At 44.3% G+C, this 144179-nt stretch overlaps 1 protein-coding gene across 1 annotated transcript; it reads right to left on the minus strand.

Annotated features, from left to right (window-relative positions):
• Window positions 1–22870: 22870 nt before the first annotated feature.
• Window positions 22871–114063, minus strand: BRWD3 (bromodomain and WD repeat domain containing 3). Its single transcript, XM_056858967.1, has 40 exons — window positions 114019–114063; window positions 113875–113933; window positions 113615–113644; window positions 111579–111638; window positions 87990–88140; window positions 87445–87543; window positions 85821–85981; window positions 84354–84575; window positions 83649–83749; window positions 81610–81680; window positions 78196–78296; window positions 75342–75382; window positions 70575–70679; window positions 68324–68477; window positions 65728–65862; window positions 63991–64119; window positions 61678–61903; window positions 60630–60797; window positions 60322–60505; window positions 59179–59272; window positions 57039–57188; window positions 55793–55869; window positions 53172–53349; window positions 52731–52847; window positions 49870–49977; window positions 46810–46934; window positions 45706–45788; window positions 45440–45551; window positions 44047–44108; window positions 43786–43941; window positions 41681–41801; window positions 39222–39347; window positions 38433–38514; window positions 32596–32652; window positions 31178–31318; window positions 29328–29480; window positions 27142–27308; window positions 25765–25862; window positions 24403–24585; window positions 22871–23645 (listed from the first exon to the last, which is right to left on the minus strand). Exons 1-40 carry the CDS (start codon window positions 114053–114055, stop codon window positions 22876–22878), a joined length of 5394 nt encoding a protein of 1797 aa, XP_056714945.1. The 5' UTR covers window positions 114056–114063; the 3' UTR covers window positions 22871–22875.
• Between the last annotated feature and the right edge of the window lie 30116 nt (window positions 114064–144179).

Consider the following 144179-nt stretch of genomic DNA (forward strand, 5'->3'; position numbering starts at 1 on the left):
CTTTTGAAGGTGGAATCTATGGCATTATACCCCATTGCAGTCCCTCCCCTCCCCTCCCCAAACTCCACCCTCCTCAAGCTCCACCCCCAAAATCTCCAGGTATTTCCCAGCCTGGAGCTGGCAACCCTAGTGAACTCTATGGCATTATACTAGTGAGGACCCTCCCCTACCCAAATCCCACCCTCCTCAGGCTCCGCCCCTAAAATCACGACGTATTTCTCAACCTGGAGTTGGCAACCCTAGCATTCAGTACAGGTGTGGTTTTCAGCCATGGATTTTTTTGTTCTCTTTTCTGCAGATGTGAGCAACATCTTCCCATTGTCTGTTGGCCTTATATACGTATATAATCACCACAGGAACAAAGGGATATGAATTCTAATGGCGCCAAACATTGAAATGAACCTCCCTCAGATGTTGGAGGTACCTGGTTTACTTAGCATTCCCAGCGTCTTGCCTCTCTGGACGGACATTTTCCTAATGAGACGCTGGAGATACGCCGGCTTCTTCCTTCTAATTAAATCACCGGAGCACAATAGACTGGGTTGCCATGGTAAACCAAAGGACCACAAGAAGCAGGTCTTAATAATTCACTAGTATACACTGAAACTTTAACCTTCTCTGTAATGATGAATGGGTCACTGCTGGATCTCCCTCCTTTTACCACCATCCTTGACTACCTATTAATTTGTTTGGGACGATCAGGTTGTGACAGAAGTCATTGATCTAGCAGACCCCGACATTTGGGAAGGTCTGGTAGATGAGCTTATTTTAGCTTCAAACCACCTCCTCATCTGCTTAATTTATTGCTGTGCTTTGGTGAGCCATAATTTCTTTACCCTACTGGTTAAAAAAACAAACCTTCAGTTACTGTTAGGGTTGCCAAGTCTCTCTTCGCCATCGGCGGGAGGTTTTGGTGAGTGGAGGCTGAGAATCCTGCTATTACCACTAATCTCCAGCTGATAGAGATCAATTCACCTGGAGAAAATGGCAGCTTTGGCAATTGGACTCTATGGCATTGAAGTCCCTTCCCTCCTCAAACCCCGCTCTCCTCAGGCTCAACGCCAAAATCCTCTCGCTGATGGTGAAGAGTGACTTGGCAACCTAGGCTAATAGGTACCCTGTGCTCAAGGGTCCGTAAAACCCTGCGGTTGGCTCTGCCACTTCCCCACATCAGAACCTCTTTCCCTAGTTGAGAGACCCTAACAAGGCATTCTCCTAGGGTTGCCAGCTCTGCGTTGGGAAATACCTGGAGATTTTGGGGGCAGAGCGTGAGAGGGTGGGGTTTGGGGAGGGGAGGGGCTTCAATGAGGTATAATGACGATTATGGGGCTTCTTTAAATCTGTTTTGATTGGATTGTTTTATGTTTGTTTTAAATGCTTTTATGTATTGATAGTATTGAATTGTTTTGTGGTGAGCCGCCTTGAGCCCAGGTTTGCCAGGGAGGATGGGTTAGAAAAGTGATAGATAAACAAATATACAAACAAACAAATAAAATAAGGCCATAGAGTCCACCCTCCAAAGCAGCCATTTTCTCCAGGTGAACCGAACTCTGTCGCCTGGAGATCAGTTGTAATAGTGCGAGATCTCCAGCCATAACCTGGAGGTTCACAACCCTATACCTCACCAGTCTTTCTACCCTCCACACTCCCCCTGACAGAAGTAAAATTCTTGATGCCACAACCGCCACCTGTAGGGTTGCCAACCTCCAGGTGGTGGCTGGAGATCTCCTGCTATTACATCTGATCTCCAGCTGATAGAGATCAGTTCCCCTGGAGAAAATGGCTGCTTTGGCCATTGGACTCTATGCATTGAAGTCCCTCCCCTCCCTAAACCCTGCTTTCCTCAGGCTCCACCCCCAAAATCTCCCACAGGTGGCAAAGAGGGACCTGGCTAGCCTGGCCACCTGACATTTCAACCTTTTGGTTAACAATACCCATCTATTTGCTAAACCACTAATGCCTCCTCCGCTCGCCATGTCTTCCCTTGTTGAATACTTTAGTTCAGGGGTGGGGAACCTCAGGCCCGGGGGCCGTATGCGGCCCCTGAGGACATTTTTTGTGGCCCTCGGGAGCTCCGGGAACCCTGCCGCGGAGGTGGGGCGCAGGGTGGCCCTCCCCGAGGGTGTTCCTGGGGCCACGGCTTACAGCGCCCTTGTAGCGCCCTTTGGTCCTCCTCTCACTGACTGTTGGTTGTTGGTCGGCGAGAGGGGAGGGGGAGGGACTCTTCCCCCAAGGCTGCCCCCTACAGCTGCGGTGTGCAGGAATGCTGCGGCACATTATAAGCCCCTCTCGCTGCCTGTCGACTGTTGAGCAGCGGGGGGGGGGGAGAGGCTGGCGGCTCCTGGCAGCAGAGCATGCATGCAGAACCAATTGGGCTTGGGGAGGGCTTTTATGGACTCTGGGGGGGGGTGCACGAAGACTGGGGCCCGGTTGCTTGGTGCTCTGTGCGCCGCTGGGTGGGTGTGTGTGGGCGGGGGAGGTGGGGTGGCTGGGGCCCGGTCGCGCAGGCCGGCATGCGCGCGCGCGTGTGTGTGTGTGGGGAGGCTTTTCTCTCTACCTCTTTTTCTGTCACTCTCCTTTCTCTCCCTCTCTTCCTCCCTCTTTTTCTGTCTCTTTCTTTGTCTCCCTCCGTCCTTTTTTTTCTTTCCCTCTGTCCTTTTCTTTCTTTCTCCCCCTCTCTCCATTTCTTTCTTCCTTTCTCTCTCTTTCTCCCTCCCTCCCTTTTCCTCTTTCTCTGTTTTCCTTCCTCCCTTCCTCCCTTGCCAATCGACTGTGGGCTGCGCTTTCTGGGGGCCCACCGCTGGCTGCCCTCCCACCTGGGAGGGGGGAGTGGGGGCGCCCTGCAGGCCTTCTCTGGGTGGCCTCCCCTGGGGTTGCCAACCTCCAGGTGGTGGCTGGAGACCTGGCAACCCTAGCCTCTCCCCCCCCACTGGGAGATCTACACCTGGTATGGCCCCCGAAATATGTTATAAATGCGCAAATGGCCCTTGGCAGGAAAAAGGTTCCCCACCCCTGCTTTAGTTGGTCCACTATATGCTCACGTTGCTGCCACCTGCTGTTGAGATCTGCAGTTTTTCCATACCATACTACCGATGTATACCCAATGTTTACAGAGCTTCACACACAAAACGAAAAGGAAGTTCCTTACCTAAGGTTGCCAGCTCCGGGTAGGGAAATCTCTGGAGATTTTTAGGGCAGAGCCTGAGGAGGGTGGGGTTTGGGGAGGGGAGGGACTTCAATGCCATCGAGTCCAATTGCCAAGGCCATTTTCTCCAGGTGAACTGATCTCTCTCGGCTGAAGATCAGTTGTAATAGCAGGAGATCTCCAGCTAGTCCCTGGAGGTTACACTTGATGGCTACACTTGTGAATGTTACCCTTCGTGGGAATTGAACTATATCCAGCACTTTGTAATTTATTATCAAGATGTGCAATATAAGAGGAAAATGCTTGAAGCACTGATGAAGAATTCAAATTGTCAAGAATTTGAAACGGCCGTATCCTCCATGAAGTTAATCCTCCTGAATTAATATTTATTACCTCTACTTACCTGCTTACCTGCATGGAATGAATACAGAAGACTGTTGAGCATATCTTGAGAGAAACTGCACCTTTTATTGAACTTTTTCCATTCACCACCATCCTAGAGATGATTTTGTGTATGTGTGTTACAACTGTATGAATGGTTCTTTTTGTATATTTATGAAGTGCGTATTGTATTAGACACTGTAGCATATAAATATTTGTTTGCACTTATAAGTATTCTTCGCTCCTGTACTGAATTTCTTATCCTTTGATACTAGTACAGTGGTGTCTATTTTCTCCTCCAGTCCCTGGAGGTTGGCAACCCTATCCTTACCCCACATTTAAATGTCCAGAGCAGGAGCTGGAGGGAGAGGAAGGCAGGGAGGAAAGGGTAAAAAAGACAGAAGTGAGCATAGACACATACAGGTATGAGAGTTTCCGCTGGGAATGAAGACGGAAGGATGAAGCCAAAGGGTTTCATGAACAGGTGTTGCTCTGCTGCAGCCCACATTTTTCAGTAGGTGGCTTTGCAACATTGCTAAGTAGGACCAAATCTTCCCCAGCTGATTTTTAGGGGGAAGCAAAGAGCACTGCTTCTTTTGAGCATATATGTTTTGTTTTCAAGGCACTGGGTGGGGAAGCTAGCAGAAACTAAGCATGATTGAACCCCTTGCCTCCATACATGGTCCCAGTCCCAACAAGGAGCCCCATTTATCTTTTAGAGACCCAAGCATCAACCTTCCAGAGGCCCTTCTGTTCTGACATTAAGTAAATCCTTTGGTGAGGAAGCGTTGCATCTTGGCCCTAGTGTACATGCATATAAACATGTGCTCATGCACACTCAGGTGGCGTGTCATGTGCAGCTTGCTTATATCCCACTTCGGAGCTGCCCCAGGAACCATCGATAACATACTGTTGGGGAGAGGCCATGGCTGGGTGGCAGAGCATCGGCTTGGCATTCGGAAGGTCCCAGGTTCAATCCCTGGCATCTCCAGTTAAAAGGGCCAGGTGATGTGAAAGACCTCTAACTGAGACCCTGGAGAGCCGCTGCCAGTCCAAGCAGACAATTCTCACCTTGATGGGACCAGTAGTCTGAATCAATATAAGCCCGCTTCATGTATGCATGTGTATACCTGGAGATTTTTGGGGCGGAGCCTGAGGAGGGTGGGATTTGGAGAGGGGGGACTTCAATGCCATAGAGTCCAACTGCCAAAGCTCCATTTTCTCCTGGGGAACTGATCTCTATCAGCGGGAGATCAGTTGTAATAGCAGGAGATCTCCAACTAGTACCTGGAGGTTTGCAACCCTAATTAGAAACAACAATGTCATGTAGGTAGGCAGAAGGTAGGTGGAAGACAAGCAGAGCCTGTTCTTTTTGCTGGGCTGCGGACACGTTTTTGTCGGCTCTTATCGGTCCAGCTCTTCCCCTCCCAAGTCCGCTCTTTGCACCTACCTGTAATGTTTGTTTTCATGACCTTGTGTGCCTCATGCTGCTTTAAAAAAAGACTGGGGTTGGCAGGGGAATAAAGATTGCCTACTCATCCACAACTGTTTTTCCAAAATAAGGTTCTCAATGGGGGGGGGGGAACAGCTAATAATTAGCCTGTTTGAGGAAATTTCAGCACAGAGGTTGAGGGTCTTCTGCGCAAAATGTGAAAAAGCATGTACAGCTTCCCTGACTTCAAATGGACCCCTCAGTGCTGGCTCAGAAAGGAGAGAGAACCAAGACAAACGTGGCGTAGTGGTTAAGAGCGGTCATTTGAAGCGGTGGACTCTGATCTGGAGAACCTGGTTTGATTCCCCACTCCTCCACATGAGCGGCGGAGGCTAATCTGGTGAACTGGATTTGTTTCCCCACTCCTACACGTGAAGCCAGTGGGTGGCCTTGGGCTAGTCACACACTCTCAGCCCCACCAACTTCACAGGGTGTCTGTTGTGGGGCGGGGGAGGGAAGGTGATTGTAAGCCAGTTTGATTCTTCCTTAAGTGGTAGAGAAAGTCGGCATATAAAAACCAACTCTTCTTCTTCTGTAGGAAGTTAGGAATATTGTAGAGCAGAAAGGCTTATAAACCCCCTCTTCTCTACTCTACAGCCTTGATGTCAATCAAGATTAGGGTTGCCAACCTCCAGGTGGTGGCTGGAGATCTGCTAATACAACTGACCTCCAGGCAACAGAGATCAGTTCCTCTGGAGAAAATGGCCAGTTTGGAAGTTGAATTCTATGGCATTGAAGTCCCTCCCCTCTCCAATCCCCACCCACCTCAGGCTCCACCCCTACAATCGCTAGGTATTTCCCACCCTGGAGCTGGTAACCCTAATCAAGATCCCTCTATGGCATCCATTGACCAATAGGATCCATTGTCCCAGTTTCTCATCTAATTTGGCCCTGAGAAAATGTCCCATCCGACTACTAGTTCAAATTGTATCAAGATGCACCAACTGGGCTGTACAACAGGCATTGATTTAAGAATAAGCACCTATAAAATATTCACAGGGAACAGAGAACAGACGGAGTCTCCGTTTTGTTCTCCAAAGCAGAAAGTGGGATAGATTCCTGACCTGTTCATATCCACGTAGGAATTCCTAGCACCAGTCGAATATTGAACGGGACTCGAGGTCATATGGGGAAAAGTGAACTTTTGGGGTGTCTCTGGATTGCAGAACTCAAGTGGAACTCATGAGAAATCCTTCACTCATGTAAACAGCCCTGTAATTCTTCATTCATGCAAACAGCCCTGTAAAGTAGTCCAGGCTGAGAGACAGACAGAGTGTCTAAAGATCTTCATAGAAGAAGGGGATTTGGACCCAGGCCTCATCTGGCACTCTAAATAGGAGAAATAAGGGTGCAGCTAATGCCTGGAATTGGAGACAGCTCCCCCCACAACAAAAAAGACCAAATCTTGGTTCAGATTTATACACTGAGAATGTTTCTCTGGCTAGAGGGAGCAATTCAGCAAAAGCTGCAAGAGGGTGCACTTTCCAATTTAGGTTGGGTGCTGATTAGGATTGCCAACCTCCAGGTGGGGGCTGGATATCTCCTGGAACTTTAACTGATCTCCAGACTGCACAAATAGCTTATTTCTTATTTATTTATTTACAACATTTATTCCACTTCTCCTGGAGAAAATGCTTTGGAAAGTGGCATGCATGGCATTATACTCCACCAAGGTCGTTCCCCTCACTGAACCCCATTCTCCCAGGCTCCACCCTCAAATCTCCAGGTATTTCCAAACCTGGAGTTGGCAACCACATGTTGACATGTTTCCAAAGTTTAGAGTTTTCAGAAGACTGTTGGGTTGTTCCCACATTAGGGTTGCCAACCTCCAGGTTAGGTTTGCCAGGTGGGTGGTATTGGCAGGCAATTGCCCACCAACCCACCCAGGCATTCTGGGGCCACGGATGTGTGCGCATGCACACACGCAATGACGGCACTTCCGGTTTTACTTCTGGAAGCGCTGCATTGCTGCAGCCGCTTTTTCACTCAAACTCCCCAAATTTGGGGGTTTGAGTGTTAAACCAGCTGCGGCAATGTGGCGCTTCCGGAAGTAAAACCAGAAGTGCTGTCATCGGAAGTAAAACCGGAAGGCTACTTCAGCCCCACCCCCTAAAACCTCCCGCCGATTGGGAGGGAGGGGGGACCTGGCAACCCTACTCCAGGTGGTGGCTGGAGATCTCCAGCTATTACAACTGATCTCCAGTTGATAGAAATCAGTCCCCCTGGAGAAAATGGCCACTTTGGCAATTGGACGCTATGGCATTGAAGTCCCTCCCCTCTCCAAACCCTGCCCTCCGCAGACTCCACCCCCAAAATCTCCCGGTATTTCCCAACCCAGAGCCGGCAACCCTATCCCATGTAGATGTTTTGCTCCACCTTGGCTTCTTGGCTAAGCATCTCTCTCAATCTCAACACACCTCTCCATTCTTAATACTTTTGATCATTTTAACAGGGTGGCTGGTTAAGCATGAAAACAAGAGGCAACGTTTGCATTGCTTTTTCTGTGTTTTATCATGCATTGAGCTTTTAGCTTCTTGCTTCTTTTGCAAGTACTATAAAAAAGCAGGCTGTATAGTTCCATAACAGGGTTATCATAATACCAGGGAAGACCAACAGGCTCTTGAAAAACACTACTACTAGTTTTGTGAAATCAACACAATAAATCCTATGAAGAAGTTTACACATGCATGATAAATGTACAGCCTTCGTCAAAGCGCACTGCAAGATTGTATTCTAAAAGAAAACAGATTTTGGACCAGTAGTAAACATGACGTACATTGCCTATTTTCAGAAGCATTGATGAGTGTTCTGTTTGTTGCCCTTTAGGTACACAAAGAGCTTCCTCGAGTAATTCTAATCAACCAGATGCGTGAATTGAAACCAAGGAGACCGGGAATGCTCCGGTATTACTGCCAATGACATCATTAATTACAACCGAAGACAGACAGCGGGTGAGCCGGATTGCTAATTAATAAAACCAGCAATGCCTTGCAACACTCGGGAGGAAAGTTGCACAGAAGAGCAAGATGGATGTCGGGAGAGACACCTCCAGGTTAGGGTTGCCAGGTTAGGGTTGGACTGGGCTACCCAGTGGTAAGGGTCCACACAGGTTGCACATGTGCTATCTAGATAGCTGTAAGCATTGCAAAAGAAAGGTCTCAGCAAATATTGCCAAGGACATGGCGAGAAGGAGGTTCACTAGATGCAGAATACAGAACCGCCTTGCTTATGAATGCTTCATAAGCACAGAACTGGGGGGGTGATCTAGGGTTGGGTTTAGGATTGCCAGGTCAAACTTTGCCACCGGCGGGAGGTTTTTGGGGTGGAGCCTGAGGAGGGCGGGGTTTGGGGAGGGGAGGGACTTCACTGCCATAGAGTCCAATGGTCAAAACGGCCATTTTCTCCAAGTGAACTGATCTCTATCGGCTGGAGATGTTGTAATAGCGGGGGATCTCCAGCCACTACCTGGAGGTTAGCACAGATGCGAAAAGATTAAACAAAGTGCAAAAAACTTGATGTTGCTACACACTTATTCAAACCACAAAGGTGATACAATAGATGAAAACATGATGAACATGAACAACAACAATGTGACTTAACAAAGAAGAACATACAAAAGCAGTTCATACACAATCCAAAGGTAAATGCCTTTTGAAAAATGGAAGTCAACAGTCCTTAGTAAGGCAAGTATTCATAATATGTACAATCCAAAGGCAGAAGCCTTTTGAGAAGAAAAAGTCAACAATCCTTAATAAGGTAAGAGGATTGTTGACTTTTTCTTCTCAAAAGGCTTCTGCCTTTGGATTGTACATGTTATGAATACTTACCTTACTAAGGACTGTTGACTTCCATTTTTCAAAAGGCATTTGCCTTTGGATTGTGTATGAACTGCTTTTGTATGTTCTTCTTTGTTAAGTCACATTGTTGTTGTTCATGTTCATCATGTTTTCATCCATTGTATCACCTTTGTGGTTTGAATAAGTGTGTAGCAACATCAAGTTTTTTGCACTTTGTTTAATCTTTTCGCATCTATGCTGAATTCCAAATGCAGGTACTAGCATAGAGGTGCCTTTTCCCCACACACTACCTGGAGGTTGGCAACCCTGCCAGCAGACAATTTCTTCATGTTAGGCTTGATTCCTATTTGCTGGGTGTCAAGTGCCTGGGAGAGAAAATTAAGGATCTGGGAATTTACCCTCAGGGTGGGGTAAGCACTATAAACCAACTCTTGTCCACTAGCTGTCAGGAAGCACAAGGGAAAGAGCTGGCACAAATAGGGTTGCCAACTCCAGGTTGGGGAATATCTGGACATTTGGGGGTGGAGCCTGAGGAGGGCAGGGTTTGGGGAAGGGAGGGACTTCAGTGGGGTATAATGTCGTACAGTCCGCCTTCCAAAGCAGCCATTTTCACCAGGTGAACTGATCTCTGTTGTCTGGAGATCAGTTGTAAGCCCGAGAGATCACCAGCCATGCCTGGAAGTTGGTAACCCTTGTCACAAAGCTTAAATATTTGACACCCTCCCATGATCTGAATGCCTGCCAAGTTTCATGGATCTCACCGGGGGTGTGTGTGTGTTAAGATCCAGGTTAATGGTGCTGTGACCACTATACCACACTGGTATATGCAAACCTAGTTAGGGCTGCCAGGACCCCCCTCTCCTCCGGCGGGAGGCTATGGGGCTGAGGTTGGGGTTGTGCGCACGTGCGTGTCACTTCCGGGCACCTGGCAACCCTATGCCAGGTCCTTCTTCACCACCGGTGGGAGGTTTTTGGAGCAGAGCCTGAGGAGGCAGGCATTTGATGCGGGGAGAGACTCCATGCCATAGAGTCCAATTGCCAAAGCGGCCATTTTCTCCAGGTGAACTGATCTCTATCTGCTGGAGATCACTTGCAATAGCAGGAGATCTCCAGCTAGTACCTGCAAGCTGACGACCCTAATGCGATCCATACATGTGCAACTGCCCTGTACATGTCACCAAATATATCACTGCTGAGCACAATAGCACAGACATAGAAAAACAGACATTTTTCAGAACATGCACCCCCTCACTGCACCCCTAATGCTGGTTGCTTGAGGAACCAGCCCACCTGGATTTAAAAGACAAGGCTACATATTAGCTGTTCTCCCCACCCCCACCCCCCGCCCGCCAACAACCTCAGAAGCTGGTTGAATGAACTGTATCCTGTTACATGACAACTTGGAAAAAATATCTGATCCAAGGTTACCGGCAATTGAATATTAGAAGCAGGAAGGCGGAGGGCTGGCACTCATGTTCTGAATTCGTTCTTGGAAATCCACTCTTGCCTAAGCTGGGTGTTTTCTTCTTCTAATCAACATCATCATGTTATACAGCACTCTCGGTGTGGAGAATCACAAAAGCACAAATAGACAGGCCCTGCCCCCAAGAGCATTTAGATCACTGTTTCCCAACCAATGGGTCCCAATGAAGGTTGCCAACCTCTAGGAAGGACCTAGAGATTTACTGGAATTACTATGGATCTCCAGACTACATAAAACAGTTATCTTGGAGAAAATGGCTCCTTTGGGGGGTGGATATGGCATTACATCATTGCTGAGCTCTTTCCTTCCTCAAATGTCATGCTCCTTTGGCTCCACCCCCAAATCCTCTGGCATTACCTAACCCAAAGTTGGCAACCCTACACTAGGTTGTAGAGAACTCAGTGGGGTACAATGCCATAGAGTCCATCCTCCAAAGCAGCCATATTCTCCAGGGCCATATTCTCCAGTCTCTGTCGTCTGGATATCAGTTGTAATCCAAAGAAATCTCCAGGCCCCACCTAAAAGTTGGCAAACCTACATGAGGATCATAGCCAACACCCTCTGGGGGCTGGGCTGGCTCCCAGCCTACGGTTGCCAGGTCCCTCTTCTCCTCCGGCGGGAGGCTTTGGGGGCAGAGCTGAGGGGATCACACGCTGGGCACCTCTGGTTTACACCCAGAAGTGCCGCATCGCAAGGGGCCCTTTGCCACTCAAACTCACAGGAAAAGGCCCCTCGCGATGCTGTGCTTCCGGTTGTAAACCGGAAGTGACGTGCCATGGCGTGCAGGCGTACCTGCACGTTTGGCCACCGATCCTCAGCTGGTCGGTGGGCAGCGGGGTGGATTGGCGGGGGTTTGCCCGCCACCACCGAGCACTTGGCAACCCTATCCCAGCCGCCAGCAGCAGGGGGCATGGTTGGCAATGCCATTTGGGCTGCTGTGAGGCCCAAGCCCAGGAAATCAGGGACTTGCTTTGCATGGGGCAATGAAATACCTGATTCCACCTCTTCATATATAGTGTCTGACTTTAGGGTTGCCAACTTCTAGGTGGTGGCTGGAGATCTCCCACTATTACAAATGATCTCCAGGTGACAGAGATCAGTTCACCTGGAGAAAACAGCTGCTTTAGAAGGTGGACTCCATGGCATTATACCCCATTGAAGTCCCTCCCCTCCCCAAACCCTGCCCTCCTCCGGCTCCACCTCCAAAATCGTCAGGTATTTCCCAACTCGGAGCTGGCAACCCTACATGACTTACAATAACTTTCCAGTCCTGGGTAAAAGTGTTGACAGTTGGTAAGGGTGGGGTCCTTCAGGCAACTGTCCTTTTGTCCTTGGATGGGGTGAAGCTTTCCCTGGCAGAGTCTGGCTGGGTGTTGAACACATGAACACACGAAGCTGCCTTACACTGAATCAGACCCTTGGTTCATCAAAGTCAGTATTGTCTACTCAGACCAGCAGCGGCTCTCCAGGGTCTCAGGGTCTTTCACATCACCTACTTGCCTAGTCCTTTTAAATGGAGATGCCGAGGATTGAACCTGGGACCTTCTGCATGCTAAGCAGATGCTCTACCCTCTTGGCCCAAAAGACAGATTTTTTTTCCCCTCCACAGAAAAATAAGATTTTGGATGTATACGCTTTTGACAAGTCAAAGCTCCAAGCAAGGTTTATACCCTGAAAGTTTATACCTTGAAAATTTTGTTGGTCTCTAAGCTGAGAGTTGAGTTTTAAAAAATGCTGTAAAGTTTTCCACCAAGAAGTTTTAAAAAGAAAAAAAAACTTGTGCCTCTCTGCCACCATCCTGTATTTGGGATTTCACAACAAGTTACCAAGGAAATTATCCAGCAAAGAAGTTCTTAGACTACATTTGTGATAGCACAATCAAGTCTAATAAAGGAGGCAAATGTTGGGTGCGTAGGAGGAAACCCTTATTTAAACAGCTCTATCATTGGTATTTAATAAGGGAGTGGGAAACCAATTGATTGCATCTGAAGTGGAAATACAATTTGTATTCTCCTTTTTAGAAGATGGTACAGTGATCCGATCACATGGTCTGCTACCTGTATAAAAATGCTTGTAATTCACACAGCTCATGGACACAGAAGGGACTGTACTTTGGTGGCAGTCTTGATTCATGTGGAATTCAGAGCCAGTAGAGTGTAGAGACTGGACTATTAGGGTTGCCTACCTCCAGGCAGTAGCAGGAGATCTCCCACTATTACAACTGATCTGCAGCCAATAGAGATCAGTTCACCTGGACTCCACCCCAAAACTCTCCAGGTATTTCCCAACCTGGAGCTGGCAACCTTATGGACTATAGTCCATAGATCTGCAACCTCTGGCTGTAAATGTACAGAACCAAATATGACTCTTTAAAAAAAGAAAATAACATTGTTAAAGGTATATTGTAAGGGAGGTTGGAATAACCAGGATAAAAGCTATACGACTTATACGGGTCTAAAAGGCTTCTAAGTAGGGTTGCCAACTCCAGGTTGGGAAATACCTGGAGATTGTAAAGGTGGAATGTGGAGGAGGTGGGGTTTGGGGTGGGGAAGGACCTCAGCAGGGTATAATGTCATAGAGTCCAAAGCAGCCATTTTCTCCGGGGGAACTGATCACTGTCGACTGGACATCAATTGTAATAGCACCTGGAGGTTGGCAACTCTACCCATCATGACACGCATGGGTTTCAGGCTGAGGATTACCACTTAATGCTCTGGAACAGGCTCCACTGAAGATTTTGGGCTGCCGTCTGTCTCTCTGAGAGCAGCTGTAAAACGGTCATAAGAGAACCGTTAAGGGGTCATGCTTGATGTTCACTTGACTGATGAGCTGTTGATTACCTTAGTATCAATGGGTTTTTAATGCATTTTGGTCTGTATAGGTTGTACACGACCCCTCCTCCCACTTGGAGAAATTTAAGAAAGGCAAGGTATAAATACTTCAATAAATAAAACTTCACCATTCCCGACAGTTCTCTGTAGCTTGTAGTGTCGGCTGCACAATATCAGAGTGTGTTATTGGTTTTCTTGAGGATCTATAAAAAGCCATTTGGAGGATGGGGGGTCGGCACCGCTTTATCTGAACTCCAGTTAACGTTCAGAAACAAAAAGGGCAAAATGCTGACAAGCAGAAAAGGCAATACAATCAGGCGCAGCGAACATTGGGATAACAAGTCTGAAAAAAGCAAAAAAATGTTCTTGGAGAAAGCTTGTAAATAATGCCAAATTGTAACCAAAATTGGAGGGTGTTAAACCCCCTCATTAAGTAGGAACCGGCTATTAGTTCAATTGAACATGTCAATTCAGCGTGTAGCGGTTAGAGTGCTGGACTAGGATTCGGGAGACTCAGGTTTGAATCCTCTGCCTTGGAAGCCTGCTGGGTGACCTTGGGCCAGCCACACACACTCAGCCTAACCTACCTCACAGGGTTGCTGTGAGGATAAAACAGAGGAGAAGAGAACAACGTAAGCCACTTTGGGTCCCCATCTGGAGAAATGCAGGGTATAAATGAAGTAGTAGGGGAGAAAGGCAGGGTATAAATGAAGCAAATAAATGCATAAAAAGCAGATTAAGGGTTTGCTCCCATGATTCAATACGGCACAGGACTCAAATATTTTTTAAAGAACAGTACCATGCCATCTCCCAGCTGAAAAGAGACATTGGTAGTTATGCCAAAAACGGAAGTTTGTACACAATGCCACCTGCACCCCATTGGGTGACCAAGGAAGCCTAAAGGTGGTTAAATTAAACATCTGTATTCAGAGGCAGCAAACAGATGGCCTTGAGTCAGCAGTAGATTCAGGACAGATAAAAGAAAACATTTCTTTACTTGTCTAGTAACTAAATTGCGGAATTCACTGCCATTCACTCCAAGCATAGATGACTTCAAAAGGGGGTTAGATAGAATCATGGTGGATGGGTCCCTCAAAGGCTCCTGGCCATGATTAAAGGCAACCTCCACATCCAGAGCTAGTAAACTTCTGATGACCAGTGCTAGGAGGCAACATCAAGGGAAGGCCTTGGCCTCTGTGCCAGAGTGGTGTGGTGGTTAAGAGCGGTGGACTCTAACCTGGAGAACCGGGTTTGATTCCCCACTCCTCCACACACAGCCTTGCTGGGTGACCTTGGACTCGTCACAGTTCTCTCTGAACTCACTCAGCCTTAACTGCCTCACAAGGTGTTTGTTGTGGGGAAGGGAAGGTGATTGTAAGCTGCTTTGAGACTCCTTAAAGGTAGAGAAAAGCAGGGTATGAAAACTAACTCTTCTTTGTTGGCTCTCCAGGACGAGTTGGCCACTGTGTGGAACAGGATGCTAGAGGAACCGCATGTCTGAACCAGCATGGCTTTTCTTAAATTCTTAACTCATTGGATGATGTGAAGGGAAGTTAACAACATAATATTAACAAATGTGAGATCACTCAACAGTGCTGCCTGGAAGCGAGTTCAGAACTGGCAAAAAGAAGTACTTCACATGCTGTGTAATTAAGTTATGGAATACCCAGCCACGAGACTTTCTCATTAGAGAAAGGTGGATTAAAAATGGTATAACTAAATAAATGGCCCGGACCTGAATGGTCCAGGCTAGCCGGATCTCATCAGTTCTCAGAAGCTAAGCAGGATCAGCCCTGGTTAGTACTTGCATGGGAGACCACCAAGGAATACCAGGGTTGCTTTGCAGAGGAAGGCAATGGCAAACCACCTCTGTGAGTCTCTACCTGTGAAAACCCTACTGGGTTGCCATAAGTTGGCTGCGATTTGACAGTGCTTTACACACACACAGCTAAATAAGACGCAGTGGTGGTTGCAAGCTTAAACTGTGCAAATCAAAGACTGTTCATGGGACTAGGAGCTAATCAATGGACATTTCCCATAGACAAAAAGTGGAATTATGTTCTGAGGCAGTCTACCTTTGAATACCAGTGGCTGAACACGGAGGAGCAGGAGATTAGCTATTGCCACCATGCCCTGCTTATGGGCTTCCTAGTGGCATCTAATGAGTCACTGTGGGAAGAAGAGTTGGTTTTTATACGCCGACTTTCTCTACCACTTAAGAATCAAACCAGCTTACAATCACCTTCCCTTCCCCTCTCCACAACAAACACCCTGTGAGGTAGGTGGAGCTGAGAGAGCTGTGACTAGCCCAACGTCACCCAGCTGGCTTCACGTGTAGGAGTGGGGAAACAAATCCAGTTCCCCAGATTAGCATCTGCCGCTCATGTGGGGGAGTGGGGAATCAAACCCGGTTCTCCAGATCAGAGTCCACCACTCCAAACCACTGCTCTTAACCACTACACCACACTGGATACTAGACCAGATGGTCCTCTGGTCTGGTTCAATAGGGCTGCTTTTCTATTTCTTTTGCATGTACCATATTAATGAAATACAAAACAAAGATGAAAAGGCTGGAGGTTTTTTTTTTTTAATTAAGATAATCCCACAGCTGGAAAATGAAACAGCCTAAATTACATTAAGCAACTCCCCCCCAGACCCCCTCCCAAACAAAATCCCTCTAGAAAAATTATTTACAAATTTACATTTTTTACAATACAAAAAACTAATAGCTCATTGCATATAAATATTACATTTGGTCTGCCATCCTCGCGTGGCATTAAAAATCCCTGAAGCATTTCATTTTAAAGGGACCTGAGAGAGCGGATGTAAAGATATGAACATATAGCATCCCCTGAAATAAAAAACAGAAGCAAGACAGCATCAGCTCAAATCTGGGTTTATACACCTCCCCTTCCCCTTCATTATTATTATTATTTTTGGTGGAGAATTTTACATTTTTGAGATAACGTAAGACAGATACAAGAGGGCTTTGGGCACATGGCTTTGCCACGCCTTCCGAGCTCAAGGGAAAAAACTGATATTTCTAAACCAAAATGTTTGCTGTTATAGATGGCAAATATGCATCAGGTATCTCTGGGCAGAGTGGGGGGGGGAATTAACAAAGAGCATCCTTGGTTATAGAAACCTGATAGATTAATGAATATCACTTAATATAAGGAGGGGGAACTTGGTGGGAACTTGCCAAACTATGTGAAACTGCAACAAATGTCGAGACTTCAACAGAAACGGTCCATTATTAACACACTTTTGAATACTGACAACAGTTTCATTCAACCACATTCCAAGCACGCACCTTCCGGGGGGTGGGGTGGGGGTGGAGACAGGCAAGGCAGGAGCCACAACTTTAAAAAGACTATTATTTCTGTTCCCTGTACTATTAATATAGGGTGGGAAATGCACAGACTTCATAGCTGGTACACAGCAAAAATTATTACATGGTTTCCAGTTTGCTTAATATCAGATATAACGTACCCACATCCATGCATAAAACATGTATTTATAAGCACCATCTGATAAAATACTATAGGTTAAGGCCATGACAGCAAATTCCGCTGGAAAAATACAAGGTCGCAGTCCGGCAGAAATTCTTTCCATGCTCCTTTACAATCAATGAAGCGTGCCAAGGCAAAGCACCACATGAGCACCTCTGGTCGTTTTCATGCGCCTTGCGCAAGTCGCATTTAACATGGACTGTCGCCAGTTTTCCCTCCCCAGAGCTATATGAATTTTTCTGTGGGCCCATACCCAATATATTAAACTGTACATGTTCAACTGCTTTTTGTGTTTGGATGATTCCTTAACAATTGCTAAGGACACTGCAGATTGATACCGCCAAAATTATTTTTTAAAAATCCTTTTTTAAAAATGTAAACATTTGATACAGTTATATTTGAAAGTTAACTCCTGTAAAATGCAATTGCTTACAACATATATATATACACATATATATTTAAAAACATGATAACTCCCCAGATATGTATACTATTTGAACACTCTTAGGTGGTTAGCAGAGCCTTGGGTCTTATAAATATTTAACTATTTTTATAAAAAGTTTTTATGATGTTTGTAGCATAAATTAAGAAACCAATGCATGTATTTTTTTTAAAAAAGTATTAACGTTATGAAACACACCAAATAGAAGCAATTCTTGGTACAGTAAGGTTCTCTATATCTCATTCCCCTTTTCATCACACAGCTGCAGTAAATAAACTATTCATGTGAACCTGTTTTATTTTGAATCCATCTTGTAAAAAAACAACAAATCACACATCTTTAAACGATCAGGATTACTGCTGAAAAATCTCAACTATGCCCAAACAGACTCAGGATATTGTAAGCATTGTGTCCCCTGCACACAAACAAAATGCTGAGATCCTTGAAAAAGGCTTGCTATGGTAAGACTACGTGGTATATGTGAAGGAACCACTTTGTGCAAGGAGTCCAGATGGTTCACAGCAAGGCTTTTGGGACCCTTGGTTCCTCCAGGAGGGATGCCAGGTGATGCAAAGAAGAAAAGCTGGAAGAGGGGGCCCTAGGAAGCTCACATCTTTCCTTTATGAGAGCATGCACAATGTCACAAGCTAAGCCTCCGCACCTCTTGCTGACAAAATGCTTTCACAGAAATTAAAAACGTATTCCGTTTGGAGACCTCCCGACTTCAAAAGTCCAGCAAAGCATTCAACAGGTTTCAGATCAAGCATCCCATATTGCTCAGATGGTACTGGATGGTTGTATGTACGTAAAACGCCAAAGCTACCCCTAGCCTGGAAGCAGGTAGGTGACCCTCAAATCGGGGAAAACAGATTTCCTCACACTGCACTTGTTGTTGCTCGAGATGCTAATTACCGTCCGGTTAGAAAACTACTTCCAAAATGCAGGGGTCAGATTGTTCCCCCGCCCGAGCCTCAAAACTGCAGCAACAACCTGTATGCTGAATAAATTACAGCCAGGCAATCTCTTATGCGATGAGCAACTGAGACAAAATGGAACAATTCCATTCACTCCTGGTAATTATCACGAAGGCCAAGTTTTCGATGGTCAAGAAGTGTAATGGAGCTGTGACCTCTTTGTGGGACCACTTAAACCAACTCTGATCTAATAGCTCACCATCTGCTAATGAAACCCAGTATGATTTTCCATTTTCTAGATATACTTTTCCCTTTGGAAGGTTTATTGTCCAGCACAATTTGGCATCAGTACAGTAAGTTATTCAGTTATTGCCAGTTAGAATGATAAGTTAGGCCATTTCCGAGTTCACAGCCAAGAACAAGCTTTGAGGTTCGAGAAAGAAGAAAGCTGGGAAGAGGCAGCAGAGAATGGAAGAAAAACAACAACGAAATGCCGTCATAATCGGGGAAGTCAAGGAGTTAAGTTGGAATTTGAAGTTTTGCAGCTGGGCACTCTGCTCAAGGCCAAACGTCACAAGAAAAGAGAGTAGAAGTTACGCAGACATTCAAATCAGCAGGCAAAGCAAATTGGAGAATGACACAGGCATTCAGAACGGATATTTGTGCGCTGCCTTTGGAAAAAAAGGAGCAAGAAGCAGGCACCGTTTGTTTGGTCTGCTCCTCTTTCTGGCCGGGGTTTTCTTTGGTTGCAAGCAGAACTGCAAAGCAGAGAGAACTTAAAGATTCGGCCCATGTCATTCATTCATCAGAAGTGCAGAAGCCTGCTAAAATGACAAAGGCCAAGCAAGTGCAAGCAATCAGCAGCCTGTTTCTCACACGAGCACAAGAGGGCTATATTTGCTTCTCGGGTTTGGGCCGTACAATCGTTCATGATTTTGCTTCAAGTGTACAAAGAACACGGGGCGGCCCCTCTGTGTCTACACATGCAAAAGACAAGGCAGGAATGAGACGGTAGAATGAACTGTACCCCTTCAGGGTGCTGGGGGGGAGTTCAAATGCTGTCATGTTTAACAAGACAACCGAAATCTTCCTGCAAATACAAAACCATGCAGCGCCGAGTCGCCTGGCCTAGAGCCTCTCGTCAGGTGTGAGCTGTTTGCTCGCAGGGATGCTTTGTTCTTGCATGAAGGTGCGTTCTAAAAGTGCGCTGCTACCAGCAGCCTGAAAGGGTACAATCCACATGACCATCCCCAGGTTCGACCACTCCGTTCTGTCACAAGCACAGACCAGAACAAAGCCACTGTTTGACTGGAGGACATACTGTAATGCTTAGTACAGTTTCCAGTTTTGGGTGGAGAGAACATGGCGCTGCTGCTTTTAGCATTTGCTCAGGGTTGCATTGATGCCTTCGACAGTTCTCAATGTTGATTCTGAAAAAGGAATGCTTTAAAACCAATTTCATGAGGCATTATCTGGAATTTTGGAATCCAAACATTTGCTCTGCAGTGCTGCTCAAATTGGGAGGCTGGCCGGCCCACCTGAACTTGCAAGAGGCTGTCACCGGCTGCACCCCTGCACTCACAGGGATGATTCAGATCTCAGTTTGCCAGTGTGAAGCCACGACACATTCAGACCACCCACATGGAAGGGGTAATTAGAGTACCAGCAGCTAGTTTAGTTTTTGCTAGTTCCAGGCCAAAATCGAATTCCTTAAACATTACTGCGTGGCCCAGCCTCAATTCAGTATTTGACAGGAAATTATTCAAATGAAGAGTTGACCCACAACATGGAAGACATCCTTGAAGAATAACAGTGAAAACCAAAAAATGTGGCATAGGGGAATCTTCGATTTAAAAAATTAATAACCCAATGCAAAACACAGCCTCTCTTTTTCCTTTTCCGCATTCTCTTTTTCCTCATCTTCCCAATTCTTTGGAGGGTTTTTAAAGTTCCGCACATATTTTTCTCCCTCTAGTGGTCCATTTGATATAGCAGAAGATTAACTCTAGCTTATTTCCCTGCTGATTTAAGCAGCAGCTTTTTACCCTTGAAAAATCAGGTGTGGTATCGAATTGACCACCAGAGGAAGCAAAACACGTCTAGAACTTTACCCCCCCCCAACAAAACAGGAACTTGGAGACGAGGAAAAAGGATGCAGAAAATGCCCCCATGGGTTTACAAAAGATTTTCATGTGCAACACACTCTTTATGGTTGCTGGCCCCCTTGCAACAACACCCCTGCCGGCTAGCTCTCAATCAGCTACAAATACATATCCAGTTAATACTTATATTACAACCAAAGGATTTGTTTTGCTGCTATTCTAACACTACGTTGCTAAACAAGAGAGACAGTGAAACCATTTTGCCATATTCCAAATGTTGCCAAAATGCACTTATATTTCACAAAACTGGGGGGGGGGAGGGTTCTCAGATGCCTTATCACTCCATGCTGAATACACCAATAATGGACAGCTCAGTGAAACTGTTACATTCCTTTCATGCTCCAGGAGTTCAGGATGGCAATTGTTTTAGGGTAATGCTATTTGTTCCCACAGCAGGTGCAGTAACCCATGCAGGCTTGGAACTAAGACAGCCACACTGACCTAAAAGAGGACGAGGCTGCCAATGCTAAAAATGTTTTCTTTAACTTCACAACCAGGCTGGCGCATATACCTGAAGACTGTACTCGAGATTCCCAAGCCAGAGTTCCGTATGCATCAAATGCAAAGATGGAGCTCTTAAGGACTGTCCCACTAGCTTCAGCGGAGGCAGCAGATTTGCGTGCATGCAGGATCAAAGCCCAAATGAATATTTTGGAGGTAGGAAAGCTTCGGGCACACCTTAGAGCTCCCAAGCCTAGAAGAGACGGCTGAATTGGGACCTGTGTACTAAACACAGCCACATGATCTGCGTCTAAAAATTGGCTGTATACAAGTACATTTTTTTACATTTTATTAATTTCATTAATGCAAATGGTTGGTTTGTTCTAACAAAACAGCAATTTGGCAAAGTGCTTTCCATTTTGCCTAATTTCTGATATTCATATTACGGAAGATCAGAAACATTCCCTTTTGTATGGGTGTAGGTGTGACATTACATACAGTGCAACTGTCTTGGGGAAGGTTTGTCAAAATCACTAACCAATTATGCCTGCTCAATGATTTATGCAGAGATCTGTGTGAACTTTATCTCTCTCTCTCTTTTTAGCTTCCTGTCACTTGAGCAATCCCTGGTATTCTGAACTACAAAATCAGGAAAATGAGATTTGATTGAATTTCAAAAGGTGACATGCATTTCAATTAGCTAAGGTGGCTAAGAAAAGGGTCCTCTGACCCTCGACCTCCCTTAGCATCAGGTACATTAAAACACTGTTAATCACTGCTGTAATTAGCGCACCAAATTATTTTTCAACATTGTCATTAAACCATACGCCAGCATCCCTGTATAGAAATCCTTGGAACCCCTCACATTTGTGGGCTTCCTTCTTCACTGCAATTGAGGTGTCCAGTTGGCACTGCAAAAAGGAATGGCCATCGCCTAAATTGGCTCCCTTCCCTGATGTGAATGGGGAAGACCTGAAAGGATGAGAACTGGGTGCGCATGAGCACTGGGGCTCTCCTGCCAAACATCAATCTCTGGGCACACTGAGCACATGATCTGAGACGTTATTATGGTTTAAAAACATGCAGTACGGGACCTTGCTCGTGTTAAGTGGCTCAGCAAAGTTGCAAAAAAGGTTAACAACTATGGTTAATGTTTTAAGGATACATTTATGAAACAGAACTACGCCGCAAGTAGGCAGGGCGGTGCAAAGCCCAACTGACAAGTAATCTGTAGAAGGTGTCTTGAGCATGACTGCTTGAACTCCCTAGTTCGCACACCTCCCTCACCAATTATTTGTTTTGTAGTGTTGGGAGCAGCTCTGCTCCTGTCAGAAAACTCACTGCCTTTCCTCCAATAGTGCGACTGCAATAATGTGAGTCAGAAAATTTCCTACAGAAAAAAAAGATGACCATGAAGAGAAGACGTTGTAATATTGATGCTAACATTTCAGTGGCGATCTCTATTAATGCTATAAAAATATCCAGGCAGTGGAAAGAAAATAGACGTAAAGAACTTCTGCCCTTTGGCACCTTTGTATCTAGATAGTCATCATTCTCAAGTATTCCTTTTTAAATAATAATGTTAATGCACATGTTAGACTTCTCACATCAAAGGTCTGCTACATATTTACAAGGCACCAACCCTTTTATCTCTTTTAAAACATGAAACTAAAAACCAATGGGGGAAAGCATATCAAGACACCCATGTATGAATGTGTTTTAGTTCTGCGCAGATTCATGGAAGTTTGGCCTGGGAAGATTTTAAATAATCCAGATCCTTCGCACAATAGAGAAACTGTAAACATTTTATAGCTGCCTTTAGGATCGGCGTATTGTGCAAAAATTATTAACGGTGTGTAAGGAATTCATGATGGCAGACAATGTTTTTCAAAACTCTGTAAGAAGGTGCTGTTGCTATTAACGCACACACACACAAAATTCCCCCAGGACAAAACAAAACAAAAAGCAACCAGGAGAGACTTCGTAATCATGATTCAATGTCATGGTCCGGTGACAAAACGGACATGTAGAATGGGGGAAGAACTTATGGATAAGGCTTCTTTTGGCCAAGAAGGTGTGGCAATCAGAAGTCTTCAATCACACACAAAAAAACCATATGAATAAAATGGAAAAGCACCACAGAAAATACGTGAGCGGAGTCCCCACCCCCCACACACAATCTGCTTAGTAGATTCTTTTTTCTGGCAAACTCCCTGCAATAGAAGGCCATTGAAGTCCTAACACCTTCGTTCACGTTCACGGTGTCCCCCACTTCTCAGTAATTCCATCCCATGAGATGGCTGACCCTGGCCTTTTCTGTCATTTTCCGTACCCTGCCTGACCTGGAAGTACCAAGGTTCAGGGGATCCTCGGTGTGCACAAAAGCGTCATTGTCGGAATCGTCGTTATACAAAACGGTCCGCCTGCCTTCGTTCCTGGTTTTGATTCGAGGCGGCCTGCCAAACCGCCCGCCGAGCGTGTTCTCGCTGAAGCGTCCGCCGAAAAGGTTCTCAAACTCATCGTCGGCGAGACGTGGCCTCTTGGCTCTGGAGGCTCCTCTGGAGGCTCCTCTCCCTCGTCCTCTTCTTCCTCCCCTGCCTCCTCCTCGTCTTCCTCGGCCACAGCCTCGTCCTCCCCTACCGCCTCGTCCTCCTCTGCTCCACCTGCCCCACCGGCCCCATCTCCCCCTCCTCCCAGTCCCTCTGCCTTGCCAGTTCCTTTGCCCATTGGAGATGCTCCGTCGAAGTTTCCTCCTTGGTTTCACTTGTACGGATTTGCTGTAGTCATGGTCTCCATCGACGTAGTCCTGATCTGTTCTACCACTTGATTCAGAGTCTGAATCGGAGCCACATCTGCTTTCAGAACTTGAGATCGAACCTGAATCCCCGCTTTCCGAGGAGGATAAACCTGGTTTTTCCTTTTGTTCTCCCTTTTCTTCCTCCCCGGTGTGCTCATCTTCTTCTGATGCACTTGACAACTTTCTCTTGACTGCTGCCCGCGGTTCCCTCCTGTCACCATTTGTGAGGGGCTTATCAGGAGGCTGATCTATAGAGATTAGAATATATATATATATATTATTTATATACATTGATTTGTCACCAGCACTGCAGCATGGTTAAGCCTCAGCTTTTAGGGAAAAGAAATGTTCCTTGCTACATGAAAGAGATCTGTTATTAGAACGAATACATTTCTCATACATGAGTGGCTGTTGCCAGTGCATCCTCTAAGGCGGCCATTCAACAAAATCTCAATGCAAGCAACTGTGAACTCAAAGAAAGAATTAATAGCAGTCCAAGGATCAATATTTACCTGCTTTGCTGACTTTCCATGCAGTACCAGATTTCATATTTTGTTTACAACATTTAGCTCGTCTCTTTCAACTAAGATTAGCTTCGGAATAAGCAATTGAAAATAATAACTGAAATAAGCAAGAGTAGCCAGCAACAAGACAATCCTTAGTAAAACTGCCACTACATCTAGCAGCAATAAAGTCATTCGTAAGGAACAATACCTAGCAATTAAGAGAAAAGTCAAAAAACAAACAAAAAAACCCCCCCGAGGCTACTGTGCAATTTGACTGAACCCAAGACCAGGAAAAAATAGCATGCACCCCCTCCCCGCAAATACCTTCATAAACAAACAAACAAAACTGGGAAAATAATATTTCCACCTGGTGCTTAAAATCCACCAAGCCTGGTGCCTACTGAATTTTGGGTCATGGGGAGGGGGAGAATTAACAAAGGTTTATTATGTCATCACAATAAAAGGAAAAAAGAAGGCATTTCTTTTCACAGCTTCCTACCTTGTTTGACTGGAGTGGATTTATTTCGGACTGGCCTGTTTTTCCCCGGCTCAACATTATTTCGACTACGATTCTGATTGTTGGAACCAGAGGAGGACGGCTGGCTTTCCATATCTTCAGCAGCAGCTGAGCCTGGCAGTTCCTCGGTAGTATCTGAAACTTTGAGTGAAATAAAACTTAATACTAGCTCGGCAACGGAAACAGAAAAGAAAAGAAATGAAATGAAATGAAATGAAATGAAAAGAAAAGGGAGCAGGCTGAGGAACAGGCTAGCAAAAGGGTCTGAGCAAGAGAATGCAGGGGAAGACGTTTCTAAGGAAACCCCTTGAACGGATAACGTTGTCTTACACCAAGCCTGAGCCTGACCTTTGGTCCTTCTAGGTTGGTACTGCCTATTCTAGATGGCGGTGGTTCTTCAGGAGCTCAGGCCGAAGTCTCACTACCCAAGAACTTTCTTTTTTTAAGCAAACCTATTCTAATGAACAGTACCAAGTTCTGGAGGCCTCACTTCAAAAAGGATGTGGACAGAATAGACTGGGTGCAGAGGAGAGTGACGAGGATGATCAGGGGCCTGGAGACCAAGCCCTACGAGGAAAAGCTGAGGGACATGGGAATGTTTAGTCTGGAGGAGGTTGAGGGGGGACATGATAGCTCCCTTTAAGTATCTGAAGGGCTGTCATTTAGAGGAGGGCAGGGAGCTGTTCCTGTTGGCAGCAGAGGATAGGACTCGCAATAATGGGTTTAAATTGAGGGTGGAAAGGTACCAGCTGGATATTAGGAAAACATTTTTTACAGTAAGAGTTATTCGGCAGTGGAATCAGCTACCTAGAGAAGTGGTGAGCTCCCCCTCGCTGGTGGTCTTTAAGCAGAGGCTGGACAAACACTCGTCAGGGATGCTCTAGATTGATGCTGCATTAAGCAGAGGGTTGCCTGGGTTAAGATGAGCCATCCCTTGTGAGGCTGAGCTGGTACGTGGGCAACGGTGGTCCCTAGTGGGTGAAATGTAGCTGGTGGGGCAGACTGCAGTTTCAGGACGGGCAAAAGAAGAGAGGTCCCTGACCTGGATGGCCCAGGCTAGCCCGATCTCATCAGATTGCAGAAGCTAAGCAGGGATGGCCCTGGTTGGTACTTGGATGGGAGACCACCAAGAAATACCAGGGTCGTGGTGCAGAAAAAGGCAATGGCAAACCACCACAGTTAGTCTATGACCTGACAGCACTTAAATACACAAAAGAAGAGAGGAAGCATAACTTGCCTCTTGGGGTCATGGCAGGTTTGATCAACTGGTGATGCTTACAGAATCTAACAGCTTGAATAAAAGCCTTTGCCATCGAAAGCCGCAGCTTTTAGGATTCCACTTACCGTGAGATGAAACTGAAGAATTAGTCCTAGTTAAAGGCAGTGAGGTATCCAAGTTGGTTTTAGGCTGCATCTTCAGTTGTTTTTGTTTTCTTTTGGGGCTTAAAGACATGAAAAATGAATGCACAATTCTCAATGAAGAATTGTCCAACTTCCCTAAATCACCAGCTTAATCTAAGGAGCTTAATTTCAAGGATCCAAATTAATAAATAAAAAATTACAATACTGAAGAGTTAGGGACTAGTTCAGACACCATGCTTCCCTCCTCCTGCCTTTGTTACTCCTGAAGTGTCTGATATACCAACATTCTATATTGACCTCAGGAGTATATCTACACTATCCCTTCTGTGTCTTTCTTTATGGAAGACTATACTTGTTTGTACTGGAGTAAATAAAGCATATGGCATTTTCCACTTCCTTTGCTACCCTTTCTTAAAACTCCTTTTCATTTATTTTCACCAAAGTACAGAACATGCCGTACGGACATCAACTGGTGAGGTCGGTAGGTAGTTGCTAGATACACTGATTAACAAATTGGCTGAGGGGATTGCCTGAATGAGGACAATTTGGACCCCCCCTTCCCACATACACACCTCAAAATTCCCCCCTCCATAATTTCTCAGGGACATCAGCAGACTGAGTTTCCCTTCTCTCCACTCTTTATCTGACTCTCTCAGCATTCCTGCCTCCTACAGTATGTTCAGTCCTCATCAGGCCATCTGTGGATTTTTCCCCCTTTTAATTTACAAAGTCATATTTTACTCTGTACTTGAGGACTTCTCTTAGGGTGTAGAAACCCTTGCCTTTCTATGGGTGGTCCCTGTTGTGATTATAATAGACATCAGCAGACTGACTTCCCTTCCCTCCACTCTTTAACAGACTCTCAACAACTCTCAACATTCCATGCCTCCTAGAGCATGTCCAGTCCTCATCAGGCCATCTCTGGCTATTTTTTCCCTTTTAATTTACAAAGTCGTATTTTATTGTGTACTTGAGGACTTCTCTGAGGGTGTAGAAACCCCTGCCTTTCTATGGGTGGTCCCTGTTGTGATCATAATGAGGGCTAGCCTCATTACTATGGGAAGAAAATTCCATATGCTCCCTATCACCCTCCTTGGCACCATCTCCAGCTCACTCACCATCATCTTCCACCCAGTTTTCATGCATACATACTCGAGCAAATTGCATTCTGGGACGTGTGCACAGATACTGGTATTAATTGGGGGAGGAGTTTACTTCCTATTTTATTTTTTAACCCAGGGCTTGTAAAATCCTAACAACAATGGGTGGTCACATTGTGCGGAGCTGGTTACATATACAGGGGCCAGGCCCTCCACTGTGACATATTGTTAAACTGGTAGGACGCGCCGGTGTTGTTACCTGGGTGCCCTGCTGCTAGAAGAACTGCTGCTGCTTCGGAGTAGTTTTCTGTACCGTAGCCGCGGCCTTCTCCTCTTCTGATGTTGCACTGCTGACTTGTACTCGGAAATGATAGTTTTAATGTGGTTTTCAAACAAGGCCGATAAACGAAGTGTCATGCTGTAGATCTGGAAGAGAGGGATGAGAAGCAGAGGCTCCTAATCCAAACATCGCTCTCTATCCACAGGGTTGTCAAACTCCAGGTACTAGCTGGAGATCTCCCACTATTACAACTGATCTCCAGCTGATAGAGATCAGTTCGCCTGGAGAAAATGGCCACTTTGGCAATTGGACTTTATGACATTGCAGTCCCTCCCCTCCCCAAACCCTTCCCTCCTCAGGCTCTGACTCAAAAACCTCCCGCCGGTGGAGAGGGGGGACCTGGCAACCCTAACAGCAATCTAAGATAAATCTCTGTGAATTTAATGAATAACCAAGGATCCTGGAGGAAGGAGGCACACCATTCAGCATGGAGCTTGAGAGGGGAGAAAAGGGCTTGGAGGCAGACCAAGGCTCAGCTGAGGAAGAGGGACAGCTTCACTGTGCACCCAGACACAGCTCTCAGGGGTTTTTTTTTTTTTGGGGGGGGGGGTTGTATTCCTGTTGAAAATCCGAAGGATCGATCTCCAAACTGAGAGGTGCAAAAGATTATGAAGCGATGGCACATTGCTCCAATATGCTTCATACACTATCGAAAAGTGTTAAGATCACTTATCTGCTAAATGTGAAAAAGGTACCTCTTCTTCAATTAATGGCAGACATGCCTAATGGCAACTGCATATTGGACAGATATTAAAATACATATTGACCCAATTACAGAGTTAAATTTTAATCTAGTGAACCTCCAATATGTTAACATTAAAAACAAATAAAGAAAATTGTAGCTTAACAGGTTACCATAGCAAAAAAGTACTCTGTGTAACACATTGGTGAATGCGAGTCATTTTCAGTACATTCTTACATTAAAACTTGAAAAACACACTTGTAACTTACATATCACATGTACAGATCACTACATGTTGTGTCACATGATCCTGAATATAGCCACCAGAGTTGGAGTTTTACTGTTCCAACAGAGAGAACAGTAAAGGGTAAGCAGTGAATGGTGAATTTCCTATACTTTCACTGTTAAGTAAATGATTAATTTGATCTTCTTGGCTTGTACCCTACCACTTTACTCAGCAAAGTTTGAAACCTTTCATCTATCTTAAGCAGCCTGCCTCTAGCAAGAGGAGCTCTTCCACTGGAGGAGGAGCCACTCCCATTGAAAGAAAACTCCTTAGGCTGGAGGAAGACTTCAAACTTTGCTGAGTGGCAAGGTAGGGTACAAACCAATGGCGTTATCAAGCAACTGGTTTTCCCATTCCCTATATTCAACACACACACACAAAATCATAGAATCATAGAGTTGGAAGGGACCACCAGGGTCATCTAGTCCAACCCCCTGCACAATGCAGGAAATTCACAACTACCTCTCCCCCACACCCCCAGTGACCCCTACTCCATGTCCAGAAGAAAGCCAAGATGCCCTCCCTCTCATCATCTGCCTAAGCTCATCGAATCAGTATTGCTGACAGATGGCCATCTAGCCTCTGCTTAGAAACCTCCAGGGAAGGAGCGCTCACCACCACCTGAGGAAGCCTGTTCCACTGAGGAACCACTCTAACTGTTAGAAAGTTCTTCCTAATGTTTAGATGGAAATGCTTTTGATTTAATTTGAACCTGTTGGTTCTGGTCCAACGGTAAAGCACATAATTAACTCTCTAACCATTATCGGTGAGGCTTACAAGAGCTTAACGTTGGCTGGATCGTGCCAATAAGCATCTCAAAGAGCAGGAACAGAAGTTGTTTGATAACGCCATTAGGGCCAAATTAAAATTCCAGCCCCAAAAAGTATATTACAAGTATCTGGGGAAAAATTGAAAGAACATAGTAGTGATTTATGTCACGTGTGTGAATTAACAGATGCATTTTTGCAAGTTTTATTAGAATAAAGGAATTTTCTGAGAAACATAAAAGGTTTTCGTATGGCTTAATTTTTACTGAAATTAAGGAAAATCTCATCCTCTGCCATACCCATATATAATTTCTTTATTTGCCCATGTCAGCTCAGGGACTTCCCGTCATCACAAAATATTGAACCTTACCCGCGACTTCTTATTAGGAGTGTATGCTTTGGAATTGCAGAATATCAAACGAACGTCTTTGTAGAATTCAAGGGGGTTCCTGTAATTTCCCGCTTCCAATGTTTCTTTCACAGTGCTGAAGTCCATTGGAGTATCTACAATATCTCTGTAATCCTGAGAACATCATTGAATGTATGGTCAATGGGTAATGCCACAAATGGCGGTGCGTTGGTTAAGCAAACATTGTGTGCACCCTAAGAGATACGTTTTCCAAAATCCATTGTTTACAAAACCATATTACGTTAACGGTGGATAAACCTAACATTCCACAAACACCCAAAGAGAAGGCAAGCCAAAAGGTAGGTTGTGGAGAAGGTTCACCAATGGAGAAGCGCCAGACATGTTTCTCCACAGGTCCACAAGGTGCAAGAAATTGCCTTTTGACTGTGTACACTCACTTGATGATTTGGTGTTTTGGCAGTGACAGGATCAGACAATGTAAATCTCAGAAACTGCTTTCTGAAAAACATTTCTAAGCATTTATTAGAAAACTAGTTTTGAACAAAATCATAATATATCACTTAAAAAGAAGCACCCACGGGACTGTAAAATGGAGATGTTCCGCCAGGCCTATGGTTGAGGTATTATATATTAGCTGGGCTTCCTTGCCCTTTTCCTTTCCTTTTTGGTCCCAATCTCCTTGAAGTTGTGAGACTGCTATATGTCTGGTAGCCTCCCTATTACCACATTTTAGTCCATCATCATCATGCCATATTGTAGTCCACCATCATCTTATAGGAATGTAGTCAGGGCACCAATTTATACTGTATTCGTTCAGATTAGGATTATATGTTTTAATTTGCATTTTTATATGTGTATATTTATTGGTTATTGTTGTTGTAAGCCACCCTGAGCCTGGTTTGCCAGGGTATAAATCAATCAATCAGTCAATCAATCAATCAAATAAAATCAAAAAATCTGCAGAAGCTACTGTGGCTAGAGCGCTGGAGTAAGGGCAGAAAGACCCAGTTTCAAATCCCCACTCTTCCAATGAACCCCAATGGGTGACTTTGTGTTTGGCATAAACTTTCAGCCTTACAAGATTTGTAGTGAGGACCTGAAATTCACAAAGGAAGAGTGGGTCCACTAGCAGTACACTGCATTTGGTTTGGAGGCTAACACCAATCGTGGAAACCACTGTGCATCTGGTACCATTTTCACACACAATTCCGCATGCAAGGACTAAATCATATGCAAAACGAGCCACTTTTTGATGGCGTGGAATTGCCCATATATTTAGGGATTTTAAGGAAGCTCACGTTTTGAAGGTCATTAATTCATAGGGTCACCATGAGTCGGAAGCAACTTGATGGCACTTAACACACACACACGCATGGTTTGGCCAAGTTGAAACTTTTTTTTTAAGTTGACAAAGGTGATTTCAGTGCCCTAGATGGCAAGACCAAGTTACCAAACAATACTTCCCAATCACATTTCAGATCGGGTATGGGCAGGGCAGGTGTATTCTGCAACAGGCACAGAATGTGGAAATAGGGGCAGAATTCAGAATGTGAGAATTGTTTCTTTTCTTTTTTTTTCAAGAGTCAGGTGTTTTTAGGAGTGCAAAGACAGGGCTGGAAGTAAGTGGGAAATGCATAGTGAAATATCAGATTCTAAGAAGATCGTGGGGAGGGGTAGGATGAGTGAGTGGAGGGGGGCAGTTTCAACATACTCGACTTCTAGCACTTATCAGGCAGCTCTCTGCAGGCTGCACACACAGCTGGTCACTGAGCCTTGTGGTCCCCAGTTTCAGTTTCCTACAGGGTTTTCTGATTGCTGAATTAAACAGAAACTTTTTAAAAAAACCTTACGGGATAGGAAAAGAGATCCACAGGCTGTCGGAACGGCTCAGAGTCCTCACGTTCGTAGATCAGGCTTAACAACTGCTTGCACTGCTCCTTCCAGGCATCGGCGCATGCTTTATTGGGTGGCCTTTTTATCTGCCGTTTTACCTGGAGGTTTGAAAAGGGAGAAACATCACAATTCTACGATTTTTTTGGGAAGTCTTCCACATATCAGCTCGTTTAGTAGTCACGTCACCAGGGCTTAACCCTCTCAGAATCCAAAAATGGCACCCCCCTCACCAGCTTAGTTTCAGAACCCTGCACTAAACAAGCAATTCTACAAAGGCTATGCTCCTGTCTGTCGTAGCCTTACACGAGAAAGAAGATCGAGTCAGAAGAGCAACCTTCAAAATGCTACCGAGAGTTGCAGGGGGGAGTTGCAATGTCTGGCTGGCTCACTCTCCCATCTAGTTGAAGAGCTAAGTGGCAGGCATTAGAGCGTCAGTGCGGCTAGAGCAGGGGAATCGAACTCAATTGTTACGAGGGACGGATATGACACAAAAGTCACTTGGTTGCGCCGAGGCCATGCCGCACCAACCCAGATCAAGAGATGGGGTGGGCTGCCTTGGCTGGCTTGCAGGTCGGATGAGAGCTCTCAAGGGGCCAAATCCTGCCTGCAGGCCTTATGTTTGACACCCCTGGACTAGAGGTTCTTCTAGCCAGGATGGAGAATTTTGGGAACATGTCTGCCAGCTGCTTAAGATCTGGGCTGAGCTTCTGTTTCTTTTCCTGTTGCCAGTATTAAAGCCCAGGGATTGCCAGAGGAGTGAGCCTCCAGTGTAGGCTGAAGGACAAGAGCCAAAGGGCTCTTGGCTCTTCGCTGGAGGCCTTCAGTGAGCCAATCTCAATGGATTCAGGACCGGACCAGGATATGGTTTAGTGCATTTGTTGGTTCTTTTCTCTGTTTATTTAAACTGTCTTTGACTGAAATTATTTAAATTATATTTGGGCAATCCTGGAAGCTGTTTTGTGCCCCCCTGGGGAAAAAAAGCCTAAATAAATAGATTAAAATTAAAACAGAAAAGGAACAGCAAGGAAGCCCCACATATACAGACAACATAGTCTACCCAGCTCAGCACAGGTCTGTGCATGTTGCTCTAGCCCTATTGCCTGTTCAACCCCAAACAGATTCCTGGGATAGGTAACTAGATGGAACTTAATTTTCCCATCAGATTAAAAAGCAAACACCAAGTACTGCAATTTAGTTTTGTCATATGTATAGGACAAGACCTCAGTAACAATTACACTAAAATGAAAGCAACCCACGGCTCCATAAATAGCCATATCAAACTCAGGGGCTTTCAGGATCAAAATTGTGTCGTTACAGCTGATCTCCTGACTCTTATCTAAGAAGATGACATAGATAATGTTGAAGAGCCACTCACAGTTCTTTTCCCAGAGGAGGTTCCTGGACCGTCTGACTCTGCGTATACTTCTGCCACCTGAAGGAAAGCTTAATTACTACATGCAAAAGAAGAGCTAAATCACGCAAGTTGTTAGGGACAGGGACATTACAGAGAGCAAAAGCAATTTTCTGCAATAACAGGATCTGGTGAGACTTTGTCATCATCATTTATGTTTCACTGTAAATTTGGTTCCTTTTCTTTATAATACAGAAATGGCCCCTCCAACGGTGGGAAAAGGATACAAAATAAAACAAGCCGTTTCCATTTGATCTTACCTGTACAATTGTCAACACTGAATATGGTTAGACAGACTAGTTTTTGGAGTCAAAATAAGGCATACTTGTAAGAAACCATTCCAGGTCTCCAACAGCACAATTCTAAGCAGTTTTTCTAGGCCACTGGGCTAAAAAGCTGCAACATTGCTTAGGGTTGCACTACAACAGACCTTACTGTAACAAGAGATTCCTGTAACAGCCATTATGCGTAGGGTTGCCAGATACTAGGTAATGGAGAGCAATTGCCCTCCAATTAAGGGGGCTGCCCGGCAGAAGCAAGCCAGCGCAAGTAGGGTGATTAACATCACTTCTGGGTGACGTTATGATGGAAACCATAGAGTTTTTGGAGAAATGTGCTAGAGCGTCCCTGTTGCTTCCGGGGTAGATCTGGAAATGATGTTACTGTGCCAATCACAAATACCCCAGCCCCACCACAACAAAGCTCCCACCAGTGACGAGGGGGGACCTGGCAACCTTTATTACATGGGAGCCTGATGTTCATGGTAGGAGCCAGAGAAGACTGTAATGTTTGGCTGAAAATTGTGTAAAATTCTGGCTGCATTTATACTTAATCAAAGCCTGTTATCTCAGCCAGCACAATGAGAACCGTATGCCATCTTTGTTTTTGATTGTCAATTTTAGTGTTTTTACGCCATAGGGTTTTATACTGATTGGTATTGATGTTATTATGAATTATTGTATGGTTATAGATGCTGTTACCCACCCCAAACTGGCTGCGGCCGGGTTAGAAATTTAAAAAATAAATAAAATAAAGAGTACATGCATTACAAGAACTTTGCCCCCCCCCCGCCTTCCCACTTGTGTTGTGTCAATGATATGAGTTGTGTCATTTGCTTCAGGTGTCGCAACCAACAAAGGTGTCACAAAATCACATACTGCGTTTTAAAATCAGAGGACCAACAAAGAGTTACAGGAGGCATCTCATTTCCCTCTCCCCCACTATTGTCTCTTTCCCTTTCCTGAAAGCCCCCATCTGCATCTCCCCTTTTCCTTCTTCCTTCTCTCCTTCACACCCGCTGGCCAACCTATCTACATCTGCTCCTGTCTTTAACTTTCCATCCTTCCCTCCCCTTGGCAGCCTCTATCCAGAAAACCTATGGCCCAGATGCACTGCGCCTGCTGCCAGCCCAACTGCATGGCAGGGAACTCACGAGGACTTGTGGGGGCACCTCCCTTACCCTGTTATCCACTTCCCCACACTATTTCCTTTTTCCCGCCTCCTGGCAACTCCCATAGCCTCACCTTTCCCTATTTCCTTCTCCCCTTCCATGACCATCCTACATTTTATCCATTCCTCATCTTCAACTATATTTTTATTTACTTCATTTATGCCCAGCTTCTCTCTTCAACGGAGACCGAAGGAGCTTATATTGTTGCCTCCTCCTCCATTTTATCCTCACAGCAACCCTGTGAGGAAGGTTAGGCTGAGAATGTGTGACTGGCCCAAGGCCGTTCAATGAGCACCATGACAGAATGGGGATTTGAACTCAGGCTCCAAGATCCTAGTCTGAAACTCTAACGACTATATCACATTGGCTTTTGTGAGGTGCCTGCTGTTGAACAGTAGCAAGCAGCTGGGCCTGGGTAAGTCATGCAAATCAGGAGGTGGCAAGTCACCTTGTGGCTGCTGCAGAGCTTGGCCCCAATGAATCCTGTCCCATAAGGCCAAAACAGCCCTGGAAAGGGCCCTGCCCCTGCCTTTTACTAAAAGAAACCAAGGTTTCAACCAAGGTATTTGCTTCTTAAAGCTACAGGTACCGCTTCTATTATTTGGGGGGGGGGGAGGTTAAACCCCCCTCCCCAGTGTTTTTTGTTTGTTTGTTTGTTGTTTTAATTCAGAGTTTTCTGCAAACCTGGGGCTTTTCTCAGGTTTGCAGAAATATCTGTATTGTCCTTTTATGGTTCCAAATCTATAGATTTAGGTATCCACAGATTTGGCAATGTCGAGACTTATATATTCTGACACTACAGCACAGCATGTAAGTGTTTTCTAGAACTCTTCAGCAGGCTGGATGTTTAGTACAAAGAACAAAAACAAAAGGGGGCAGCCTTAGTCAAATTAATCTTTTCCCCAGACACTGAGGCAATGTCCAAAGCCTACAGCTATAGCCTTGAAATGGAAAACTGGATGCGCTGCAGACTATATTGGATTAACTTAGAAAGTGCTGGGTTCAAAACAAATTTTCTAAATTACACCAAACTGCTGGGATGGAGGAGAGAAAAAAGTGGCTATGAAAATCCTCTCTGTGAATATGTGGGACCACCTCTCCCAATAAACCCCCCAAAGAGTGCTGCGCTTGACTGGAACCAACCTGCTGGTTATCCCTGGCCCAAAACATATCTGGCTGTCCTTGATCAGGGATTTTTCAACCCTGGCCCCAGCCAGGTTTCTGTCAAGTGAGATCTCGGCCCTGTGGGGCTTGGTTCAATTCTGCAGGGCCTATAAGATGGAGATGTTCCGCCAGGCCTATGGTTGAGGACAGTGACGGATGTACATCAACTGACCTCCCCTGCTGGACCCACCTAGGGTTTATGCCCCCTGTTGTTTTGCTGTGTCCCCTGCTGTTCACCCCTACGATAAGAGGGATTTACCATTTTGGGGCCATCTGCTAAGATTAGGATTTTAATTGTTACTGTGTTTTAAGTATGCTTGATATTTATTTAACAAAAACAACTGCATAATTTTGTGATTGTTACCTGCCCTGAGCCCAACCTCAGACGGGAAAGGGCGGGTTAGAAATTGAATAACATAACATAAAAAAAATAAAAGACAGCAGCTCATCAAATATCAGGAACCCCAAACCCCTCACTATCTGATCTGGATGTGAGGGGAGGAAAAGGAGAAGGGAGGCATGAACCAATGGACTCGAGAGCTTTGCCCTTTAGGGGAACGGAAATCTCAGTTCTTCAGAGAGCCAGCGATGTGTAGTGATTAAGAGTAGTGGTTTGGAGTGGTGGACTCTAATGTGGAGAACCGGGTTCAATTCCCCACTCCTCCACATGAGCGGCGCACACTAATGGGGTGAACCTGGTTGGTTTCCCCTCTCCTACACATGAAGCCAGCTGGGTGACCTTGGGATAGTCACAGTTCTCTCAGCTCTACCTATCTCACAGGGTGTCTGTTGTGGGGAGGGGAAGGGAAGGTGATAGTAAGTCGGTTTGATTCTTCCTTAAGTGGTAGAGAAAGTTGGCATATAAATACCAACTCTTCTTCTTCTTCAACAAACTAACTCAAACCTTTTAGTACATTTACTGAGATCTAAAGCCCACCCTAAGCTGAGCAACAAAAGCACACACTCATACAATCAGCAAAACAAAACAAAAATTTCCTCTAATTCAGTTGATAACAGTGAAAGGGAGTTTCTCAGTGTAACTGCCTTATCCTACTTACTCATGAAATAAATACGACTACAGTTCACGCCATCAATAACCAAGGCAAACACCCCTTTGGGTGCTATCATCAAAGGCAACAGTCGCTCTCATGCGTTAACTCTGGCCTATTCCGCTAAGCTCTGCATTATGCATGATGTGGAGATGGCTGATGTATCCCAGCCCATCCAGCAATCAGTTCATTCATCCGGCAATCAGCTTTCATTCAGAGAGGAGAAAAGAGAATGGGGCTAAGTTGGGAAATAGGCAGATAGGTAAATGGATACAAAGAGCCATCAAAACGCAGCTTCCTTGAAAGGGCTTGTGCAGATATCACACCACAAAGGAAACGGAAGCGAGCTGGGATCCATCGGCACACCTTAAAAAACAGTGCGCAGCTCTCGAGAGGCACATTGATGCACAGTGTGCATCACAGCGCTCTGACACATTAAGGTGGTACGTATTTCTGTAGAGTGCCTTTTCAAAAACGACATGTAGAGGAGGTTTTAAACTCTTGACATTAAGACTGAGATACTCGGCTTCCTTCTTTCCTTCTTTCAAGCTCCCTTGACCAAAGTCTTGTGCAGTAAAAGGGGAGCCTTTATTTCTTTAAGGAAAGTATGGTGGATAGATACTTGGCTACCGCTAATGTTGTTCTTGGATCTCTATCTGCCAGCAAAAAGGGGACTGTTTTATCTTTTGTTATGGTGGCAGGTAATTTGTTTAAGATAAGGGCAATCCATTGATTGCAATAGGAATTATATTGGGGGCATTCCAACATCATATGGGATAATGAATCCACTCTCTTCAGAACACATGGACAAAGCCTATCTGAATAAGGTAAACTGTCATCTCTTCCATTTAACACAGCTGAAGCGATCAAGCACGAATGCCCTATGGTAACGAGGGACTATTAAATTTATAAAATAGGGTGGAGTTCACAAAGATGGAAGGATACCTAAAAATTGAGCAAAGCATACTCTGCTAGCATGCATTATAGAGCTGGAATAATCTAATTTTTATATAGTTCTTGATGGTTAATATAGATTGACTTTTCCCCATACCTAATAAGGTATCCTTAGACAGGCTTCCATCTACTAAGACCCTGGCAGTCAAAAGACTATGACTAGATACTGCTTATCTGGTTCTGACCTGGCTACACATTTCACATGAAAGCCAATGTAGTGCAGTGGTTAGTGTTGGACTAAAATCTGGGAAACCCAGGTCTGAATACCAACTCTACCATGGAAGCCTGCCGGGTGACCTTGGCCAGTCATTCACTCTCAGCCTCACCTATCTCACGAGGTGGTTGTGATGAGATAATGGAAGAGAATAAAATAAGCCACAAGGTCCCCACCGGGGAGAAAGGCAAGGTATAAATGAAGTAAATAAATGGGTAGAATTTGTGTTCTATGGGGATTCCGCTCCATTGGGTTCCATGGGGATACGCCACCTAAAAAGGTGGCGTATCTGGAGGTAAGGGCAAAGGGGGCATACCTGACTCGAAAGGGCTTAGAAGGCCGCCTAAAGGCGGCTCCTCCCCTGGACCAGCCTGGGAACGTCCCCCGAGAGGATGGTGCTTGGAAGTGCATTGTCAGGACACAGGCGCAAGGCTGTGCCAGGGTCCCTGGCCCACGCTGCCACGGCAGCGCCAGGAGGATGGCATGCACGCCCCAACACCAGTGTCCATGCCACTTTGGGCTGTGTAAGTGGTTTGGGCGCTGGCACAGGGGGCCCGGGTGCCGGTGCAGGCCCCTGCACTCCTCCTAAGCCCAATTGGCCCTGAAGCTCAGGAATGAGCACAAAAGGCATAAACAGCGAGCCACCACACACTAAAACGCCAGCCTAAGATTTGTTACCTGAGTTACAATGGGATTTTACTACAGCCGCCAAAAAGTTAACCATGCGCAAAGCTACTTGCATAGACCCAGCTGTCCCAAGTGTACAAGAATAGTGTGCATAATGCACAAACTTAACAGAATATAACTTCATGAGATGTGAAACTTTTGAAAAAGCAAGGCACTAGTCCTCACAGCTTTTCCCCAAAACCGTTTGAACTGAAGACTCAGAAATCAGATGGCATTCTTCCCACTGGTGTCCTGCCTGATTGTTCCCCAGAGTTCAGTTTGAGTTCAGTCCATAGACTCTTACCTCTTCTTCCTCATCTGTGCTGCTCAGATCTTCTGCCTTCACTTTGTTATAGATCTCCAGGATATCTGCACAACTCTGATCCCTGTAAAAACAAAAATTGCATCAAATATATTAAGATCCTCAAAAGTACCAGCATTACAGCCAACAGACAAAGTGAAGAAGAGTTGGTTTTTATACCCCGCTTTTCTCTACCTTTAGGAGTCTCAAAACAGTTTACAGACAACTTGTGAGGTGGGTGAGGCTGAGCAAGTTCTGGGAGAACTGTGACTAGCCCAAGGTCACCCAGCAGGCTGCATGTGGAGGGGCGGGGAATCGAACCCAATTCACCAGGTTAGAGTCCACCGCTCTTAACCACTACACACATAGAGATCACAAAAGCAACAAAATCATGGCTTGGGTGGCTTACAAATGAAGGAAGGGCGTGTTCATATCTTACTGATGTGCCATAGCCTCTGCAGTCTTGTGGTAGGGTACTAAAGGACTTAACATTTGATCAAAAAAGTCATGTCAGGTGGTTGGATTAATGGGGATGTTCCCATTCCAGTACCCTATCCCTGGATGCACATGGTCATGTTCCCAATGATTCATTCTTGGTCCACTGGATAGGAAAGTGGTGAAAGATAAAATAGTGGGAGAGGAAATCAACTGGTAACATAAAAGCATGTGTGCACCATACACACACATGGTACAACTGCGCACTTCATGAAAAGCTTTGTCAAGCAGAGGAATTTTGAGAAACGTATCTCAAAACTGTGAGAATCTGAACATGTAGAGAAACAGGCTGCTTACCCAATGTAGCGAAGTAAGACATCTGTGACTATTTTGGCTGCTTTAACTATAGGACTGTCGGGCTCATTGAAAGTCCTGGCATTATGTTCAATGTATCGTACCTCCCACATTAATGCAGATATTCTCCTAAGAAGGAAAATAACACATTCAGAAGTAGGCATTGCTTATATTCAGACTTTAACTTGAATCGATGTATAGGAAGCCAAGGAGGGCCATTTCCAGGAAGGGTGCACACAAAGTGAGCAGAAAAGTGACATGTTAAAGAAATGAATTTGCACAAGAAGCTTCTGTGAAATCAAAAGTGAAGAAAAGACAAGGGACTCATGAGCTTATTCTAGAACTGAGAAGCTGGCAGTTGCTGGAATTATCAGAAGTTACATTTTCAACATATAGATTAAAATGCATTAATTTTGGAAAACAATAGCCACTTCTGACCTATTAGTAGAGTTGCTAACCTCCAGGTAGTAGCTGGAGATCTCCCGCTATTACAACTGATCTCCAGCTGATAGAGATCAATTCACCTTGAGAAAATGGCTGCTTTGGCAACTGGACTCTATGGCATTGAAGTCCCTCCCCAAACCCCACCCTCCTCAGGCTCCACCCCCAAAATCGCCAGCTTTTCCCAACCTGGAGCTGGCAAACCCCACCTATTGGATGCAAGTATTTTGTTTACTTAACTGTATAAAGAATACTAGGAAAACAATGGTGTACAGTGTGAAGTGTGATTACTGCTGCCAGGACAATACACACCAGATATTAGAAGAGAGAATTCAAAACAGAATAGCTATGAAAGGTAACTTGTGGTTAAACTCATGACTTACCAAAAATTCAGTACAAGTTTGCTTTGCTAAGTGAAATGTGAAGTTGTAAAGATAACTATGAGCTCCTATTAGCATGTGAAGCATAGTCAGACCACAGCTCTATTGATAGGGTTGCCAACCTCCAGGTGGTAGCTGGAGATCTCCTGCTATTACAACTCCAGGCAACAAAGATTAATTCACCTGGAGAAAATGGCATTTTTGGAAGGTGGACTCTACAGCATTATACCCCATTGAAGTCCCTCTCCTCCCCAAACCCCACCCTCCTCAGGCTTCACCCCCAAAATCTCCAGGTACTTCCCACCCTGGAGCTGGCAACCCTATCTATCAAGTACTGACTATTATGACTGACGAAGGCCCTCCAGGGACTCAAACAGAGAGAGGTCATTATCACTCCTGCTGCCAGAGATCCTCTTAAGGGATGATATCAGGCAATGATACTGAGCTTATCCAAATATGAAACATGTGTTGCACAACTGAGCCCTTAGCTCTGCCTGTCTTAATTTTATATAAATATGAGCATTTTTTACTGTTATTGCTAGGACATTACAATGTGATATAAGACCTCCCTTTGTCAATCAGATGTTTTAACACACGGCTCTTAAAACCTTTGTAGATACCGATTTCCCCCTCTTTTGTGTAGTAAAATGGGGGGAAAGGATCATTTGGATCTCTTGGGGAAGAGATTGAAAACCTCAAATCCTGGCTGGTTCCATCAGTTTAATAGGAGACATTCTTGGATGCAGCCACAAGACGGTAAGGAAGTTCATTACAGTTGAATTGAACAGGAAATTCTTGCTAATATCACAGCTTTTTTTTGCCATCAAGTCACAGCTGACTTATGGCGACCCTGTAGGGTTTTCAAGGCAATAGACATTCAGGGGTGGTTTGCCACTGCCTTCCTCTGTGTCATGACCCTGCTATTCCTTGGAGGTCTCCCATCCAAATACTAGCCTAGGCCGACCCTCCTTAGCTTCCGAGATCTAAATCAACCCAAAAAAGGGGGGTTACACAATAACAAATGTTAGGAACAAAGTATCAACAACCAACTGTGTAATGGGCAGAACAAAGTAAACTGTTGAACGGAGGATGATAAGACATGTGATTGTATCTTTAAGAACGTAAATACGTCAAAGGTACATATCTCGAATCTTCAGGGCAAGTTGCATAAATAACAGGCCTCCGACGACAGATAAATTTACACAAACATACGAATTGTTATAACAAATCAAACTAAAGCCAAGAGATACAATGTTGTAATAAACATGAGAGTTTCTAAAGTTGAATAGGAAAGACAATGGAAGGCACTAGCTTCTCGTTTCATGTGTCTTCGTCAACTCTCTCCCCGTACAAATTGTTTCACAAGCTTCTGAGATCTAATGAGATCAGGCTAGCCTGGGGCTATTCAGGTCAGGGCCCCAATATCACAGCCAGAAGGGATTTAATTCAGCTCATGGGGAACAGTTTCTATAAAGGCAAGGCGGAGGTATTAAACATGCAGTAGACGGAAATCATCAATACTATTTCATTGCTTATTAAATGTTTTATGCTGGTCAATTACATTGTTTAATATTGTGTGGTCCTCCTTGAGCTTCAGCAAGAAAGGCGGAAAGAAAACATATAAACAAATAAACATCTGACCTGTAAAACCTGTTTTCAAGTCTTCTCCTAATTGTGGTGAGGTCAGTCGGGTAAGCAACTACAGTGCAATACAGAGGATAGGCACTAAGGTCCACCGGGACAGCAAACGGGTTAGAAATATCTGAAACAGAAGACAATCAAAGTCATTTAAACACCACAAGCTATTGCAGAAACGAAATGGTAAAACATGGAGGCTGGGTGGATGTATGGATCCACTACTAATGCTAGTCCAATCTACATATATGGGGGCGGGGGGGAAATCTCTTCTGAAAAGTAACAGTATATTACTGGGTAATATTATTGCCCTAACCATCACATGGATTGTTGAGATTTCGAGGAAGCCTTTTTTCTTTTTCCCCAATAAACAGTAGATACATTCTGGCACCGGCTTCTTACGTTTCACTCCTTGAAATAAACAGATACAGAAGAGCGTTTACTCTAACCAGATGCTCTGCCTTGCCATCGGCAGTCTTAGAAGGCAGGTATAAAAAGATCCACTTCTCGGAGAGAAAGTGTTTCTGTATACTTGGGGAAGTAAAGACTTGAGAACATGTGTTTTTTCGTTGTCCTTTTTACAATGGAATGCAAATGAAGATTATTTACCCTTTATTAAAGAAAATCCCAGGTCATTCTGAAAAAACTCAACTTGAAAAACTCCTCTCTGATGAAAACCCACAAGTTACAAGTAATGTCACTAAGTTCTGTGCTTTTGTATATAAAGTGCACAGCAGGTATGATAAAAAGGCTAAACGAATTTAAATTTTAAATTTCATATTCAATTTTTACTGTATTTTACTGTATTGTATTTTTACTTCAGCTTTTACAGATTTATTTATTGACTCTATTGTTATTGGAATTATACAAGTGGCTAAACGATTTTACTATTATTATGAATTAGTCCTTTGGTGTTGTTCTATCAAAAATTGTTTTTGTCTTCACTTGAATGTTTTATACAAGTGAATATGTATTTTCTGGTCAATGACCGTAATAACAATAAAACTATAAAGTATAAATGGACTGTTGAGATGTTGACAAAGTATTCATAAACTAAACTACCCAGGAAAAAACGAACAGCAACAGAATGCAGCCAAAAGTGCAGGAACCATAACAGATGCTAGACAGGAGAAGTCTACAACTAGGAGGTGTGTGTGAATGGGAGGCAGGTAGCAGAGGACAGCAGACTTTTTTTAAAAAAACCAGGGGAATCAGGAAAGGATGGTGGAGAAAGCAGATGCCAGAAAAAGGGGGGGAAAGGGAAGGAAGAGTCATAGAGCTAAGGAAAGAAGGGATGAAGGAAACCCCACAAGAGGCTTAAAACAACAAGGGAGCCTTGAGAGACTGGAGTTGGGGGGCAGGCAGTGATGCTAAAAAGAGGGGTTAAGGAGACAAGGGGCAGCGACAACATGTATGTATATGTGTGTACTGTGGTGGTGGTGGGTGATTTTCAAATACCCGTTTGAACAAAACAGATAACTAGTACGTTGTTCCTTTCCCAAAAAAATTTACTTCTTCAACTCCAAGATGCTCCCGCTGGCAACCATGCCAGCATGCGTTTCTTGTAAGGCGCCCAAGATCAATAACATTCACAGATATTCTTTCTGGGTATGTTTTTGATTACTCGGATCCATTGGTTGACATGAGCCAACAGCCGGGGGTCACTGGCAGCAGACACAATCAGGTTTCACCTTAGAAACAAGTGAAACCAGAAGGGGTGGCTACATACTTTGAACACATGAACACATGAAGCTGCCTTATACTGAATCAGACCCTAGGTCCATCAAAGTCAGTATTGTCTACTCAGACCGGCAGCAGCTCTCCATGGTCTTAGGCAGAGGTCTTTCACATCACCTACTTGCCTGGTCCCTTTAACTGGAGATGCTGGGGATTGAACCTGGGACCTTCTGCATGCCAAGCAGATGCTCTACCACTGAACCACAGCCCCTCTTGAGTAGACAATACTGACTTTGATGGACCAAGGGTCTGATTCAGTATAAGGCAGCTTCGTGTGTACTCAACTCTGGGCCTTATTCCCATCTGTGGTCCCCAACTCTCTTCCACTGAGAAAGGATGCTGAACTCAGTGAGGTCCTTTGGCCACCACCATACCTAGGGACAAGAGCTGATCAATGCCTCGAAGGACCCGCACGCATTCCTCGTCTCGAGAATGGGCCCCCCATTCGCCTTCCTGGGGCTTGTACAGCAGAGAAGCCAGCTCCTCCGACGTTACAGGGACTCCGGCTCCAATCTCCTCTGGATAAGCAGCTGCAGACAATGAGGGTGGAGGGGAGGGAGAAGAATGCACATTTATAGCCAGGCCACCACTATTGAACTGAAGTAGAAATTACAGAGGGGAAAAAGCATATTTACTTCCTTCTGGAATCGGCTCCATATCCCAGGGGCTCATTTTTTCTCTTTCGTTGTTGTCCCAGCTGTTAATACAAAATGTATTTAAAAACGTAAATAGATCAGCAGCTACGAGACTGAACTGTTAAACAATAAGTCCTGGTTTTGCCTCACTTAGGGCTGCCAACCCAAGCTTGGGAAAATCCTAGCGATTTGGGGGCGATACCCCGGGAAGGGCAGACTTCAAGGAGGTAAAGAGCTCAGTGGGGATGCGGTGCCATAGCTTCTGCCCTCTGAAGCTGCCATTTTGTCCAGGGGAAACTGATTTTTGTAGTCTGGAGATCTGATTTAACTCCAGGAGAACCCCAGGCCGCATCTGGAGGTTGGCAACCCTAACTTCTGCCATGAACTCATGGGGAGACCTTAAGAAAGGCCACTTTCTCTCAACCTCACAAGCACCTTACCCTTTGCAATATGATTATACCACCTTCCTGGGCTTTTGTAAGGATTACTGACATTAGTTACATGGAGATATGAAGCCATCACAGATGGTCTGGTTCATTGGGCCAACTATCCCAATATTGACGACTCCAACTGGCTGCTGGGAAGATTTTGTTATGTCTCCACTTCCTCATATTTCTGATACATCATTGCTATTATTAGCCCTCTGCTATAACTGTGTTATTACACTGGTTGCAATGTAGTTGGGGGAGGGGTGACAGAAGACACTCTGTCAATCGTTTCATGGAAAGCCTAGATATAAATACAGGTAGAGTATCCCTTATCCGGACATCCCATACCCGGACTGGTCCAAAAACTGGACCCTTTGAGCCGGGATGCAGGCAGATCCGTGCTGCCTGCTTTCAATGTTTCCTCTTGCCTAAAAAAAGAAAATACAGTGTACACTGTATCATAGGTAGAGACTGAAAGACTGCCATTATTAGTTTGTTTATTGTTGCTCTTGTTTAACAGCTGATACAGGTATTCTGGTGAGACAGTTATAATTTTGCTTTCTGATGGTTCAAGGTACACAAAATTATTAAAAATATGGTTTAAAATTACATTCAGGCTATAGGTTTAAAATGTATATAAAACATAAATGAATTTGGGTCCCATCCCCAAGATATCTCATTATGTATATGCAAAAAATCCAAAATATTCCAATATGCAGAAAGATTCTAAATACGGACCTCTTCTGGTCCCAAGCAGTCCGGATAAGGGATACTCAACCCGTATTTCTGATAAACAGCATCATGCTCCCCTGCACACACGAGCAGAAACATACAAATCAAGAATCATGTGAGCTTGCTTAATTCACTCATGGAGTCAGCTTGCAAAATTCAGCTTATCATAGAACAGACTTGTCTTTTCTTAAAGGCACCAGCAGTCACACAGCCTTGCTTATATTAACCCTTACTGAACGCTGTAGCACTGGAAAGAACTGTCAGGGTATTCCTGCTGGAATGGCTGCTGGCTCTCCACCGTTCCAAACCACCATGCGTCATCTATTATGCTGCGAAATCTATCACCTGCAATGGAGAAACTGAAGTGAGCCAAGGGGTGTGTGCGGATGAAAACATTAAAAAGAAAAGCAGATGGCGCCCACTTCTTCTCTGCACAAATCTTCAAACAGCGGTACACTAACTTGAATAGGGAGATACTCAACAGCAAACCATCACTTACCAATCTGCCAGTTCCTTTCTTTGGCTTCATTGTAAAATTGATGCAACACAAGGAAATCAATAACATCTGGCATATCATGGTACCTGTGCAACACACATGAAGTAACTTCAGAAGGAGGCAGCACAAACCCAGATGCAGGTCTCCAGGAAAGCTGGAGAAACTATAATCAGTAATGAACTTGGAATACTATCCTGGGACCTAATCTCAGAGGCCCCAAATTAGGCAAGTTCATTATAGGAATGGTGAGATTTACATGCTGTACTGAACGTGATCACTATCTACATGCCCAGATAGAAGTTCCAAATAGACCTCCTCAATTGAGGGGAGACAATTATATAATCAATAACACTACTCCCCCATGGGCAACAGAATGTAAATTCACCTGGGCTATCACAGGGAAATGCACCATTTAAAATGGATTTACCAGAGGAGATAATAAAGTTTGCCAAAACAGCCTCAGTACATGCTGTACTGAATAAGGAGCTATTAAGACCTTTCACTTTCGAGATACAATTTAGGCCCTAATTTAAAACTAAAAGGTTAAGGTATCCCCGTGTGCAAGCACCGGGTCATTACTGACCCATGGGGTGATGTCACATCCCGACGTTTACTAGGCAGACTATGTTTACGGGGTGGTTTGCCAGTGCCTTCCCCAGTCGTCTACACTTTACCCCCAGCAAGTTGGGTACTCATTTTACCGGAAGGATGCAAGGCTGAGTCAACCTTGACCCGGCTACCTGAAACTGACTTCAGTCAGGATCGAACTCAGGTGGTGAGCAGAGCTTGGACTGCAGTACTGCAACTTACCCCTCTGCGCTACGGGGCTCCTAATTTAAAGCTAAGAGGGTTGCATACCTGCCACAGACCCACATTCTCCCTGCCTTTGGTTTCTGCCATTTAGAAAAAGAACATGTGACACGAGGTCATCATGTTCAGCATTTCTCTGCCAATTAACTGGCTGCCCCTGGAGGGGGGAAAGGGAATGCTGGCAGTGGGGACATCACACGTTTCTTGATCTGAATGTCACAGGGGAGAAGCAAGGCGGCTGCATTCATGCCCCCCCCCCCTGTACTGCTTAATCAGGGTGTTAGTGGAGCCACTTACTTAATGGAAAATGATTCGCCAGTCATTTTGCCTGAGATCGGATCGAGAAAGGCAAGTTTCAAGCAGCAAAGGGTTGGTGGTCCAACTTCGTACTTAATTCCCACAATCTTCACAAATTCTTGTTCCTTTTCATCAAACAGCAGCAGGAGTCAAAAAGGGATTTTGTTTTTTTATTTGAATTGCAGAAAGAAAAATAAAGAAAAGAAACAGATAAATATGATTACTCCTTCCATGCAGAAATACAAATGTACAAAAATAACCTCTAAACCAGGGGTGGGGAACCTTTTTCCTGCCAAGGGCCATTTGCACATTTATGACATCATTCAGGGGCCATACCAGGTGTAGATCTCCCGGTGGGGGGGGGGAAGAGGCTAGGGTTGCCAGGTCTCCAGCCACCACCTGGAGGTTGGCAACCCCAGGGGAGACCACACAGAGAAGGCCTGCAGGGTGCCCCCACTCCCCCTTCCCAGGTGGAAGGGCAGCCAGCAGTGGGCCCGAGCAAACGAGGTGCCAGGGGGGCGCAGCCCTCAGTCAATCGGCAAGGGAGGAAGGAAAACAGAGAAAGAGGAAAAGGGAAGGAGGGAGAAAGGGAGAGAAAGGGAGAAAGAAATGGAGAGAGAGGGAGAAAGAAAGAAAAGGACGGAGGGAGACAAAGAAAAGGATGGAGGGAGACAAAGAAAAAGACAGAAAAAGAGGAGAAAGACAGAAAAAGAGGAAGAAAAGAGAGAAAAGCCTTCCCCCACACACACACCTGCTGGCCCTGCGCGACCGGGCCCCAGCCTCCCCTGCCCACACACACACCCGGCGGCGCACAGAGCCCCGCGCAACCGGGCCCCAGTCTCCATGCCCTCTCCTCCCTAGAGTGCACAAAAGGGCCCCCCCAAAGCCTGATCGGCTCCTGCATGCATGCTCTGCTGCCGGGAGCCGCCAGCCTCTTTCCCCCTCCCTCTCGCTGCTCAACAACCAACAGTCAGTGAGAGGAGGTCCAAGGGCGCCGTAGTGCCGCTGTAAGCCGTGGCACCAGGAACACCCTCTGGGAGGGCCGCCCTGCGCCCCGCCTCTGCAGCAGGGCCCCGGAGCTCCCGAGGGCCACAAAAAATGTCCTCGGGGCCCGCATACGGCCCCCGGGCCTGAGGTTCCCCACCCCTGCTCTAAACAAATAGAACAGGAATGCTTCAGCAGAGTGAAGTCAGGGTGTGAAGTAAAACAAGAATGGACGGAAGAATTCCTTTGTCCGACTGCAGCAGGGATGGGGAACAGGGTTTTTTCCCCATTGGGCCAGCTGCACTGAGCAACAGGGAAGAGCTACGTATCCACCCAATGGGAACTCTCAAATGACCCCAATACCACTTGCAGAAAGCGGCAAGTAAACACTGTCTGCTTAGAAGAAGAGTTGGTTTTTATAGCCAACTTTCTCTACCACTTAAGGAAGAATCAAACGGGCTTACAATCACCTTCCCTTCCCCTCCCCACAACAGACACCCTGTGAGGTAGGTGGGGCTGAGAGAGTTCTAGGAGAGCTGTGACTAACCCAAGGTCACCCAGCTGGCTTCATGTGGAGGAGTGGGGAAACAAATCCAGTTCACCAGATTAGCCTCCCCCACTCACGTGGAGGAGTGGGAAATCAAATCCGATTCTCCAGATCAGAGTTTACCGCTCCAAACCACCACTCTTAACCACTACACCATGCTGGCTCTCCAAGGTCACCTACCAGTCCCTACCATCTGCTCTGCACACAGCTTGAAGGAGTCACTAGGCTGATTACCTGACCTACGGTTGTCAGCTCTGAGTTGGGAAATACCCGGAGATTTTGGGGGTGGAGCCTGAGGAGGGCAAGGTTTGGAGAGGGGAGGGACTTCTATGCCATAGAGTCCAATTGCCAAAGTGGCCATTTTCTCCAGGGGAACTGATCTCTGATGGCTGGAGATCTCCCACTATTACAACTGATTTCCAGGCAACCCTAACCTGACCAGATGATTAGGACAGAGACATCAGAACATGGACTCTGGCTTACTGATGAATGCAAGCGGAAGGACAGCAAGGTCAGACTGGGTCATAAAATGCCACCGCAACAGCAATATGAACGTTATGGCCAGTAAAGGGTAGATGACACTTTCACTGGAGAAATCAAAATTCGAATCCTGGCTTGCTGGAGGGGGACTGGGAACCCTGGCCAGTCACTCTCCCTCTCAACCTAACTCACTTCACAGAGCTGTTAGGAGTACAGAGGGGAGCAGCTCTGGGCTTCTTAGGGGAAGAACAGCATACAATAGAACCATGGAGTTGGAAGGGGTCATACAGGCCATCTAGTCCAACCCCCTGCTTAATGCAGGATCAGCCTAGAGCATCCCTGACAAGTGCTTGTCCAGCCTCTGCTAAAAGACTGCCGGTGAGGGGGAGCTCACCACCTCCCTAGGTAGCCGATTCCACTGCTGAACAACTCGTACTGTAAATTCTTCCTAATATCCAGCTGGAATCTTTCCAGTTACCAGTTTTAAAAAGAACATACATGTACTTCCATTCTGCATTCTTGAACTCACACATTCATTCATTGGCCTGTACTCAAAACTATGCACAGCATTCCTTCTATCTACCTCTATACCCGTCCATCCTTATACTTTGCATGGAAGAGCAAGAAAAGTGACTGAGGTGATGAACAGCAAGCACAGCGGGCACACTGTCTCATTTCAGGCAAAGGTAATAAACGCTGTTGCCATGTATGGCTCTCAACCCAACAGTCCGCCCACCAAATCCCCCACTCTGCTTTACAAACACATCTTACTAAAGTGCACTTTGCACCAATTTACCCGTCACTTGTGGAAGAATACAAACCTGCAACTGAATAAGATGGCCACACCAAAATAAAAAAGAAATACTACGGGCAGAGCCAAGAAGGAAAGTAAGGTGGAAACACGCCAACCTGTTTCACTCCCATGGCACTTGTCACAAACCAAGAAACAGGAAAGGCAAAGCCCAGAAGGAACAATCATTATACACATTTCAATGATCTGTTGCAGCCAGAGACTGAAGACAAAGCATAGTTCTGCAAGTATAGCTTACCCTGAGTTCCATTTTATTCCACGGCTGCTTTTGCAAGTTAACACTGTAAATTTTTGCCTTCCGCACTGCGCGCACGTAAGCTTCATGCCCTTGTCTGAAATAGATGATCTTAAACAAAGAAAAGTTATTACATTGCTATTTGTACAGTAAGGGCAGCATGCCTTTAAAATGTTTAAAGTGTCAAAATTCTGAAAACAAACATCCCACCCCCTTTTAAATTAGTGTGGCAGTTCCAGAAAATGCACAAAAATTGTGCATGTTTGGGGGTGGCGGCTCGGCTTTAAGAGGGGAGTGGACACGTTCATGTAGGAGAGGATATTCATGGCTACTAGTAAAAATGGATACTAGTCATGATGCATACCTGTTCTCTCTAGTATCAGATGAGCTGTGGAATTCTATTAGGAGCTGTGGGACACAGGCAGGACAATGCTGCTGCAGTCATCTTGTTTGTGGGCTTCCTAGAGGCACCTGGTTGGCCACTGTGTGAACAGATTGCTGGACTTGATGGGCCTTGGTCTGATCCAGCATGGCCTTTCTTATGTTTTATGTTAACGTGACACCCCTGGCACAGCATATTTCAGGAAATGAGCAGAGGAATGCTTGCGCCCAGCCATCCACCCCAACCTCCATTTATTTAACTTAGGAGACAGACAGGCCCCCTTCTCTAGAGGTGTCTAACAAAGGAAAAGCAAGCAATGAAAAGTGTAAAGTGATAAAAACTATGAATAAAAGTCAGCGATAAAATAGTTGATTGAACCCACATAAACAGCATAACCGGAAGTTAAAAAGCAGTGGTCACAAAACAGTAATAGTCATAAAAACAGCAGCATTCAGGCTATAAAACAGTGAGCTAAAAAGGATGAGACAGACATTCAACTAAAAAGCCTGGGTAAAAAGATGTTTTTGCCTGGTGCCAAGCAAGCCTTGAATGAGGGGGGCATTCCAAAGGTGAGGCACCACCACTGAGAAAACCCTGTCCCTAGCTGCTACCTGCCTCATTATTGCGGGAGGGGGCAGAGAGAACAGGAAGATCTTAACTGATGGGGCAGGGTTTGGAGAGGGGAGGGACTTCAATGCCATAGAGTCCAATTGTCAAAGCAGCCCTTTTCTCCAGGGGAACCGATTTCTATTGCCTGGAGTTTAGCTGTAATAGTGTAAGATCTCCAGCCACCACCTGGAGGTTGGCAACCCTACTCAGATCCCAACAACCGCCTGAAGACCCACACTACAAACCACTGAACATTGGCAGCTTTCAAAGGAAGTCCCACATAAAGCATGTTAATGTAACCTTAAAGCATGGAGCATCATGGCCAAAGCAAGCTTTTAAAGGAATGGCTGTAGTTGGGAAACCCAGCTGAAGCTGATAAAATGTACTTGGGGGTGGGGTGGGAGAAGGAGACCTGAACCTCCAATCATGAGCTAAGATCTAGCACCACCCCACACCAGAAGCCTGCTCCTTCAGAGGGAGCGCAATTCCCTTTGCGTGCAAAAGCAGTTGCAATGTTAAGAACGGGAATTCTGCACAAAGAGTTTGCATGAGTTTCAGAGCATGAGTTGCACCCTGAATGCCCCCAAACATAATTTCAACCCAATCATAAACTTTCTGAGGATCATTAAGCAAGTTTATTTCTCAGCACAGGAGAGCGGACCTACCTTTTAGGGTATTGCAAGGACTGCTGAAATAATGGGTGTGAAACATTTTGGACTTCATAAAGACCTACATAAATACTGATTATTACTGTGCTAGTTTGCACCCTGGATTGCAATATCTTTCCAGATTACTTGTGGGCACTGACAGGAATCCTGCACAAGCAGTCTTTCCCATTCTCTCTGATCATTAGGGTTGCCAGCCTCTAGATAAGAGTCTGGTAGGGTTGCCAACTCTGGGTTAAGAAATACCTAGAGATTTGGGTGGTGACGCTTGGGGAGGTCAGGGTTTAGAGAGAGGAGGGACCTCTGCAGAGTATAATGCCATACAGCCCACCTTCCACAGCAGCCATTTTCTGCAGGGGAACTGATTTCTATTGTCTGGAGATCAGTTTTAATAGCAGGAGATCTCCAGGTGCTGCCCAGAAGTTGGCAACGCTAGGGCCTGGAGATCTCCTAGCTTTACAATGGATGTCTATTTGTCAGATATTAGTTCCCCTGGAGAAAATGGCTACTTTGGAGGGTGGGGCTCTATTGCATCACATCCCTGCTAAGTTCTCTCTCTCCAGGCTCTACCCCAAATATCACAGAATTCCCCAACCCGGAGTTGGCAACCCTACCCAGTGATTATACATGGAGGAGTTGCCCCTCCCACTGAGACGAATAGAGACCTTGCCCATGTCAGAGCACCATGCATGCATCTGAGCGCACTGTAGGGCTCTGGACTGGGGGACAAACAACATAATTAAACTGAACTGACGACATGGAAACATTTTCTGAAAATGCATTCAATGTAAGTTGCTTCCTTAGGAAACATGGCTTACAATGTGTAAAGAGCATAGATAGGTGTGCATTATTTTCCAGTTTGGAACTGAATTCAAGGGAGGAGTTCACACATTTGGTACAGTCCTTGCAGCATTTGAAAATTCTTACTTAATGGAAAGTACGTGTCCCGTCCCTGCCCCCATCAAAAATCTGTCTACATCAGAAAGCTGACGGCCCAGGCGGAATCCTTTTCCCCGAGTTGTTAAAGATGGTCGTATGGGGGGGCGGGGCGATGTCAAGCAAGTCATCTCCAGGATGCTTTCTGAGGTTGCACAGAATGAAGCGCGGCATCTGATACAGTCTTACTGTGGCACATTGGTAAATATTTAGATAATCCATCTCTAAATATTTAGATAATCTGTCTCTGCAGTTAAACAAGCAACAGCTACCTCATCTCCCATTTGCGGGACAAAGGGGGACCGTCGTGGTATGGTGTCCAGTATCCAGTGGGGAGCAAACCATTCCTCTGTGGGCTCTCCGTCCATCGAAAGCAGTCCGCTGGGTTTCTTAAAACAAAAATGTGTCACGCGTATTTATATGTTTTTTTAAAAATATTGGAGATATACTTTCTTTAAAAAAAAACTTTTTACGTTGAAATGTTTTGATGTTTGCTGCCTTGGGGCCCCGATTTGGGTGGAAAGGTGCCACAGAAATGATTAAGTAAATAAATAAATAATGCTTTTGAGGAACATGTGAACGGCTGATTTAAGCAGTCATTCATCCAAGAAAAATGGCACTGTTTTATCAACGCAGCTTCCTTTAAAGGAAGGAAAGAAGGAAAGAGAGAGAGAGAGAGAGAGAGAGAAAGCAAGAGAGAGAAAGAGACTAACCTTTTTTCGTGTCTGTTTGGATTTCTTGCGTTTTTCTTCTTGCCCTTTTGTATCCTTCGCATTCTCATCTTCAGAGCTGCTACAGATTTTGCGAGCAGTTTGTCGCGTTTGTCTCTTTGGAGGTTGGAGGTTAATCCCGGCATCCGCAGTCCAGTCGGAGTATTCACTGGATGAATCACTGAAGACGACACATTAGAAAGCACTAAGAAACAATGTAAAATGCAGTTGGGAGAAAGGGTCCTGATCTCACTGGCACAGAAGGCTTACTTTGAGGAGCTAATTTAGCAAAACATACTCAAATAAAATCCGTGTAAAAATAAGCCACAGGTTGCTACCTACAGACGGACTGCGGTGCTATTCTTACTGCAGCAAAAGCAGAAATAACTCATATGGCACCTTAAAGACCAACAGATTTATTATGGAACAAGCTTATGCAGTCCAGAATCCACTCTGTGCATCTGATCAAATGGTCCCTCGCCAAAAACATTTCTGCCACAATAAACCAGTTAAGTCTTTAAAGCCTCTCATAACTCCTTTTCAGTATGTAAAAAAAAATCCAATGCACTGTTTCAGCTGCCAAACCACCTGCAAAGGCCAACTTTATTTCTACTGGGATTTAACATAATAAGAAAGGCCATGCTGGATTAGACCAAGGCCCATCAAGTCCAGCAGTCTGTTCACACAGTGGCCAACCAGGTGCCTCTAGGAAGCCCACAAACAAGATGACTGCAGCAGCATTGTCCTGCCTGTGTTCCAAAGCACCTAATATAATAGGCATCCTCCTCTGATCCTGGAGAGAACAGGTATGCATCATGACTAGTATCTATTTAGACTAGCAGCCATGGATAGCCCTCTCCTACATGAACATGTCCACTTCCCTCTTAAAGGATTTCACAACGATGACTCTTCTCAGATGGGAAATCTGATGAGGCTCTCTCTGTTGTTCTGCGTTCTCTATATGCTGGCAGTTCCCTCCACTACTGGTGGATTCACACAGGCAATGCAGTGTTAAAACCATGCAATAGTAGATGTGACCTGCTACAATCCCCATGACTGCAGTAAGCCAGAGAAAGTGCTGCCACTGAGATCACTAGATTAGCAGCCAGCTATACTTGTGATCACCTGGTTTACACAGTCAGCTTGTCCAGGTTGTGTAGGACGAAGGAGCAGAGCAAAGAAGGGCAAGTGGGTTCAGGGAAGGCTAATGTTTAGGAGAAAGGGCCATGGAAAGGGTCATTAAATTGTGGAACTCCCTGCTCCAGGATGTGGTGATGGCTGCCAATTTGTAAGGCTTTAAGAGGGGAGTGGGCATGTACATGGAGGAGAGGGCTATTCATGGCTACTAGTCAAAATGGATACTAGTCATGATGCATACCTGTTCTTTCCAGGATCAGTGGAGCATGCCTATTATATTAGGTGCTTTGAAACACAGGCAGGACCATGATGCTGCAGTCATCTTGTTTGTGGGCTTCCTAGAGGTACCTCGTTGGCCACTGTGTGAACAGACTGCTGGACTTGATGGACCTTGGCCTGTTCCAGCATGGCCTTTCTTACAAGTGTGCCACTACGTAATATCTGTAATATCTGTTCCAGCTTAATGCAGAATTTATACAGTTTCCAGTAGTCAAGGTGGGTAGCTGTGTTAGTCTGTAGTAGTAGAATAAAATTTGAGTGCAGTAGCACCTTGAAGACCAACAAAATTTTCCAGGGTACAAGCTCATACCCTGGAAAATTTTGTTTGTCTTTAAGATTCTACTGGATTTGAATTCTGTCCCCTTTGTGAATTCCAAGCAGGGAAACGTTGGGAAGGGGCTGTGGTTCGGTGACAGAGCATCAGCTGTCCATGCAGAAGGTCCCAGGTTCGATCCCTGGCAGCTCCAGTGAAAAGGATCAGGTAATACATGATGTGAGAGTCCTCTTCCTGAGACCCTGGAGGCTCTCCTGTCAGCAAGAGAAGACAAGACTGACCTTGTCAGACCAAGGGTCTGACTCCATATACGGCAGCATTGCATATGTGAACTTGATGTAGCCCTATTTCATATCAAGAAAAGGAAGCAGCCTTGAACCTATGTTCAATTTTTCTATAGTGCTGTAACAACAGTGAGGGAAAAAACACATGAGAGGTTTTGCCTTGGATTTGCCACTCTCTAAATGCATTTTCCCCAGCCAAATTATCAAAATGCAAAAATAAGCCCCCATGCAGAGTTTTGAGAATTCAGATGGGGGAAATGTGCATCTAGTGGGCGTCAAATCCAAAGCAAAACCTCCCATGCGTTTTCACCCTGAGACTGAAAGCATACCTTGGAGATATTGCGGGTTTGGTTCCAAGACCACCGCAATAAAGCCAGTCACACAATTTTTTTTTTGTTTCCCGGTGCATATAAAAGTTATGTTTACACTATATTGTAGTCTATTAAGTGTGCAATAGCATTATGCCTAAAAATAATAATAATTTAATTGTAATAATAATGGAAAAGTTTGAAATATTATGAGAATTACCAAAATGTGACACTGAGACATGAAATGAGCACATGCTGTTGAAAAAATGGCACCCTACTCAAAAACGCAGTATCTGCAAAGCACAATGAAGAGAAGTGCAATATAGTGAGGTGTGCCTGTACCTGGAACTACTTTCACTTTGCCACGCAGCCACGTTGTCATCCACTGACGCGTCGCTTGTGCCGCCTGTATCATCTTCCTGAGTTAAAGAGGAGGAAGAAGAGTAAGTGTTGTCCATTTGCACCGTCATTTTGCTATCATCGCTTTTAATCCCAGCAGAAAATAGATCTCCTGCCAGCACTGAACATTTCCTGCTGAAAAGGATTGCAGCACATTTCCAAAAATGATGCAGGTCAAAAAGACAAAGTCAATAACCAGCTGGCTACCTCTTGTGCGAGCACCAGGTCCTTACTGACCCACAGGTTGACGATGCTTACTAGGCAGACTATGTTTTTATGGGGGGGGGGTTGCCATTGCCTTCGCCAGTCATCTACACTTTACCCCCAGCAAGCTGGGTATTCATTTTACCAACCTCAGAAGGACAGAAGGCTGAGTCAACCTTGAGCCGGCTACCTGAAACCAACTTCTGTCAGGATCGAACTCAGGTTGTGAGCAGAGCTTTTGACTGCTGTAGTGCAGCTTACCACTCTGCCTCCCAGGGCGATGGCAAACCACCTCCAAATGTCTCTTGCCTTGAAAACCCTATAGGGTCACAATAAGTCGGTTGTGACTTGACGGCACTTTCCACCACAGAGTTGAGTCAAGCACTCTTTAAACCATCTTAGAGCAGGGTCAAGCAGTGTAAATATCTATCCTAGTCTTCACGTATATCCCAAATGTGCCCCCACCCCAAATCTTCACACATGTGCACAAACCACATGATAGTAAATTGTCACGATCCTAAGTGTTTCTATATTGATTCAGAACCTTGAATATGTTTCATCCATATTATATTGTGGCAATTTTACGATGCAGCCCTGTTGCCAGTGGTTATGTCCCATTATTGCAGATTGCAGGGCTGAGGCTTGCCACAACAGACTGGCGAAATTTCCACCAAGAACATCCTGTAGCTTAGCTGCTAAACACTAGTTCTCATCTCCCCCCCCCCCCATTTAAAATTGCATTTGCATTTCTCTCCAGTCTCGTATCTGCAAGTTGAGTCTGCAGCTACCGCCATGGTCTTCACATCCGATTGGGGTATACTCGATAATGACTTGGTAATTTCATAACTTTTGATCATTTAAAACAACACATAAAACAAGAAAAAGGAGCTCGGTGTTAAAACTATTTGGTGAACCAATCAACAAAAAACCCACCGCAGCCATGAACAGAGATGATAATTGCCAAGAAAACTATCAAGTGCCCAACCTCAGAGGAGCTTTCAGAATCTTCCTGGGTATGTGAATTTCTCCTTGCACCTGGGGAAGGGTGTTCTATGGTGGAGCGTGTTTGGTAAGCATGCTGGCGCTTGCGTTGGTTTCTTCGCAAAGATCGTCCACTGCCAGGTTGATAATCGCTCTTTTGTGGCATTTGGGAAGAGAGAGACAGAGAAAACACTGATGGGATCACACAGCCTGTACCTGATAAGACAATCTGAATGAAAGCTTGTGTGAGGGTCTAATGGGGCCTCAGTAGGAGGGCGCATCAGTAGAGGGCTAGTCTACAAGAGCTTTCTGGATGGAAGAATGCCCCCACTGTGCCTCTTCATGGGTCTATAAAAAGGTACAGCTATAGTCCTCTGTGCAAACACCGGGTCATTACTGACCCATGGGGTGACATCACATCCCAGTGTTTACTGGGCACAGTATGCTTATGGGGTGATTTGCCATTGCCTTCCCCAGTCATCTACACTTTACCCCTAGCAAACTGGGTACTCATTTTACCAACCTCGGAAGGATGGAAAGCTAAGTCAACCTTGAGCCGGCTACCTGAAACAGACTTCCATCAGGATCGAACTCAGGTCGTGAGCAGAGCTTTGACTGCAGTACTGCTGCTTTACCACTCTGCGCCACGGGACTCACGACAAATCTATATGTGACTGTTAATTCCAACAAGGTGTTTTAAAGGGCTGGGCTGAATTGCTACCCTTACTGCGTGCCTTACCAGTGAGGCAGCCATCTCCTGGGAGTCTACCTGGCTGCCTGAACACTCAGGGGTTGGGGCTCATCAGTGGGAATCTGCCCCAAAAGAAGTGAAGGTGCCGAGCCACACTTACACTCCCTGCTGCCTCCACAAGTTTCTTTGTAGCTGCTCTACCCCAGCTACCCTTCAAGGGTAGCGTCGTCTCCCCTTACTTCTGACCACTGATGTCACTTCCTGAGTGCTCATGTTTCTATTCAGGCAGTCTGGCTGTGCTGCAGGGGTCATCTATTGAGGACTCTTGCTGTGGTACATGACAGTCTTTCTTAGAATAACCAGCCATTCATTGCCCTCCCACATGTTTCTACATTAATCTGCAGTACTTCCCTCATCTCACCCCAATGAATGGGATAAATTAAGCAAGCTGCAGTAGGACAGTTACATTTTAAAAAATCCACAATAAACAAAAACTAAGTTGAAGAGCTTACATAATTCAGGGCATCTTTTAAAAAAATTATTTAGGAAACTTGCCTTTAAAGGAGGCAGTTTTCCACATTCTCTTTTATTTATAAAGCCCCCCAAATCCTCTCATCTCGCGCTAGCATATAAACTCTTGTATGCGGTATTCCCTCTCTAAAATCTTTTGTAAGTATAATTGTCCCTATGATTCTCTGGTTCCTTTACATGAGTGTTTCTGAATGCCCATTGCCAAGTTTTACCCTGAAACCACAACTCTAAGGGATAAGTGCCACATAATGGATGCTTCCTGCTTCCTATCCACTTTCTCCCAGGCACTGGTTTAAAACTGCTCTGCAGGCACTGCTATTGGATCAAACATGAATGTATAAAACTGCCTTATAGCTGGTCAGACCCACGGTCTATCAAGGTCAGGGGTCTCCTTTGAAGGGCAGTGCTTCTTCCTGACCTTTTCTATGAACTACTGCCTTTTAACTGGAGATTCCAAAGACTGAGCCCGGAACCTTCATGGACATGTTCGTGGAGGAGAGGGCTACTCATGGCTACTAGTAAAAAAAATTGATACTAATAATGATACATACCTGTTCTCTCCAGGATCAGAGGAGCACGCCTGTTATATTAGGTGCTTTGGAACACAGGCAGGACAATGCTGCTGCAGTCGTCTTGTTTGTGGTCTTCCTAGAGGCACCTAGTTGGCCACTGTGTGAACAGACTGCTGGACTTGATGGACCTTGGTCTGATCCAGCATGGCTTTTCTTATGTTCACTTTAAGTGGAACACATTTCATACAGGCTTATCATCTCCCCAAAGGATTCACAGGACCTATCAAATCTAAATCTTTCCTCTTGATACCACCGTCTCATTCATGGGGCAAGCTCCCATAACTATGCCAGTCCAGCTGGCTCTGCACATGGCATTCACGGATTGTCTGAAAACAGGTTGCTTTTCTCACCCTTTGTAACGTGTGGGAAGGCTTCCTCTTCTTTTCAGAAGTGTACAGATGGATTTCTAAATCACCTTTGGCACCTCGGATTTCTTCCTGAACTCTAAAGGAGAATGAGAACAAGTCAAGGTTATTGACTGAATCTTTGAAATATGCTCTTCCCAAAGTTCTTGTCATGATTGTTACCAAATCTTTTTTTTTGGGGGGGGGGCTAGGACTTTTTATCTATTTCTCTGGGATAACATACCTCCATCTAAGGAGGAATCAGATCTGCACATGCAGGAGAAGATGCAGCAGTTACTGCCCAAGCAGAATGGATCGGATGGTCTGCTGGTTTGTTCCAGCAAGGTTTTGTTATGTTCTTAAAAAGCCCTGCTTCTCGGACTCACCCACCACGCTTCAGATGGCAAGGGGACCCACAGGAGAGAATTAGATAGATATATATAGTTACTCGCAGCCGCAAAAATTCACTTGATTGGCGCACAAGACAATTTGTTTGATTGGTGTAAAATAAATTGTTTTGCATATGAAAATAAAAGTTTAATAAAGTATTAAAATAGTTTATATGGTCTTTGTTTAGAGAGAACAGAGCTAAGCAATGCAAAACTGATCCCTAGGGACAATAGTCCATCAAGATTTTCTTTGCCAACTGACAAAGACACTCAATGCGTTCACCGGAGAACCAGTCCCTTTGGAAGAGAAGCTTTTCCAGAGAAAGATTTGAATGGGCCGTAGGCCCGTTGAGACTGTGGGCCTTTTTTGCCTATCATCGGATTATACATTATGCTGGATTGGTTTCAGATCTGGTTTCCAAGATTTAAAGTATTTCTACGCTGCTTTTCAAAATCTCAAGGGATCTACCCAAATCCATAAAACATCCAATAAACCAACCAACAAGTAAGCAACAAAAATGTCAACAGCTTAAAAACTCAAGCCAGCCAAAGAAACCAAATCCCAACTGAAAAAGAAATGTGCTGCCCCACCTTTCTTAACAGAAAGTTAAGAGTTGTAGCTTTCTGTAAGTCTTTAGGGAGATGATTCACAGGTGCAATAGGTTAGGAGAATGGCAGTCATATTCACAAAGAAACCCATCTTCGGCAGGCCCAGACAGGCAACACCACAAACAGTGTACTAGTTGTGATACTCTCTTACCTGCTAACACCCGGATGCAGCTCATTCACCACCACTCTCCTGCTCCACGCCATGAGATCTCTCTCAGTGGCCATCTGACTTCTCGGGGCATTGTGGTGCATCTGCCTGACGCCTTCGATCTGGCCACTCCGTCTAAGGCCAACATTTGGTGGGGAAGCAAGATCCAAACTCGGACTTCTCAAAACTAATGGGGGGGGGGGAACCAAACAATGACAAAATCAAATCAACTTTCCACCAAATTTGCTACAACTAAGTTGAAATCTGTGACTTGCTATTTTTCTCTAAGAATGAGAGGGGACAAGTCTTACTGCTAACAGACTGTGATCTGTTTTGCGGAGGATTTGAAGGCACTACGCCTAAATTAGGCCTTCTCATATCTTGTTCTCGTTGCAACTCTCTGATAATTCCGTCGAGGATGCTCTCTTCCTGGTCGTTGGTTTGCTGCCCGATCACTTGCTCTACCACCTCTCCGTCACCTTTGCAAGAGCAGAAGGACCAAGTGAACAATTTGAGCTGTACCAGCAACCCAAGTCTTATCACAGCAACCCTAAACAGATGTGCCACAGGAAAACCAGAAGTGGAACACAGTCACCTGGAGCCTATCAGAAGACACAGACAGACAGGAAGGCTCTCAGCAGCACTGAATACCTTTTCAGTTTATTCTTCCACATTTTTTGAACACAGACCGAAGATTAATGATGATTGCACTTCGTCTTAGCATATAACTCCGGAGGTTTCCAACAAATGTTTTCCATAGTTTTCAGCAGGAATACACCAACATGAAAAATGAGCCACTGACTGTGACAGCATGCTTCTACCAAGAGATCATTCCATTACTAAGATCTTACTGTCTGATATCTTCCACCTTTTAACTCACACTTCCTCCAAAGGGCTCCAGATGATGAATGTGGATCTCCCTTCCTCCACTTTACTCTCACAACAACACTGTGATGCATGTTAAGCTCAGAGATTGTGACTGGCTCAGGTTCACCCAGTGAGTTTAAGAGCTGAGCAGGCATTTGTATCCAGGTGTCATCAGGATCAATCTGACACTCGAACCCCTCCATATACTTCCTCTCTTGTAGTAACCCCCTTTTTACAAGATAGCTGTAATCAATCCAAGCCCAAACATAATTAGCTGGGATCCATAATTCTCACCCTTTCCTCACAGGATTGTTGTGAGGGGGAAAATGGGACCATTGCATCCACGTATGTCACTCTTGGAGATAAGACAGGATAAAAACATGAAGAATGAATGTTGTATTAAGACTATTTTATAAGGAAAATATAAACCTCTCTTGCAATAAAATAATTGGTGAATCATCCCCACCCCCACTCTATTGGCAAAAGACATACCATTTGCAACATATCCCAGTTGAGGAATGAGCTGTTCATCTTTACAATTCTCCCGCCCTGGTACAAGCCTTTGGTATCTTGTGGGGTGGGGATTTCCATCCACATCTACCAAGAAGGGGGGAGGCATGAGATGTGGGGCTTGCTGAGTTTGTTCATCCAGCACATAGTTATTAGCATCACGGATCAGAGGGCGATAATCCGTATGGAAGAACATCTGATCTGGAATCTATATGAAAGAGAAACTCAGGAATCAGCAACACTGGGACATCGCTTAATTCTGCTCATACAATTTCTACTACAGAAGTTAGCCCCTGGCCCCAAAAGAGCAGTTTTCTCCCAAATTGAAAAGTTTCATCTCAGGCCCGTCAACTACTCCCTCTTGAAAGGATACCAAACTCTGTGCCCATACAGCACAGAATAAGTGCAGGCTTGATTCATTCGTAGTGCTTCAGCATTTATTCTACGTGATTGAACTACAAGGGCACAGAATTCAGCACTTTAAAAAAACATTCTTCTAGTTTTTAAAAGAGAAGTCAGCTAAAATTTCAGGAAGCTGCAGAAGTGAGCCAAGGTTCCAAGCAAGGCAAATGTCTGTCTCCCTTAGCAGTAAGAATTCTACAAATTTATATTTTACAAGTAATTCTTTGAGAATTAAAGTAGCTTCCAAACTCAAGAGGTTCTGGTTTGGATCGATGAAAGTCCCTTTAAGAGAGCACCTCTCCCTCCTACAAGCCCCACCCACATTCTGAGGACAAAAAATTCCCCCAACAAAAGGTTCTGCTACTGCATGGCCTTTAGAACCTCTGAATTTTGAAGCATGCTGTCCAGGAATATGGGCTTTAGCCAAAACTTGCTTTCTTTAGGATACTGATTAATGTACAGTATAACTGCGACATTATTAATTTCCATGGTGACTTTATTACAATGATTGTTTAAGGCAGGGGTTCCCAACGTTTTTGGTACAGTGACCCACAAGTCCAGATGTACTTGGTACTAGGGTTGCCAATCTCCAGGTACTACCAAATACACACAGAAACAGCTCTTATACAAATGTAACAAATTCTGTATTATACCACAACAAATCTGATCATTATACAAGCTTACAGAAATACAAAAATACAAATTACACACTACAAAATACAATTTTTCAATATCCAATATGGTATACAACCAACGCATGCAATATTCCTATATCCAAAAAGGTATGTATTTTTTCTTCAAGTACAACAGGTATGTATTATCTGTATTTTACATATAATTCTTTTTTATATTTTTTCTTTTCTTTTCTTTCACAGGTATCTGGTAGAAAAGGAATACGGCCGTTTCAGTTCTTTCCTCAGTTCCTTCTCAAACCCTTAAATTGCAAGTTGGTATATCCTAGGAGGGAACCTAGGAGTATATGAAAGTATACTAGCCACTTGCTGGCAGATAATATGCAATTAATGCTACCCATGGGAGCTATGTGAAAATGTTGGAGAGGAAAATAAGGGCGAAGGCAGATAGCTCTAGAGTAGAATCCCATAAATAATGTTGTTATCAGTGGTATATAGCAATATTAACCCTTTCAGATTTTATTTTTCTCCACGTGCTTCCTTTTGTTTATTATGTGCTATTCTGTGGATGATGTTTCGTGAAGGCCTATGGCCACATACAAATAAAATTTTACTTACTTACTCTTTACACCATCTTAAGCTTCTTCGAATAAAGACATGATTGCCTTCACACTATTTTGCTTTAAAAATTATTTTGCTTATTTTATTTATTGAGAATTTAGATCCCCCCCCCCCAGTATTATCAGTCCTAAAGGTTCACTGAGCAAGGATGCTCCGGTCAGCTATTTGAAGATCACAGCCCAAACGTCAGTTAAGACTATCTGCTGCTAAAATCTCAGTTAAAGTAAAAACATACAGGTTGAGTATCCCTTATCAGAAGTGCTTGGGACCAGAAGTGTTCTGTCTTTTGGAATATTTCCATATACATAATGAGATGTCTTGGGGATGGAACCTAGGTCAAAACACGAAATTCATTTATATATACCTTATACACATAGCCTGAAGGTAATTTTATACAATATTTTTAATAATTTTGTGTGTGTGTGAGGCATCGTGGGGAACCTGACATTGGTGCAACCAGCCTGCACATGTGCCATTTTATGACCCATTGTGGGCCATAAAAAACTCTTTGAGTTTTGGATTTTGGATCATTTGGGATATCAGATTTGCAGATAAGGGATTCTCAACCTGTACTGTGTAATTTTATTCCTGGTGCAAGTCCTATTCATGAAATAAAAAGCTACGAGTCGGCCAAACCCACCTTTTCGTAAAATTTATTGCATCCAAAACCAAAAAGCAGCAGGTGCCCGTGCGAGTCTGTGCAGGCAAAATGTTGCCCATCGGGGGAGAATTTGCAATCGAATACTGCACCGTGACCTTGGCCTTCAATCTGAAACAAACACAACACAACACTGGAACTCATTTCTCTGGATAAGCCTCTCCATTAAAATCTCATCTGTTCTCTTTTGTAGTTTTCTGGAGCATGTCTGGTCTCCTAACTTGCTGTTTTCATTTCGCTGTATTATAACACTGAGTGCTCATACAGAAACAAAGTCAATGGCAGCAGCTTCCTGTGAAAGCAAGGCCCCTTTGCAATCCTGAGAGTGGGCTGGACTTCCAGTTAGATACCCCAGGTTCAGGGCCTACACGCACATGCCTTCATAATCAGACAATTAAACCTTTTCAAAACTAAGCAAAGCAACAGGTGCCTCTAGGAAGCCCACAAACAAGACGACTGCAGCAGCACTGTCCTGCCTGTGTTCCAAAGCACCTAATATAACAGGCATGCTCCTCTGTTCCTGGAGAGAATAGGTATGCATCATGACTAGTATCCATTTTTACTAGTAGCCATGAATATCCTCTCCTCCATTAACATATCCACGCCCCTCTTAAAGCCTTCCAGGTTGGCAGCCATCACCACATCCTTGGGTAGGGAGTTCCACAATTTAACTATGCATTATGTGAAGATATATTTCCTTTTATCTGTTTTGAATCTCTCACCCTCCAGCTTCAGCAGATGATCCCGCGTTCTAGTATTATGAGAGAGGGAGAAAAGCTTCTCCCTGTCCACTCTCTCCATACCATGCATAATTTTACAGACCTCTATCACGTCTCCCTTTAACCGCCTTCTTTCCAAGCTAAACAGCCCCAAGCATTTTAACCTTTCCTCATAGGGCAGTTGCTCTAGTCCCCTGATCATTTTGGTTGCTCTTGTCTGCACCTTCTCAAGCTCTGCAATATCCTTCATTACGTGTGGTGACCAGAACTGTACACAGCATTCCAAGTGTGGTCTCACCATAGATTTGTACAAGGGCAGTATGATTGCAGCAGTTTTATTCCTTACTAGGGCTGTTGATTTGGTTCGATCCGAACCGAAAAACAGCTGAATTTCCCGCAATTCGGCGGTTTTTTCGGTTCGGATGAACCGAACTCAAAAAGGGGGGGGAAACCGGGGAGACAAATTCGCCGAGTTCGGGGTCTTCCCGAATAAATTCAGCAAATTCGGCCCCTTTCAACAGATCTGTGCCTTCCAGATGGAAGGTGCAGATCTGTCCCCCCCTGCGCGCCTCCAGGGAGCTTCCCTGGAGGCGCGCGGTGGGCCTTTTAAATAGATCTGCGCCTCCGGGCCGGGAGGCGCAGATCTATTTAAAGCCCCCCCCTTCCCAGCCCTGCCGGGAGTCCCGGCAGGGCTGGCGGGGGGCTGGCAAGACCCTCTGCGCTGTCTGCGCAGACAGCGCAGAGGGTCTTGTTTAAAGGGCCCCCCGCGCGCCTTCAGGGAATCCCCCTGAAGGCGCGCGGGGGCTGAATTTTCCCCCGAACTCCGGATCCCCCCGAATTTCCAGGGATCCGAAGCGGGGGAGTTCGGACTTCGGCACGGCCCGAATAAAAACGGCCCGAATTTTGCCGAAGCCGAACTATACAGAATTTTTTTTTTTCAACAGCCCTATTCCTTACAACCCCAATGCCCCCTTGGCCACAAATACATGGCCTGCATTACCATGTTGAAGTAATTGCGAATTTTTGTTCCTTTTTCAAGATCCCAAATGAAAATGTTCCCATCGTGGCCTGCAGAGAGCATGATCCTTTGGTCAAATGGGTGAGCTTCCAAAACAAACACTTCGTCGTCGTGGCCCTGCAAGGAAAGCAGAAGAATGTAATGTTTCCTACGGCAGTGGCAGCCAGCAGTGAAGCAGCTTTCCAGACCTCCGTGCAGAAAAGGTCTTTTCTGATAACTGGCGCCTGAGGTGCTTTACTTGGAGACTTTCTGCCTGCAAATCCTGTCCTCTACCACTGAGCCACAGCTGCTTTCCTATATGCACTGACATCTCTGGCAAAAGCCTTTCCTCGCTGTTATGGGCCATGCTTGAAACATTAAACAAACTGTATGAAAATATGAAGCTGCTCTATGTGGAATCAAAACACTGGTCTACCCAGCTCAGTAAAGTCAAATGATATCAGCTCTCCAAGGTCTCTGTTAGAAAACTCTCATTCCCAATAAATGCTGCATTAAATCTTTTAATTGGAGGCCAGAATGGGTGGATGGTGGCTATGCTGCTTTTATGGAAAACTATTGTTACCCTTTAGTGTCCCTGGCAATACACTGAAGAAAAAGGGAGTTGGTTTTTATACCCCGTTTTTCTCTGTCTTTGAGGAGTCCCAAAGAGGCTTACGATCACCTTACGAGAGCCAGCGTGATATAGTGGTTAAGAGCGGTGGTTTGGAGCAGTGGACTCTCATCTGGAGAACCGGGTTTGATTCCCCACTCCTCCACATAAAGCCTGCTGGGTGACCTTGGGCTAGTCACAGCTCTTAGAGCTCTCTCAGCCCCACCTACCTCACAGTGTGTCTGTTGTGAAGAGGGGAAGGGAAGGTGATTGTAAGCCAGTTTGATTCTTCCTTAAGTGGTAGAGAAAGTCGGTATATAAAAACCAACTCTTCTTCTTCTCCCCCCCCCCCAACAGATACCTTGTGAGGTGGGGGGGGGGGCTGAGAGAGTTTGGAGAGAACTATGACTAGCCCAGGGTCACCCAGAAGGCTGCAGGTGGAGCAGCGGGGAATCAAACCTGGTCCACCACTCTTAACCACTAAACCACACTGGCTCTCAGTTCAGTGCCTACTAGTACTGTCGTGGGTGCCGTCAGCAGTCTCTCCAGGGACTGGTCCTAGGACCTTCTGCAAGTATTGGCTCAGATCCTATACCTTCCTTCTGCTTGCAGGGCAGAAAACACCTAGTGCTGAGGAATACACTCTGCTGCAGAGAACCACGCAGTGCAAGCAGAAGGAAAAAGCACAGGGTGCTGTACCACTGAGCCAATGCTGCCCCCCCCTCTTCTTGCAAGGATGAACCTTGCCTAGATAGAAAGCACCATGTTGCAGCATGTAGTTGACTAACTGAAACACGGAGAAATCCAAATCAGTTTTCTCCACGCAGCTACATTCAGAAAGAGTAACATAAGAAAAAGAGTTGGTTTTTATACCCCACTTTTCTCTACCTTTAAGGAGTCGCAAGGCGGCTTACAATCAACTCCCTTTCCCCTCCCCACAACAGACACCTTATGAGGTAGGTGGGGCTGAGAGAGTTTGGAGGGAACTGAGACTGGCCCAAGGTCACCCAGCAGCCTTCATGCGGAGGAATGGAGAAACAAACTCAGTTCACCAGATTAACGTCTGCAACCCATGTGGAGGAGTGGGGAAACAAACCCGGTTCACCAGATTAGTGTCGGCTGGTCGTGTGGAGGAGTGGGGAATCAAACCCAATTCACCAAACTAGAGTTCGCCACTCTTAACCACTACACCACTCTGGAAAGGAAAGATACCTCTGCCAACAAACACAGACAAAATACTAGCCCTAATGAATCAAATCTTTCATCTGTATATATTTTTCAGACTTCAGACACACACAAGATATAGGATGTTTTTAATACACATGAAGAACTTATGTCTATAAAATATTATCAAAGTTAAACTGACTGGCATGCATTTTGGTTTCCACAGGCAAGATAATTCCTAAAGGGGAATGGGACACTTGATTTAGTCAAAGAACCTGACACCCTTTCAGGGAACACTCTGCGCCAAAGATAGTAAAAGTTTTTTTCCATTGCTTGCTTAAAAGAAAAGTTGCCCTCCAGTTTTTGTTTTTTCTTTCTTAGGGTTGGTCCAGCTCCTCCATCTTCCTATTGGTTTCCTAGATGCAGATGGTCAAAAGTTCAAGAGAGCAGAGGCCCAGAAGGAAGAGAAGTCCAGGGAGAGGAAATCGTGGAAGGCCCTGGATGCCCTGAACTGCACCTACTTCACTGAGTAGCAACCTTTCCTTCCTCTCTCCCTCCCACCCCCCGCCTTTCACTTTGGGCTCATTTGGGGCCACCTACGTATCTCCAACTTGTATTCCACAAGCATGATCATAATTTTCTTTAAAATGACCATTTCTAATTCATAATGATACCAACTCAGAAGGACAAATCTCTACAATAAACAACGCAAGATAAACTCCGGACCAGAGACCTGGTTCAGGGGTTGGCAAGACAAAGCTCTAAGCAGTGACTTATATTCTTTAGCATTCATCTTCCAAGTAATCAAACTCAAGTTCTACTTACAGATAAGGTGTGAAGAAGCTGCCCTGTAGAAGAATTCCACACTTTCAAGAGGAAGTTGTTGACCGCCGTGATAACGGTGGCATCATAGCGATCCCAAGCTACCATGGTCACCTTCAGCTTTGACACCTTGTCCTCTCCAGATGCAACACTATTCCTGAGCAATTTAGCAGATTAAAAAGATGTAGAAAATAGATGTATAAGTACCAACTTAATTTTAGATGAGTCGGACCTGCTTTTCACAGAAATCCCTTTTTTGGAGAGAGAGAAAAATACCATGTTAGAATTGTCTCTAAGTTGCATAAAACACAGTAAATATACAGTAAATATAATTGCTGAACTGTATTCTGTTGAACTTGGGAAGTACACTGTAATTTGGCTGGAGCACTTCTACAACTGTAGAGCTAACGGATAAACAAAGTTCATACAAGCAACAATAAGAAACACATTTTCTGCTTTAGAAAGGAGAACAGAAAATGCAGTCACATCATTCTTCCCTAACTTTTCTAGACAAGTGTGAGTGGAAAAAGAAAATAATCTGAGCACAATGCTGAGGGCACACTCCCAAATGAAAAACTTCTCCAAATGGAATTAGACCTTGAGAGGGAACAAGAAACTTCACAGAAGCCACTTATAAAACAGTCCAAGATGACCTGGAATGACTCGTCTGCTAAAATTTCAGTTTCTCATGTAGCAGGACCACAAGATTCTCTTTGGGGAAATTTTCCTCTCTTATGATGTCACAAGAGCTCCCTCTAGAGCAATTTAAATTGCAAATGCAACTCAAGCATAGATGAGATGAGTAAGTGAGGGACTTATATATCCAGAGGGGAATCCCCCACTATGGATCTGCACTCACTCCCTTTTCAATTGAAGTACAGTGCAATCCTAAAGAGATTACTTTGCGCCGACTGCACCAGGGTTTAAGTTTTAAACAAAATAAGTAGATTGCCCATTACTTTGCGCCGACTGCACCAGGGTTTAAGTTTTAAACAAAATAAGTAGATTGCCCTTTTAAGTGGGTAAACATACCAGCTACCTTATTTTTTTTTTTAAAAATTATAGCCTGCACAAAGCATGGCTATGGGCGGGGAGAGAAAACTCATCCCAAGGCAGAAAGATCTGCACTGGCTCCTGGAGGGAGATCTGTCCAGATGCAGTCTTCGTTTCAGGAGTAAGGAGAGCAACCCTCTCTACACGAATGCAAATGCCAAGCAGTATATTGTTTGCTGTAGTTCCTTTGAATGCAACATAATGATGTAAGCAAATCAAAGGGCATGGTCCTACCAAATCCTTTCATGGGATGCATGCAAGCGCATTTTTTTCAGAAACCTTGAGAGTTGTTTAAAAGCCACAATGGTTGAGCAGTTTGAGGCATGGGAGGAAAGAATTGCAGGGACTGATAGGAAATGTAGGGTCATGCATATTTTTGGACTGCGAACCAGAATTTAAGATTACTTGTTTGAAAAACTGTTTCCATTTCATGGTCTGCAAGGTGTTCAAATTACTAATGCTTTCTACTTCTCCATGGAGTTGAATGGATATTTACATCTCCTTCAAGCTGATTCCTATCAAACCCCATGGAGTAAACTAGTTGAATACCATATCCAGTCTTTAGGACTCTCCCTTTCTGACCTAAAAGAGCACGGGTCATTGGCAGCTCTTTCTTTTATCTTTCTTATCTGCTTGCAAAAACTGGATTCTGGAAGTACTACAATAAGAGCACGTAGGGTGTGCTCACCTCTATACCTAGGTCTAAACTTGTCATAATCCTTCCCAATGTACTTTGATTTTCTGATAATCCCGTGATACAGACGATTATTTATGTTGGCTAGACTGAATGCTGTCCCATCAGGGGAGTTAATAGGTCACTTAAATAGGGTGCCGTACTGTGAGAGAGTATGTCAATGTGGTTCTGGCAAAATAGACACTCTTCAGCATTTTTTGTTTAGCTCTGACTTGCTCAACGAGGCTAGAGACAGATGGATAAAGACTTTTATTCAGGAATCTGTCTCTGAACTGGATAATCTGAGGGTTCTTTTAGCATGAGTGGATTTTAATACTACCTTGGCAGTCGCCAAATTTCTTTCCCAGTCAATTAAGATTAAAAAATACTAATTTCCTTATGGGTTATTTAGATAGTTTCTTTTTTAAAATTTTATTTTGGTCTCAAAGTGACATTGTTCTGGGCTGAATTGGCCACACGAACAGTATCATAAAATTAGAGTATTACTAATGCTTTTGTGCCTTTTACCCAGTCATCTTGGTAGCCATATCCAACACCATATTCTTCCATTCTTGCTGTTGGTATTGCCATATTCTTGCTGTGCCATCTCTGCTTCCACTGACAAACCGCAGCCTGTAAGGGGGGGGGGGAAAGGGTAAGGAAGTCACACCCATGCGGCTCTCAACCCCTTCGGTCATCTTCCTGCATTCTGTTTGCCAGGGGGGCCTTAGGAATGGGTTCCTGGGCGGCAGCCAGGCTTACAGCCCCCTCCATCCCTGCATAATAACATCTTCAGCATTGCATTAGAGGAACAATCTCAACATCACCTCTAAGTTGGTAACCAATTATATAAACACAAGTAAGCAGGGCTGACTTGTACAATTGGCTTGCCATACAAGCGTACACATCTTCTAATGTGGGAACAGCCTATCTAACGCCACAGCCTTCCACATCAACCCAGCTGCAATGCTCTTCAAGGGAGTTTGTTCACACCTTCCCCAGGTAGTAATCAGGTATAAAGAAATTTAATAATGTACACCTATGCAAGAATCACTCTTTGTTGCCTTATGGTCTGCCATTTTAATATAGGCCTTTCATTAGCGTTGACAATATTGTCTGCGGGTGGGATACAAAGGCAAAAGATCATCACGCAAAGACGGAGTGCATGGCACACTGCTGAACGGATTTCATGGGTGCAATTCTGATCACGTCACATATGCCCAAGGGGCACCGTAACTGAGGGGGATAAGGTTTGTAATGCTGGGCAGGAACACAGTTTGTTTGCTGTGCTTGCACACTCCCCTCATTCCTCCTGCCTCCCTCTGCAAACAAAGCAGGACTCAAAGCTTCCCGCTATGGTCAAGTTTCAATTCACCATGCTATCTGAATTGCAGGTACCTGGGAGGATTGGAGTTTAAACCAGGATTAAAACCAAGATTTGGGATACTGGCTTGTAGGGAATATACAAACTACAGTTTGCTCTGGCATGGTGACCTGGAGCTCAATCTGACCTGAAAAATTTGAATCTTACTCTGTGCATGAAGGGAAGTGAGAGGAAGCGAAGGGAACACTCAAACAGAAGGAACCAATTGTGCTGAGGCCAGAAACTGACAAACCTTTGTTTAATATCAGTTGCTCTTTACATCTAGCCATAGTCAATCAATCAACTTTCATCTACTGATTCTGATGGGTTTTTCCAGGATTGCACCCATGGCTTATGCGATTGTTACAAGCTCCCATAATGCTTGTATGCTCCTGTGTTCTCTAAAAGAAGAAGCCCTGCAATTTTAAGCATATCCACTGGGGGGGGGGGGAATCACTGCAACGGAAAACATAACGTCATCTAAGGTCAGAATCAAACTTAGTGAAAGAAAATTAAATCCTTGCCAGGACTTTCAGCAGTGCTTTTGAGTCTCTGTGGCCAGAACAATGTGAGTTTACGATGTTAACGGTCAGATACAGCACAATACAAACAAGCTACAACATTCATTACATCTGGTTAACAGCTGTCAGATGGTCATGGCGTGAATTCAGTATTGTAGTTCAGACAAACAGCTTTAAAAAAAATCACATCAGCATCTCTCTTGAGAAACATATAATAGAAACAAGAGGAGAAAAAGAAAAATAAATAGCTGGGTTTTGCTCTCTCTCACTAATCCTGCCTATTGAATTGGAGACACGGCAGCGATTCCTAGGCATTTCTTTAGGCATGGTCCTGTAAAGATGGCGGTTTTGACCCTGTTCACAGGAGGTCTTTTTCCTATTGTCCAACCCAAGCCCTTAGTGTGGTTACTGGAACAGCTGCCACAATCGTGCTGTTCCAGTACTGTGCCCATTGCACAAGCCCTGCGAGAGATTTTTTTCTTGAAAGAGAAAACATGCAAATCCCACCCATAAAAGCCAAGGGACAGCCCAGTCTCCCCAACATATGCTCATACATATGGCCACAATGAAAAAGGGAAACAGTTGTGTGCTTTGCCTCCTTCTTCAGGGATAGAACTGAAGCTACGCAAACTGGTATCCTTATTACCCGCCCCACCCCCGTCCCTTCACTCCATCTTGTTTCCTCCACTCTTTTTTCCTTTCCGCGACTCACTTGATGAGAAGACTTCTGTGCTGTCTTTGTGAAACCCCCTCCTGTCCACTCTCAAATCCTGGTTGATCTCTCCAGGATAACCCCCCCCCCACACACACACACACACACACACACTACCACCTGTCCCTCTTTTCTGGTTCTTTCTCAACTGCAACCAAGCACACACCCCATTTCCCCCACTCTCAAAAAGCGTGTCCCCTGACCTACCCCTGCCAAAGGCCATTAAATTTCCTTTCCATCTCTTGTATTCAAATTCTTCCAGCGTGCCGCGTATGCAGTCCCACTTTCTCCATGCCAAATGCGCTCTTGATCAACTTATGAGGCTTGCACCCCTCCACACTACATGAAAATTGTCCTCACAAGAACACGTGGCAGTCTTTCCTCTGTCAAATCCAAAGATCTATACCTGTCCTTATCCTCACTGATTTCTCTGCTACCTTTGATTAACTTGCTTACACCTGTTATGCCCTGGGCCTCCATAACTGTGTCCTGAGCTGCTTCTCCTCTAATGGCTGTTCAGTGTTGCTACAGAAGGGAAGCTTTTCCTCTAGGATCTGTTTTTTGCTTCTCCGCATGCGGTCACTGGCTAACCTCATCAAACTACATGGCTTTCAGTACCACCCCTACATGAAGAGGCCCAGCTCTCTACCCCGACATTTCTGCAGCACTCTCTGCCTTGTCTGATCACTCGGACATCTCATCTTAAAATCATTATATCCATGAATGTCGTTCCTAAGGGGTATCGCTATGACTGAACTTCTCATTTTTCCTTCCAAGTCTTTTTGCATTTTCTTTGTTTACTGGCATCTTCCCTGATGATCACGAACGAAGACTTGACTTGCTCTTTAAGTCATGTCCATATTCAGCCCATTGTCAAATCATGTCACTTCTCCCTTTACAATGATACAAACAGACAGCCTTTCCTCTCCATCCCCTCAATGAAAACCCCAGTTATTTCCCACCTTGGCTGCCGCAACCTATTCCTCTGTTGCCTGCCATTATCAAAAGACAACAAAAATAGAAAATACAGAAAATATTTCTTTCGTGTGCATCAATTTGTGCCCACTGAAGAAGGCCCAAGTGGCCAAAACGTGTCTGGTCTTTTGTGGTTTATTGTGATGTGTATGGTTCATCAACTGTGTATGTTTTGTTTTTAATCTCAGCAAGACGTTGGTCTGCAGTTATTTTAATGAAACTTATTTTCAGGCCCTTTGTTTTTAAATAATTATTGGTGCACATGGAATAAATATTTTCTATATTTTCTATTTTTGTTGTCTTTAGCTCAATCTCTTACTTTTCTCACTGAGGATAGATTAAATGTACTACCACTGGGGGAGTTAGCAGGCAGGTTTTCAGGGATCCCTTTTTCTGTACCATTTTGTGATTGTAAATCAGGTAATTGAGATACTTGTTTGGCATTTTTTTAATCGATTGTAAAAAGCAGGATCTCGCTAGAGATGAATGAATTACAGTATATATTCAGAAGTGGGGGCCTGCCCTAAAGCAAAAGATAGTAGTAAAGTTATTGGCTGATACTGATCCAAACGTAACCCCCACTGTGGCAAATTTTTTATCAATAGCTTTTAATGATACTTCCTTCTACATGTATACTCTGTACATTGTATTTCTGTATGTTTGATTATCTCTATATTGCTGAATTTGTTTTGCTCATGACCTGTTGGTCCGCGAGCATAAAGGACAGAAATAAAAAGGACTCTTCTGTTGATTTTTGATTGAATTTGTCCCTTTTTTCCCTTTTGTTGCCTGTCATTATCACACATTAAACCTCTTCAGTTTAGCCAGAATTCTGCTGCTAAGCCAAGGGTACTCTATATCATACATGGCAATGGGAAGAGAATGGACAATGAACGGCAACTGCACTGTATCTAAGTGGGGGATCTGCTACACAGACTAGATCATCACTCCTGAAGAACAGACCCTATTAAATATAGAAAAAAGCTCAGAAAACTCTCCAAGCTGAGCCGAACCGGTAGGAGGGGTGAGCTTATTTTCTCAAGTCATAAAGCCAACGAGAAGAGCACAGAATTACTCAAGAGGCACAGCCATAAAACCGAAGACAGTGTATACGCCACACCATTCAGAGAAAAGATGTTCACAGCCTCACAGAGATGCTCATGTCAGGCTGGAGGTTATCTACAAGTACTTGTTGGGGAGTAAAGTTGAGCAAGTTGTCTGGAGCACTGTTAATTCAACCAACACTCATCGAGAGGAAATAGAACTTGAATGCAGAGGCAGCTCCATTCACAGAGAAACAGCCAGACCCCGAGAAACAGGTGCAGACTCAATGTTCACTAGCGACACAGCAGATGTGTTCATTGCTCCGCTATGACAAGATGCTTTTATTCAAGAGCCCAAAACTGGGCAAATGCTTTTTCTACAAAGTAGCAAATAGGGGTATTTTTCCTATTGTGGATTCCTGATACCATTGGAACTCAATGGGGAAACTGCTGCTGATTTCAGTGTGGCAGAGCGCCCTACTTCTATAACTGCAGGGCCAGCAATCCACCCAGGTAGGAATCTGCTGCCGAAGACTTTTGTTGCTTCAGACGAATCCCCTTCCAAAGTGTAAGCCTGCAGAACAATGGCTAGCATTTTATAAGATTCCTCTTTAAAGTTACTTTCTAAAGTGTTATGAAAACATAAACTTGTTGCTGAAGATGTCAAAAACACAGGCTTACCTGTCTCCATTGTTGCAGAACTGAACAGCAACTACTTTGTCCTTTAAATTAAAAAATAATAATTAGTCAACACTTTCTTTTCCATTTCCCCCCCATCACATGTTAGTCTTAACTGTTCCAAACCTCTTATGATCAGTGCCTTGTAGAAGGATCGCTGAAGGGCCAGCAGTGGATACCGGACAGTATGGAATACACAGTCAGATCAGTGTTAATTGAACAGGCAGAAGAAAATCCCTACCCTGATAGGCCTCCCAGTAACATCACCTGTCTTATGTGCCTGTTGTTCCCTGTGGCCACTGACATAACAGTCCCACCACCATTTTATGACCTTGTGAAACCATAGAGGGCGGCAGAAGGGTATTGTGGGGGAACTGAAATATATCCAATAACTGTTTCCTTATCAGATTTCAACTTGATTTGCTATTTTAGCATATATTCCACGCAGCTTAGTTAACATTAAGATGCAATGCTTAGTGTGTCTATGAAATTTCTGAAAAGGGGTTGTCTTACTCGAGCCATAATTGCCAATACACCCAGTGATAATGATAGAACTGCAAGGGCCTCCTAAGATACCTATCTAGGGATATCTGGATTTGTGCCAACTGGGAAAACAGGAATAAAGTTACAAATTAAAAATGGAAACTGCCAGCAGTAAAGGGGGGGCGGGATTATCATCCGGATACAAACACCAGTCTTTCTATACAGCCAGCATTATCCAGAAACTGTACAAAACAATATACGGTACCTCCTGCTTATCATATATGTGCTAACAACATGTTTAGCATATATGCCACAAGCAAGAATTTCCATTTCAAACACCCTTTTCAACATATTAAAAAAAACAGTGTCTAACCCAGCCAAGAAGACCACAGTATTAAGGGTAACCAGTAAGTCTGGATACCAAATTAAACTTTAGAATACCACTGATTTGTTCACTAAGGAACCATCATCTCACAGTTAAGTGTTACAATAAATGGCAACAAAATTAGCTCCAGGAAAAAAACCCCATAATTGTTAAAGTAATGTATACCTTTCAAAACACTAGCCTCAAGATTCTTTCTCTGATCAGCATCGGTTTCTAAAAGATCAGTACTTTTCAGTTCTCGACATTTATTTTCACCACAAGGGGAAAGATTTGCTTAGACTGAAACAAGCTTCTCTACTGTTCCTCATGAAAGCCTGTTTCTTAGGATTGGTGTGTATACCTTTCTAGTTTTGTCAATATGCTGCAGATGATTAGAGGAATGTGGAGCAAGCAATAAGATCTGAGAACTGCAAGGGTTTATCATGTATAGGAATTGGATTACCCAGCACTGAAGACTGTTTTACATATTTACAGTTATTAGAAAGTATTTTGAAGGAGTAAAGGGCTGCTAAAATACTTTTTTATAGTCTTGCCTTAAAAACACTTAGCATAATTCTAAAAGAGAAAAAGTCACATAAGAGGAATCCCCCCACCCAGTTCACCTCAAAATTCCAGTTTTTCCAATAGGGGGGAAGCTGGTTCTCCATCCCTATTTCCCCAGGTTTGGGTTTTTTGGTTTTTTTTAAGTCTTTCATGCCTCTTAGGGCTGCACCTGCGCCTTCCTGATCCCCACCCCAGATCATCGATGTGCTGATTTGCACCAACCCCAGATCATCGTAACAGGAGCTCACACTGCCATGCTTCTCAGCCACAGCATCATTAGCTAGGCTGCTTCTGTTCAAATCCAAACACATTCTTGTGAAGTTGTTCAGTGCAAAATGTTTTCAGCAGAAGGAGTACGGGGGCAACGATAAAATCTTTCACCAGAATAAATTTCATTGTTGTCGTGTATCATCTTTAGATTTGCAACAGCCAAAACAACGTAAGTCTTGTGGCAAGTCAAAGATGAATAAATAGACTGTAATAGAAGCTTGTGTGAGTTAAAGCCCAAGAGGGTTCACAGAAGCTTAAAAAGGTAAAGGCACCAAATCATTACTGACCCATGGGGTGATGTCACATCACAACGTTTACTAGGCAGACTATGTCTACAGGGTGGTTTGCCATTGCCTTCCCCAGTCAACTTCACTTTATCCCCAGCTGGGTACTCATTTGACTAGCTGAGTCAACCTTGAGCCGGCTACCTGAAACTGACTTCCGTTGGGATTGAACTTGAGTCATGAGCGGAGCTCATGTCCTGCAGCTTACCACTCTGTGCCATTGGGCACTCACAAAAGCTTACTCCCACATTAATTCACTAGCCTTTTAGGTGCCACATGACTCTTCATTACCCTTCTATTTCCCCCCTCTGGTTGTTATAAGAGATCATGTTCAAATGACATAAAAGTTTTACATGCTACCCCAAACCATCTTCTTTTGCAAGAACCTGATTCAATGTGTAAATGATGCTTAGACAAATACAGTTAGATTCGAGTCCAGTAGCACCCTGAAGACCAACATGAGTTTCAGGGTAGAAACTTTCCAAGATTCAAAGCTCCCTTCGTCAGAAAGATATTTCACTGTTCATTTCAATGGAGAAATAAATGTCTTGTGCAATGAAGAGCTCAAGTCAGAGTGAACCTGCAAGTACAGAATTAAACCAAAGCTCCCGAGCAACTTTTTAAACAGATGATGGACTTCATTATGTGGTGTTGGAATAGTACTGAGGGAGAGACCTGGGTTCAAATCCCCAGTTGGCCATGAAAGCTCATTGGGAGTGACTCAGCCTAACCTACTTCAAAGGGTTGTTGTGAAAATAAAATGGAGGGGGGTTTCCTATGTGTGCCACTCAAGCTCCTTGGAGGAAGGATTAAAAATATTTTAAAAATAAATACCAGTAGAAAATATTTTAAAAATAAATACCAGTAGATAATACCAGTTGGTTCTTCTTACCGTATGAGATTCTAATTCGGCAATTTTCTCTGGCGATTCAAAGCCCAAGTAATATATTCTTATCACATGGTCGGTGCTCCCTGTTGCAATAAACATGCCACCTAAGGAAAGGAGGGCAAAAAGCAAGTACATTTACAGCTTTTAATTCAGAGAGCATTATGCTGTTTATACAATAACCATTCGCTTTAAAACAGTGGTTCCCAACCTTTTTTTGACCAGGGACCACTAGGACTTTTTTGTTCAGTGCAAGGACCCCAAGGTTCAAAATAAAAATTCAGAGAATTTGAAAATAAACTTTAATCACAACTGTTAGTTAAACATTAAGCTTAGAATAATATTTGAATATATATATATTTATAATAGAGAACTTTTAATTGAAAATATTAATTTATTATGGGTTTATAACTTTGTTTCGCGGACCTTAATTTAGTTCTCGCGGACCCCTGGGGGTCCACGGACCCCTGGTTGGGAACCAGTGCTTTAAAATAAACATTTTAGGGGAATGAAAACTTTCGTTATATAATGCATTTTTCCTTCTGGAAAAGCTGGATATTTTGAGACCTTTGTACCTTTTAGATGGACCTTTGAGACTTAAAAACTGGGAATGTCTCTCAGCAAACCTACTCTGGGGCCACAGGGAATGTTCTGTGAAATAGGGTAAGGAGGTGTGATTCCTGATCAGCAGTTTAGGTAGGAGATCACTGGGAACCCCATGTACCAGCAAGAGCTATATGTCTTGGGGAACTGGTGTTGGCCTTTTAAGATTTTCCATCTTAAGATCTGTTAGCGGGCTTCTCAATTTTGACTCTGAAGTCCTTTACTGGAAAGGAAGTTTTATTTCAGCTTTTTCTGATATGTGGATTTACTCATTTGTAGATATACAGGGCTTTGTTTAAATGATTTTACACTATTCAATAAGCTGTTTTGAACTATTTGATCATTTATGTGCCATTTGGTTGATTAACACTGTATTGTGACTGTGATATTGATGGTGACTTCTGTATTCATTTTAGGAAACTGCCTGGAACAAAACATTAGAGAAGTGGTATAAAAACATTTTAATTACTCAAATTCGAAATTAACTTTATCATTAATAATTTGAACTCTGCTGAGAAAACAAAATTATTTAAGATGCACAAATTTATCCCAAAGGTCACTTGAAACAGTGGGCCACTTAAAAAAAAAACCTGATAGACTATAGACACTCACCCTGCCAGTTAAGATCTTCCACTTGGGCCCTTCTCTTTGTGGCCTTCCACTAGAGCTGAAGCAGGTAGTTATGTAGTTACCAGATGAAGGCCTTCTCTGTGGTGACTCCTGAATTATGGAACTTCCTCCCAATAGTGATTTGCCTAGAGCCTAATACATTGAATTGTAGGCACCAGGTCCAAACACTCTTACAGTACAATCACATTACTCTGGCCAAAGACCATTGGTTTCAATGGACTTGCACAGTAGTAACTCTGTTTAGGATTGCACAGTTATTTGCCAAACCTTGGTTTTGTTATATGTGGGTATCTGTTGGATGTTTATTGTTTGGTTTTTCTCCTGCTCCTGATATATTTTGGTGGTACTTTACCCCGCAGTGTTATTGTTTATATTGTTAACATTTAACTAGGGGAGGAGTTAAATGGTTTTACTGTTATACTGTATAAAGAGCTAACCTAGTGTAATGGTTATAATGTCAGACTAAGAGCTGGGAGTCCCAGGTTCAAATCTCCACTGGGCCAAAAAGCTTTTACTTTGTGACCTCGGGTCAGTCGCTCTCTTAGCCTAACCTACCCCACCAGGGTTGTTGTGAGGGTAACATAGGCGCAGACAACAATGTATTCCCTCCCTGAGCTTCTTAGGAGGAAGGATGGGAGAAAAATGTGCTACACAAAACCGTACTTGTTAGCTGCCTTTAAACCTACAGCTAAGCACTGGAACACATGCGGAAGGAAAAAAGGGAAGAATGAGTTGGGGAAAAAACCACAAATTTGGTATAGGACTCAAAGCACATATTGAAGTCCCACTAGAAGAGGATTAAGTGCATAAATGGTTTTGCTATATTGATTTGACAAAGAGAAGAGAACCACAGAGAAATTTATCACAATAGTTCTGTTTTCCACGCTTCAAAGGAAATATCCAGACATGAAGATCTCAATAAGGCAGTCTACATACAAAGCAAATCTGATGGCTGAAAACAGACTTATTTATTCACAAAATCTGCACCCTGCCTTTCTGCCCTCTATCAGAGCTACCAATGCATCTAACAGATTTAAAATATACATAATAAAAACATACCTTAAAAACAATTAAAAGCAAACAAAAACACATAATTAAAACATTTATAACCAAAGCTAAAATACACACACACACAAACATAAAAAAACATAAAAAAACAATTAAAACATAAAGAACAATAAGTAGAGTTGGTTTTCATATGCCGATTTTCTCTACTTTTTAAGGAGAATCAAACCGGCTTACAATCTCCTTCCCTTCTTCTCCCCACAACCGACACCTTGTGAGGTAGGTGGGACTGAGAGAGTTCGCAGAGAACTGTGACTAGCCCAAGGTCACCCAGCAGGCTTCATGTGGAGGAGTGGGGAATCAAACCCGGTTCTTCAGATTACAGTCCACCACTCTTAACCGCTACGCCACACTGGGATCACTAAGGGAACTCCAGATGAAAGAAAAAAGTCTTCACCATCTGACAGAAGACAGCAACAGACGGGGGCAGACAAGTCTCCCTGGGAAGAGGATTCCAGAGTTTTGGTGCCACAACTGAGCAGGCCCTCTCCCAGGTTGCCACCCACCTAATCTCAGAAGGCAGAGACACTTGAAAAAGGGCCTTGGAAGATGACTATAGTGGTTGGGTAGGTTCAGATGGGCAATCCTTCAGATATGCCCATCCCAAGCCATTTAATGACACAGTGCTACATTAGGGTTGCCAGCTCTGAGTGAAGAAATACACGGAGATTTGGGGGGGGGGAGGCTGGGGGGGGGGGCTTCCGCAGGCAACAATGCCATAGAGTCCACCTTCCAAAGCAGCCATTTTTTCCAGGGGAACTGATCTCTGTCATCTGAAGATCAACTATAACAGCGGGAGATCTCCAGGCCCTAGCTGGAGGTTGGAAACCATATGCTACAAAGAGTTAATACCTACCTGAGGATGAACCTTCCACCCATCAATTCCTAAAAGCAATCAAGTAACTGAGTTTCCTGTCTTCCAATAACTTACAAGGTATTTTTATCAGTTCATACTGGCTCCGCTTAGAAACTTTTACAAGATGGGTGCATTCCCAGAAAATTCAGTTGTATGCCGTTTTTCAAAATCACTGTCGCTCTTCCAAAAATATGAGACAGTCTTTCTTACATAAGGAATGTTCATAACCCTTAGGTAATTTCCTTTCCTGGAAAACATGTACATACCCGAGCTGAAAGATGAACAAGATATCTGAACACCAGGTCTTGATCTCTCAGCAAATTTAACTGGCCGATCCCTGAAATAATACATAACAAAAAAAGGGGGGGTGCAAACTTTAGTGTAGCTCCCAAAGAAACAATTCATATTTACAGCAGGTCTTGCAGCTGAATCCTACAACAACTTGCAGAATGATATTATGACTCCTAATGTGCTGGGAAAGTCACCCCTTCGTAAGATCATCACCACTGCAAAAGAAAGGCGACAACATGCCCTTAATTTGCACTGGTCAATAAAAAAAAAAGCCAGCCGGATATAGTGTCTGCAATAGCATGACAGTTAGCATCGATAGTATTTGCGTCTATGGATTGCTGCGTCTATGAAGCAGCAAACTCTTGAATGCTGGTATTTAAAACTGGGAAATTACAGCTTGCAAAACAGACGGAACCACAGATAACACTTTCCAGTTCCCAGATCTACAGCATGTACTGAACACGAAAGCAAAACCTCTAACAAAAAAAAGCCACAAAATGCTTCAGAGAGAACTGCCAGCAAATTATATCAGCTGTCTCAGTCACCTCTTCCCATTCATTTGCAGCTATCTCAATCAAAAATCTTCTGGCTGAACAAAAAGATAGGTGTGACCTTCGAGACGAGGGTATCCCATTCACGGCCTGAATTTCCAAAGGAGGGCTCCTCCAAATGTCAGGTCAGTAAAACTGCATGGTAGCCTGAATTAATCAGGAATCCAGTGGCACCTTGAAGTCTGTCAAAATTTATTCCAGCATCAGCTTTTGAGAGTCGGAGCTTGCTTCATCAGATGCATGGTATATCCAGCAAATGGACATGCACTTCGTACATCTGACCATGTGATCCATGACTCACAGAAAACTGACGCTAAATTTTGTTAGAGTGCCACTAACTACTACTACGACTACCACCACCATACTAATACTAAATACATATATTTCCTTATTAAAATTGCTCTACCCTGCCTTTTTCATGTGGGCTCAGGGTGGTTTATATCATTTCACTGAGGGTTAAACTGGATAAATTACTTTTGAGGGCCAACAGTGCACATGCAGCTCCCCAGGGGAGCAAATAGGACCTCCAGTGTCCTTTTAGGTTGGGGCAATGGTGTGGAAGGAGGTTGAAGCCCTTTCTCCCCCTGTGCTATGGTTCTGCTCTAAACTGGGGCCCAGCAGATCTGGGAAATGGGTGCCCAGCAGCGTAAGCTGTGGCTGAGTTAGGTTGGGGGGACATCAGAATCCAACTCTCATAAAACTGTCCAGTCCAGTCTGTAACTTAAACCCACAGTAAACTCACATAAAGCCACAAGCAGCCAACTGTCTGTAGCCCCCATACCCTCTTGAACACCATGGGGAACAATAACCCCTTGAAGAATTCCCCAAAGACCTACATGCCCTCCATGTCTCCTCTGGAAGCCTCTTCCATAAAGCAGGAGCTACCCCTGAAAACCTGACCTGGATGGCCCAGACTAGCCTGATCTAGAAACACAATTTCTTAGGCGGTCCTAGCAGCTCCATAGCTAATGACTTTTCTGCAAGGGGGAAAGAAGGTTCCTTTTCTCGGCAAAACAAACTCACATTCGCCTTGAATAGAAGCTATTCCTGTCCGCGGGAGAGGGCGGATCTCCAGTCTTAGATCCTTCTGAGCTAGAGATCTGCCAGGACCCACGAAGGGCCAGACCAAATGATTTCGCGGGCCTTATTTGGCCCCCGGGCCTGACATTCCCCACCCCCTGAAGAATAAATCCTTCTCCGTATAATTCTTCATTGGAGACAACGGTTATTACAGTGCCACTGATCCATGTTCCCCAACCAAAATCTTAAAATTTAAGAAAAAACGGGAGAGAATATGGTCTTATTGGCTGCCCACTCAAAAATTAACATATGTAAGGCCTTCTTCCTCTTCCAAGCTTAGCCCGTTCATATCTTTGTTTCAGGCACTGCAGCACTCAACAAGTCATTAAAATAGGTTGACCTAAGAAGGGGGATGAATGTAGCATTGGCAAGAAGGTACCTACTTAAATTTCATGGTGTTCAAATGCCATTCCCAGAAGCAGATAGTTCCATCAGCACCAGTAGAAGTGAGGTATCGAGTTGTTCCTTTTCTGGCTGGAGAAAACTAAAAAATTAAAAACAGGTCCTTGTAAGTAGGCCATGTGATTTCCCTCCAACTTTCATAAAACATAACCCCCGCCACCCTGCTGTGGATTTGCCACATGGTCAGCGATCAAGCATGGCCTGTCCTGGATGGCTTCTGGATGTGATAAAAAGCACAGCTGGATGTGTATGGTTCATTGAAAGGAGTTTGCAATCACTAGTTTTCCAAGAGATGGATCAAGCAAGTGAGCACACAGAAGTAGTTCTGTACCTCGTTGCTAATCAGCTACAAAACCCAACAGGAAAGCCAGATGCCTGCCAGAGTGGTGTAGTGGTTAAGAGCAGTGGGTTTGGAGCAGTGGATTCTGATCTGGAGAACCGGGTTTGATTCCCACTCCTCCACAAGAGCGGTGTGGCTAATCTGGTGAACTGGATTTGTTTCCCCATTCCTACACACAACGCCAGCTAGGTGACCTTGGGCTAGTCACAGCTCTCTCAGCCTCACCTACCTCACAGGGTGTCTGTTGTGGGGAGGGGAAAGGGAGGTGATTGTAAGCCGGTTTGAGTCTTCCTTAAGTGACAGAGAAAGTTGGCATATAAAAACCAACTCTTCTTCTTCTTCTTACCTGTATGGAAGTAATGGAAGCTGAGTGGCCCAGCAGCACGGCGACAGGTGCGCAGGTTCGCAGACACCAGACTCGGACTACCTTGTCACAGCTGCCTGCAGCAAGGAGCGTGTTTTCATAGCTGACAGCCATGTCAGAGATTTCAGCCGAATGGCCTCGGAGTGTTGAGAGCAGACGCCCATCATCAGTAGCCCAGATTTTCACCAAGCAATCGTCGGAGCCCTAAAGATTCATTAAAAAAAAACCCCAATCCAAGGTGTAAACAAGGTGAGCGCCATTGTGGTGTAGTGGTTAGCAGCAGCGGACTCTAAACTAGAGAACTGGGGCTGATTCCCCACTCCTCCACATGAGTGGTGGACTCTAATCTGGTGGACCCGGTTGGTATCCTCACTCCTACACACGAAGCCTGCAGGGTGACCTTGGGCCAGTTACAGTTCTCTTAGAGCTCTCTCAGCCCCACCTACCTCACAGGTGCTGGTGTGGGGAGAGGAAGGGAAGGAGATTGTAAGCCATCTTGAGTCTCCTTAATGGTAGAAAAAATCCAGGTATAAAAACCAACTTGTCTTCTTCTAACAAGCAGAAGCGTCGCCATTTTCACTTTTGGCATGCAGATACGCAGGGTACACTTATGGCAATTTTATCTACCCTTCCTCTAAGAAGCTCAGAGCCAACATATGTGGTTTTCTTCTACGTTATACCCTGGTATTCCGGCTGACAGTATGTATAGTGGTTAGAGTTTCAGATTTGGATCTGGGAGACCTAGGTTCAAATCCACACTCTGCCATGGAAGCTAGCTGGGTAATCTCACGCCACTCACACAAAGAGAGCAGAATGATTTAAGCCACTTTGAGTCCCCATTGGGTATAAATGACAGAAGAAAATGAATTGCAGCATGCACAGCCATTGGGGAAGGGGCATGGCTCCGTGGTAGAGCATCTGTTTGGCATGCAGAAGGTCCCAGGTTCAACCCCGGCACCCCCAGTTAAAGGGACTAGGCAAGTAGGTGATGTGAAAGACCTCTGCCTGAGAAGCCTGAGAGCCGCTGCCAGTCTGTGTAGACAATACTGACTTTGATGGACCAGGGTCTGATTCAGTATAAGGCAGCTTCATGTGTTAGTTTAAAACACAGGAGTGAATCTGGACAGAGAGTACTGGCAGCTTCTATAGTATACCTTGAAATATAATTTGAAAGGGTATGCCAGAAAAATCAGAAATAAGACATTAACAGTGCAGTCCTAAACAGCTGCGTTTCCAAGCACAGTAATTTCAATGGACATAGAAGAGTGTAACTGTGTTTACAATGCCCATAAATGTCCCTTTTGGAAAAAAAGTGGGAATTCTAGAGAAGTGACTCTAAAATTATATAAAACTCTTATATTGTCTCCTTGAAGGGCACATTCCTTTTTCTTTTTCCCTAGTAGGAAATACAGTTGTGGCATTCCAAGAGCAAAACCCAAGCCAACTCACTGTGAAAATTCGCTGCCCGCTCCGATCAAATGCGACACAATACACAGACGACAAGTGTCCCAGAATCCTCTTGTGCATCTTGATGTGCTGGTAGAAGGATGTTGGGAACAAGTGCCCAAAACGCCCGTATCCAGTTACATGCCTGGCACATATTATATTTACTAGAAGGGGGGGAAACACACACAGTTATCCTTATGAATTTGACTGACTTGACCCCAGCCCACATTAACAGCTTGATCCTTTCTGCCACTGCAGTTGCTGTGACTGAAGCAGAGGCCTACCTGGCAGCAGCTTCATATTCAAAGATACAATGAGTAGCAAGTAGGTCAAACGTACAGGAGAAAATATACTCCCCTTCGTTCCCCTCCTCACTTACTTTGTGGAGGGTTTGTTATTCTCAGGAGCTTGCTCTGCTAGGGGCCATCCTATTTGTATTTTAATCTTTTTTATTGTTTCTGTTTTAAAATGTATTTGATTTATTGTTAACCTGCCTCGAGCCCGCTGTAGTGTGGGAGGGGCGGGATATGAATCTAAAATAGAAATAGAAATAATTAAATCTACTAAAGTGTACCTGAAATGGTGGTGGTGGTGGGAAGTGCCGTCAGGTCGCAGCTGTCATATGGTGACCCCATAGGGTTTTCAAGGCAAGAGAAGTTCGGAGGTGGTTTGCCATAGCCTGCCTCTGTGTACCAACCCGGGATTTCCTTGGCGGCCTCTTATTCAAATACAAACTAAATACTAATCGACCCTGCTTAGCTTCCAAGATCTTGGCCATAGTTTGCTTTGAAGAGTGCCTTAATTATTTTTAAACCATTACTTATTTTCTCCATTTTTGGCTCCCTGGAGTCATAAAGTATTTCCCACTCTTTTCATATGGTCTTTAGGTGTCTGCTCATCACACACATGTTCCTTGGGGCACTGAAGAGTGGTTCAACCAGACACAGCATAGCTGAGTTGCATGGAGAGATTATTCAATCAATTATTCAACTTGAGACTAAGCTTAATGCCATATTTGTCATCGGAAAAATATTTGCAGTGAAGACAAGCAACCCTGGGGGATAAGAGACCAGCCATGCTCCAGGGGACTGAGCTCCACGACTTTTGGGGGGATTTCCAACTTTATCAAGGACAGGAACACAGAGGGGGAAATAATAACTACCCCCCCCCCATTTCAGTGTTCTTCAGTGACTGAAGTCTTTGGGCGAAAACGCATGGTCACTTGAGCCTCCTTTCTTCCCTGTTCCAGCCAGGATTCAGCACGTGCGTTCGATCCTGGCTAAATCCTGGCTGGGACAGGGAAGAAAGGAGGCTCAAGCGACCGTGCGTTTTCGCCCTTTGATTAGTTTCCAGCTAGGGTTGCCAGGTCCCTCTTCGCCATTGGTGGGAGGTTTTGGGGTGGAGCCTGGGGAGGGTGGGGTTTGGGGAGGGGAGGGACTTCAATGCCATAGAGTCCAATTGCCAAAGCGGCCATTTTTTCCAGGTGAACTGATCTCTATTGGCTGGAGATCAGTTGTAATAGCAGGAGACCTCCAGCTAGTACCTGGAGGTTGGCAACCCTATTTCCAGCTTAGATTGTTGATACATCGATGCATACACTTTGGATTTTCAGCAAGTTTTCCCTTACCTGCATTTGGTGGTTTCCCGTAGTTCACCGGTAGTTCGGGAGGCCGGCCTCTGTGCAGAGCAGCAAACGCCGAACCCTTCCATGCCGTGTGTCTACAGTCTATGGGAACAAGATTCATAGTTGGTTACAAGCCTGAGCTGCAGACCTGGGCTCTGTCACCAAGCCTGGCTTTGCTTGCCAAAAGCATAAACTCCAAGAACTGTAAACACCAGCTCTTTCTCACCCACAGCTTCCCAATTTGCCAAGAACCTTTGGATAGTCCAAAAGCAAGAAATGAAACACCTGAGCTCGTAATGTGAAACATTTTTTTCAAAGACTGTCTCGGCAATGAAAGCGAATATGTGTTTCACAGCAACAACAGCAATGGAGTTTGAACCCACTTATATTTAAGTGATGATTTTATCTTAAATTACTTGATTTATGCTTTTTTATATCATGTAATATTTTGAAGGCCACCTTATAACAGCCTGAATAAGGCGGGATGTTGATCTTAAAACTGAATAAAAAGAAAAGTTTGGCTTTTAATATTATGACATGCATCTCACCTTTGGCAGCCCTTAGCAAGGACTGCCGCCCCACACCCAGTAAAGTCTGCACCCCAAGAACGCTCTGTGGGATCTCCTTCTCCAACAACGGTCCGATCCGCTCACAGATTTTGAGAAGGTAGTCCGGAGGGATGTGCACATTAGCTGCCACCTGAATTTCAAACACAGAGAGGCGCTCGGTAAACCTTCCCTTTGTTTTATTTATTTCCTCTACATTCTAGTGCTTTTCATTTATTTCTTATATTTCTCTCCTACACTCCCTCCCATCTGAAACTCAAGGTGGTAGACATAAGGCTCCCAAGCAATCTCGCATCCCAGGCACTGACTAGCCTCAGGCCTGCATAGCTTCAGCCAAGGTGTTCTTTCAGACTATATCCTCAAACTCAGGATATGAAAAGCAAGTAAAAAAGAAAAGCTTCACCTTCATTTAACTAGCTGCAAAACTGGAAAAAGAGCCCTCTAGTACAGAAAGAGCTTCAAAATACCCAACATTAAAAGCTAAAGAAAAATTTAAAAATCTGCTTTAGCAGTGATGTCATGTGCATTTTTCTCCTCCCGCACAATCATACTGGAACTACTTTCTAAGAACGTAAGAAGAGCCCTGTTGGATCAGACCAGCAGAGAATCTTGTCCAGCATCTTGACATACAAAGTGACAACCAGTTACTCTGGAGGGCCAACAACAGGGCCGAGGCCTTCCCCCAATGCTGCCCTTAATCCCGATGGGTAGTAGCCACTGACAGACCTATCCTCCATGAATTTAATTCCCTCTTAAAGCCATCTACCGTATAAACTTGCGTATAAGCCGAGTTTTTCAGCCCAAAAAAAGGGCTGAAAAAGCCGAACTCGGCTTATACACGGGTCAATACGGTAGGGGAGGGGGGAGGAGGGAGGAGGCAGGGGGGAACTTACCGCCATCACCGCCGCCGCGCCCGGGAGCCTTCCTCCGGCCGGCAGGGGCCTGGAGGGGCCAGCAGGAGGCCCCTGCCGGCCGCGCCGCAGCCGCCCACGTGCCCGGGCGCATTCTTTTAGCCGGCAGGGACCTTCCTGGGCCGGCAGGAGGCCCCTGCCGGCCGCTCTTCTCCTGCCGGCAGGGGCCTTCCTGGGCTGGCAGGAGGCCCCTGCTGGCCGCGCCGCCGCCACCCACGCGCCCAGGCGCCTTCCTCCGGCCGGCAGGAGCCTGGAGGGGCCTCCTGCTGGCCCAGGAAGGCCGCGCCGCCGCCGATTCGCCGCATCTCCCGGTAAGTAGGGGGTTCAGGGGCTCTTCTCCCCCTCCCCCCCTTGGATGGCACTAGGGTCGGGGTGGGTCGGGAGGGCCCGGGAGGCCGGCGGGAGGGCGACCTGGGGCAGGGGCCCTGCGCTCTAAAATGGCGGCCGCCATTTTAGAGCGCAGCATTGCCGGTAAAGGGAATTTCTTATTGACCTTCGGCTTATACGCGGGTCAATAAGAAATTCCCTTTTCTGGCCTCAAATTTGGGGGGTCGGCTTATACTCGGGTCGGCTTACACCCGAGTATATACGGTATACTCATGGCCAACACTATGTCCACTAGCAGTGAACTCCACACATTAATTACTTGTCAAGTAATGTCTTTTCCTCTGTGCCCGTAATTTCATCCAGTGCCCCGAAGTTGTAGTATGGGAGAAAGAGAAAAGCTCCCTCTACCCAACTTGTCCACCCCATACATAATTATATAAACCTCTATGCCCCCACAACAACTGGTTTTTTCCCTACACTAAATAGTCCCAGACTCTTCTGCCTTTCCTCATAGTTAAGGTGCTCCTTCATCATGTTTTTGAGATACAGAGACCAGAACTGCAAATGAGGCCATACTGTTGCTCTATACTAGGACATTACAATATTGGCTATTTTCAATTCCTTAATCCTCAGCACAGAGTAATTAGTCTTTTTCACTGCTGCCACACACTGAGTTGACATTATTATCAAACTACTCATTATACCCCAAGATCTCTTTCCTTCACCATCTCGGCCAGTTTGGCCCCCATCAACACAGAAGTAAAATTAGGATTTTCTGGACCAGCGGGCATTGCTTTACACTTTCCTACCTTCTGCTCTCAATGTGCAACCTAGTTCACAGAGCTATAATTTGGGGTAAATAAATCACCTCAATTCAGAAGCCTCGAGAACCACAACACAACTCCCTTCCCTTCTACTTCCCACAACAGACACCTTGTGAGGTAGATAGGGCTGAGAGAGTTCAGAGAAAACTGTGACTAGCCCAAGATCACCCAGCAGGTTTCATGTGTAGGAGTGGGGAAACCAACCTGGTTCACCAGATTAGAGTCTGCCACTCATATGGAGGAGTGGGGAATCAAACCTGTTTCTCCAGATTAGAATCTGCTGCTCATGTGTAGAAGTGGGGAAACCAATCCGGTTCTCCAGATTAGAGTCTGTCGCCCATGTGGAGGAGTGGGGAATCAAACCCGGTTCTCTAGATTAGTGTCTGCCGCTCATGTGGAGGAGCAGGGAATCAAACCCGGTTCTCCAGATTAGAGTCCGCCGCTCATGTGGAGGAGCAGGGAATCAAACCCGGTTCTCCAGATTAGAGTCCGCAAACAGTCAATGACCAGCACAAGTAAAACGGAATCAAACCCAGTTCTCCAGATTAGAGTCTGCCGCTCATGTGGAGGAGCAGGGAATCTAACCCGGTTCTCCAGATTAGAGTCCGCTACCCATGAGTAGGAGTGGGGAAACCAACCCGGTTCACCAGCTTAGAGTCTACTGCTCTTAATCACTACACCACACTTCCCTATGCTCTACTTAAGGTAAGGGGAAATCTTTGGCGGGCAGGATATGCATCAGTTTCCACAAGCAATCATTGGGTTTGAGCAAAATACTGTAAAGCACTGACATTATTAGCAGTGGGAGCAAAGGAGCTAATTTTCTTCCTTCTTTGCACCCAGGGAAGGAGAACACCGGTCCTTCCTTTTCCATTTCATTTTCTCTTTGTACCTGGGCCTCATGGGGCATACTTAAAACAGCCCTGTTCAATATTTTACATGTGTACGAACATGCAGTGTATAAAAGCAACAAATTTGTATTGAACAGGTATGTTTGCCAGGTAGTAACAGGGGAAAAAGCCTCGAGAAGAGGCTCAAAACTATTTGGATTAGGTGGGAGGGACAGGTACCGGTAGTTTTAATCCATGGATTTCCCAAGCACTTAACTTGTCATTATTGTTAAAATGTTCCAGTAAAAACAAAACCTAAAACTTTAACAAGGAGTGGAAAAAAGGCTCAGTTCCTATGGTGCTGTAAATGGCAGTCCGGATGTTAAGAAGAAGATAAAGCATTGGTTTTTATATGTTGACATTTTCCACCACTTAAGGAAGAATCAAACTAGCTTACAATCACCTTCCCTTTCCCTCCCCACAACAGACACCCTGTGAGGTAGATGAGGCTGAGAGAGCTCTTAAGAGAGCTGTGACTAGCCCAAGGTCACCCAGCTGGCTTCATGTGCAGGAGTGGGGAAACCAACCCGGTTCACCAGATTAGTGTCCGCCACTCATGTGGAGGAGAGGGGGATCAAACCCAGCTCTCCAGATTAGAGTCCACCACTCCAAACCACCACTCTTAATCACTACACCACACCAGTTTTCAACAACAAAAATTTAAGTCTCCCATTCCAGAACATGTCTATGATTCATTTCACACATATCAACCAAGGTTTGTGTCATCCACAATTTGAATCCAAACTAAAGTTCAAAAATGTAGGGGATCAGCCATGGCTCAGTGGCTTTGCATGCAGAAGGTCCCAAGTTCAACCCCTGGCATCGCCAGTTAAGAGCATCAGGTAGCCACAACAAAAAAGGCCTGGCTGATGCCAGCCAGGCCACCCTGGGTGGTGAAATGGCCAGCAGATGGCTACCTAAAGACCACAGTTTGCATACCTTGGGACCACCACTCTCTCTCAGCCTAATCTATTTCACAGGGTTGTGGTGAGGATAAATGGAAGGAGGGAAGACCTCTGTTGCAAACTGCTTTGGGTCCATATTGGGGAGAAAAGTGGGTATAAAGAGAGACGGAACACATGCCCTCTCTCCCAAATCATCTCCTCAGCACCATTACTCTTTCCCTCCCCTCCAACTTTAAGAAGTGTTCAGCGTTATATCAGCATCAATGTTAATGCTAACCAGAATTTTAACTAGACATAGAAGCTAAAACGACTCAACTGAGGCTATCATACTTTGGTCGTATAATGAGAAGACAAGAATCACTGGAAGAGACAATCATACTAGGAAAAGTTGAAGGCAGCAGGAAAAGAGGAAGACCCAACATGAGATGGACTGACTCTAAAGGAAGCCGTAGCCCTCAGTTTGCAAGACCTGAGCAAGGCTGGTAACGATTGGTCGTTTTGGAGGACATTGATGCATGGGGTCACTGTGAGTCGGAAGCAACTTGACAGCACTTAACAGAAACATATTTGCACGTTATTTTTGTTTTGTTTTCTCTTTACTAATTCTACGAACCACTGTCATAATTTCAGTGGATACAGAATGCAGCTACTCCATGATCAGAGAGAGTAGACCTCTGGATCTCAGCACTAGGAGGCAGTATTGGGGGTGGGTCTCGGTCTCCATAATGTGTTGTTGGTCCTCTGGAATATCTGGCTGCCCGTGACACAGGATGATGGATGAGATGGACCAGCTGTCTGATCCAGCAAGTCTTTTCTTACATACTTCAAAATTGCTTTTTATCTACCTCGGCTTCAGCAAGTTCCATTCCTATTCCAACTAAGATAGCCAAAGAGATGGAAAATATAATTATTGTCTACCAGTAATCACGAGCTTTATAGTCCTCTGTTCTTATACCAAGGTATGCAGAGCAGATGCAAAACGAGAAAACGAAACACAGATAATTCTTGAGATCTGGTTTACCTAGGTCTGCTTCACATGCAAATGTTTTTTTAATTTTAAATATTATCTATTTAATAGATTTTTTCTACCTTCAAGGCAATCTACAAACAGCAATAAAAACCTTAAATAAAATTAACAAACCTCTAACATCCTTATGCTGTCATGTGGAATAACAACATTAAAAACAACAATATCCTCCAAAAGCAGGATCTCAGCAGGTTTCCCACAACTGTTCAACTAAAAGCCAATTTAAAAAAGGAACATCTTGCATTCCCTACCAAAATGAGAACCAGCTCTCCTCTGCAAGACAATTCCAGAGATTCTCACTTTGCCCCCCTTTGACTTCACATAGTAGAAACGTGGTGGTGGATCTTAATTGCTGAGTGGGATCGTATAAGGAGAGGAGGTGCCAGGGCTGTGACAGACACGTTTAACACTAGCATGTTTGAAAACTAACTGGTGCAACAGATAACTTATGCTAACTCGCCCAGACAAAAGGTGAGTGGCTGCATTCTGCACTAATTGACGTTTCCGAGTTATCAACAAAGGCAAAGTTTGCCTTTGTAAACTACAAAGTTATCTCCATAAAGCAAATTACAGTGGCTAGGCCTGGAAGTTACCAAAGCATGGTTCAGCATGGCAGGGCCAGATATATCCATCAGGGACTAAAGTCTAAGAACAAAGGCACAAGTGAAAAGGTACTCCTGGTCACCAACCTGCTTCTATCACATTTTTATCCTGCCCTTTCTACAAGGAGCTCTGGGCACTGAACACGGCCCTCCTCTCTTCCATTAAATCTTAGCGGCAAACTTTGGAGGTAGATTATTAGAGTGAGAAAAAGCTACTGGCCCAAGTTCCCCTAGACAGCTTCATGGCAGGGTTTGAACCCATGATCCCCAGTCCTACTCTAAAACTTAAACTGTTTAAATCCTGCATTTTCTTCCCAATGGAAAGCCACAGTGGCCTACATCCTTACCCTCTACTCCATTTTATCCTTAAGCTAAGAGTGTGCGACTAGCCCAAGGTCACCCAGCAAGCTTCCATGGCGGAATGGGGGTTTGAACCTGAGTTTCCCAGGTCCTAGTCCAACACAGTCACCACTACTGCACACTGGCTCTTCCCATATCACTGTTCCTGTTGGTAGGGAGCTATTCCTGTTAGCAGTAGAGGATAGAACTCGCAATAATGGGTTTAAATTGCAGGCAGTCTCTGTCTTGTCTGTCTTTATGTACAGTCAGCAGGTTACAGGGATCAATTCAAGATAGTGGTTCTCATACACCAGGGGTGGGGAATGTCAGGCCAGGGGGCCGTTTAAGGCCCACGGAATCATTTGGTCTGGCCCTTCGTGGGTCCTGGCAGATCTCTAGCTCAGAAGGATCTAAGACTGTCTCACAAGACCAGAAAACATAAGTGGCAGATAGACGGCCATGAGATCGACCAAGTCAAGATGTTTAGATACCTTGGCATAACATTTCAAGCCTCTGGCTCATGGTCAGCTCAGCTGTCCCAAGTGTCTGAGACATCCCAGAGGACTGCCATGGCAACTTTGAGATTCTCCCTTACTAAAGGGGGTGCCCATATACCTTCTGCCATGAAAGTCTTCCAGGGGAAAGTGATCCCTCAACTCATGTTTGGGTCGCAGATATGCCTCTATAACAGTTTTCACAAATTAGAAGTAGTCCAGTCAAAATTTCTCAGATCCTTATTCAGTGTCCCTCAATGTATTTCAAATGCACTGATTAGACTGGAAGCCGGGATGGTACCATTAGAAACACGAGCCTGGTACCATTCCATTTCTTATTGGTTAAAGATTAAATTGTCCTCATCTGGTTTAACTCCCCTAATCTTTGCAGATAATTTCTCCTCAAGATGGATTAATCTAATCGAGGATAAACTCCAACATTTAGGTTTATCAAGTACAACTCTTCTAAATCTTGGCTATCAAGGAGCAAAAGCAATAGTCAAACAGAGGCTTTGGGACATTGCCCTTCAAGATGACACATCAAGGGCTTACTCGGTCCCAGTAGTGGAGAACCGTAAAAAAATTTTGGCCCCTCCAAATTATCTCAATACCTTAGAACACCCCAAACACCGGAGAGCCTTCACCTTAGCACGTTTTAATGCCCTTCCATCTGCTCTTCTTGACGGGAGGTATGCCAGCCTCCCTTACGAATTCCGCCTCTGTCCATGCCAATCTGGAATGGTGGAAACTGTTGAACATGTGCTATTACACTGCCCATTTTATCAAGACATACGCAAAATGCTCATTGATCCAATTTTGTCTAGCTTCCCAGATAGAGACAGAGTTCGCTATACCACTCTATTATTAGAAGATTCTGTTAAAGATATTACCTATCAGGTTGCGAGATTCTGTGCTAGGGCATGTGCAATAAGGCAGAAGAAGCTGCTAAAATGATTTTTATGTTAAATAGACTATTTTACCAAATATCAGACATTCTGTTTTAATTATTATATCTCTTTTTGTATAAACTGGTCTTTGACCATAATAAATAAATGATGATGATGATGATGATCTAAGACTGGTGATCCGACCCCTCCTGCGGACAGGAATAGTCTCTATTCAAGGCAGATGTGAGTTTTGTTTTGCTGAGAAAAGGAACCTTTTTCCCCCTTGCAGAAGAGTTGTTAAGCTGTGGAGCTGCTAGGACCGCCCAAGAAACTGTGTTAACTCTTTCCCACCCAGGCCATGGAGAAACATATTCCCTCTGTACTACTAGAGGGCTGGAGGTGGAAGTGGCAACAATGGAGGGGCTAAAGGGGGCAGGGCCAAAATGCATGGGGGTGGGAGTTCTTAGCCAGTGTGTCCTCATTTCACCCCTGCAGGCGGAGGTAGCAGGAGCCAGCTGTAGAATCTGGCCCCAACCATGAGGAGCAGGAGCAACTCCGGCATGCGGCTGGACGGCTATGCCCGGCTGGTGCAACAGACCATCCTGTGCCATTAGGTGGGTGAGCGCGCCACTAGTTGGATGCCTGCTTGCTGGCCCGTGCGCGGGTGGGGGGGATCATCTGGGGCAGCTGCCTGCTTGGGGCTTGGTCGGCTAATTTTTAAGTTGATAATTTTGTATGGCCCACGAATGATGTTAGAAATATCCAAAAGGCCCTTGGTGGAAAAAAGGTTCCCCATCCCGTCATACACAGTGCCCTTCATTTTTATTTATTTACTTCATTTATACCCTGCTTTTCTCTCTAATACAGCCCTCCAGCCCTCTTGTTGTACAGAGAGAATACATTTCTCCATGGCCTGGGTGGGAAAGAGTTAACACAGTTTCTTGGGCAGTCCTAGCAGTTCTATAGCTAACAACTCTTTTGCAAGGGGGGAAGGTTCCTTTTTTTAAATTCTTCCATATCTTTTCCATGTAGGAATTCTGTTAGTTTGGCCATCCTCATACAAATCCATAATTTCTCTCTCCAGTCACTAATTGAAGGTTTACTTGCTTCCAAACTTTGGCTATTATAATTCTTGCAGCAGCAAAACTGTATTGACATATGACCCTATCATTTCTGTCCATTTTATCTTGTAGAATCCCCAGTAAACAAAATGCGGGATTCCTTTTTACTCTAATATTAATCAAATTATTAGTTTCTCTTATCACTTTTTTCCAAAAACTTTTAATTTTTTTACATATCCACCATGCATGCATAAAAGTTCCTCTTTCCTTACCACATTTCCAGCATAAATCCATATCTCCTTTTTTTCATTTTACTTATCATCACGGGAGTTATATACCATCTATAAAATATTTTATACAGGTTCTCTCTAATTTAGTTAGTGATTGTAAATTTAAATTCTTTCTTCCATAAGTTTTCCCATATTTCCAGGTCAATATTATATCCTAACTCTTTCATCTATTTCACCATTACTGGTTTAATTCTTTCTTGCTCTAAATTTACTTCAATTAATAATCTATATATCCTACCTATCAGTCCTTTGTTTCCCCTAAATATATTTTCTAAAAAATAATTTTGTATATCTATTTTTAATTTATCTACGTTTTTTTTATTTTTTAATAAAAATTCATTTATAGACCATGATTTATTTCTCTTGTCGCCTATCTTAATTCTAATTGAAACAGCATTATGGTCTGATAATATCTTGGGTAGGATCTCCGGATTTTCAGACAAGTTTATAATTCCTTTAGAAAGCCATAACATATCTATTCTTGAATGAGTGAGATGTCTGGATGAAAAATAAGTATATCCCTTTTTATTACCGTTTACCAATCTCCATATATCAAACATTTCCCATTGATCTATAAGATGATTAAAAATACCAGGTAATTTACCCTCACAATTACTTTTTTTTTCGCGGATCTGTCCAACTTTGGTTTTATCACTCCGTTGAAGTCTCCCATCCAAATCATTTTTTCTTTAGCATATTCAGCTAATATTGATGCCAAATTATTATAAAATATTTTTTGGTTTGTATTAGGAGCATAAATACCCACCAACAATATCTTTTGAAAACCACTTACAATATTTATCAACAGGATCCTCCCATCATTATCTTTATATATAATCTTAGGTTCCAATATCAAAGGAACATACATAGCAATTCCATTAATTTTTTTTCTTTTCATTACATGAGGTAAAAAGTTTACCCAATTTTGATTGTTCCAATCTTATAATATCCTTTGGTAAAATATGAGTTTCCTGTAAACAAAAAAATATTAGCCTTAGATTTTTGTAAATGGTAAAATATCTTCTTCCTTTTGTTGGGAGAATTCAAACCATTAACATTCCATGACAATATTTGTAACATATTAACGTTCAATTAACCCCATGTCATTAATCCTTGTTTAACTCTAACCCCCCTCCCACCCCCCCATTACTGCTTTTAGTATCATTTTTAATAGTTCAGCCATTATCTGACTGTGAGTCCTCCTCAGTTGTTTCTGGTAACTTTGGCCCTCCGCTTGCTTCTGCCACCTTGTCTTCTTCAGGAAGATCTTTGGATGGATGACGTGCTGGTTTAGGAAGATCTCTGTCATATCTTCTTAGAAATTGATCAGCCTTGGTGGTGTCTGTGATCTTGAATCTTTTGGCCTTGAAGAGAAAAGATATGCCTTGTGGAAATTCCCATCTATATTGAATCCCATTGAATCTCAGCCGTTCCACAATTTCTGAAAAATCCTTTCTTTTCCTAAGTAGTCTTCCAGGAATCTCTTTCATTAACCTCACCGGTGTACCTTCTATTGTAAGTGGATTTGAGTAATGTTTATTCAGGATCAGATCTGGTAGCTTTTAGAAAAAAAGTTGGATTAGACCGTCCCTTGGAACATTATTTTTTATTGCATAGGCAGAGTTAATCCTGTAAGCTGTTATAATCATTCCTTCCTCAATTGCTTTATCTTCTTGGAGAAAATCAGCCAGCAATACCTTTAGGAAATTTTTAAAATCTTTCCCTTCAGATTTTTCTTTGAGGCCATGTATACGAATGCAGCTTTCCTTTATTTTTAATTCCAGCATCGCAGTATAGCCGTCACGTTTTTCTTCTCTCTCTTGACTTGCTTCCATTGACATTTCCAAAGTGTCAACCCTTTTTCTGGTATCTTTGTTATCCTGTGAATGTTTCTGGAGTTTGACCTCCATCTTGTCCTGTCGGACTGTCAAAGATGAAATGCTGTCTTTCAGAGCAGAAATGGCGGCCGTATTTTGTCCAATAGCCACTGTGTTTTGAGTCAGTTCTTGTTTTACTGCTGTCACCTCCTGAAGTGTTTTGGTCATCAGTTCATGTAAAGAGTTCAGGGTGACCTCAGGTTTTAGTTTAGGAGTCATCTTTGCAGCCGCAGATATCCCTGTCAGAACTGGTGAAGTGGCTGGTAGGACAGTTATATTGGATGCAGATGCTCTTCTCTAGGATATCAAAGTTTGCTGAATCTGGAGCTGTTTAGGGTCTAATGAGACCTTCCGGGTGTTTTTCTGTATCTTTTTTGTCTTTGTCTCCCATTCCAAAAAGCCTGCGTTGGCTGCAATTTATAATCCACGGGGATGGGGGGGGGGTGGCACTTGTTGCTTAAAACATCAGTTTAAAGTTTACTTAGAAAACTGGAAATCAGACTTAGTTTGTAGTCCAGACCTTAGAGAGCACTTTAGCACAACATCTTCTTTAGTTTGCTGTCTCTTGCCAGCTATTATTCACTGCAAAAGGCTTGGTTAAGATGGTAAAATGGTTGATTAAGCTGGCAAGATTGAATTTCAAGTGCGCCACAGCTGGCAAAAAGCCAAGTTTCGATTTGAAGCACGTTAGAGAGTTACAGGTAAAGTCCAGAGTGCTTTCTCTTTAGAACAATAACTGTCAGACACCTCAGTCGTGTTATTTGTTAGACGTTAATGAAATGAAAAAAGGCACTTGCTGTTTTTAGATCGGGGTCTCCCCGCTGCTCTTCCCGGCTGCCTGAACTGTAATGGCGCCCGCTCCTCAGCTCACCTGTCCGAGCGATCGTCGCTGCTTTCGCAGCAATGGCCGCTCCTAGGACGGGGAGCTCACCGGCGTCCTGTTCAGCATCCCCTCTTGTTCAAGGGGTGCCACTTGCCAGGTGCTGGGGGGGGGGCGGTTTCCCAGCCGCCCAACAGCTTGAAGCCGGCACGCGATTGGTCGCGCGGTCGCAGCGATTCCCCCCCAATCCGGAAGTTCAGAGTCAGCCATTCTTAACCACTACACCAACCTGGCTCTCAGGATAGGGTTATATGTTAGCTTTTTTTTTATGGTGATAGCAACCACCAACACTTTTGTCACAGCTTTAATAAAATTATGAGAATCTATGAAGAGTTTAGGGTTTGGGGCAGAAAAAATTAGAAAATATGATCACTACTGCAATACAAAAACCCAAAGTCTGAAAAATGAGACTGGCTCCTACATAGTTGGGCTGGCTCCTAAAGCTAAAGGGAGAGCATCTTGGTCATCTTCTGGGCATGGAGTAAGGGGAGTGGGGGGGTGGTTGTGAATTTCCTGCATTATGCAGGGGTTGTACTAGATGACCCTGGTGGTCCCTTCCAACTCTTATGATTCTATGAAATGTGTCAAGGCCTGGCTTCTGGTGTATGCAATGCACTTTCCCATCCATTTTCACAATGGCTTGGATCCAGATTAATAGAAAAGGAATGGCGATGACAGAAAGGATCTTTGCCAAGCCTCTCTCCCCTGTAGGACCCTCCCTGGGCTTTTGGGGGGAAACTGTCTCCATGGTCAGGGTAGGGCAGAGCAGCACAAAAGGCAGCTGGGGTTGCAGTATAAGAAGTGGGGGAGGGGGAGATTTCTAGTACTTTCCCTCCTTCATGGCTCTCATGCTGTTTCTCAGGGTTCGTCAAACTTCAAGCGTAACTTGGGGTTAGGGTTGGCAAATTCCAGGTGCCACCTGGAGATCTCCTGGAATTACAACTGCTCTCATGGCAACAGATATCTGTTCCCCTGTAGGAAATGGCTGCTGCAAAGGGTGGACTCTACATCATTATACCCTACTAAAATCTTTCCCCAAGCCCCACCACCCCAGAGCTCCATCCCCAAATCTCCAGGCATATCCTAACCTGGAACTGGCAATCCTGAACAGGTGGCTCCATCCAAGAACAGGTGTAGAAGGTAAAGGTAGTCCCCTGTGCAAGCACCGGCTCATTACCGACCCATGGGGTGACATCACATCCCGATGTTTACTTGGCAGACTAGTTTACGGGGCGGTTTGCCATTGCCTTCCCCAGTCGTCTACTCTTTACCCTAGCAAGCTGGGTACTCATTTGACCAACTTTGGAGGGATGGAAGGCTGAGTCAACCTCAAGCCAGCTACCTGAAACTGACTTCCGTTGGGATCGAACACAGGTCGTGAGCAGAGCTTTTGACTGCACTACTGCAGCTTACCATTCTGTGCCACGGGGCTCCCTAAGAACAGGTGAGGCCCCAACAAATTAGTTCAGAACCAAGTCAATTATCCTTACAGCATTCCACATTTCTCTGAACTAGGACAGTTGGCATTTCCCTGTTCCAGTTTGTGGGCGGGGGAGAGAACAGTGGCTCACTCAAGGCCAGCAGGCAAGATTTAAACCCAGGGACTTTTTGGCTTCAGAACTTATACCGTGTGTTTCACCAGATCTCATTAAGAATCAGGCTAGAAACAAGCACACTAGCCATCTGGCCTATGAGAGTCAAGCCTGCCAAACAAGCACAACTGAAATCCCCTGCCCCAAACCCCAATGTTTGGAAGTGACTTTGAAGCAAAATGACTTTGAAACATTTTTGCCATAAGCTGAACAGATATCTATTAGATCTTTTGCAAGAATTTCCTTAACTTGTTCAACTCCATAGAGATAAATCACAATGGGTAGCTGTGTTAATCTGTCACTAGCAGTAGAAAAGAGTAGGAGTCCATTTTAAAAACTAACAAAATTTCTGGCAGGGTAGGAGCTTTCGGGAGCCACAGTTCACTTCTTCAGATCTGAAGAAGTTAGTCTTTAAGGTGCTACTGCACTCCTACTCTTTTCTACTGTTAAGTGTATGACTCAAACAGCAACAGTTTTGATTGATTCCTTGTTCCAAATAACATTGCAGCAGGACAGCAATTTTAATTGAAGACCGGACAATCACTTTAAAAAGGATTTTGAAAAAAGGGGCCTGAGGACGGTGGGGGGAATCTCCAGTACCGTTCAAAACGTTAAAAAGTCAGATCAGATATCTGTCACAATTTTTCCTGTATCTTACTGAAAAATTTCTCAGGGGTATTTGAACTGATCTGCAAGACCATATGCTTCAGAATCTAGCAGTTTGAGCCATTCTGTTCCTGTGTTCTCTCAAGTCTGACACCTTCCTGAGCTCATAACAATGCCTGTGTTTCAAAGCATTACACCTGAAGAGCTGCCTGACTCAAAAGTCTCTTCCAACTACCTGAATATTCACAACATGTTGTCCTGTATTGCCCTTTTTATGTTGACATTCGGGCCAAATTCCTTAACTCACTCAGATACAGAAGGAAGGCCAGTCTTCCATACCATTGAAGTTGTTCCCTCGCTAAGTAGACTGCCTGGTACTAAGTCTGACTTGTACAAAGATCCTCCCCCCACTAACATACCTTGAACAAGGCAAGAAATTTGCACCTTCACAGATAATTTTTTACAATCTTAATGGAAATGTTACAGGCAACAGCCTAGCAAGGAAGAAAGGAACAGAAAAGTACGTAGGTGTATACAGAACACACTGACTGAAACTGAAATTACCTAAACTCAGAACTAAATTTAACTGAACACGCAGATGGAGGCAAAGCATTTTCCAAAGTCAACAAGGCAACTGTACAACTTGGGCTGTTACCGCACTTTGTATTCCCAGCGATGTATTAAGAGTTTGGAAATGTTATAAAAAACATTGCTTTAAAATGGTTTTTGGATGCCATGGCTAAAAAATGGTTGGAAGACGTCTTCACAGCTAAAGGGGCCAAACAAAGCGTGAACAGTATTTTTTATAACAGTTTCAAACTCTTAATACATCACTGGGAATACATCACTGTTATAAAAAATACTGTTCACACTTTCTATGTATTCCCACCGTTTATTAAGAGTTTGAAACTGTTATAAAAAATATTGTTTGCGCTTTGTTTGGCCCCTTTAGCTGTGAAGACGTCTTCCAACCATTTTTTAGCTGTGGCATCCAAAAACCCTTTTAAAGCGATGTTTTTTATAACATTTCCAAACTCTTGATACATCGCTGGGAATACCTAGTGCGGTAACAGCCTTGCTCGGCATTCCTGTTTTGTTTTCCTGAAGCCTGGCCTAGGTGACCAAAGAAGACAGACTTCAGACAAGTCATCTGTAAATGAAAAGCTACTTGACTCAGGCAAACAGGTGTTAATGGACAAACAGGAAGATTTCTGGGTGTGTCAAGCACTCTTATTATGGATGGGGGTAGAAAAACACAACAAAGCCCCTTTGTCTTGTAAAAACAGCGGTGGGGGCCAGCACTCAACCCTCTCAATAATAAAAAAGGACTGCAGCTGTAATGACTCAGCTGTTTCAATGGTAGCCAATCCTTTGGGCAAGAGAGCTACAAATCCATAGTATTCTTTCGAGGCCAGAAGGAGAAGAGGGAGTATGCAGGCACTCCATCTTGTCTGGGTCCATCCATCTGACAAAGAGGACTCTAGTTCACAGACCTGCTGGAATAAAATCTTGTTACTCTTTAAGGAGCCACAGGGCTCCTCTGTTCGTTTTTGATGCAATGGACTACAGTGATTCTCTGGACTCCTTTCCTTTAGGGATGCCAGGTCCCTCCGGTGGAAGGTTTTGGGGGCAGAGCCTGAGGAGGGTGGGGTTTGGGGAGGGGAAGGACTCCAATGCCACAGAGTCCAATTGCCAAAGTGGCCATTTTCTCCAGGTGAACTGACCTCTATCAGCTGGAGATCAGTTGTAATAGCAGATCTCCAGCTACTATCTGGAGGTTGGCAACCCTACTTTCCTTCCAGTTACCAAATGCCATTCCTGAGGCACAAAGCAACAAGGGAAGCAGGCAGGCATTCTTCCCCTGTGCCTGGATCAAGAAATGACAAACAACTGCTTCCCCAAACATTTATTCTTATATTTTTATTTCTTGATTTTAAAATTGCTGCAAACTGCTTCGGGAGCCAAACTGACGCTGGCTTAAAAGGAGACTAAAATGCAATAAAATATGGTATCTTGCTACTGTAGCGCACGCTATTGCACATTAACAACATCTTGCCACTGCTTCTACATTTTGAAGTGCTTTTTGGGTCCAGTATATTGAGACAGCTACACAGCACAGGAAAGGAGGTAGTGTGGATAGTGCTGGGAGATCTGGGTTCAAATGCTTTGTCTGCCTTGAAGCTAAAGAGCTGACTAGATGGGGAAGGACTGTGGCTCAGTGGCAGAGCATCTGCTTGATGTGCAGAGGGTCCCAGGTTCAATCCCCAGCATCTCCTGTTAAAGGGACTAGGCAAGTAGGTGATGGGAAAGACCTCTGCCTGAGACCCTGGAGAGCTGCTACCAGTCTGAGTAGGCGATACCGACTTAGACGGACCAACAAAAATATTTTCTGGCAGGGTGCGAGCTTTCGTGAGCCACAGCTCACTTCTTCAGATACAGCTAGAATGTGAATCCATCTGTCTTTAATCCTGCCCTCCTCAGGCTTCACCTCCCAAATCTCCAGGTGTTTCCCAAACCGGAGCTGGCAACCCTAAGTTCATGACATCTCCATGCCAAGCTGAAATGTATTCAAGACAAAGACGGAAACCACTCAAAACCGAAGAAAATGATGATACCACAATTTTTCTTGCTATGCCTAAACTAATTTAACTACCTGTGGTAGATAAAGTCTTGGTCTCAATTAAAACCTAAATTCATAACAATAAATTTACTCATCAATCCTTGTTAGCAATTTCATCACAGAATCTTTCCAGAGCTTTTCAAATTTTATACACATACCTAGTCTAGACCTTCATACGATGATAAAACTGGGGTGTATCCAACTAGCCTTTCTCCAACATAAGTGGCTCTTCCTCCAATGGAAGATCCACTTCATTTATTTATATACTTTATTTATACCCCCCTTTTCTCCCAAATGGGAACCCAAAGCAGCACCCTCTCTACCTTTAAGAAGTCTCAAACCGGTTTACAATTGCCTTCCCTTCCTCTCCCCACAACAGATACCTTATGAGGTAGGTGTGGCCGAGAGAGTTCTGGGAGAATTGTGATTGGCCCAAGGTCACCCAGCAAGCTTCATGTAGAGGAGTGGGGAATCAAACCCAGTTCTCCAGATTGGAGTCCACTGCTCTTAACCGCCATGCTAGCTTTCCAAAAATATCAATCCAGGTGAAATACATTTGTGAAATAATAGTTTACCCTCAGACCATTCTCGTAATGTGCTTTGCATTTCCCCCCAATCAAGTCACAGCTGACTCATGGCGACCCCATAGGGTTTTCAAGGCAAGAGACGTTCAGAGGTGATTTGCCATTGCCTGCCTCCACATCATGACCCTGGTATTCCATGGAGGTCACCGATCCAAATACTAGCCAGGATCACGGCTGAGAGTGTGTACACACAAGATCACCCAGCAAGAGAGTTGGATTTGCATACCCAGTATGAATTCAGAAATTACTCTGGAAGGATACATGTATGAGAAAATGTTTGATTCGAACACAAAATTAATGAATATTGATAAAACATAATCCCTACAAAGTGAGTTTTCAGGGAATTCAGGATCAGTCTGGCAAAATGCTGTTATAAAAACTTCAGATCATCAGTCTGTGGGTAATCACACTAACATGTGTATAGCCATCTTTTTATATAAAATACTATATACATTATTTATGTACACACTTTATGTACATGCTTTACAGATTAAATAATGCACGGGGACATGAGCTTTTGTAGGAAACAGCCTACCTCTTCCAAAGATGATATTTGGATACATCTGGATTAACGTAATTCAACAGTTCTCAGACTTTTTGAAGTGGGACATATTTCTGAACTTTACTTCTCAAGATTCACTTGCGCACTAACTTCTTGCTACTTTCTACCTCCAACATAAACTGCAAGTATCTCACAATGAACAAGTTTATATTTTTTTCTAAGAGTTATAAATATATTATATTAACTGAGCAGACTAGATTTTATAGCTGTTTTTCAAATTAGCAGAGGCAAGCCTATATTTCCTACTGAGCCTCAGAGATCCTCCTCTCTCCTGTTCTTCTAGATCAGTGGTGGCAAACCTATAGCACGCGTGCCAGAGGTGGCACTCAGAGCCCTCTCTGTGGGCACGCGCGCCGTCGCTCTAGCACAGAGTTCGCCTGAGTTCGTTCCCCCGGCTGAGGAGGCTGGGGACCAGCGGTGCCTTCCCGGCTCCTCTGGGAAGCGCCGGGCTCCTTCCCAGCGCCTTCTTCGCAGTTGCTGGCTGCACGCTCCTGAAGTGAAGACAATGACGAGCCTTCTGCCGAGGACTGGAAGATGCAGAGCCGGGACAGGGCTGGACCGGGAGTGGGACGCCTGGGCAGCCATCTGTGGCGGGCTGGTTGGTGACTGCAACGCGGGGGATTGGCAGTGAGGGCCGAACGGGGGCCCACCTGGCGTTTGTGCTGGAGCCAAGCCCTTCACTTAGCTCAGGTTTCCACTCTGCTCATTCATGCAACCGAAGGTGCCTCTGAGCGCGTGCAGAGGGCTGTCCCCACCATCAGCCCCCCCCCCGCATAACAGTCTTTTTTCATTCGTATGAAGATAACAGTTGGAAAAAGAACCAAACTGAAGGGGTGGGGGCTATGCTCCAGCTGCTTTCCTTCCCCTGCTCAGCCGCCTATGCAGGGCTGCCAACCTCCAGGTAGTAGCAGGAGAGCTGCTATTTCAGTTCACCTGGAGAAAATGGCAGCTTTGGCAATTGGAATCTATGGCATTGAGGTCCCTCAGGCTCCGCCCCCAAAGCCTCCCACAGGTGGCAAAGAGGGACCTGGCAACCCCTAGCCCCATGTGGACTTCTAGCTGTGTTGGCACTTTGCGATAAATAAGTGGGGTTTGGGTTGCAGTTTGGGCACTCGGTCTCTAAAAGGTTCACCATCACTGTTCTAGATCCTCCTCCTGGCCTCTTCACTAATTTGCGAAAGAGTCTCTTGACTCACCTGGAAGAGTCATGACCCTCAGTGAGAAACCCCCAGTGTAATTGTCTGCTGCACTTACCAATTGGTGCAAAATATGTCAGAGTTCAAGAGCTTGTAAAAGATCAGTACTTAGCGATGGAGAAAAACCATCCTTAAGGGTCAAACCAGGCAAGATCCTGAGATATCATGATGGGATTCCCAGCATGGGTTACTTTTTTTTAAAATAAATAACAGCTACAAGGAACCTCAATTCCATCTATGGCTGTGGCATAGGGAGAGATGAGGATTTTAACTCCAACTTCAACCTGCCCCTCCCTCCAGAACTGCTATTTGCGCCATTGTGGGAAGGAGTTAAAAAGTCACTTCACGCTACAGCCCTCATTCAGAGAACCTCATGGCAGCTGTTTACCAAGAAAAAAAAGGCATTGGAGATCCGATCATGGTTATTTCAATGTCTCCTCTGCTTTGATTCTAAGATTCCCTAATTGCTAACAACACCCATATAGAAGAATGGAGTTGGAAAACGCTAACTGGATCTCTAGCCCTTAGGCCTGCCTTGAGGTAAGGGTTCACATGCCAAGCTTGCAGATAAGGCCACAAACAAACCCACCCAACCTCGAAGCCCATACATATCTACCAACATGTTTCAGAATACTGAGAAAGTCTGGCAACATAGTCATCCAGAATATCTTTGCCAAACGGTGAGCTACAAGGCTGCCCTACAACCCAAGATACCCCTAGCAAATATTTTCTTTAAAAGCTTAGACCACAGTTACATCAAATTCCATGTCCCCAGGGAAACCTGGTGGCTTCCATACTATATGTCGAGAACATGCAAAAATAACAGAATTGGCGCACATATATAGGTCCAGGCCATGAAGTATTTGAAAGGTTAAAAGTAGGCCATTGAACTGAGCCCAGAAACAAGCCAACAATCAATGCAATTGATCCAATATAAGCCTAATATGACTGAACAGTGGGGAGTGGGAAGGGCGAATGAATGATACTTAACAGAGAATTTTTAGCATCCTCACACTACAGTTTCCAGATTCTTTGGAGGGGAAGCCATGTCAATTAAAACCATTATAAGTTTGTAGCAAAAATATATCCTCAAAGGCAACCTCTCCCCAAGGTTATTTAAAAAGTCAAAATCTAAAAGAAATACAAGTATGGGTGACAGTAGCATTATTCTGAATGAGTGACAATAATGGCTCCATGTGCATCCTGGGTGCAGAGAGACGTCAGGATCCATCTCCCATCCATGCCAACATCTAAGTACACAACCAAGGGTCATATTTTTCTTTCCTTACTGAGTGTGTGATCAGTTGTAATTTTCACCAATAGAATTTGTTGTGAGACATATATTCAAACATGGTACCTTCTGCTAAGAAGAGCCCTGCTGGACCAGAACAGTGGTCCATCTACGCCAGCACCCTGTCTCACACCCTGTCTCCAGTTACTCTGGAGGGCTAGCAACATGACATGGAGGCCAAGGCCTTCCCCTGATATTGCCTCCTGGCACCATGTTTTCTGCCTCTGAATGTGGAGGTTCCCTTTAGTCACCATGGCTGATAGCCAAGGATAGAGCTGTCCTCCATGAATGATGTCAACAAAAGTGCACATCAAAGAAGAAACCAGTTTCTAACCTTTCAAAGCAAATTACAAATGTTGCAGCACAATTCCATACTTGACTACACATTTTTTCCTCCTCACATTGTTCTAATTGTATAGGCTTCATTATTTCAGTTTAGCCTTTGTTAGAATTTACGTATTATAGCGGTGTTAAAAAAGCAGGAGTTCAAAAAACAAGCTGGACATTTCTGTATAAAATATCACTATATAACTGAGCAAATTAAAACTTGAAGAAGATGGGATCTTCCCCTATTCACACAGAGGTTTTTAGGACTGTTCCCCCCTGTATCTAATTCTTCTGATTTCAAAAAAAATATATGCAACCATCCTGGAAACAATTACCTCTTTTCTCACAGCACCATAAAATGTGCCGACAAATATCTGTAGCGCATCCCCATGAATTTCCAGAAAGGAAATATTTGTTACAGGGTAAGAACTAAATATAAACCGTGCACCCAGTTGCAGGACAACTTCCAGTCCTTATGGCTTAAGGTAATTTACAACAAAATAGAAGGCTGGGCTTCTCTCCACTTGCCTTGTTGGTGCAGGGCAAAGATCAGCCAATATGCCTTCTGAAGCAAAGGGTGAACGACATAGAACATCAGGCAGATCTCGGGAGATCACCGTTTTTCCTATCACCTGAAAAATCTAGGTACATAGTCTTCCCCGCAGCATATCTTTCCCAATTAGAACTTATCAATCATAGGAAAGCTTTCACCTTCACTAGATACCAGGTCTTACCTTCAGCTATTTAGAGGGAAGTTAATAATAATAATAATTGGTTCTTGTAAGTTATCCGGGCTGTGTAACCGTGGTCTTGGAATTTACACAGCCCGGATAACCTACAAGAACCAATGAACTCTGACCGTGAAAGCCTTCGACAGTAATAATAATATTTATTACGGTCAATTGACCAATTGGAGGGAAGATATAAGAAGGTCCCTATAGCAGAAAGGCTTTGCCCTTGTGGGTCAGGGGATATAGAAACTTCAGAACATGTCTTGATCCACTGCTCATTCTACCAAGAAGTCTGCACAAGATTTCTTTCCCCTTTGTTTAACACTTGCCCTGACCAGCTAGATGAGCTTCGGGCTAAGAAGCTCTTAACTGATGGAAAAAATCACAGTTTACACGCAACTGCTAAATTCTGTGCTGCAGCTATTAAAATATGTCGTACTCTGACAGGATAAGAGTAACAGAAATACTTTATTACTCAAAATATAAAGGGGGTCACACCAAGTTATACGATGTTTATATAAATTTTATTCATACATGTAACGTAATTTTTAGGCTTATATTATTTGTAGTAGCAGTAGTAGCTGTCATTGTGGTTTTCTTATTATCTATTGTGGCTGTTGTTTAGTTGTTTGTTTTTGCTGGTCAGTGACCGTATTAATAAATTATTATTATTATTACCGTGGACTGCCAAAAAAACAAATCAGTCGGTTATAGATCAAATCAAGCCTGAACTGACCCTAGAAGCTAAAATGACAAAACTGAAGCTATTGTATTTTGGTCACATTATGAGAAGACGAGAGTCGCTAGAAAAGACAGTCACGCTAGGAAAAGTTGAGGGCAGCAGGAAAAGAGGAAGACCCAACAAGAGATGGATTGACCCTATAAAGGAAGCCACAGCCCTCAATTTGCAAGATCTGAGCAAGGCTGTCAAAAGACAGGACATTTTGGAGGACACTCATTCATAGGGTCGCCATGAGTCGGAAGCAACTTGATGGCACTTAACAATAACAAGAACTAAATAATGTCATTAGTCACCATGATTCTCCGCACTTCCAAGTTATCCTCCAATTTACAGTATTTTTCCGTCTATAAGACACCCCCATATATAAGACGACCCCTTTTTTTTTAAACCCAAAATTAAGAAAAAAATAGGGGTCGTCTTCCGTGTATAAGACGACCCCCAATTTTGGGGCAAAATTTTAAAGAAAAAAACGTAGTCTTATACATGGAAAAATACGGTAGTTACAATTTGAAGCAAGCAGGAGCCTCTCAACAGATGAGTATGCCCTTTGGTTGTACACTCAAAACTGATTACAGATGGCAGAGACCAGTGTTTCTAAAAAAAGAATGTATAGCCAAACCTGCAAAACTCTGAACCTGTATTTGTATTATAGTGTTGTGCTTAAGAGTAGTGTACTAATATCTGGGAGACCCGAGTTCAAATCCCCACTAATGTCATGGAAGCTCGCTGGGTGACCTTGGGCCAATCACGTTCTCTCAGCCTAACCTAACTCACAGGGTTGTTGTGAGGATAAATTGGAGGAGAGAAGAATGAGGCAAGCCACCTTGGGTCCCCATTGGGGAGAAAGACAGGGTATAATTGAATTAAATAAATCAATATTTTAAAATACCTTATTGTGAGAGGGGAAAAAACAGAGGGGAGAGATTTTCAGAACAAGTCAAGCCTGTGTAATTAGCCAGGCAGACAACCCACCAGAGGATTTAGAACAGGTGTGTACTACAACCAAACTTTCTGCAATGCCTTTGTTGCTTTCTGGAGTCACTAAAGAAAACAGGGTATCATGCATGTTATACTTCACTGCTCATACGACAAAAAGCAGTTGACATTTGCATAAACTGATCTGTCTTAGAGCATTACAGCAATTTCCTTTTGTGGTACAGGCCTACACTGGTATCATACACACAGAGCGTCCTAGCATATGTCAGAATAGCTTATTTTAAAATCCAAATGGGAGGACAATCTAGATATGCCCCCCTCCAAATCTCATAACCAGAAAAAAAATGAGCTTGCTCCAGTGCACCTGCAGCTTGGCATTATCTTCTTGCATTCTGAAACATCTACACAATATTCTTTCACCAGCTCCAAGTGAGAAAATGAACAGTAGCTAGGCCACGCTCACTCCATCAGACAAGCTTTCACATTTCCCCCATTTCTGCAAACCAGCTTCCTCATTTCACAAGGAAATTGGGATCTTTAAAAATCACCTTTTTTTAAAACCACTGATCTTCACCTCAGCTTCCAACAGAACAAGGTGCTCATTTCAGAATTTATTTATAATCATTAACACCCTAAAAACTTCTAAAGCGAAGCACAGAAATTACACCCCCTCCCAGCAGATTCTCTGCCTGTACTTAACATTATTTGGTGTGTGGGGAGGGAGGCATAGTATTTTTCTTCCTAATGCAGCAAAACCACATTCCTCTTATCGGTTCCTAGCTTCGGAAGCTACAACCAATCAGCAAGCAACTATCATTTACAAATACGGAACTCAAGCCTGATAGGAGCTATACCATTGGCCTGAACAGAAACCCCTCTTGTACGTGCCCTCAAATAACCCTCCCCGTTGCTCGACAATAGACGCCTCTTGGGGAAAGACTGACAAAAAAATAAACCCCGGATCACCCCGTAAGTGACTACAACAGCCCTTCCTATAAGAGCAAGTTCTGTTCAGCCTCTCTGGACTACAACACTCCCCTTACAAAGTTTTTAAACCAGACTTTACTCACCAGATCCTCAAAGCTCCTTCGGTGTTCCTTGCCCTGCCAATCCAGACGTCTTGGGATCAACTGCCAGGGATGGGGGCGGGGGAAGAGGAGGATTAACAGTTAAAGCATGCATATGTGTGTGGGGTGTGTGTGTGGGGAGGAAATAACTATCCCCCATTTCCTCCTCCAGGAAAGCCTTCCCTGATCCTTAATACACATGACTTCCACACACACCCCATGCTGCTTGCACCCATGCAGAAGAGTCTAGGGGGGGGGAATGACGTTTAAGAGAAAAGGTAGAGAGGGCTCATAAACACTATTCATCTTATGCAATCTTAAAGGGTGATAGCAGGCGATCCTTATTGGTAAGCTGCGCTAAGGGGTAGTACTTCAGAACACACAGGACATCCGGCTGACTCAGTGGAGTTTCTCATTCTGTCCCGTAATCAAAGCACCAGGGAAAAAAGGAGGAAATTGCTCTCTCTTGTCAAGTCCTGTTCATACTGAGAGGTTAGTCATAATTACACTTGCATACCACCCTTCCTCTAAGGCAGCACACAGTTCCCCCCCATCCCTTCCACATTTAACCTTCACAACAACCCTGTGAGGTAGATTTGGCCGAGAAACAACCACCAGCTCAAGAATACCCAGAGAGTTTGGTAGGAAAAGGCAGGGTTTGAACCCCAGGCCTAATTCAGCGGCGGCCGTCCTACTGGCTTTGGGACAAAACCAAGGAAAAGCAGTGGCAGGAATTGCGGTGGAGGGGTAAGAGAAATAAGAACTGTGGGATACTAATAAACTGCAGGGGGGGTTAAAGTGCAGTCTGGGGCACTTAACCTTAACCTTTTATTCCCACATAAACCAGAGCTCACTTCATCAGATGCACTGGCAGGCACATTCAAAGCTACAAGTGTCCAGTAGCACCTTAAAGACTAACAAAAATATTTTTGGTAGGGTATGAGCGGCGGAGGGGGAGGAGAAATAAGAACTGTGGGATACTAATAAACTGCAGGGGGGGGGTTAAAGTGCAGTCTGGGACACTTAACCTTAACCTTTTATTCCCACATTAACCAGAGCTCACTTCATCAGATGCACTGGCAGGCACACTCAAAGCTACAAGAGTCCAGTAGCACCTTAAAGACTAACAAAAACATTTTCTGGTAGGGTATGAGCTTTCGTGAGCCACAGCTCACTTCTTCAGATATCTGAAGAAGTGAGCTGCGGCTCACGAAGAAGTGAGCTGTGGCTCATGAAAGCTCGCACCCTGCCAGAAAATATTTTTGTTAGTCTTTAACTGGACCCTTGCCCTTTTCTACTACTGCAGACAGACTAACACGGCGACCCACTGTGAATTAAAGACAGATGGATTCACATTCTAGCTGTATCTGAAGAAGTGAGCTGTGGCTCACGAAAGCTCGCACCCTGCCAGAAAATATTTTTGTTAGTCTTTAAGGTGCTACTGGACCCTTGCCCTTTTCTACTACTGCAGACAGACTAACACGGCGACCCACTGTGAATTATTCCCATACAAGTTAAAGCTCGCACCCTACCAGAAAATATTTTTGTTAGTCTTTAAGGTGCTACTGGACTCTTGCCCTTTTCTACTACTGCAGACAGACTAACAAGGCGACCCACTGTGAATTATCTTCAAAGCTACAAGCAACAGAGAGGGATACTAATAAACTGGGGGGGGGGGGCAAGGGCAGCCCCCGCCCCTTTTAAGGGCTGGCAAGAAGTCACCTGGATGGCCCAGGCGAGCCTGATCTCGTCAGATCTCAGAAGCTAAGCAGGGTCAGCCCTGGTTAGTATTTGAATGGGAGACCACCAAGGAAGACCAGGGTTGCTGGGCAGAGGAAGGCACTGGCAAACCACCTCTGCTAGGCTCTTGCCATGAAAACCCCAAAAAGGGGTCGCCCTAAGCCGGCTGCGACTTGACGGCAACTTGACACACACACACAAGAAGTCACAGGATGAGGAGGTCGCACCCTCTCCTCTTCACCCCTAAATCCCACCTCCAGGCACACACAAACCCCCCACCCCACCCCCACGACCATTACCTGGTACTCTTCCAGCTCCTCCACCAGCACCTGAGACAGAGGAGACACAAAGGGGCGTGAGGGGCGGCGGGGGGGGGGTCCCCGATCCCCACCCCCGCCCCCCGGGGCTCCCCCCCTCCCCTCCAGCCCCAACCCGGGCCCCTGGTGACCCGGGAGCCGGCCCCTCTGCGCCCCATGGGGCTCCCCCCCCATCCCAGGGACTGGGGCCTCGAGGGGGGGCAGCCCCCGCAGCCAGGCCCCCCGGGCCCGACTCGCCTCACCTGGGCGGATTTCTTGCACGGCCCCGACTGGAGGAAGCGGGCGATCAGGTAGTAGAGCTCTGGGGGGAGAAAAGGGGGGGCGGGTTAGGGCCGGACGCCGGGCGAGGGGACGGGCGAGCGGGCGAGCAAGCGAGGGGGACCCACCGGCTTCCAGCTGGGTCGGCGCGGCGGGGGCCGCCATCCTGGGCGCGGGGCGGCAGGCCCGTCAAGGCGGGCGGGCGGAGAAAGGCGGCCCCGGCGCAGGCGGCGCGGCTGGGCAGCGGCTCCCGGTCTCCCTCACGGCCGCCCGCGGCAGCCCCGGCGGCGGGGGTCGCGCCGCCGCCGCCTCATCGCCCCGGCGCCGGGGGCTCCATGGACGGAGCCCTCCCCGGCTCGGCGCGCCCGAGCGGAGGCGAGAAGGACGCGGGGAGAGAGGGAGAGGGAGACAGCGGCTCGGTAAAGGGGGGAGCTCGGCCGGGAGGGAGGGAGAGAGGCGGGCGGGCGGGCTGAGGGAAGCCTCCGGCCGCGCGGGGGCGATGGAGCGGGCCGGCCTGCCTGCCTGCCTGCGCGAGCGAGCGAGCGAGCGAGCGGGGCGGCCCTCAGGAAAGGCCGCGCGAAGGAAGGGGCGGGGGGAGGCTCGGGCCTAGCTGAGGCGCGGCGAGCCGGGGCCTGTCGTGAGGGCCTCCGCCGTCCGAACCTCGCGTCGTTCCGTGTTCTTAGTTCGAGGCTTCGGCGATGGGGAGGGGAGCCTTGGGGGGGGGGAGTATTATTATTCTCTCCCCTCCCCATCGCCGAAGCCTGGAATAATAACCTGTGTGGGGGGGAAATGGGGCCTGTTGGCTCTGGTACTCCGCAACAGCCCCTTCCAGCTGGGGCAAAGGCCATCCCGTGTTGGGATAAACGGGCAAAAAACGGATTTTACAACTTTAGTGAGTTATAGAAACTAGTCTTAATATCTTTATAGTTTACTGTTGATAGATGTTTTTTTTTTAAACTGTTAAGACGCTTCTTCGGAAGTCGGGTGATGGGTCACATTTTTAAGGTGGGCGGAGGGTCGAAGGGGTATCTTTCTTGGCCTTTACAACTACGAATGTATTAATAAGTATATACAGATACTCTTTTGTATTTTCTTTTGTTATTTTCTTTTTATATTATTTTTGTTTTATGTTTTGTGTTATAAAATTAATAAAAAATTATATATAAAATTTATATATAAATATAAAATTTATGTATATACACACACACACACACACACACACACACACACACACACACACACACACACACATATATATATATATATATATATATATATATATATATATATATATATATATATATATATATAAAAAACAGCCCCTTCCCCCCACCCAGGCAGAGGTTTGTTGGCTTTTAAAGCGGGAGGGGTGGGGTAGGCTTTAGCCTTAGATGCAGGGTGGTCTTAGGGTGGTTTCTTGTGGAAGGGGGTCGCAACAAGGTGTGTATGTTGGGGGGGTGGGGGTTCAGAGCCAATGTAAATCAAAACGGGGAGGGGATGCCTTCGCTGCCTTGAGCCTTTTCTCTGGTGAGCATTAGCAAGTGGTTAATTGGCTTTTGGGGGTGAACACATGAAGCTGCCTTGTACCGAATCGGACCCTTGGTCCATCGAAGTTAGTATTGTCTGCTCAGACTGGCAGCAGCTCTCCAAGGTCTCAGGCAGGGGTCTTTCGCATCACTTACTCGCCTAGTCCCTGCATCTGGAGATGCCCGGGATTGAACCTGGGCCCTTCTGAATGCCCAGCAGATGCTCTACCACTGAGCCACAGTCCCTCCCCATCATAAACACACGAAGCTGCTTTATTCTGAATCAGACCCTTGGTCCATCGAAGTTAGTATTGTCTACTCAGACCGGCAGCGGCTCTCCAGGGTCTCAGGCAGGGGTCTTTCGCATCACTTACTCGCCTAGTCCCTGCATCTGGAGATGCCCAGGATTGAACCTGGGCCTTTCTGCATGCCAAGCAGATGCTCTACCACCGAGCCACAGTAGGACTATTTTGTTATTGGTAGGTGGTCCGGTTTGTATGGTAGCGATTTTGTTTTGGGGGGCTTACAGGTATCACAGGCTCATTCCTTAGGCTTGCCGTTCTCTGGGTGGAGCCTGGAGATCTCCCCGAATAACATCTGATCGCTGGACAGCGGGGATCAGTTTTCCTGGAGGAAAAGACCGCTTTGGAGGGTATGCTCCTTGGCGTTATGTCCCACTGAGGTCCATCCCTTTCCTCAAATCCCACCCTCCCAGGCTGGACCCCGAAATCTCCAGGAGTTTCCCAGCCTGAAGCTGGCAGTACAGATATGCACAAAGGAAGTGAACTTATCTCAAGGAAGAAATAATGAGTTATTAGTTTTATTTATGGTAGAGGCAGACAGTGGCAAACCACCTCTGTTTGTCTCTTGCCTTGTAAACCTTATGGGGTCGCCATAAGTTGGCTGCAACTAGAAGGCACTTTACACACACACACACACACACACACACACACGAGTCTTACTTATCGGGGAAAATGCAAATAATAGCAGAAGTTTTAAATTCTTCATTTTTTCATGTCAAGAACGACAAATCATATGAAGGACAAACTTTAAGAAGTGTATATGATACGGGTTCCATGAGTTCGAATCCCTAAGCTTGCCGGGTGACCTTGAGCTAATCACACACACTCAGCCCCGGCTTACCTTACAGGCTTGTTGTGAAACTAAAATGGAGGAGAAGATAATGATTTAAGCTTTGGATCCCCACTCGGGAGAAATGAAGAAAATAAATGAATATAGGGGTTCTGCCATTAGTTATTTTACACTGGTGAAGATTGTTTAGTGTTCTCTCCATCTGCTAAATGTAGCTCTGTAGTGAGGTTGTTGGAAGTGCTGATTTTATGAACAAAATAAATGGAGGTTCTTCACGTTTAACATGTAGTAGAATTCCTAATATATTGTAACAGAAAAATTGGAATGTGGGGGGAGTCTGAGGCTCTGCCTCTTAATGATAGAAGTATATGAGGGAGCCCTGACCTGGATAACCCAGGCTAGTGTGATCTAGTCAGATCTCAGAAGCTAAGTAAGATCGACCCTGGCAAGTATTTGGGTGGGAGTCCTCGAAGGAATACCAGGATCATGGTGCAGCAACAGGCAATGGTAAAGCACCTCTGAACATCTCTTGCCTTGAAAATCCCAGCAGGAGTTGCCATAACCCATGGGAAGTAGTTGTGAATTTCCTGCATTGTGAGGGGGTTAGATTAGATGACTCTGGTAGTCCCTTCCAACTGTGTGATTATAAGTCATATATGGCTTGACGGCAAAAAAAAGAAGAGGGAGGGTTAGGATTCTGTGAATGTATAAAAATATTAAATGCACACAAGGTCTGTAAGCTTTTCCTGTCAGAAATACAACTGAAGGAGTTGTACCCCCCACCAGAATTAATGGAAAATTCTAGTCAGGTCTAGACTTCTGAGAAATAGATAAGGAGAGGTAGGAGGTTTGCTGGATTTTGGGATCAGAGTTATATTGGATTGCTGACATTCTGTCAAAAACAGGAGCAAATGGCACGTGGCCTGTGCAGTTCAGAAACATTTCAGAAATGGGGAGCTCAGATACAAAATAGTTCTTGCAAGATTATTTTTAAACATAGATAAGGCTAAGGCTCAAATTGCCAAAAGGTGCAGATTTTGTCTTGTTTGTTGGCCATGTTTGTTATCAAGAGGCTGTTGGTTGAATGTTTCAGCTCGAATACTGAGAATTGCTGTCCTGCCCTACATGTGTCATAGGGGACTTTGGCAGATTTTTTTTTTGTAAGTGTGAGTACAGCATTTCAAACAGTAGGGGAATAATACATGCTTTGTGTTGACAGACACATATTGTAATCTGCAACTCCTCCACCCACATAAGGAAGTAGTTAAGCGGTTGCCAAGAAAAGAACTGACTCAGTCCCTGACATACACTTTAAGTTGCTTGCATTTCACTAATAGTATTTTCTGCTCACATGGACAGCTTTTCCACCTGTAATTTACTAGGCAGTTTAATGCTTCCCTTCTGTTGAAGCCTCCTTAACCTCATAAGGAAGGAAGTATGTAATAGTTTATTAAAGACCTTTTCTCACATGCGGTAGCAAACCAGGGTTTGCCACTGAGTGTACACTCAACAGAGAACCACAGCTAGTCCTGCCTCTCTAATATGTACATCTGTAATAAAAATATCTTTCAAAACTTATTTGTAGCATTTGTGTGTTATATGCTTAGATAAATACCTACAATATGTAATGTGTGAAACTGGTCCAGTTATTCATAACTACTAGTTCTAAGAAACCAATCTTGGGTCTTTTGACTAGTTACAGTAGCATGTGAACAGGCATGCTTCAAGAGCAGTGTTATGACAGGAAATTTTGCTACATGCTACATCAATTAATATCGCTTGAAAATCTTTAAAATTTCCCTTTTTTCTCAAAAAAAGTTGTTTATTGAATTATTTTTAACAATGCAACAAACTAGAACAAAAAAACAAATTACATTTAAAAATGAAAGATTCTTAAAAGTGGGTCTTGTAGACATACATTGTCCTTACTTCTGTTCCTTTCAGGAACTATAGACTGGTAAGGAAAAGCAGGTGCCTTTCTTGTAATATATAGTAGCATCCCAAATGTAGTAGCATCTGCTCTCCTCTGCATGCGTCCTACCCCACTTCGTGCTGTTGGATCACTTTTATGGGAACTGTAGTAAGGAAGAGACAATATGAGTTTGCTTTTCCCATGGGCTCCATTGTAAAGGATATATAGCACTCTGTTTCTGTACAACGGAAAAGACAGTAACTTCAACAAATCTTGCAGCAAGAAATTCCGAATGAACAGAGAACTACATTCCAGAACTTTTTATCTGGTACATTCAATATAATTAGCTGACCTTAGGAGGTCTCAAATGCAGCATATACCATCTTTCTGTTTTTGTTGGATAGACTAAAGAGTCCAGCCCACAAAGCATGCAATATAAATTGAGTGCTTTATTTTCTGTTGTAGTCTGTTCATTATCAGGATAAGTAATAGCTTCAGGAAGAAAAGATAGCAGATGGAATTTGAACATCTATGCTTTTTATCTGCAATTTTATCAAGTTTTAAATTTAGCTACTTTTATATACTGGATAATGTAAGGTGGAGCTTTGGGCATTGGGCAAGCTCAGACAATCCGTAGATAACGAAAGGAGACAAGTCGTTGCCATAGCAGAGACAGGGCAAAAGCGGGAGGCTCTTTAAGGATATGTAGAATTTAAATCAATCCATCCATAAAATGTGTGCATAAAGTACCTTTTATAAAAAGGATTCTAGAAATTTGCAAACCACCTCAGGGAGATCCAACTTGATCCACTTGCGCCACATTAGAAAGCTGTCTTCGTTAAAAGCAAACAAAAGTTATTAAAACATTTTTATAGTAGAGCAGCCATAATGCTAAATATTACTATGAAGGGAGGTGTCAAGGAATATTAAAAGTAAAAGGATTAGGACTAACTTTTAAAAAAGGGACTGGAATGAAAGAAGGAAGGGGATCAAGAGGAATCATTACAATGCTGCACAATTCAGTTTTTACTTCAATAAGATCTCAGTTTGCTTTGCGCTTGGTTAATCGCATGGCTCTGGATATGCCATTCATGCTGTGGACGCGACTGTTACTCTTCATACGTTCACAAGTATATCGGAAAGCTTATCTAGCCACTGTTTAACTTGTGTTATATTTGCAGTTTACTCATTTATACAACCCTTTATCTCTTATTAAGGGCCTAATATATCTAAGGGCCAACAATTGAGAAATGGGTGCAATCGTTACTTCTAAAGAAAAAAGACACTAACAGAATTGTTCTTGTAAAGCATTGCAGAGTTTCAAAGTAACTGAGTGAATCTACATAGTGTGTAATAAATTTCCCTGAGCCCTCTCACACTGCTAATGCTTATCATTAGGTTTCACTCCTTTTCTCAACAGCCTGTGTGACATTTTGTTGAATTATAGGGTCCACAGTTTAGCCTTTGATAGCCCCCCCCCCCTCCATTCTATCCTCACAGGGGCCTCTCTGCATGTAAAACAATTAGATGCTTTATGGCAAATATTCTAGAAGCTTGGACTGAGCATAGGGTCCTGTTTGCATCTGTAAGGGAAAATGTAGTGATGCCTTTGTAAACACATGAGACCCTCAGAGATGAAGATGAGATATGATCTTGTGGATCCTTGGCTTCCTTCACATTTACATGTGAGGAAATGATTTGTAACCATGATACGGATAGTACCTCACTTTATGCAAAAGGAGCCTTTTCTATAAAATCCCAGTGTTTCTCAGGAGTTTTGTACAGGGATGCATATTGTTGCATGTGCTGTTGCTATATGATAAACTGCAATCTTTCTGGAGTGAAGTACTTCGCAGTGTAGAGTAGTATCAGGTATTGCAAACAATCCACCCATTGATTACATACTGGTATAAATATGGAAGTTTATGAGCAAAAAACTGTCCCATTGCATGAAAGTTGGAAATGGAGAAGAAATTCTGAAGTCTTAAATTCTGTGGAACTATATCCCTTTCCATTCACCAAACAGATGGTTGGTACTGTATGGCCTTGGGCCAGTCATTAATCCATCAGCTGGCCTACCTGACCTGATAAGGTGAGAGGATACAATGGGGAAAGAGAACCTATGTGTACCATTCTGAGTTTCTTGGAGGGAGGGCAGGATGCTAACATGATAGTTTTTTGGCCTTGCCAATCATATGTTGGAGAATTGTGCCTGAATTGAACAGGTTCGTGTATCCAGACATAAAGCAGATGATTTGCACCATCAAAGCTAACTACACTAATTGTTTTAGGATGGCATGCATACCAGCACCATCCAGAAGAATCGAGCATTGCACATTTGTCTTCAGCAATTGCTGCCAGTGGGAACGCAGCAAACTGTGTCACAACCATAAAGTTTTTGCAGTCAACCCTGTTTGCATACCAACAGTGAATATGAGAAAATTGGCTGCTCCCTAGTCACTGGTGGCTAGCCCAATCTCGTCAGATCTCAGAAGCTAAGGAGAGTCGACCCTGGCAAGTATTTAGATGGGAGACCTCCAAGGACTACCAAGTTCGTGATGTAGAGGCAAGCAATAGCAAACCACCTCTGAATGTCTCTTGCCTTGAAAATCCCACCAGGGGTTGCCATAAGTCAAATGTGACTTAACAGCAAAACAAAAACAAAGAAGTCACTGGTTACTAGGAGCAAATCTAAAGAAAAAGGTCTACCATGGTATCTGAAATACTATGGCCTGGGTATAGATGGACTCATATGGAGCAGTTCTGTAACTTGGCAGCTTTTCACACAGGGAAAATCTTGTATAGTTCACCTGTTGCTGCTGTGGATGTCATATATAGCACAGTGACAACAGGGCTTTTGCGTGGCAGGTTTCTCCATAGTTTCTCTGCCCCAGATCCCTTGCGGCAGGCATCTCTCCCAATGTTTTTTGGTGTGTTTTTTTTAAGAAATTTGCAGTTAAATATGATACAACTATCTATGTATCAGGTTCTCTGAATTAACATAAGAACATAACATAAGAAAAGTCATGCTGGATCAGACCAAGGTCCATCAAGTCCAGCAGTCTGTTTACACAGTGGCCAACGAGGCGCCTCTAGGAAGCCCACAAACAAGATGACTGCAGCAGCATTATCCTGCCAGTGTTCCACAGCACCTCATAGAATAGGCATGCTCCTCTGTTAGTGTAAAGCAGAGGTTCCCAAACTGTGCAGCACGGAGTGCTCCATGAAGAGACTGGAAAGAAAAATACTGCTGTCATTTGGTATAGTATATAGGTGCTAAGTGAAAATTAGTGCTCTGTGACAAATTTCCTGAAAAGTGCTCAATGACCCAAAAATTTTGGGAACCACTGCTGTAGAGAATAGGTATTCATGTTTTTTTTTGGGGGGGGGAAGCAAGTCTCTGGACCCTTTAGTTGCAGAGAGATGTCTTTCACCCATTTCCACAATAAAAAAATACTAGAGACCTTTTTAAAAAAAAATGAAAACTTGGGGTGAAAAGGACCTGGGGTGAGGGAAGAAGTGGCCCGCAGCCAAGAAAATGGCTGTCATGTGGGCAGGACCAGAAAAATCAGAAATTTTCCACTGACATGGCAGCCAATTAGGCTTTGCTGTGATCTGTCCCTAAACTTGGCAGTAAAGTAGGTTTAGCGAAGATTGTACAAAAGCCAGGGATGCTCCAGAAGGTGCACAAATGTGCCGTGATGCTATAAGGAAGCTGGGGGAAGCCCTGCTGTCCAACAGCCCCAATCCCAGGGCAAATAACCCATGTGGAAATGACCCAGCTGGCAGAAGAAGAAGAGTTGGTGTTTACATGCCGACTTTCTCTACCACTTAAGGAAGAATCAAACCAGCTTACAATCACCTTCTATTCCCCTTCCCACCACAGACACTCTGTGAGGTAGGTGAGGCTGAGAGAGCTCAAAAAGAGCTGTGACTAGCCCAAGGTCATCCAGCTGGCTTCATGTGGAGGAGTGGGGAAACCAACCCAATTAGCCTCTGCCGCTCATGTGGAGGATCAAATCCGGTTCTCCAGATCAGAGTCCACCTCTACAAACCACCTCTCTTAACCACTCCACCACGCTGGCTTTGTGTAATCCGCGCAATCCCAGCCTTCCACCTGCTATCTAGGATTAGTACCAACCTACCATCCAGTGTTGTAAAAAAAAAAATTATGTGGAGTGCTTTAAACATTTCTAAAAGCATTGCATAATATTATCATTATTCAGTGCACATTTTAAGCCTTGAGTATAACAAGGTTATGGCCGCTCTACTTTCCACTCTAAAAAACAAGCCCTGCTTTCTGCACTAGCCAATGGTGTCTGAACAGTTTCCACAAACAAGCTCATGTGGAGCACATTAAAGGTAAAGGTCCCCTGTGCAAGCACCAGGTCATTTCTGACCCATGGGGTGACGTCACATCCTGACTTTTCCAAGGCAGACTTTGTTTACGGGGTGGTTTGCCATTGCCTTCCCCAGTCATCTTCCCTTTACCCCCAGCAAGCTGGGTACTCATTTTACCGACCTCGGAAGGATGGAAAGCTGAGTCAACCTTGAGCCGGCTACCTGAAACCAACTTCCATTGGGATCGAACTCAGGTCATGAGCAGAGCTTGGACTGCGGTACTGCAGCTTACCGCTCTGCGCCACATTACAGTAGTTTTATCCTTGAGACTTCAAAGTCACAACTTAGTGGGAATGAGAAACTGTTGCATTTCCTCTACCAGATGAAAATGAAAGAACTCGTTTCATTTTTCCATGTTAAAAATGACAAATAATAGAACAAGAAGAGTCAGGGACAAACTTCAAGAAGTGCATCTTTAAGATATGGGTTCCTTGAGTTTGAATCCCTAAGCTTGGTGGGTGACCTCCAGCCAGTCACACATGCTTAGTCCCAGCCTACCTCACAGGCTTGTGGTGAGACTAAAATGGAGGAGAGGTGAATGATGTAAGCTGCTTTGGGGTCCCCGCTGGGGAGAAAGGCAGGGTATACATTAAATGAATAATTTACCGCCTCCTTCCTCATGTTGCTGAATCAAGTTCTGCTCTTCCCTCCACCTTGGCTTCCCCTTTCTCCCTCATCTGCCATTCCAGATATTTTTATTCATTGCCGCTTCCTAATTTCCCTTCTCAATCTGGAGTGGCGGGTGAAAAGGCCCTTCCTGCACCGCAGCTATTTTTATTTGCTTTAGTTTGGTTGAAATGTGAAGGCCGTACTGCATTATATGAATGCTTCCCCTAGATGGAGCTCCATAACCAAGAACTGCTCTTAATCCCTATCAGGCTTCTGTTGAAGAGACTATTGAAGGCTGGTTTTGGTGGAGGCCCTGCTCTTTGTCTCTCTGTTCTGTTTCTGAAGAATTCCACTTGTGCAGAAACGTAACAGGACTTGGAGTCTGTAAATGTGCTTGCAAATTATTTAAACCATTCAGACTCCTGAAGAAAATGTCTCCTGCGAGGTGGAATGTCATCTGTTCTGCTGTAGCTTGATACATATCTCAGAGCAGCTATGGCAGCCATCATGTTCTCTGTCCCTGGCAACCGACTGGTACTCTTGATTAATATAACAGAATCTCTGATTCATGCAAACTGGGCGCTGTTTTCTTTTTAAACAAATGTAATTTTAGATGTGTTTTTACATACACAGATGCTATGGGTGATGTATGTATGTTTGACTAACCATGGCTAAAATACAGAAAAGGTGATGGTTAGTTTCTGGTGAGGAAAAGAATTCTGGAGTATTTTCATTATACATTTTAAAGGCTGTTCTCTGGCATTGAGAACAGGTTCTGGGTGTCATGGCCCAGACTTCAACAGGCGAAGCATCATCAGAGGAAGAGCCAGAGCAGGGAGAAATAACGGCATTGCACCTCAGGCAGCTGAGAATGCAGGGCAGGGTGAAGGACAACAGGTAGGAGTAAACACCAGCCCTGCTGAGGATTTGGAAGTAAACACAGAATCACCTCCTTCGGCACAACCGGATGCAGCTGTAACTCCACAGAAGCAGGAGCCACCCAGCTCACCTGAAGCCACTCAACAGCACAGGCAAAATGGAGAATGGAGTTGCAAAGTAAAAGGAGAAGTGCACTCCTACAGGCACTAAGAAGACGGCGAGTTGTCTGAGGATGAGAACTAAGGCAAAGAGAAACAGCTTAAAACTATGCTTGGAATAGACAGATGTTGCGAAAGCAATTGTTGCAAAAGGATCTCTGACTTTTGTTGCTAACGCTACTAGACATTGATAAACGGACTTCAGACCCTGTGGACATGACTTCTGACCCTGTGGACCAGACTTTTGACTTTGCCTCTGCACGCGGACTTTATCTTGGTTTCCATCTCCTGGCGGGACACCCCCCCCCCCATTCCTGCATTCCTGAACTACTAACAGCCTGCTCTCAAGACCAGTACCCGGCAGTAACCCGACACAACCTGGCCTAGCACACTGGGTCTGAAACCTGGCTTAGATGACTTCCTTGTATGAAATGCCACGCCCCAGGCGTCTTCCTCCTCAAGACAAATGTTATTTTCCTTACACATAATTATCCACCACCCCCTTCCTATCTTCCTTTGTTTTTTAGCTTCCAACTCTTTCGAAAAAAGGCAGTAAATAGAATTTTCAGCTCTTCAGATCATATAGATTCTTTCCAGCCTATTTTGTTTTGAAATCTTTAAGAGTTTCTTATGGCAATTCTTTGGCCAATATTCATGCTTTTCCCCACACACAGCTCCCCCAAAGCTAGTTTTTCTTTAGTATATTCAAAAACAACTTTAGTCTATCCTGAAGTTGCTGACATTCTTTCAATGTGCACTTGGAAAGATCCTTCTCCATTTTGTGCCCATGGTGCTCTTTCTTCACGTCAGTTCGTTTTCTCATCAATTCATAGGTCAGGGTCCCATGGGGTTGCCAACTCCAGGTTGGGAAATTTTTGAAGGTTTTGGGATGGTGCCTGGGGGGTTGGGGGCAGGGAGGGACCTCAGCTGGGAATAATGCCACAGAGTTCACCCTCCAAAGTAACCCTTTCGTCCAGGGGAACGGATCTCTGCTTTCTGGAGATCAGTTGTAATTCTGAGAGATTTTCAGGTCCTACCTGGAGGTTGACAACCCTAACGGCAGCCAGAAACAGTTTTATTATTTTCTTGTCAGCTGTCTGGATTGTTGTGTTGTAGGAAAAAAGGCCATTGTTTCATTCATAAAGAAGAACATCTCTCTTCTTGAAAGGGTGCGAATGAGTGAGAGGGAGGATGTGCTATTTACATATGTTAATATTGTGTGCCTCTTTGATATTTTATTTGTATCATCTGAACTTTGCCTGACTGAATTCATTCTAGAAATCAGGGCCCTTGCATTTTTTTTTCTTACTGAGCTTGACAATGCATGAAATCTTCCAGTTACATTGTAAAATGCTACATTGTGATTCTCTCGGTTGGACTGCTGTAACATGCTTGCTGCAGGGCCACCCTTGAAGACCTCAAGGTTAGTTGGTGCAAAACGTGGCCTTTTGACAGGAGTTTCCTGTCATTGAAGTGCCTATAAACTTTGTTTATATGGGAAAACATATTATTTCACATGTATGAACACTCATAGAGTTATGAGGTGCTATGCTCAGGTATAGAGCATAGCATCAGACACATATATATTCTGCACACACATGGAAGCTTTGGGAACGTTGGCATCCACAACTATAAGAAGCCAACAGATTACATACTTGCCTGGTACGGGCTTTCCCCAGTAGAGAAAAACAGTGTCTTACCTTCACTGTTAGGAAGACCAAGTGCTTGCTTAGAGACAGCCTCGGGCAATATCTATAGGCTATTCTAATGAGATATTGGAGTAGACACCCAACGTGCATTGAATCTACGCAATTGTAACACCCCTGACCAGAAGTGATAAAGGTTCTTGCATTCTTTTGTTCTGGTGTGTAAATTGTCCTGCACATTTGGGACAGTTTTCACCCGGTATGTATATTGGGCCTAATAAACAGACTGCTTTGAAATCTCAACCTCCTACTGTGTTGTTGTCATTGGAAATTAATATGATAACAGGCATTTCATCGTTAGCACATTAGGTCTGTATTAAAGTTGGTGCCTGTTGGATTCAGAGTTCAACTCGAGGTTCTAGTCCTTACCAATAATGGCATTCATGGTCTGGGGACCTCTCCCCAGATACACCTGCTTGCCAATTTGAGATAAGTTCACGTCTCTTCTGCTATTTCCTTCTGTCTGCAAAGTGCTACTCACATCAGTGAGGGCTCATTTCTTCTCTATCATGGCTCCAGCCTTCTAAAGTATGCCCAGGTTGTTCCATCTCTTATTATTCTGAAGAGTATGTAAATACTACAGGGAATCTTGTTTGTAGTACTTGGGGGAGCTGCTGGTTTTCTTGGTTGAACTGAAGATTGGGCTGTGTGCTGCTTGGCTTTTATTTTGGATTTTAGTTTGCGGTGTTTCACTGGTTTGTTGTAAACTGCTTCAAGTGTTTCTGGAGAACTGGGGTATAGATTTCTTAAGCTATTACAACAAAAGATGCTTTCTGTCTCCACAGTCTGGAGAAGAGAGTAGTCCAGTGGGACAAAATAGGCCTAGACTATTTACTATTCATCGGTCATTCATTTAGTGCTGTTTCCTGCTGTACATGTTAAGCCACTTCATCCCCTGTTGTTACCAGGGCCTGCCTTCCCAGATTTGTGCTGTCTGCTCTGACTCCATCTTGGCTAAATTTGCTTTGGCAGCCATTTTAGGAGTTAGCAATGCCATACTTTGGAGAAGGTGGACTCAGGGTGCTCCTTGGGCTATGCTAATGAGTGGCCAAAACGCAGGGTAGGAGACTGCATGGCCTACCTATTGCCATGGGCTTGCAAAGCCTGGCACTCGCCCAGCTCTGTCCTTGTAATGTCATCAGCAAGGGCAAGTCTTCCTGAATACAAAATCTAATTACTATCAAACGACCAGGTAGACTTCATTACTTTTTCTGACCTTATCTGAATATCTCCTCCCAATCTGACTAGGGTTGCCAGGTCCCTCTTCGCCACTGGCGGGAGATTTTGGGGGTGGAGCCTGAGGAGGGCGGGGTTTGGAGAGGGGAGGGACTTCAATGCCATAGAGTCCAATTGCCAAAGCAGCCATTTTCTCCAGGTGATCTGATCTCTATCGGCTGGAGATTAGTTGTAATAGCAGGAGATCTCCAGCTAGTACCTGGAGGTTCAATATTAGAAAACAGCACTCTTGCTCAAAAAAATTAATCAAAGGAAGTTTTCAAAATGTTAATAGACCCAATTATACAGTAAGCATATTATAATAAACATATAAAATAGAGACCTATTCTCTCTAGTATCAGAGGAGCATGCCTATTATTTTGGGTGCGGTGGAACACAGGCAGGATAGTGCTGCTGCACTCGTCTTGTTAGTGGCTTCCTAGAGGCACCTGGTTGGCCACTGTGTGAACAGACTGCTGGACCTGATGGGCCTTGGTCTGATCCAGCAGGGCCTTTCTTATGTTCTTATGTTTTTAAAACCAAGGAAAGAAGTGTTTCCCTCCCACTTGTATAATTAACACATTATAATAAACATATAAGACAAAGAAAAAAAGTGTTTCCCTCACACTTTTTATTACTAATCAAAATCAAGGAGTGTTAACCTCACACATCCTTATTATTATTCAGATCCATAGTTCTGGAAAAATTATAGTCCAATGTATAAGTATACTTATAATCATGAACAGAGTTTCGCAAAAAAAAACCTCACGAAAGTCCTCAGTAGGGCTCAGTAGGGAAAGTCCTCTGGATATTTCCACATAATGTTACAGAATGAAATGAGACTTATTTATTTATTTAGGACACTAGCCCCTGCAGGACTTAATACAGAATTTGATTTGACATGCTTTGTATAAGGCATTGATGCCTTTAATACCACTAATTAAGAAAATTGGAATGTAAGAGCTGTAGACTATTAAAGACCAGTCATGATCTAGCAAAAAATAATGGCATCAGGAACCCATGGAGGTCTGTCTTAAGGAAAATTAAGGTATATCTGGAGCCTAAAGAACTTATTTAAATATTATGTAACCTTATTCAAAAATTATATAATTTAACTAAATATGATATTGTTATTAATGGAATATATGGTTCTGGACATTTTCTGTAAATATGTTTATTATTATAGACATCTGATATTCTGCTAAAACTACAGACAAGCTGATGAAAATTTAATGAAACGTGTGGAAATATCCGGAGAACACGTTCTTGTCTGATAGTATAAGCTCTTGTAGCAATTTACAAACACCGGGAACTTCCCCGGAGGATTGGGCCACACCCTTGATAGCCCGTCGAGGGAAGAAACCATTACAGCACGATTTTACGCTTCGGCAAGCTGTTGGAAGAATAAGAGCCCTACTGAGGACTTTCGTGAGTTTTTTTTTTCTTTTTTCTTTTTGTGGAACTCTGTTCATTATTATAAATATACTTATACATTGGACGATAATTTTTCCAGAACTATGGATTTGAATAATAATAAGGATGTGTGAGGTTAACACTCCTTGATTTTGAATAGTAATAAAAATTGTGAGGGAATCACTTTTTTTTCGTTGTCTCATATGTTTATTATAATGTGTTAATTATATAAGTGTGAGGGAAACACTTCTTTCCTTGGTTTTATATGTTTATTATAATATGCTTACTTTATAATTGGGTCTATTAGCATTTTGAAAATTATTTTGATTAATTTTTTTGAGCAAGAGTGCTGTTTTTTAATATTGAATAACTATTCCAGCACCATAGTGTGTTTTTCTAAATAGTACCTGGAGGTTGGCAACCCTAAATCTGGCTCAGGCATGAGTGGAGCCTAAGGTTGCCAGCTCCGAGTTGGGAAATTCCTGGAGATTTTGGGGGTTGATCCTGAGGAGGGTGGAGTTTGGGGAGGGACTTCAGTGTAGTATAATGCCATAGAGCAGGGTTGTCAAACATAAGGCCCGCGGGCCAGATCCAGCCCCTTGAGAGCTCTTATCTGGCCTGTGAGCCAGCCGAGGCAGCCACCCCACCCTTCTCAATCTGGGCTGGCGAGGCCTGGCCCGGTCCAACCAAGTGACATTCATGTCATATCTGGTCCTCGTAACAAATGAGTTCAACACCCCTGCTATAGAGTCTACCTTCCAAAGTGGTGATTTTCTCCAGGGGAACTGATCTCTGTCTCCTGGAGATCAGTTGTAGTAGCTGGAGACATCCAGCTATCACCTTCGCCCTGCCAGTTCTTTTGTCCACTCTGCCTAGATGCAAACACCTTTTGTTACCTTTCTGGGAAGCCCCCCTTCCTAACTCAAAGTCAGGAAACCCACAGATTCTCATCCTGGACTCACTTTGAATTAGGGTTGCCAAGTGCCCGGTGGTGGCAGGCAAAATCCCGCCCATCCAAATGGCTGCCTGTTGACCAGCTGAGGGTCTGTGGGCAATGCATGCATGCGCGCCCACACGCCATGCCCATTTCACTTCCAGGTTTACCCATAAGCGACATGGACCCTTTAGCCACCTCCGCTAAAACTCTATGAAAACCATAGAGTTTGGGTGGAGTTTGCTAGAGCATCTGCGTCTCTTCCAGGTAAACCCAGAAGTGACATAGGTGCAGTGTGTGTGGGGCGTGCATTGCATGCCCAAGCCACACCCCCGGAAATATCCCGCTGGTGGAGCTAAGGGACCTGGCACCCCTACTCTGAATTGGTGGACTTCACAATTATTTCTTTGATATTCTTTGGTGTAGGCTTCTGTAACTATCGCTGTTCTTCTGTGAGCCAGGATTGTGCAGTCTCACCTGTCTGCTGACTCAGAGGCTGCCCACGCTGCTGTTCTGGAACCAGCAAACCTTCTTACTATTTCCATGAGAACTTTGGAAGCTTGGTCTAAAGTCCCCTAACCTGAATCTCTGGATCGTCTAAACCAGTGGTTCCCAAAGTGGGCATTACAACCCCCTGGGGGACGGTGGGATTACTTAGGGTGGAACTAAGAGGCAAGGGAGCAACAGGGGGGCACTAGAGGGGGGCGCTAGAGGTGGGCCCCTTCAACTGTACTGTTCACTAATTTACAATAGATCAGGCTATGGCACCATGCTGGCAAATTTGGTGGAAACTATCAGAATTACCCCCCCCCCCCAACTTTGAAGAGCTGATACCACTGGATCAAGTTAATCAGTTTTGTTCAACTAAAAAGTTTTAATTTGATTTAATTTTGAAATTTTATTGTTATTATCTTTAGTGCGTCGTGCAAACCCCTATTTTTAATAATGCCTTTTATAGGATAGGGGGCGCTGGGCTTGGGTTTGTGGAACCAAGGGGACGGTGGCCCGAAAGGTTTGGGAACCACTGGTCTAAACAGGCCATGTACTCTACCCAGCTCAGGTAGGTAGACTCCTCTGTTCATTCCTTTTCTGTTAAAAACTCGCCTTTCCCCTTCTTTAAATCCCTCTGTGGCAACAGTGGGGTGGGGAGTCTGAGGCCTCTGTAGGGTTGCTAGCTCCGGGTTGGGAAATACCTGGAGATTTTTGGGGCAGAGCCTGAGGAGGGCAGGGTTTGGGGAGGGACTTTTTCATTCATTCATAAACCTTTAATGGCATATAGGGGAGGGACTTCATTGCCATAGAGTCCAATTGCCAAAGTGGCCATTTTCTCCAGGTGAACTGATCTGTCACCACCTGGAGGTTGGCAACCCTAGGGGAAGGCAATGGAAAACCACCCCAAAAACATAGTCTGCCTAGTAAATGTTGTGATGTGACATCACCCTGTGGGTCAATAAAGTACCGTTACCTTTAAAGGTCTCTCATTTGGAAACTTGCTGTACTTATATGTGAGATAAACAGAGATCACTTTTCCTTGGACATTTTACTTGACTGACAAGACACAGATGGAGGCGAACACCAAAGATTTATTTAGCAGGAAATGAAGTGTTTAATAAGGTTAATATTATGTGTGGACGAGTTCAATATATATAGTAAAACTGGCTTTCAAGTAAACAAACCCCGAAAGGAGATTTGATTCCAATGTTTTGACAGGTTGCTACAGCAGGTTATCCCACACAGAGCACCTTTCCACAGAACCATCACACACCAGTTAGGAATGACAGGCCCTTAACTCTCTCTCTCTCTCTCTCTCTCTCTCTCTCTCTCTCTCTCTTCTCCTTGTGGCCATTCCCTAGCGCAGAATTCCCACTCTTTCAGAGGCTTGGCTCTCTTTAAAGAACTTGAAGAATTCCTCTGGTGGCATTGGGGACAGGCGACAGCACCACGGCAAGAAAAATGACACTGGTGTGACTTGAACTTTTAAAAATGTGCACCTTCCTGTCCACACAATGTGTAAAAGTGCTTTGCAAACTTTCCAAAAAGACTATATCAAACCAGGTTTGGGAAAGACTGCTGCAAAGCACAGGGGAACTCAGAAAGTGAGTGGACCATGTTGTGTGGATGCTCTAACCTGCCCCAGTCTCAGGACCAAACTGGATCAAAACCTCAACGTGGATACTTCCAGTGTGGATATTGTATTAAAATGAAATAGATGTGTGATATTTGTTAGCATATTTAGATCAGCCTTTTGCAAACTGCTATGAAATATAGCCAACAACTAAGCTTGCCAACCTCCGGCCGGTACCTGAAAATCTCCTGGGATTATAACTGATTTCCAGGCAACAGAGATCAGTTCACCTGGAGAAAATGGCTGCTTTGGAAGGTGGACTTTTTGGCATTATACCCCATTGAAGTCCCTCCCTTCCCCAAACCCCGCGCTTCTCAGGCCCCACCCCCAAATCTCTAGGTATTTCCCAACCTGGAGCTGGCAACCCTACCGACAACCCATTTTCAGCTCTTGACTTGCTAATTGTTTTAAGGAAGGTGGTCATTATAACTCTGCTGCTGATTACACCCAGTAGCACATCCTTTTGGACTTGTAGGTGAACGTTGTTAGCTGTGGTGACTCAGTATGTCACCAAAGATGTCAGCACCCAAAAACAGAATATAGTTAAATTTATGAGCATTCTAGACCAAATGTTGTAGCTCCAGAGGGTCCCTTCTTTATTTGTTCTTTAAAACCATGTCTGTATATAAAGTAAAAGAATAGTATTCTCTGCTGGCTTCTGGCCCTTACTCTGTAGGACTCTTCGGTAATGGATGCTAGAGTTGCCAACTCTGGGTTGGGAAACACATGGAGATTCTGGGGAGGGAGGGTTTTGGGGAGGGGCAGGACCTCAGTGGGATGTGATGCCAGAGTCCACTCTAGAATGCCAACCTCCAGGTGGTGGCTGGAGATCTTCTGCTATTACAGCTGATCTCCAGCTGATAGAGATCAGTTCACCCGGAGAAAATGGCCACTTTGGTAATTGAACTCTATGGCATTGAAGTCCCTCCCCTCTCCAAACCCCGCCCTCCTCAGGCTCTGCCCCCAAAATATCCAGGTATTTCCCATCCCAGAGCTGGCAACCCTAATCCACCCTCCAAAGTAGCCATTTTCTTCAGGGGAACTGATCTCTGTCACCTGGAGAACAGTTTTAATTCTGGGAGATCTTCAGGCCCCACCTAGAGGCTAGCAACCCTAACACTTGGGGGATACCAATAAGCTGCTGAAAATTTTTACACCTAGTTTAAGGAGTAGGTGATAATAGATGTAAAACAAAAAGAACGAATGAGGCTTGCCATAATATAAGATTAAAATATGCACTGCTCACTTCCACAAACTTGGTGAGGTTTTTTCTTGCTTCATTGATAGCAAAATTAATATGAATCGTTTACTTACTGTTGGTTTTATTGCTGCTTTGCCTCTATTTTAATTGTTTTTCCTTTAGTTATCCGCTGCTATTGGTATTGTTTACTCTGTTATTGATTTTGTTTTGTTGTTTTCTGAGTTTGTTGTAAGGCACCTCAGTGTTTGGCAAGGCAGCAAATAGATATGCTTAATGAATATACTCTTCCACACTCTGAAGAGACACACGCGAAACTAGTTCTGCACCTCTTACATTTTGTCCAAGTGGGTGTGCCCTGTTGAAACTGGCTCATCAGTTATTGATTGACCTGACTACACAAGCTTTTAGTCTTGGCATAACTAGGATAAGTCTGGGGAGGGGGGTGTTTGTTCGCTATAAGGTGATTATCAGCATGTTTTTATCAGTTTTGCCTGCTCTCTAACTTGATCTTGCAGTGCTGTCCGATAATCAGCATGAGACAGATTGAAAGTTGCATGCTGCGGCCTTCCAACTTAATGCAATTCTAACTCTGCCTTGGGCAAAATCAACCACTGCTTGTGGAATGGTCTGCATAAGGAGGTCAGGAAGGTTCCCACTCTCCTGGCTTTTTGCAAACTATGCAAAATAATTCTTCATAAGGTTGCCAGGTCCCTCTTTGTCACCGGCAGGAGGTTTTTGGGGCAGAGCCTGAAGAGGGCGAGGTTTGGAGAGGGACTTCAATGCCATAGGGTCCAATTGCCAATTTTCTCCAGGTGGAGATCAGTTGTACTAGTAGGAGATCTCCAACTACTACCTGGAGGTTGCTGAGATAAGTGAGAACCTGTGCTGAAATAGGTAGAGACTGAGATAAATTATCAGCACGTGGGCTCAAGTTGGAAACTATAATTGAATTGGCTGGAACTTGTCAAAGTCCGTTAATAGCAATGTATTGTGTATCAAACTCAAACATATGTAGAAACATCATACAGAAAACAAAGAATCTGTCCGACAGCAGGTGCTAATAAACAATGTCAAAAACAGACCAAGCATTAAAGCAATTTACAGCATTGCATCGTTGCTATTGTGAAACTAACTGCAAAATACAAAATGAAAAATACAAAACAGAAATTATGAAACAAGGATTGTAACAAAACTTATGACTATTAATACACTGAAATAAACTGCACAATTGTGCTATTAACGATTCTTGATGGAAATATAACGTAAAACCGCATGAAAATTTCTACCCCAATCCCTGTGTGAGGCACGGGAAGTGTACAATGCGAAGAATGCGCTGCCTCTGAAGAGCAGGGAAAAGACCCAGTGTTGAAGGGTGGTTCTTGAGATCAATTGTACCAGTAGGAGATCTCCAGCTACTACCTGGAGGTTGGCAACCCTATTGGAACAGGGGGAAAAAATGGTTTAAACATTTAAGGCTGGTGCTTCCCTCCCCGCCCTCCCCAAAGCGGCTGCTCTCCAAAATCTATCTATTATCCAGATTTGCCAACTATCCAGCTTTGCCAAGCCATGACTCTCCCTAGTTCAGTGTCCTTTTTTAAGTGTCCTTTCCCCCATTTTTTTCTGGCAACTGGTACAAAATACAAACCTGTCACCCCTCCCCCCATTTGACACTTTATCCTCAAAGTTATAGGGTTGCGAACCTCCAGGTGGTGGTTGGAGATCCCATACTATTACAACTGATCTCCAGGTGACAGAGATCAGTTTGCCTGGAGAAAATGCTTTGGAAGATGGACTCTGGCATTGTAGCCCATTGAAGGCCCTCCCCTCCTCAATTCCCGCCCTCAGGCTCCACCCCAGAATCTCCAGGTATTTCCCAACCTGGAGCTAACAACCCTACTACTTGAACTCCAAGACTGATACACACAAACACTCTGTTCTAACTGGACAACATGTGTCTATGGTAGATAACATGTAATTATGGCCTTAATCCTATACCATAACCAAATTCAGTGCTGCATTCCATCATACCCATCTTGGTATTTTTTCTGTATTGATAACTTGTATGGGAAATGGCTGCTTAACAAAAGAATAGCTAAGCAGACAAAGCAAACGTGCTTCCTGCAGTACGCTGCTTCAATTAGGAATAGGGCCAAAGTTTTCCTTGGTGAATGAATGCCTCATTTCAATGGGGTAAATGTAGCATATGGTACTTCATGAAGCACCAATATGATTTTGCCATGGAAAATGTTAATGATGGGACAAGATGGAGTGTTCCGAGTCCCCTTTGCCTTGATGATATTCCATCTGCATTAACAACACTCTGCAATTTATCCTGCAATTAAATGAATCATGAATCAGAATAGCCAATATTATCTTTTGACTACATCCATGCACAAAGTACTTAAAAAATTAATGCCTTGCATATTATATTGCTAAAATAGCATCAAACTAGTCACCAAACCAGTGAAAGACTAACTGGGGAAGGGGGGTGGCAGAGCCGCTCTTCCAGCAGCACATGGGTGCCAATGAGTGAGCGCAAATATCTGCCTTAGCAGAGTTGGGTGTTCTCCAGTTAAAGATTTGCCTCTTATTTCAGAACATGGAGCACCAAAATTGATACCTGTGGTTTTAAAAAAACCATGTTATTCCTACATAAAACAGGTGCTTGAGCTCCAAGAATTCCTTATCTTAGATATGGATCTGACAACCCTCAATACTTGTTTGCCAAGACAAAATTGACAATCCTAGCACATTCCATGTCCGCCCTCAAACACATACCAGTGGCATGATGATAAACTCACACAGCAATGTCAAATTCCAGAAAAGTAGCCCTGTTGTGCTGTTAGCAAGAACAAAAAAAATGTTCTAATGCCATTGAGGCTTAGTAATTGCCTGTCGGCGATGTCCTACAAAAAATGTTCACTACTGTTAGGGATGCCAGGTCCTCCCTCTTCTCTGTCAGGAGGTTTTGGGGGGCAGGGTTGGCATAGTTAAATTGTGAAACTCCCTGCCCCAGGATGTGGTGATGGCTGCCAACATGTTCATGGAGGAGAGGGGTATTCATGACTACTAGTAAAAATGGATACTAGTCATGATGCATACCCACTGCTGAGATTACTCCTGGAAGTGCCGCATTGCGACGGGATGCTTTACCACTCAACCCCCCGGAAGTAAATCCAGCAGTGATGTAAGCACGTCATCTGTGGCCGCCCAACCCCCCCCCCCCCCAACAAAAACCTGCTGGAGGAGAAAGAGGACCTGGCAACCCTCAGAATAATGGACATTTTTTGTACTACATTTGTATACTGTAAAACTTACATAAGTGAGGGTTCCATCTTCAGTTGTTAAAAAGTACATCTTTTCTATCATGACAATCATTAATTGCATTGTATCACCCTTTTGTATAAAGCCCTTTACATTAATGTGCTTTCTACAGAATACTCATGAATTCTGTCCCTGTTTTGTGTATCTGCTTCAGATTTATATTCCTTAGAAGGAGAGATTTAACAAGCGGGGAGTCATGCCAACATGTGTTTGGCTGAAGCCCATTAGACCTACTTGTTTTACCTTGTAACAGTATACAGATGGAAGGCCGCCTTGCCATTCCACGGGGCCCTTTGGCCAGAGAGAGGGCTAGGGAAAAAAATCTGCAGCCAGTGAGATGTGTTCATCCTTGGCAGAATGGCCTTGGTGTCTTAAGAGTAGCATGCCAGAGACCTTGTTAGATGCCCTCCAGTCTAGAACATCACCCTCCTTGCTTTGCCTTGCTAACATTTAAAACTAAATCCATGTAAATTCTTGTCTTTTTCTTTGGCTTCTATACAGCCTCCACATGTTGGTAATGGACTGCAGATGCTTGCCGGAATCTTTAAAATGGACAAATGTCTTTTCACTAGCACGTGGTACTAATTCACTGCCTCTAGCCATAAGGTATACTTTGTGCAGTTCGGTTTTGGTCTCCTAATTAGGGTTGCCAACCTCCAGGTACTACCTGGAGATCTCCCGCTATTACAATTGCACAACTGACCTCCAGCCGATACAGATCAGTTCACCTGGAGAAAATGGCCACTTTGGCAATTGGACTCTATGGCATTGAAGTCCCTCCCCTCCCCAAACCCCACTCTCCTAGGCTCTGCCCCAAAAACCTCCCACCGGTGGCGAAGAAAGACCTGGCAACCCTACTCCTAATGAATGTGTGTGCTTAAACAAAGAAGCAAAACCTTGATGCCATCTTGGACATGTGACATACCTCACATGTGCCCAGGGATGTTTTCACTTGGAGAACCATGGAGCTGGTGAATGGAGCCCTTGGCTTGTACATTCACAGCATCAGGGTGACTAATCCTGACAGCAGGGTAGCTATTCCCACAGTGTGGTTCAGAAGTACCAATTTGGTTTCTGTTACTTCTAATGGCTTGTTGCTGAGCCATCTCTTTGGGAAAAAAATGTAGGGTTGGATACTACAGGTTGAGTATGCCTTAGCCGGGCTGCTTGGGTCTAGAAGTGGTCAGAGTATTCGTTTATTTGTTTAGCCATAGGCCATTACAAAACGTCCCTACATATATATCAGCAAAAGATAAAAATTACCACAGTATACATTGCCCTGGTAAAATCAATTACACAATCTTTATTAAAACATTATTTGATTTCCTGTGTAGAATTTTTCTTAATAACTTCAAGAGCTCTAATCTTCCTGGCCACATTAGCAAATCGTGACATTCTAAGGGTTACATGCAAATCAGAGTCAGAAAGTAAAAAGATCAATTTATCAAATTCAGAACAAAAAATTACTCCCTTAGAAGTGGTCCGTATTTCGGATCATTTCTTATATTGGAATATTTTGGAATTTTTCCATATACATAATGAGATATCTTGGGGATGGGACCCAAATTCATTTATGTTTTATATACACTTTATACACATACTGAATGTAATTTAAACAATATTTTTAATAATTTTGTGTACATTGAACCATCAGAAAGCAAAGGTGTAACTATCTCACCAGAATACCTGTATCAGCTGTTAAACAGCAGCAGCAACAAACAACAAACTAACAACGGCAGGCTTTCAGACTCCATCTACAATGCAGTGGAGACTGTATTTTATTTTTTTAGGTGAGAGGAAACACTGAAAGCAGGCAGCACGGATCTGCCTGCGCGCCGGCATGAAGGGTCTGGTTTTCGGATCAGTCTGGAAATGGGATGTCCAGATAAGGGATACTCTACCTGTATCAGTTTTTCCTCTGGCTCAGGAAGAAGGAGGAAAAATATTTTGCCCAGTTTCCCTTCTCACTGTAGCCCTATCCTGTGTAGCTTTTTGTCCATGTAGGACCTGCATTCCCCAGCATAGCCTTTTAGCTTTACTATGATATGGTCAAGAGACTTCTTTCAGTAAAACTGTCATTAAAACAAATCATATCATTTGACCTTGTTTTGTTTGTTTACTTGGTTTCTCCTCAATGGGGAGAAGCCCAAAATGGCGTGCATTGGTTTCCTCACTTCCATTTTGTCCTCACAACAACCCTGTGAGGTAGGTCTGGCTGAGAAGGCGTGTGACTGGTCCAAGGTCACCCAGCAAGCTTCCATGGCAGCATTCTTTCAACATCCAGGATGTAGTCTCAGTGGGTCGATAGTCTCCACATAGCTTTTCTTTTCTTTTAAATTTTTAATGCTTTTATTGTATTTATGTAGGATACAAAAGGGAAGAAGGGGAAAAGAGAAAATTCACTTCCGTCTGCAATAGACAGTGTTCTCTTTGGTCGATATTATACATTTATAAAACAAGTTTTATGCTTATTACAGTTAATTCTATGTACTAATTTCTATCGTAATCTTATTCAGTTAAAAGATTATTAAAAAATCGAATAAATGAATCAAGTATATTCCTAAGCATGAAAGACAGGCGCTAACGTAAAAAGGAATAGCGCTATAAATGTACCGTGGTTACCGTTTCTCTAAGAATTGCTCATTATTTAAGTGAATCAAATGTAATCGTAAGTATGAAAAACATCTACTCATATGGAAAGGAATAAAGCTACTTCTAAATATTTAGAGACATATTAGTATGCCATGGTAACCATTTCTCATGAAATTGTCCGCATAGCTTTTCATGGGGTTCAAAAGGTGGTTTCTACCTCTCACGCCAGCAGAAGAGATGGTAGGATTCAAGCCATGACTAGATAGTAGTAATAAGCTGCTACTGCGGATGGTTGTACATTCCTCCACAGAGTATCCTGTTTGTTCTTCTGGTTTTGAGATCATGGCAGCATGTTTACTAGCCTCTGCAGGTGTAGTAAATATTCTCAGAAAACTGCATCTGTATGTTGGGGCATCATGTAGAGCCCTTTAGTCATCTGTGGACTGATCCACAGTAACTGAAAGAGCGTGGAAAAGTGAACGTGTGCTCCGGCTGGATGCTTTGGGACAATACACCATCATTCAAGGACCACATAGGCTAGGGAAATCATTGTTCTCTGAAACCTACTTTGTAACTTCATTGATCTAGTAGTACCTTTTGGTGTGTAGTCCTTTGTTTACACACCATTGTTTAATATTTTAAGTAGGATTCTCTGTGTGCTTGTCTGCAGTAGTTGTTTGCTGTTATGTCAGGGCTCCTTTAAGCCTCACACATCTGAACTATACCAGACCCTTTCCCCGTTCATTGCTTTTATCTGTACATGCTAAGGTTGCCAACCTCTGGGTGGTGGCTGGAGATCTCCTGCTATTACAATTGATCTCCAGGTGACAGAGATCAGTTCCCCTGGAGAAAATGGCCACTTTGGCAGTTGGACTGTATGGCATTGTAGTCCCTCCCCTCCCCAAAACCCACCCTCCTCAGGCTCTACCCCTAAAATCAGGTATTTCCCAACCTGGAGCTGGCAACCCTAGTGCACAGTGTAATGGAAAATGTTATGTAAATCTGTTGTGCATCTTAAATGATCAATTTCAGGAGTCTTTTGACCTTTTTGTGGCCACCTTGACTGAGTAATTACTTACATTTATTTATTTATTTATTTAGACATTTATTACCCTCCTTTCTACCTTGTGGAACTCAAGGCAGTTTACAATGTAAATAAAACAATGATGACAACAACATGTAAAAGACCACAATTTAAAATCTCAGAACTGCCAATAAATAAAAACTAAATTAGTCAAATTCAGTCCTAAATAAAACTGTTTTCAACGGCCTCCTTAAGAAGAAGAGTTGGTTTTTATATGCCCATTTTCTCAACCTTTTTTAAGGAGAATCCAACCGGCTTACAATCTCCTTTCCGTCCTCTCCCACAACAGACATCTTGTAAGGTAGGTGAGGCTGAGAGAGATCTGAGAGAACGGTGACTAGCCCAAGGTCACCCAGCTGGCTTCATATGTAGGAGGGGGGAAACCCACCTGGTTCACCAGATTAGTGTCCACCGCTCATGTGGAAGAGTGGGGAATCAAACCTGGTTCTCCAGATCAGAGTCCACTGCTCCAAACCACCACTTTTAACCACTACACCATGCTGGTGAGAGGGCCAGGCACACCTCCTTGGGGAGGCTGTTCCATAATTGTGGGACTGCCACTGAAAAAGGCCTCTCTCACGTGCCCACCAGATGAGCGTGGTGGGACAGTCAGGAGGGCCTCTCTCTGTTATCTTAATTCCCTGGCAGGAACGTATGGGAGAAGACAGTCCTTCATATAATCTGATCGCAAGCCATGGAGGACTTTAAAAGACAAAACCAACACAATGAATTGAGCTCAGGAGTGGATTGCTAGCCAGTGTAATGGCTGTAGTATCAGGGTCACATGATCCCGGTAGCTGGCTCCCAACCATCAGTCTAGCCACAGCATTCTGCACTAGCTGCAGCTTCCAAACACTCTTCAAGGGAAGCCCCAAGTAGAGTAGTAGTCCAGTCTAGAGGTAACCAAGGTATGGATCACTGTGGCTAGATCTGACTGAACCAGAGATGGGTGCAGCTGATGCACTATCCAAAGCTTGGTGAAAACACTCCGAGCCACCAGGGTTTCTAAGGTGACTGCTGTGTCAAGCAGCTCTTCCAAGCTGGAAAGCTGGTTTTTCAACCAGAAAGGGTCTTTCTTCCTAATGCATGGGTATAATCTAAACACAAGAAGATGCATATGAACGTGGGGGTTTTGTGATCAGTTCTTTTCCCATGTCCTATCACTAAGTGCTTTTTAAATTCTTGGAATGGTATTTGTATAGCTGGTTGCATGAATGCAGCTCTTGCAGGTTCATAAAAGGACATTTTGTATTTCCTTCAAGAGAAGAAGAGAAAAACTACTTCAAAGATGCCTGGCATTCCAGTGCTAAGTGTTAGTAAAGATGCCCCTGTCATAATCGGTTCTGTGATATTGTTGCATTAGTCCCGCTATGAGTACACTCCATCCTGACCACACATGGGCAGGAGCAAATGTTGAACTCTACGACCAAAGAAAGTCAGTTGACGGGAATTCTAAGCAGAGTTTCCTAACCAGGATCTGGCAACTCTATCCCCCCACCGTCCCTTGTCGGTGGGCAGGGGGGACCTGGCAACCCTAAGGCAGGGGAAAGGGTTAACCAACACCCATCTGCTTGTCCACTTGAAATTGTCCCCTCCCCAATCTGCTTTTCATAAAAAGGGGGGAGGTGTTTGAGCCCTGTTACAGAAATTCATTAACATTTTAGATTACTGACTTTCTGTGAGATCTCACAGGCCCTTCCGATATAAAGATTTCAGCTGTCGTTTTCAAACGACTAGTTTCATATCCCCTCTCAATAAGTGATATTAAAATATAGAGCTTAAGCTCTGTGTACTTTTATTGCCTACTTTCTATAAACCAGAGGTTGGCACTTTTATTTCTTTTAATACAATCCTTAAACCACGTTTCCAATCTTGAGTTAAATTCCTTTTGTATATTAAATGGGTTTATCACTATGGTATCACCAGTCAGCTGCCGGGCGGCGGCTGCTTTCAGCTCCTAAAAACTGGAAAAGAAAGAGCCTACTCATCAGACTTAATTTACTAGGATTCTCCACTTTAGCAACTGAAATAAATCAGTCTATTAGCATCATTAGTAGCAGATGTAGACTGTAATGTGGAAACCAAAGCCTGGCCTACAAACCACCCTCCCATCTGCTGGATTATATTCAATTCATATTCTCATCAGTTGTATAGATCTCACATTTTCTCAATTTTTTATTTAAAAAAAATCTAATACCATGGAGCATGACAGAACGGAAGCACATTAATTCTGCAATTATACAAATGTTGTACAATAGAGATGCTTTTTGCAAACAGGAAAAAAACCCTCAGTATTTGTGTTGCAGCAAAGATTCAAAGGGAAATTAAGGCTGGTAGCAGATCGGAAGCGAATAATGATTTTTATTATTGGCTGGCCACTGTTGGAAGCAGAATACCAGACGGGATGGATGGACCCATAGATCAGGGGTCCTCAGTTTGGTGCTTGTGGGCGCCATTGTGCCCGCCAAGTGCTTTTGAGAATAGAGTGGGGTCAGATAGGCCTTATGCCTAGCAAAGCTTCTGATTGACTATTGGAGTTTTGATTGGCTGTGCATAGGGTTGCCAACCTCCAGGTACTAGCTGGAGATCTCCTGCTATTACACCTGATCTCCAGCGGATAGAGATCAGTTCACCTGGAGAAAATGGCCGCTTTGGCAATTGGCCTCTATGGCATTGAGTCCCTCCCCTCCCCAAACCCCACCCTCCTAAGGCTCCACCCCCCCCCCAAGAAACCTCCCGCCAGTGGCAAAGAGGAACCTGGCAACCCTAGCTGTGCAGATTTTTTTAACATTGCTTTTGGAGCAGCTGCCACCACAGCACAAGGGTCTGCGCTGTGTTACTGAAGTTAAGCGGTGGCAGCCATTTTGCACCTAGCTCTGCCTCCTGCAGTGGCCATTTTGTGGCAGCCATTTTGTTGTAGCACCCACCATGCCATGTCAGAATTACAAATGTGCCCACAGGCTCAAAAATGTTGGGTACCCCTGCCCTAGATGGACCAGTCCATCACTTTTATGCTCCTAAAAGCCCATAGCGTAGATTATTTCCTGCTTGCTGTTTCTTCTTTAAGACTGTTTTAAGGGGGATAAAATCTGCCCCTTCATTTGCTCCATACAAGACCGTTCCAGGGCCAGCTGTATCTTTTGCTTGACTCTGTACACAGCAGACACGTGATTATTGGTTAAAATAATTCTGTGTACTTTTTGTTCCCATTTGTGTATCTTATTTTTCCTTTAACATCTTAATGTTAACTGTGCTGTTTGTGTGAAGATGAATGGCATAGACATACGCATGTTCAAATGGCATTCATTACTTCTGGAAATGAGGGGATGGAACCACCAAGGACAGAGAGATGTTATTGAAATATCATTGTTCTCCATTATTTTGATTACCGGTATTTAAAAAACAAATGGAGGGGGGTCCATATGAACCTATTCACCACCTTATGTCAACTCACAAAAGCTATAGCAGGCAGAAAAGACAGAAAAACAGGGTTTGGCAGAAGTTGAATTGCACCTGCACCATACAAAGCAGTTAATTCAGAATTAATCCAGCTATTTCCTATTGATGGAGATAAACGTTGAGCTTTCAGGTTCAAGTTCCATCTCTCATAGCTGGGTTGGGCTTTATTCTGCCTTCTGTAAAATTCTTTATTGTGTGGTGTTATGGAAATTTTAAATTGTGCAGTCACTTTGTCAAACTGCAGTTCAGGCCTCTTGCACGGTGTAAACCCCCTCCCCCATTTGTACGAAAAAATGTTGAAGTGAGTTAGATGCACCCTTTATAAGAAATATAAGGAGGAGATGAGTTATGTTATCTGACAAATACGTGTCTTCTTCAGAATATACCTCTTCACCTGTGGAACTCCCATTCTCATGTTTTCAGTGGAAAATCTATGCAAGTACTAACTTCTGGTGTGGCGTGTATTGAGGGGGTAAATTAAAAAAAAAAGATCAGTCTGACAGCTGTAATATTTAAAATGAAAGATTTCCTGAGCTATGGAGATAGGTAGTAAAGCTGGTTGTCATAAAGAAACAACAGCATTCTCATACTGTATGATCTTAGGCCTGGTTACCCGGTAGGTATTTTAGATAGGGTCATACTTCCCCCTCAAAAGATCA

Source organism: Euleptes europaea, chromosome 13, assembly GCF_029931775.1.
Source record: "Euleptes europaea isolate rEulEur1 chromosome 13, rEulEur1.hap1, whole genome shotgun sequence".
NCBI lineage: Eukaryota > Metazoa > Chordata > Lepidosauria > Squamata > Sphaerodactylidae > Euleptes > Euleptes europaea.

Excerpts from the sequence above, each read along its gene's own strand:
- BRWD3 (XM_056858967.1), bottom strand. The coding sequence starts at position 114,055 with ATGGCGGCCCCCGCCGCGCCGACCCAGCTGGAAGCCG. Across the intron at positions 87,544-87,989 it reads CTTGCTAAGGGCTGCCAAAG|ACTGTAGACACACGGCATGG; the intron begins GTGAGATGCATG and ends TTGTTCCCATAG. Across the intron at positions 29,481-31,177 it reads TGGATCTCTTTTCCTATCCC|GATTACAGAGATATTGTAGA; the intron begins GTAAGGTTTTTT and ends TGATGTTCTCAG.